This window comes from Athene noctua, chromosome 1 (assembly GCF_965140245.1).
Source record: "Athene noctua chromosome 1, bAthNoc1.hap1.1, whole genome shotgun sequence".
Classification (NCBI taxonomy): Eukaryota; Metazoa; Chordata; class Aves; order Strigiformes; family Strigidae; genus Athene; species Athene noctua.
The window spans coordinates 82,179,941-82,312,985 of record NC_134037.1 but is presented as its reverse complement, the minus strand read 5'-3'; the positions used below and the strand labels follow the sequence as shown (position 1 = coordinate 82,312,985).

Below are 133,045 nucleotides of genomic sequence, written 5' to 3'. Positions count from 1 at the left end.
GTACCAAGTTAAATACATGCTCTGTTACTTCTATAAAATTCAATTAAAGCACTTAAAGCTTGGCTATCTTTGATTTGTGTTGAATTGTGCAAGTGTTTCACAGTAGGTTGCTACAGCTTTATGCAAAGTTGAAGTCTAGTGAAACTAAATCATATTTAAGTTGCAAAGAAAAGCAACTGAGGGTAACCAGTTGATGTGCCTGCCTTTGGGACAGGTCTGTTTGCAATGGGCAAGATGTAAACAGTGAAGGGAAGGGCAACAAACAAGGGGAACTATCTAGTTTGTACCCAAATTAATTCAATGTTCTTAAAGGGTGTCAAAAGCGTTGGAGAGTTGCAGTGTTGCAATTTTTAAAAAATCTGATAAATTTGGATGGTTTTATATTTAAGGGTAACTTTTACATGCAAAATAAATGTGTGTTTGACAGATCTTAGGATTTAATTGTTTTAGTTTGAGGCGTCTAGGCTTATCTCTAAGTTGTTTTAGGAGAAATATGAGGTTATTAGAGTGTTCAGGTCTCATTTGCAATCTCAGGCAAGATACAACGGCAGGTACTGGGGATGCAGGTTTTCCTGCTGCTGTGTCAGTGCTGTCCTGTTGGAGCACTTGTGCAGATGAGATGGCCATTTTGTATCCTTTCCAGTTTTCCATTTCCCTGCAGAGTATATCTGGCTGAAGAACCAGCAGGGGATGGAAGCTTTTTCACAGGCCCATTGAACTGAAAATAGGAAATCTCTTTTACAGAAGGAGGTAGCACTGCATTCACTCCTGTGGATGGGTTTAGAACCAGTGACATGGGAAGGTTTGTTTCTGGATTTGTTTTTAATTTCCTGGTTATGCCCTGTCCTGGTGTCATCACTGCTCATGCTCGGCGGTGGGAATTGCAGGAGTGACAGGAGATCTGTGAGTACAAAAATGTTCACGGGCCGCTCAGATAGAAATTACTTGCTTGCTCATTGGCATTAAAGCACATTCAGAAAATTACAGATGTCAGACATGTCTTGCAGATAAAAGGCACCAAGAGGGTTCTTTTAATCCACCAAGTTACTTCGCTTCGTTTGTGAAGGTTGTCATCACCTAGACCTGGAAGGTAGGAATGCCCTGACTGCACCTCTCCATAGTTCTGTGCCTGTACTTCCTGTGTATAAATCAGGTCAAGAGTCATCTCGCACCATGTCTACAATGTAAATTAATAGTTTATGAAGCACTTTGAGCATTATCTGGTTACGGAATTGTCTAGGCAAGTAGGCTATAGAGGTACAGCTAGGCAAAACAAATGCAACACCACCACTTAGGGTTGCCAGAAACAGAGGTCTGGGTTTGGCAGATCTACTTGGCCAGGGATTAGATGTCTTTACAATTTTATGTAAGAGGAAGGAGGGAGACGGAAAGTGTTTATCTTGCAATACCTTTTCTTGATATTAAACACATTCTGTGTTTCTTTCAAAAGAGAGCTGTACTGCAGGGTTTGGCTGATTTTTGGAGCGAGCACTTCTAACCACCTTCAACAACTTGCAAGTGACAGGGGTGTATAACAAGCAGTGCGCAGTAGCAGCAGCAGCTAGCGTGACTTCATCTGCAGCAATACGAAGGGCCACCTTAAGATGGCAATAGTTAGTTGCTAACACAGGCTTCGACACAATTACACACGGTGTGGGTAAAAATAGTCATACATACTTTACCAGTTTCCCACTATAATGTGCTTTGCGGTACTGTTTATTGAGATGGGAGGCTTAATTTTGATCTTGGCCAAATGGCAGCATACTGCTGGTTACATAAGGGACTGTACAAGGTTAGAATCGGCCTTAAAAACTACATTTGTAATAAAGTAGACCTTGCTTTATTTTTGGACATTTTTTCAGCAATATTGTTTATGCATCAAACCCGTTTTGTGTACAGGGAAAGGGGCTTGTTACTATGGAAAGTGAAAGTGTTTGACAGCACTTGAATATTGCACATATGCTTTTAAAAGTTTAGTTCACTGTATCAGTCAAGGATAAGTTTTAATTTTCCTTTTACTAAAACCAAGACTTTCTTAAGGCTGAATCACAAAATGTTGTTTTATAAACCAAATGCTGAGCTTTCTCACTCTAGGATGACATTTTTCCTTTTACAATGAGAGATGCCTGTAACACTACATATGCCTCAGTGTGATGGGAGTCAGGAGCAGGCGGCTTCTGTTTTATTGCCATCTCTTAGAGAAAACCATTTAAATGGAAATGCTAAAACACTATTTGAAGTACAGCGGTTTGAAGTGGTCCTACTGCAACTTACTCCTTTATTTATTTACGGAGGGGACAAAGTTGTAATTTCCTACACTTTAAAAACTTTGTTTTGATACCCCAGAATCCTCCATCCTGGAAAGCAAGGGAAAAGAGAAAGCAAGATCACCTGCCTTGGCAAGTGATCTCAATTTAGTGATGCAAGATTTTACAAACCTAAGCTTGGGGAGAAGTGGCAGGAGCAAGTGGGGGATGATTAAAGCAGCGTCTGTGTGAATCTGAGCAAAATAAAGTAGTCCTGTTTCTCTCCAGTCTAGTAGAATAAAGTTTTAGGAGCATAAAGTAATTGCTGATCCGGAGTCAGGAACCAACTTTTGAGTAGAAGCTTTCAAATTCCTCTTTCTCTTTCTTTCAGCCATTGCTTTTGTTTAGTATGAATGTCCTTTGCTTTTAGGCCATTTGGGGCAGTCATAAACCAGACAATATGGCACATGGGCCTGAAGTTAACTTAAGATTTGTCTCCAGATCTGCCTTCTCAAGCCAAATTCCTTTTGAGAAGGGGTTTTGTCTATGCGAGTGCAACGGAGTGAGACCAGCTTTATATTCTTTCAATTCTAATATGTAGTTAGTTTAACTCTATGGACCATTTTATGCGCATTTCCTTTTCTAAGCAATTTCAACCAAGTATTCATAATTACAAAAACATGGTTTAGCAGAAAAACAAACAAAAAATCCTCAGTATCTTTCCTGTTAGGCTGTTCTTGGCCCTTTTCCTAACGGTTGCTGGCAAAGTTCAACTACACTGTTCATTTCAGAGGCTCAAGTGGGGGTAGAGATGGACTTCACTGTAGCCTACAATAATTAATATTCTTTGGCACAAGACACACATTAAAGAGGTACGAGCAAGAGAGTAGTCATGGTACCAAAAATTGAATCAGTCCTTGCACTTTAGGTCAAAGAACTGTAAAAGGAAAGATAAAAAACAGGATTCCCATTTTTGCTAAGGAAGAAGAACAAGATGCAGAAGATTATAAGTTGTCCTGCAGTGTTACAGGTACTTCACAGTTGGGGTAAAGTGCTTTTGGCTTTCTGAGACCTGACTTCTCTAAAACTTAGATATTTCTGTTGCTTAGCTTTCTACAGCAGTGATCTCCTTGGTGGTTTTACAGGAAGTCACTGATGTCCTGCTTCACCTCTGTGCACACCCAGGTGTGGGTACGTGACATCTGCAGTGCCTGGCCCACTGAGGTGCCTCAGCTGAACAGGATTACAGCCCCTCTGGACCAATGCTCTGTTTTACCAGGCTTTGTGAAAACTGGCTGTGATCAGCCTGGCAGTCAGGCCTGGTGGATGATCAAATTGTTTATTGGTCTTCCAACGCAATGCTCTCATGCTGGAGACCCTGGGTGGCTCAGCTGAGGGCCTCTTCTCTTCTTCTCCACAACTGACCTGGGCTGCTGATGAAGTCATATTCAGCTGGGGCTACCTGGGAGGTGAGAGATGCCGTAGAGTGCCTCGGGAGTCTGTCCCCTACCAGAAGCCCATCCTCAAGTGTCCCAGTAGCAAACATCTGTTTGTAGCTTGCTTATGCAGCCTTTGCAAAGAACCTCATGCACTGAAATACCAGAAAGAAGCCTGATGGAGGCAAAAAAAAAAAAAATAGGAAAAAGAGAAAGGGGAGGCTTTTTTTCAGGTTTTATATAAGTGACTGTTTTAGAGAAAACTGCATTCCAGCATCACTGCCTTATGCTTGATCTGAACTTTTCTTGACATGTACCCTTGAATGCAGAACAGTTAACACAATCTCCATTAAGTCCCATGGCAAACAAACATTTTGGTGCGGCTGGTATTTGTTTGCTAGTTGCAGACAAGTCAATCTCATTAGAACTGCATTTACAACTTTTGCCAAGCGTTTTGAAACTGGTTGACACGTGCAACAGCTGCCTGAGCTGGAATGGCATTCCATTCCCCGCCTCCATCTTATTAGCACAGGGGATGGCTTGATTAATGACAATTAGATGGGATTTTTAAAAATGAAAGATAATTTGTCTTTGGAAGAGCCGTGCAGTGTGTTTTCATTCTCTGATTTAAAATAAGCCACAAAGTCTGGGGTTTTATAGCTTTTTCACAAAAGCCAAGAGAAGTGCTCACCCCGAGCTAACCCACAAAATTTGAAGTAAAAACATTTTAAAGGGTGATGCAAAGTGTTTTCAGCTGGCACTTAGTGGGGCTTTTACATTAAACTGCTCTTTAAAAAACGCAACCCAACAAGATTATTTCAGTGGTGACACTTAGATTTTTCTTACGCAACTCCAACATGGGGATTGCTGTGCGAGGTAGGGGAAGGAAGACTATGGCATGTTAAGTGATGCTGAACAGAATTCACACAGGCTCACGTTGAAGACCTGTGTGATACGTGGCTCTGCTCGGGCTACGCATTTGTTAGACCAGTGTATAACTGAGTTTATCTGCACTCCTTAACTCTCCAAAGATGTTACCTGGGCAGCCAGTGTCTCCTGGCCAGCTGTCCTCTTTCAGCCAGAGAACACACTCGGTCACAGCCGAAAGCATTCTGGCAGGGACACAAGGACCCATTTTCCCCCTCAATTCTCCAGGCCTTCAGTGAAGAGCTGCTGAGCTTACAGCCTTGAAGAGACGGGCTCTTGATTCAGCACAGGCTATTACATCCAAACCATCAAATGTATTTTGTTTGGCTCTACAGCCTTTAAAGTCAGGGGCTGTGATGCCCTTCACCTCTGTTAAGATGCCTCTCTATCAAAGGGACTCTCTCCATCAAACTCAGTGAAGCACCAAACAGTCAAGATGCTCTTCTCTGAGTAGCTGGGGTGTCACAGTGGCCAAAGCAGCATCTATATGGAGGTGTTCACATGCTTGATTTAACCCATAAAACTCCTTCACAAACATGTAAGAGAGATTTCTGGCAGTTTAGTTGAAACCCTGTGTTGGCAGAAAAGCTTCACTCATTTTCACTCTCTGCACAAATGTGGAGCTTTAAGCTCCAATTCCTGCTCCCAGATAAATTTAACTATGGTGCTATAAGTCATCATTGCAGTTAAAATAAAGAAAGGACAGTGAATCAGAATCCTGAAATATAAGAGGTCCTTTTGCCTACTTGGCTCAGACTAAAAATAAAAAATAGACTTCTCATAAGAGAATGCACTTGTGATGGTTTAACTAATATTTTGACCTGTACAGGTAGAGGTTTTTTTCATAAACTGTTTCCATTCAAAGCCAAAATGCATTTTGGAGCTACTCCAAGTATTCAGTTTCTGTTAGAGTATACAAATCTGCTGTTTTCTTGCACCATTTCCCTCACACTCTTGCTAACAGAAAGAACATTGAGGCCAAGCTATCCAACAGAGACTAGTGGATGGTCCTTGAGTTTCCAGTTTGAGATCCTATAAGCGGTCTTGACTCTGAACTGGGGTCTAAAAGCCATCTATTTGTTGATTTTAACTGAATTGCTCCAGTTAGTCTCACTACAGAAAAGGTAAAGTTGGAGGTGGTCCAATACATTCAAGCTTCATCTTAGAAGCTGTGGAGTGAGTTCACAAGAGACGCAGTTTCCCATCGACCTCTGCATCCACATCCCAACCCACGTGCAGGCGCTTGGTCAGCCAGTGTGGCTCTAGCTACAGTGTTGGACTACAGGATTGCTGCCTTGTAAGCGCTGATTGTAAGTTTTAATGAGACAACCCAATTAGATGGCTTGACAGACCATCACAACAGTGACGCAACCGCACTCAAACCCCATTACAGAAGCAGCAGAATTTCAAAGAACTGCTTTAAAAGAAAAGTCACAGAATAGCTCGCGCACAGCCCTGCAAACAACAACATCACCCACGGGCTCTGCAGAGCAAGGGGAAGGGCTGTGAGAGTGAAGGCAGAAACAAGACAAGTCAAAGGAATTAATCTAAATACTGATTTTCCCTTTCTAACACGCAGCATGGGTGCAGTTTGGGTTTCAGGTACCATCTATGGAACATAACTGCTTTATGTAGCCCCCACCGTATGGGTCTAACAGTACTTAGAGAGTTATAACACGACCTTTGAAAAAATATGTGTGCACAAAATCACTTGTGCCAGGCAGCACATTACATTGTCCTACAGAAACTGACCAATGCACAGGGCTGTATTCACTGATCCTCCCACACCTGCAAGGCATTTCCAAGTTTTTATCACCCCATCCCCCCTATCTTCAGAAGATCAATGGATCTGAATTTTGGAATTTTCTCTCCTCTTCATCCTCCAGTCGGTACTTGTTCATACATCACTTGCCGTCCCTCCTTTGAACTAGGCGGCTGGCCATCCACACAGCTGCTACAGGCAAGCTTTGTGAATGCTTAGCCCCAGACCACTTGTTTTTAGCAGGTTGAGCACAACACCTTAAATGTCACCAAGCCACAAGCCAGCTAATGGAGTGTTTGGGTGGCACTTCCAGGAGAAAATTTCCTTTGCAGAGTGTGCATCAAACAATTCTCAGCAGTTATAGTCCTCTCCTGTTGACCAAAAGAGAGGCCAAATAGATAATCCAGCAGGCTTGGCAAGGCCCCAGTTGTCAACCCAGAGAGCATTTTACAAACCTCTTCTCCTTTCCAAATGAGTACCTTTTCCTCATTTTTTATGTATGTGTCAAGGAGGATCCAAGACTAACAAAGAGAATAATGAAAGTTGATGGCTAGCAATAGCACCATGCATTGTCAATGTTATTTTCCCTAAATTAAAGACCCATACACATACCCTGCTTGAACTGCATGATGTGCATCAGAGAAGGAAATCTCAAGACCTGAGCTGATGCTGAGAGGAGCATTTGTTCGTCTTACCCACGAGATTGAAGCAGACCCCTACAGTGCTGAGAGAGATGCAGGCAGTGGGGGCTCACGCGGCTGTGTGGAACATCTGCTCTGCCCTACAGATGCTGCCCAAATCTCTCTTCCCAGCCTACTGCTAGCCATTATTCAAAGAAGTATTACAGAGAGACACCTCCTTTGCCATCAGCTCTGACCGAGCCCTGTCCCAGTAAACTATCGGTGGGAAGCATCCACTGAGGACTGGGCGGCACCATTCTGTGGTTTCGGTCTCAGATCCAGTAACCGTTAACACAGCTGGAGCTGCAACACAGACCACCACAAGCTGCAAACTCCCTGCCTGCTTTTCATGTTAGTATAAATCACTTGACACCATGTGAAGTATCACTGCCAGCTCTGACAGCCTCTCAGGAAGATCCAACAGCCTATGACATGTCAGTGGGAGTTTTGCCTTAACAAGTCCAGACTGAGCTACCCCAAACCTTGCAAGCAAAGAACAATGCTTCAGGAGGAGAACAGATGAACTCTGTAGCACTACAAACATGTCCGTATTTGTTTCTGCAGGGTAAAAGATCCTGTCAAGCAACGGGTCATTAACACATAGCTAGCTAGTTTTCAATAAACTGCTGCCCAACTACTCTGGTATTAAATGACAACCTAGTGCCTAGTAGCATCGGTGAAATCAAAGGACATCCCACTCCTAGCCACCTTGCAGTCATAGCTCTGGAGGCTCTGACATGCACAGCGATACATGATACACTTTATGGAGAGGGGAGATAAGGCAGGGCAACATGCTACAGAGCAGAAAAGCTGGTCTGCAGACAGCGAGCTCGCTGTAGGTGCAAGGCGTGTAACGGGTTGGCAGGATGGGACATATGCACCCCGGAGCTGCCCTTATAGTCCTTATCCCAGCCCCAGAAAAAGGGATGCACCTTGAGAGCGCGTCTGCTCTGCACGTGCACCACAGGAACCAGTGAAGAGCTGCTGTTGCAGGGATGTGGTGGGCAGCACGCACAACAGCTGCTTCCTAGGGGCACGGGATTATGGAGGGGACATAGCTGAGTGCAGCAAAACAACTGCCTCAATTTCCACACTCCATCCAGAACACTTGAGCCAGAGGCAGGTCAGACCTCTGAAGACATATGTCAGGGGTTAAATAAAAGCCAAACAACTGCTGTCAGCAGCAAAGTGAGCCTACAACTGTATGCCAATACATGGATGCAAGTCTGCAGTTTGCCTCCCTAACAGAGCACCCTGACACCTTTCTGCTGACAGTCTTTGTGCCACTACTCAGGAGGTAGAAAATCAAGCCAAAACAAACAAACAAAAAAAGCAAGATGGAAGAAAAGCATTACAAGTGGCTTACAAAGACATTAATTGCAAGATGAAAGTCTTGGATGCAGTGGCTTTGTGGTTAGGCCAGTCAGTGAAACTTGGAGCAGCAGACAGCAGTGCCATGGAGCAGGAGCAAGGCAAGAGCAAGTACTGCGGTTTACAAGGCTTTCCCTGGCCACAGCTTTGATCCCTACATCCATCAGTCAAGTGACTGAGATATGAACTTGAGATAACACACAGGCACAGTGCAAGGCTCTGAGGCCTTTCTGCCTGCAGCCTCTTCCTTCACGTTTACTCGTGCACCTGCGTGACAGTGTGTCACAACATGTCAAAACGCAGCATCGTGGCTCGGTGCTTGACTCTCATCTCCCCTCTGCCCCCCAAAACCCACCTGAATTTGTCACAACAGCTCACGAGGGAGCGAGGCTGGCTCTCCTCCGCTGGCCCCCTCACAATAGAGGATCTCCCTATTTGTGTGCAAAGGAGAGGGGCTGCTGCCCGGGCCGCAGCCCTCGCATCTGTAAGGGCTGGAGACAAGCCGCACAGATAGGCAGAAATCAATAAGCTGTCGGATCAGAGGGCCCGGCGGAGGAGCCGCTCCGTGCACACGCACAGGGGCCGAACATCTGTCAGGCAAACAAAAAGCAACCCAAGCGGAACAAAAGAGAGGATTATTTTCACTCAAGTTCTTCTTCAGTCTCAGCAGGCAACGTTCAAGCCGTCCTCGTATTCAGACACTGAGGCCTTATGGAGTACGGGCTGTCCGGGAAATGCCAAACGCCGTTACCAGAAAACAAAAGAGGGGGGAAAAGGAAAAAAAAGAAAAAAAAAAAAAGATATGGAAAATTCAGACTGTCTTGTTGAGTGTGATCGAGCAGGGGGAAGGTGGAGGGGACACCAATAAGGGGGGGAGGGGGGGGGGGGAGGAGGGCAGCATGACGACGCGATGAAGAAGTTGATGACAAATCTCCACAGCAGTACTTGAAAACAAAGCTGATCATATCAGAGGTGCCACAGAAGCACAAAATACTGGTGCAGAGCTACGGACTCACAAGCACTGAGGCTGTGCCTCCCAGCTCCCCCCTTTACGTGGAAGGGCAGAGTCGTTGCAGACCTTTTGCTTGTGCAGGCAAACACTGGGGAGCTGGCAGAGCTGGCCCCACACCCCAATGCCCTCCTCACCTGGAGGAAGCTCAGCTTCACCCACCAGCCCCTGACACTTCTGGGGAGTGAAGGATTTAGGATAAGCTCAGAAACAAGCTCCCATGTCTCTCTCTTGTGATCAGCATTAGACAGTGGACACAGTTACTTTGCAGCTTGGTTTCTCCACACATCTGTCTCTTCTAATTGGCATGTCATCTGTGTGCTAGAAATAGGTGAAAAAAAGCGAATTTGTGATGAAACAGATTAAGTAAAATCAGATTTAGGCTTAAAATGTCAGAAACCCTCACCTTTCTTCCTCCAAATCATTTCACAGTTGAGAACTCCCTGTATTACTTTCACGTGCTGCTGCTCTATGCCCTTATGCTGCTGTTGGCTTGGTGCATTTTCAAATGTAAGTTTTATTAGGGAAAAAAAACCCTCTAGGTTTTGGGTTTTCTTCAAAAGTTTCACAGCATGTAAGCTGCCCTCACTGCTGAAAGCAGGAGCGGTTCTGGATAAAGGTGAACTTGCTTAGTTGGAGATTCACACTCTGACCTTGCAGCTCTGTGCCTGTGGATGCACCCACCCATCAATACTAGCTCACAGCATCCCACAAAACAGATATATGTCTCAGCCTTGAAAGTGACTTGCCATAGAAGACATGGGGTCTTAATGGCATTTTAGGGAGTATCACACAGGTATTTTGAGCCAGCTTCATTGTATTACCTTGTGTCTGAGGGGAGGCAGGGGGGAAATGTGAACTGGAAGAGGTTTTGACTTGGGGAAAACAGGCACCTGTGTTAAAAAAATCTCAATGTAATCACTGAAAAAAAAAAACAAACCAAACCACGTACTTAGCTGCTGCCTTATCTTAGAAGCTCCTAGATTTCCTTTACCTTATTTACAGCACCAAATAGAACTGCCTCAGTGTGAGCTCCAGAATGACCCTTAAAAAGAGTAAGCCCTTTTTTTTGTTTGTTTTGCTTGAGAGAGTGAAGGAGAGAGAAGGACTGCTTTCTTCATCCCTGGGAAGGGTCTGGGCTCTCAGTCCCAGCTGGCCACAGTCAGCTTCCTGGACCTCTTGAACTCAGCCTCTACCCGTCAGGGAGGAGTAAGTAAGGCTTCGAGGGACTTATGCCACCTGTGTATTTTGCTCACATGTATCACCCACCTGAGAGGAGCCAGAGGCAGCAGATGAGGGGCTCTGTCATCAGCCAGGGACAGGAATAGCAGCCTGGTGCCAGCAGCATGGTCCTCCATCATCGGCAAACAAGGACACCTGCCATAGACACAGCACCTCTTTTTCCCAGGAGCTTTGCTCAGGTGGATCGTAGGCAAGACAGTAACCTCTCCAGCTACTACAGGTGCTGCAGACCTAGGTTCCTTCACCAGACATACCCCTGGAGACTCCCCAGCGTTCGTGGAGAAGACAAACAGAGGTTCAAAAAGCAAAAGATACAGCCTGCATGCTATGCCGCAGGAGGTCTGTGCAGGGAGAGCGTACCCAGCCCCCTGCACATGTCCTACACAGGTTGTGCACACATACCCTGACTGTCTCTCTGAATACTGAAGAAGCCCACAAAACCAGAAAGATCAAACTCTCTTCCTAAAACAAAGTAACATATGCCAGCCTTTGGTGTCTCCTTATCCAAGCTTCACTGGTCCTGAGTTGTCACCCCTTCTACAGGGCTACAGGGAGTCTAGCACAGCTTCCCCTTGGGAAGAGACACAAACCCAGGAGCAGAGTCTGCTTCCCACTGCTCTCTTGACTTACTTGGCTTCTTGTTGACTTTCCTTGGTCAGCAGTTACTCAAGTCACCTGCAGCCTTTCCTGAATGGCTCTCCTCTGCCTGGGCTGTACTGTTTTGTAAGAAGTATTTCTAACCAACTGCTTGGTTATGTCTCAGGAATTTCAGGGGTCCTCTCTTTACTTTTTGCAAGCAGTTCTCATGTGGACCATCAATAGCAAATCAATATCTTCTTATCTCACAGTGAAGATATTACTAATATTTGTCCATAGTCAATGTTTTTCCTTAAAGCCAAAGCACTCGAGTTTCTTTTGCTCTTTTTGGTTACTTTTTGCAAGCCTTGAACCACATGCAAGTACTATCCTAAGCCTCACAAGCAAATAATTCTATAAAGCGGAGCTTTAGGGGGAGGCTGTTAAAACAAGGGGTTTGATGTTATATTGGTAAATAATAAAAAAAAAATACAAAGCTGATCATTTACAGGAGAGAAAACTTTCATATGAGGAACAGTATCCTCATAAAAAGTTTTATGGTAAGGGAACAGTATAGTACACTGTGCAATAAAACAGGGAAGATTTTGTCCTTTATTTCCTACCACAGAAATCTGCTCTTGATTCTCCCTACACAATGGCTCCTCCAGAAGCTGGATAAGGACCAAAGGAAAATACAAGAAAGGAAGGTAGTAAAAGTAATGGATATATGTATATCTTTTTTGTGACATTTTGCAACTTTGCCTTTGGAAACTAAGCATGTTTGACATGTTTAATTTTGTCCTTGTCTACCAGCAGTGAAAGAGAAGCCATCTCATCAGTGGGATCTTTTTTGGAGGGGATTAGTTTTGAGTCAATCTGGCTGTGAGAGGCTCTTGGATTAGCAGTCTTTGGAGAGGTATTTTTGCACACAAAGTCTGACATGCCCAATTCCTTAGAAAAAACAGGTTTTGGGGTTGCTTTGATTGATGCCTGTGAGGTTACTGCACAGGCAAAGCATGGATATGTGAGACACAAACCAGGGACAAGGATTCTGGCCAGCAGAAGGCACTGGTCATAAACCTGACCTGTCAGTTTGATGGTCCCTGTTTCCTCTGAAGCCACAGAGCACCCTGGTGTTTCCTCCAGCCTATCACACTCCTTCTTAAAGCATTTTTAACTGAAACATTAGAGAGACAATGTCAGTGTGTGATGTTAGTACGGCTTTGCAGACTCCTCTTGACATGGTCCATTAGACTGCAGCTTGGGAACTCCTGCTCCAAGTGCCTAAAAGAAAGACAGGACTAACCAGCAACTCTCAGACAAGGAGCTGTGACATGTGCCATCACAGTAAATTAATGGTGGCCACAGTTTTGACAGTTTAAGTCAAAACAGAACTGAACAATCAGAGCAAGTTTTTGTCTTGTGGCTGCAATGAATTCCCTGGTGGCTGCATGCGGCCACTATTATTGTCTTTTAGAGTCACTGCCCTAAAAGATGAGTTCTTTAACAAGTGAACAAATAACTCAATTAGAAATTAAAACAGTACATTCCTGAGAGGAGCTCAGCAGCCTCTTCTCCCATTAGCAACAGTGGGAGTTGCCATGCTCTGCATCTCACCAAGGCACAGCTATTCTCCCTCCCTTCAGCAGACGACTCTGCTGCAATCAATTGCTTCACAATGCCATTCCAGTTTGCCTCTTCTGGGTACCATTTGCTGATATGTGGGAATGCACTGATTTTTGCTCAAGTTTCAGCCTAGAAAAAAAATCCAATTACACAAAACGAAACGGAAAGGGCAGGGGAGAGGAGAACAGATTTGTGAGTTGATGAGTGAACTTTTTGTTGAAAAGTAATTATTGAGTACTCACTTTGTGGATGAGCTTGTTCTATCAAGGAAAGAGGAAGATCAGTCATTCTCGGATCTAAAACCAGTCAAGAAATCAAATACAGAGCATTTGAGGATAACAGATTGGCCAATCTAAATTATGTGAGGAGTACAGATATAATAACTTTCCTCCAAGGTAGGAAAGAGAGAGAAAATTATTTTTATTAAATGTATTCAACGGGCATGGGAAGCCTCCTGCAAGGAAGAAAATGTCCTTTGAATCTATGTTGTGGTAGTGTGGTACTGAAAAACAGAAGGGGTGAAGGAATTGTGAACAGCTGGTGAGTGGCAGCTCTATGCCAAAAGAATGAAGTGTGGAGGAGGGGAGAAAGCAATTCAGAAAAACCCAACAAAAAAGAGCTAAAATCCTAATTTCAACAGTAAAATAAAAACCCAAACAGAGAAAGAAAACAGAAGTGTTGGGAGTGCACTGTCAAACACCAGCTTCCCATGGACTGACTGCAAGAGCAACAGAAGCCATTGTCCTCTGTTGGGGATGGGAACCATAAAAAAATAGCAAGCTGGGCTGGGAACATAACTGCTGTGTGCTGTCACTCACATTTCTCAGCTAAACCCAACACAACTCTCCCTCTCAAATACACAGATACTCTAGAGAGGATGAGTGCACCCCTGCCTAGCTGGGGAGCTGGTCTGTGAGCACCCACCTTCCTTACAAGAAAACCCAACAGTTAGAACGTATTTCATTACAGCTTCATTAAGTCTCTCAGGTGAGGAATAAATAATGGACTGATAGCAGGGCGGCGGACATGTGGGACAGGGACCCACAGCCAAATGCAGAGTGGAGCCTCTGGCTGTGGCCAGCTTCAGGGGAGAGGTTGGGGCCAGGGTGGTTGCAGGCGGCAGCACACCCTGCTCCCAGCACACAGCTGGCACAGAGCTCTGCTCCGGGGCTCCTCTCCTCTCACACCTGCGCTGCGGCCAGGAGGAAGAGAGAGGTTTATGCTCAGCCTCAGGCGAGGCACACCGACTTTCTTGGCAAGCTGGCTCCGTGGCATGCCATTATACAAAGTTTTTCCCTGCCTGCCTTCCCCTGGCATGGCAGTATGTCAGAGGTTTGGGCGCTTCTGCAGGAGGGGCTGGGGGTAGCCGCCTGCTCTCCCCAGATGTCAGGGACCTGCCCACAGCAAGGCGAGCTCAGCGTGTGCTGGAAGATGATGGCACAGCACAGCGCTTGCTCCGTGCTTGCTCTCCTGGTCACGCTGGAAGCCGGGTGAAGTACTGCACAAGATGCTTAAAAGCAGGAGATGATTTCTGAGGAAGGAGAGATTAAGCAGACAAAGACTCTAACTGAGCAACAACAGTGATATGTAACATCGTGACAGATATGGAGAGGCAACGAGGGAACAGCTATTCACTGGTTTTCACAACACAAATGTTAATGGGCTTCACCTGAAATGACGTTATGGCAAGGTCAAAACAAACTGAGGAAGCACCTCTCCTTATGATGTATCAGTTATGAAACTTTGGATTGATTAACAACAACAAAAAGAAAGAGAAAAGACAAATCTAGATAAGAATAGTCCATAAATGCGATTCAACACAAAGAACATGGGTACAACCTCAACCCAAAAGTCCTTAAATCACAGACTGCCAGATACCAGGAGGATACACAAAAAGAATTGTCTCTCTTTGCTAGCCCTATTCTTACACAGCACTACAGACCACTGCTGGAGGCTGGAAAGATCTTTACTGAACCCAAGAGTATAGTCTTGTTTTCCTCTATTTTTCATTTGTCCCTTGAAACTTGGCATATTTAGTGATTAAAAATGAACATGTCTTTGAAACAAATACATCCAAATCACAGGTATCCAAAGTGCTATGTTAACCTGACCACCACATATTTTGACATTCAGAATATTTAAACTTTTAAAAAAGATTCTGCTCATGGATGGGCTCATCTTTTTTACAGCGTGATTGACAGGGGTCTATTTCAAAATACCTCCCATTAAGGGAAAACAAAAAAAAAAGAGGAAAACTACCTTAATGGTGAAGCATGGAGTGACAGCAGCAGACAAAAGGTCGTTGCTTCTTTGTTCTTCAAATCTGAAGAAAATACACAGAACTCTATTGTATGACTTTTTCATGCACAGCATTGTCTCCCTTGACCCCATGCACATCTGCAGCCTGAAGTCCTCTGTTATCTCTGGATAACAGCTGTTCCATCACTGATTATTCATCAGCTCCACTTTAGTCTGCCTAAGGTGCTGTGAAAAGCCCCCAGGTTGCTGAGTTTGCTAACATGAATTCAAGATAAAGCCTGAAATTGCTGGAAAAAAATAGGATAAATAATGGATATCTCCTACTGGACATGTTTGGTTATCTGTAGCACATAGGCCTATACTGTAACATATTGAAATTGCAGGATCTTTTAAAAATCTCACAGAATCCCCTAGTTCTCTCATCTAACTCCTTTATGCTTTTTATTTGGCTTTGGACAGCAAAATGCAAGGACAAGGAACACATGCAGTTAGCACTGGAGAGACAAGCAAGCCCTTCAGATATATGATGTGCAGGAGCAGAATTTGCAGAACAATTAATTAGTGAGGATTTCCAGTTAAAAGAAAGTGACTGAAGAGATATGTGCAAAACCCATCCCCTTTGAATGCAAATACTCCTTGATCTTTATTTGGGGCAGAGGAAGTAATTTCTCTCTGTTTTTTCACACTTGCTATGGAGACCACAATTCAGTATGCACCTCCTCCCCAGGTAATTCATCTTCTTGGCTCTTCCACCCCCCCTCCAATCATTTTCCACCCCTACCACTCCCCTATTACCAATGCTCATATTCCCACATGGGTGCTAAATCTCATCAGTCTCTCTGTCCGAAGGATAAGGATGGCAGAGGATTTCTTTGATCTCCAAGACTCTTTCATGGGTCATTTGAGAGGTGAGGATGGAAGAAGGTGAAGATTTCCAGTTTATCAGTAAGGTGTTGATGGCCACCAGATTGCTGGGAACATAATAGAGGACATTCCTGAAAAAAAAAAAAAAAAAAAAAAAAAATTGTTGAGGCTTTGCAGCCCAGCATTAAGCTGTTCATGAGTTGCTGGTGTAAAGTCATAGGGTGCAGGGGCTGTACCTAAGCAGGTGGCTCTGCAATGCCAAGCAGCCCCCAAACAAGTAAGTTGTACAGCTCCTGTCCCTGAGATATCTGCATGTTCAGTATATTAGTTTAATTAGTGGTACAGAGTCCACAATGTGGTAGACATACACATTTCCAGAAACATGAGCCCACCTTACAGACTGTAGACCAGAGAAAACAGTTTCTGTAGGAGCCCCAGGGCAGGCAAAGGCTATTTCATGGGGTGGCCCTGAGTCCACCAGTACCAGTGGCTTGTTTGCCTTGTGGCTGTCTGTAAAACGGGCTGCTCAGAAGTTACCACTTATTGAGCTCTCCAAATGTGAAGGTGCTGCACATACACAAATGTTGCAGGTAGCTGCAGTCTGCCTGTCATAGTTAGGAGTACTATAGCTCAGGTACAGGATTGCCAGCACGTAAATCTACTGAAATGATATAGAGGGTCAGAGTTAAAGGTATGTATTCAACTTTTGTTCTAAATTTCACAATTTGATTGCAAAACTGACTTTTTTTCATTCTCCCAACTTGCTTTTTGTCTCTTCCAGTCCATCCACACCACATCCCTTGCAATTATATCACACCCCTTTTGTCTGTATGCCAAGAATTTGCTGAGGACTTGCAAAATCCTCCTTCCCAATTGTTTACCTGTTTTGTACAGCATTTCTGCCCTTCTTCAGAAAGCAATTCTGCTACAGCCTCCTTCTGTTAGACAAAATTAGGCAAATTGCATAGATTAAATTGCTGTATAATGGTTGATCAGCTTTTCCTTATTGTTTGCCATTTGTTACACAGGATTTGCGTGCGTTTAAGAGTTTTATGTGTTTAATAGTTATTTAAGAGGCTTAGCATAGCTAATACCTTCAAGCAGTTCTGTCCCTGCAGACTACAGAGAAGTGAAGGCTTCCTCTGTCATCAGTGGGTTTGACTCTAGGAGTTTTAAAAATTGTTTTAAAAGCCTGAGTGGCAAAGGAGCTGGGGGGGGAAGACGCAGCAACTGCTGTTAGGAGAGTGTGCTGCTGTTTACCGAAATGATCCCTGTCCCTCTTCTGATAAAAGGAGCTACAAAGCAGACCCAGCACCCACTGGTGGAACGGGCCCAGCAGGATGCAGGTCTCCAAATTCCACGTTGTTCAATCACAGCCTGTTTCCACTCACATACATGCTAAAGGTTGGATTCGTTTTGGCATGAGCGTAGGCTCCTATTCCAGCTCGAGGCTGGTTGCAAGCGAACACATAGGCATTTCCTCTCAATTGCCAGATCCTGTTCTCGTTAACATGTTGCCAAAGCATTAATCATATCTCAAATCCCGCATGCCCCTGAGCAGACTTTCCCTCCCAGCTGCCTCATCCCTATTCCTTGATAGACAGACTTTCATCTCTCTCCCACTCCTTACACATCCTTGATCTTTTCCAAGAGCTGCAGCCCCATCGGAGCGAGCAGGCTGGAAACAATGAGTGGTTTGCTGCCATCGAGCTGGCTTTTCTGCCTCCTCACTGGTTGCATAGCGGAGGCCACTCCAGTGCACTCAGCAAAGCACACAGAATCCATGCAATACCTACAGCTTTTCTGTAAGCAATTAACTGAAGAAGTCAGGTTTGGTTTTCTTAAACAAATTAGCCTTTTAGTATTGAGTTATACACACCGTTGAGAAAACAGAGAGTAAAGTAAATACGTTCTTGAAAAGCAACCCTTCTCCCATGCAGCCCCAGAGAGTAGTACTCACACATTTGCCCACTGCAAACAGATGGGCCATTTTCTTGTGTCTCTATTAGGTAATAGGCTCAAGCTGTGAACAAATAAAGCAGAAAACACCCAATATGCCAATGTGTTAATTTTGTCTTCCTGTAGGTGTCCCTGTCGATTGCAAAAATGAGTCAGGCCCAACTTTTTCATTTCTTATTTTTTGCTAACAGAGAAAAAGACAAGTTATAACCTTTTTCCTGGGCAAAATACATTCTGACCATTTTGCACAGTAACAGATATATAAAAGGTGTTGATTAAGCCACATGTGAGAAACAACAAAGCTAGTCCTAACAACCTGATAGTCTGTTTGTATATGTATTATCTTTTTAGAGAGCTGGATTCTCCTTTAAAGCATACATATCTATACATGTTCCTTACCAACCCTAAATTTAATGATATGCCCAAACCCACTTTCCCTAATGTGCATACGAATACACAGAGTATATATAATTGTCATTTGCATGGCCTTTCTTGCATGTGGTACTTGATGTACTTCACTGGGGTATATCTCAGGACAGAATCTGGCTCAGGTTGCACAGCCCTTAGTAACACGTGTGAATGGTCCATCATTGCTTTTATACACAAGACTGTTTCCATGCTTGCACTGGAACTGCCAGGAGGTTTCCATAGGGAACAAAATGGAAGATAACAACATCTAAAGAGATCTAGATATTGACTAAAACCAACAAAGATTCAATATAATTTTTTCCAAGGTACTTGGTATAAATCTGCAGTTTTTAATTATTTTGCCTAGAAAGTCTTCGTCCTTGCAGGGCTGAATTCTTCAGCCCAAGGAGAAGCAAGTGCTGAGTGCCACGGGGATTTGTGTACTTCCCAACACAAATCCAACAGTTCTTAATTCACTCAGGCCTATACCCAAGAGATATAAAGGTGCTTCTCTTTCTTTAAAGTCTAACCTGATTAGAGTCACTCCTGTGACTCTTAATTTACCACTATCAAACTACCTCTCCTATTGTTATAACCTTTCTTTCTTTCATGAAGGCTCTCTGGAAGCTTTTCACATACTTGTTAAATGCTCTTGGTCACAAAGCCTGCTAAAAGTTCCCTTGATCATGTCATTGCTATGGTGTAAAATTGAGTTACTTTTACAATGCATGCTGTACCCTGGCAAAGTGAAGCCTTTTCCCACAGTTAACAGAGGTGGAAGGCCTCAAAAATAAATGAATAAAGGAGGACCAAAAAAAAGTGAATTTTCATTAAAAGGAGGAAAAAACCTTTTTCTTGAAATGCAGGGAAGCCAAGCTTCTTTCTAGTGAATGTCATCCAGGCACACTATCTCACTTTTTCAAAAAAGAAATGGATTGACTTGCTGGGGCAAGGTGTTAATAATAGTGAAAAATAAAGTATTTGCAGCTTGCTTGATTTTTTTGGTGGTGGTTATAGACAATATCTTGTCTCCCAGAAAGTATCAAGAACATGAACAGCTTCTTTATTGCTGAAAATGGCTGTGGGATATTGCAGGGTTGCAGATCACAGTTAGTTCTCATCTTTATTTGTGTCATTTTTATAGAATTGGACATCAAATGAATGAGGCTATCCAAACCAGAAATAAGTATTAAAACTAGACAATACTCAGAGCACACTCCCCTTACCCCCAGAAGAAACCCTCCCACGCGTACATCCCTTCCTGGAAAAAAAGCCAGGCTTTGTTACTCCTGTTGTATCGTCTAAATAAAGGACTTTGATTAGCCCTGCTTATTCCAGATTCTCATTACACGTTTGTAACATGGTACAATAACAAGGCTTCATTGGCAATCCATTGCTTCATGCTGGAGATAGCAGTGCTCCTTGGAAGCCCAAGTCTCTCCTCAGGAGAGCTTGGTTGTGCTACACTGTCTACAAGGTATGAGATGCATGCAACAAAGCAGATGCACATGCTTAACATCTTTCTTGAGTTCAGTATGGTCCTCCAATGACCCTGTTGATCAACTACTTTACATAGTGTCAAAAACTTCATCTAATTTTCCTTTCCCCTGAGATTCTGGTACATGACCTGTTCATTGCTATTGTCTGTGAAACTCCTGTGCCTTCCTCTCACAGCTACAGTAGCTTCCTTCAGCTTCAGGTCTTCATGTTCTTCCCAGCACACTCAGTCCTCGAGCCAATGGACTGGGACCAGCGGGAGCTCATGGCCAGAGGTGCAGTGGTCATCCCCAAGGTCCTAGGTGGAGAGGGTCTAGATGCACCCATTCTTGTCTTTGGTAACTCAGACCCGGTCTCAGGTGCCCATGAGGTCCTAGTATGGTTCAAGACAGTCCCAAGTGTTTTCAGTGCCGCCTATTCTGTAAAAGGGGCTGTGCTGCCATGTCATAGGGTAATCATCTTCCACTAGTAGTTGTGCTCACAGGTATATATTCTGCTAAAAGCCGTGCTTTCATGGGAGCTTGTGTCCTGCCTAGCAGGGTGATTTCATTGTACTGTTTCCATGAAAGGTATTTGTGGGGAGCTGCTTCCACACTGGCAGCGCTGCTAGGATGCAGGCAGAGCGCATATGGGGAGATGTGACCTCTCTGTTGCTCAAAGGGATTCCCAGTTAACCAAGCAGCAAGAAGAACAATGGAAGCAGCACCCTTTTGACTTGCATCTTTCTTTTGCTTCCCTTGGATTTTCTAAGGCAGGCTGTGAATACTGAAGTGTCACCACTTGCACTTAAAGACTTAGCAGGTGATAGTGCGATGCTTGTTCACACCAATATGAGAGGAACCCCACAGCAGGAAGTCACCTCTTTCAGACCTCTTTAGAAATGTGTGATAATCTTATAGTGCATCAACACTTTCTCCCTCCCCTCTCTCCCAGCCTCTAATTTCTCTTAGACAAGGCTATGTTAGTCTCTACGTTTTGGTGCTGCTGCTGACATAGCTCTCCTTTCTCTAAATCTGCTCTGTTTCACACCTTACTATCCCATATTGTTGCATTATTCAGTGCTTTGGGGACAGGTTTATGTATTCAGTCTACACCTAGCCTGCTGTGTTGCACTCTTCATGATGCTTTTTTTCCACATGATTTGGAAAAGACAAATTTGGTGATAGATATGTAGGCCTTCTTATATTCTCTTCCTTTTTTTCTTCTTCACCTTCGTGCCTTGTTTTCTCTATAAGAGTTGGTCCATATTTAAATTTTGCACTTACGCATCACATTCCTCCTGTTCTTACTATGTTCAGAGCCAGCCAGATTTATTTTTTTTAAATGCAAACAGCATTTTTTTAACCAAGCACCCCAACTCTGAACAGTTTTCCAGAAAGGGAAAGCCCCAGGTTCAAGTCTCTCTATGAAATGAGTTAATGGCAATTTGAATGTGAATCCACATCCCATAGGAGCACGTTTACTGACAAAAGGGTGTTTGTTCTATGTATGTATCTGTTTCAATTACCAATCCACCAAGCAAACTTTGAAATATTGTTTTATCTTGATGTGCAATAAAGTTGAAGGATTTGAGAAGAATTTCCTGGCCAGCTCTAATTATATCACTGTAGTATCTGAGTATCTTTCAGAGGTTGATTAATTTGCTCGTGCAATCCTGCAAACAAGGCAGTAACACATCAACTTGCATTTAGAGTTGGGCAATAAAGACACAGAGGACAGGTTAAGCAATTTTCCCAAGGTCACACTTAAAATAGGAATGTGCTCCCCCACAAGACTCCCTCTCATGCCAGACTAATGCTTTATCTCCAAACTCATGATTTTTAGTTAAGTACCTAGCAATATTTATGCCATCACCTGATATCAGAGCACTGAGACTTACTGAACCTTTCATTAAAGCTGTGTACAAACACTAAATTCTCACAGCATCCATCCAGAGTAGTGGTCACTATTTTGTCTCCTCTGCAGGTTGTGACACTGGAGGGCATGTGGGAAAGATTACATGACCAAAATTGTGCTGAGAATCAGCAGGGAAAGTCCTGTCCTCATCCCCGTCCCCTCACATGTACACCCTGGGTTCCCTGTAGAGGACACCAGGTTCCCAAGCTGCTTTTCATTTGGTTTAAACATTGGATGCTAATACTTTTGTGTACCTTGTTAATCCTGGTGAAGATCAGCATTTCCCTCTTTAGTGCAGCTGAGGTGTGTTAAAACTCACTAGGATTTACACGCCACATGTGGGCCTCTCTTAAGAAGCTCAGCTGTAAAAATAATTCTCATCACACATTACAAAGTTGTCCGTGGTGTTAAACACTGCAGACATTTGGTGAAGTGTACTCCTGGACAGGACCAAGTAGTTGTTAAGCATGCTAAGAAACAGTTCTCTCATTCAGAGGCCACCAAAATGTTTTTTGAATAAGAACTCACTGGGTTTTCTTCACCCTTTCATCTTGTCAGGAAATCTCTGTGAACTTCCCTCCTCTCCATTTGCTTTCCTTCCCCTTTCTCTGCTGTCATTTACCAGCCGGGCTATTTTCTTCAAAGTACCCTCTAAATGTCACAACCACCAAACAACCACAGCAAATAATGGAAATGCCCTAGTAACCCTTCCCAAAGCACTTATATACCAACGCTGAATAATCTGCTCTGCTCTCATTCTTGGGAGCATATTTCACGGTAGTGGCAGAGGAAAGAGAACGGTTTTAAGATTTTGTTCCCTTTTCTCTTGGTTCTCTTTTGATGTAAGACAGCTCTACAAACACGAACTAGAAAAACCCGACAGCCCAAATCAGATGCCCCTCGGAAGGAGTATGCCAGCTAATACAGAATGAGGAACATTCCCATTTTGAGTGCTGTTGCTCATGCTTCAGCTTCACCGTGTCCCTCTGATTATAAGAAAATTACTTTAAAATCCTCAGAAACAAATAATCAGTAACAATAAAGGGCTTAGGTATAGTGAAGATGTGCACATGTCTGAACACAGGGTTTCACCTGGGAGATAGTCTGTAATACAGGATTTCAGGCAAAAATCCAACTCTTACTTCAGTTTTTAAAAAATGGGAGTTTTTCAAAGAGCTGTGAGAACTGTTCTTTTGCTGATTCTTTCTCATGTATTGAAAGACACTTGTTCAAATGGCCCACGATAACAGGCATTTTACTGTGTTAAAATGTTAAGATACCTTACTTGACTATCTTGGGATTTCTGTATAGATTTAGTCAGTGTTGGTTAAAGTTCTCATCTCCCAGATGATTTATTTCTATCTGTTTCTCTGATCACTGATAAATATGAATTTCATGGTATTTTCTATTCAAGGTGTGCCTGAAGCAGTATCCTCAAACAAGCTCCTACCCAAGATCAGAAAACAAATATTTAAGTCAGTGCTTAAGCTTTGAAGATGATTTTATTGCAGTCCCAACAAGACCTCTGGATCTAATCTAGATCAGGGCTTTGGTCACTGCCCCCTGTCTCTTTTACAGGGACAGAACAATACCGAATGTATTGTCTTTCTCACAATAGTTTTCCCTCCTTCCCTTCAGGCCTTTCACTGTACCTAATTTGCCTTACCCTACACAAGCAACACTGACCTTATCTTCTGTCACTAGAGAGACACTTCAAACCTAACCCGAGTTACTCACTCTGGTTTACAGATGAGGATTGAACAGAAGTGTTCAGTTCAGCTCTCAGAGGTGTGGGTTTAGCAACACACTTCTCTCTTCACACATAAGCTCCTTTTGAACTGCTTTGCATCTTTGCAACTTTGCATCTACAGAGAACAAGACAGAGGCACCGACAGTGCAAGCAAACCAAAGTCTAGCTGCTTCCCTGGACATGGCTGGAGTACACAAGTGAAGGAAATTCAAAAGAAAGATCCCCTCCACAAATTAAGCTACCTCTGCAATTAGATAATGAAGAGAAAAATTGCTTCTGGATCCCAGCTGTGAGGACTGATATAATCCTCCTGCCTGCAGACCTGTTTCCAGGTCTGCACTGGAAACTCCCCTCAGACCAGCTATGGCAGCCCGGAGTTGGAGAATGTTCCTTCTCTTAACCACTGTGATTTTTCCAGGAAAAGCCTTTGTTTGGGTACAACTAAATGAGTGGAAAGATCATCACTGATTCTGCTCAGAAAGTGAGCTGGATCAATACCGGACAGAGGACATGATGCCCAGTAGCTGGAGGGCTTGCCAACATGGTTTGGGGAATAATTACTCCAAGATTCCCTCTGAAGCACAGACAAAGCCTTGTTCTCCTCACTGTGCAGCCGCAGGAGCTATCTGCCTCCCTGACGCCACGTGGCAGTATATTCCTCTGGTTAATTAGAAGCAGCATAAGCAGGAGATGTTTGTACACCCAGTCAGCACCCTCTGTGTCTTACACAACTACGAAGGAGACAAATTAGTCTTGTGGTTGACGGCACTGGCCCGTCTTGCCAGAAATATGCTGCTGCAATATCCATGCTACCCATGTGCTGTAGCCCTTTGTCTCTCGTCAAGTTAGTGGCAAGGATGATCTGGGCATGTGTGGTGCATGGTACGACACGGTTCTCCTATCAGCTGTTGTTTCTGAACCCTTACACAAACAGTTACCAATGATAAGAGATCCTTTGTCCTCAGTGTATAAAAATAAGCAAACATTTATAAGTTTTAAATGCTCATCTCTGGCCTTTGCTGAAACAATGACAAAATGGTCAGTAGAGTTTGAAGGAAGGAGGCCCAAGCCCTTCATCAGAGGCCTCACCCACCCACCAACACTGACTCCTCCATTTTCATTGCAAGCTTCTTTGGCTGCACTTTTCACTCAACCATTAATATACTGAAGGTCATAATTTCCTAACCTGCCCTGTTGGTTTCCCTGTGGGATTTACAAGCTCGCTCCTCTGGTGATCTGATTTCCATGTGTATGAGATGAGGTGAGAGCATGGCCATTTCAAAGCCTCGGAAATGGACCTCCAGCACTGGGATGCTGAAGGAGGGCATGGGAATCAGCATGAGAATGTTATCCTAACACCTTGGCAAGAATGGGAGCCCTCACACAAATGTTTATTCAGAGACAGAGGGATGGCCTAGCTGGGCAGCATTTTATTTTTCACTCCTAGGAGTGTGAAAGGAGGACACATATAGAAATTTACAACTTGTAATTCCCCTCCTGAGACCTAAAAGATGCTACAAAGCCATGGAAAAACAAAAGGCTTTTAAGGTGAGGGAAGGAATTTGCTGCCAACAGTGAGCTTAAACCTGCAGCTTGTTCTTCGGACTGTGTTTGGACAAAATTCAGACAAAAAGTTGGTGTCAGTAGAAGATGGATCCAAAAAAGAGCAATAGGATTTTTACCCAGGCTGTGGCTTTCAGAGTCAAACAGGATCTTTCCTGTGTGTGGCTGGGAGCACTCAGCAGCCTGATACGATATGGCCGCAGAGCTGTGCAAGGGGTGAGATATCTAACAGGAGATCAGAAAATCTGGTCAGGTATTGAAAGTTACCATCTGCCTAGCAAAAGCTGTGACTACTTATCTGGTGCTCTTGAAAGAGCACATGGCATATTAATTAGCGTCAGACACTAATGAAAGGCTAGCCCAGTGATTACTGCTGAACCAAAGCAGTGGCTGCTCCTGCTGCTGCTCCTGGTGCAGGAGAATGCAGAGAAGGGTCTTGTGTTCGGGTCCAGCCTGAGCTGGCCTCAGCTGTGCCCTGGGAGCTGCCTTCAGCTTCCAGCAGGCCCTCTCTCATGTCTTCCATCTACAAGGAGAGAAGGGCACATAGCTTTTCACATGAACATATCACACCTTTCTTCTGGATGCGTACACACATGGGATATTCCTAAACGTTTTGTCCAACTTTAGGAGAGTTTTGAAAAAAAATACCCAAGCCTCTTCTGCCCCTACAACTTCTCTTAGGAGACCATCCTGTAAGTATATTTGACATACATAGAACAGCCAAATATAATTAGAACAAACTGTATCTAGACAGGCATATTTCAAACCCAGAAAGCTCATTAGATCTTTCTGACCTGAATACTTATGTGTCCTAAGCATCCTCGGCCATGGAACTTCAGCCTATTCCTCTGTACTGAACAGGGCTTTCATTTTGGAAAGATGATAAATTGCTGTGTCCTGGTGGAGATTAAAAGCAGGTAAACAGACAGCATGGCCTTGACCTATTTCTCATGCATTTCACACAGGTGAGTTCACTGAGTTTCTGCAGTTTATCTACCTGTCAATGATAAGCAGTTTACATTAGCTTCCTGTTTTAACCACCAGCCTCTGGCTACCTTGTGTTATGGGGTCACGATTCTCTACTCCAGATCAGTGAGTCCATCCCACAAGCATGCTTCTGTCCAAAACTGGACCGGCTGAGGAGGAACAGGCCTAGCACAGCAGCTTGATCTTATTGCCCAAACTTTTAGGACAACTGAATGAGATTAACACATTCATCTGTACATCAGAAGACAGTGACACATACTTCTAACTTGTGTTAACGTGACCAGGACTAACATGAGCAAGGCCGTTTTTATGGAGCAATGTGTTGGCAAGTGACAGTTTATTATTATTCTTTTTAGTTTTCAAAATACAAGCAGCAGGCTTTGTTAAGTCTACAGGCATGAGTGTCCATGTTCAGATGTCACAGCAGGCTATTTTCTAATCAATACAGCATATATTTTTGCTTCATGAAGAAAATCAGCTTGGTAAGTCAAAAGCTTTTGGTAAGGCATTTGTGTCCCATAGATGGTTACACTTACAGACTTCCTTATTCGGAAGAGCAACAGGTCCCAGAGAGATCTCCAGTGAACTGGCAGAGCTCCGGGGCTCTGCAACAAGCCCTCTCTCCCTCCTCCAGAATAAGACTGCACGAAGAAAATCTGGTTTCATCCTAATACTATCTCTCTGAGCTGCCCATTTCTAATAGTCAAAGGAAAAACAGCAGTTCCTAAGGGCAGATTTCAGTCTCAAGTCAACTGAATAACCCTCTGGAAGAGACTGCCTTTCCTCTCTCTTGAGCAGAAGCGAAGGGAACACTGAGGCTAACTGGGGTAACACGTCAGGTAACCAAGCCATCAAAAATCAGGCTTCTAGTTTTTGTCAGCACTTTAGGCTCCCTTTACAGTCAGAGGAAAAACAGGCACCTGTGGGAGACAAGTTTCCCACGTATTTTAGGAGGGGCTGAACTGCCTTCTGAAAATGTCTCTTGTGTCCTCACTGGGAAGCAAAAGGCATCAGACTACCAGTTTGGATCTGCAGCAGCCCAACTTTCAGACAGATCATGCTGGGTGAGCAACCTTAGGCATCATAGGTTAGATGCCTTCAGTTATTTGACAGGAATTTGGGCCAAATACTTTTCTCAGCTTCAGAGAGGAGTTTCACATTTTCAGTATTTAAACCTTTCTAAAAAGAATCAGAAAAAAATAGCAGAAGATATTAGATCATATTGCAGGCTATTTACTGGATGCTTATATTTTAAAACTGAATCATCTACAGCTACGTGACAGCAAAACAAGAGCAATCAGAAACAGCTGCAATGATTTTAGTCAAAAGACTGAAACTTCCAGCCTGGGCTAAGGTCTTGCATACACCCTGGTCACTCTGGCTAGTGCTATACTCACCAGCATCTTGGAAGATCAGATGATAAGCTTGCACATCCACATGGAATTTTCCGCAACAGCCACAGGCAAAACTTATTTCAGCGATCCAACCTCAAACTTCCTATCAAGGCATTTCAATTCCCATATTACTGAAGACAGAGCACAGCTGGCTACTGCTTTTGGGGGCAGTAGCTGAATGGAAAAAATGAATGGAAAATTCAGGTTGTAGATTTAAAATGCTCAAATAATTATAATTAGAAGCCCCAAGACCCAAATTCCATGCCTGACTAGCAAGAATCATATGCAAACAACTGATAGTGAACCTAAGAAGCATTATACATTCTTTTCAGTGTTATAAAGAAGCATTCCTGATTTCCTTATAAATTATTAAGCTCAGCTCATATCTGAAGATAGTGTCAGGCAACCTGAACTGATAGTCTGATCTTGTATAGCAAATCCACTTTGTTTTGGTTTCAGCCTCTTTTTTTCCACCACCAATAGTTAATGTTTGATACACAGGGCACTGGGATAATTATCACTGCATCTGTTTTCTCTATTACAGACTGCATTTTTAGCCATATAATCACTTACAATTGGATGGAGGATTCTCAGAGTGTGTTTACTAAAGAAGTGTATTGAGAGGCATCTGTTTCATTTAATCTGGAATGAAAAAAAAAAAAAAAAGGTAAAAATTGAATACTTACCCTGGAGCAATGCTGAAATTATGTTACATATGAAGGTCCAGGCTACTGCTCTATTAAATCAATTTTTAATGACTCCTTGTTAAATGTACTAACCTTTCCTGCACCAGACATGCCCAGATTTCATGAGCATCCTTGCCAATACTAGGAAGCAACTGATGCTAACCAAGAATAGAATGCAGCAAAATTTAATTCCCAGAGTAAAACCAGCTTGTATTTTGCACTGTTATAATAAGCAAACTCTAATTAAGTGTACTAAGCAAAGCCCTGGCTTGCAGAAGCTCTGCACAGACTGCAAAAGCTCTGAAGGGCAGGAGATGCTTTGTTTGACAGCTTCTGCTAAAGAAAATAAAAATAAATACTTATACGGAACATTCACATAACCCCTTGCTCATTTCAGAGTCTGTGGTTTGCAGATCACTGCAGACAAACTAAAATTGCAATACTTGGCTAAGTGAATTCCCACATATCTGTCTCGAAGTCTTGTTGTTCTTTGAAGACAGAGGAAGTTTCAAGTATTAAAACCATCTTTAAAAACTTTATGAGACAGTTTGACAAGGTACTTTGTGCTTGTAGGGAGATGGAAAACCAAAGATCTGTAATTTTTTCTAGCTTTTCGTATGTTACTAGTAAAATTCCCTTGTACGTGGAGATACTCTCCTCTTACCCATCTGTTTTCTGCTCGTCTCTCATCTCCCTCCCAGTTCCTGGCAGAGTAGCTAGTAGAGAAGGACCTTGGGCTGCAGAGCAGAAACATCTATTATTTGAGAAATGACACTTCACAGGTCTTGTGCATGTCTTAGTTGTGCCCCATGCCCTGTTTAGCCTGCTTGTAGAGGTGTAGAGGTTGCCAGATCCAAAACCCGAAGGACTGGGTGGACTAACATCTCTTCCACTAGGGACACTCAGCCCCTACATACCTGTATATGTCTTGTTGCACTTCCTTGATACTGTGATAAACTACTTTTTTCCACAGCTGCCTCCTAGAAGCAAACTGCCAAACAGGTTTCTGATTGCTAACATTTAATTATCCAACCCAGAGGTGGTTTTGCCTCAGTTTTGCATTTACATTAAAGCTCTGGGATGTATGGTGACTCCCAACAGGATCTGGAATTATCTATCTATCTATCTATCTATCTATCTATCTATCTATCTATCTATCCATCCATCCATCCTACCTACCTACTTACCTACCTACCTACCTACCCACCCACCCACCCAGAGCTAACAGTGTTACATGGTGTTAACTGAACACTGAATAATATTTCAATATTTAGAAAACCCAACAGCATGAGGTGAGATTTAAACAAAAGCGCGTTTCAAAGTCATAAAAATGACCATTAAAGGTTGACTTCTCGTTACTCTCTCAGCTGGCTGCTGTCAGTGTGAAGAACTAAGCAATTCCATTTTTTAATGCCATGTAAATTATACTGCTGTGTTGTGATACATCAATTAAGTTCTTTGAATAAATTAATCAGAAAATTCTGTAAGGATGCTTCTTTGCTTTCTAAAGAGAAAAAATAATAAACCCAAACACAAACCCAGGCTTTGTGTTTATCTGGTGGTTTGTTTTCCTCTGGAGTTAATTCATGGGTTGAAATCTCCATGCATATATATTCATACATGTAAATAAGGAATGAAAAGCTTCAACATTCTGTGTGAAAGGCCTCAAAACACTTCTCATAATTTAACTTAATAGATGTTAGCAACATGCCAACTAAATAAAGTGCCTCACACACATTTAGATGAAGCATCAGTTTTGCAGCTGACTGACTACTGCTCCATTATTTCTACTAATTACATATTTATCTGCCTTAAGGAGCAGTTTTACTATTGATTCAACTAGAAACAGCTTGCACAAAGCCAAAAATAAAGCAGCATTATGAAGTCAGACTTTTACATGCAAATACAGGACTCAGCAGGATATAAAGCAGCAGCATCATGTAACTTCATTAAGATCTGGACCACCTCATCACACAACCAAAACTGTTTCATCTCAGTTTTTAACATGAAAGCAGACAAGTTGGTTAAAATCAGATGAACTTATGAATAACATGGTACGTGTGAATGTCCTCTGGTTAGTGTAAACAAATCAGTGCTACACAAAAGAACAAGAGTCAGATTCACAAATGTTGAGTATCATTGAAGCTCTCATCATGGCATGAAGAGCTTGGGTCCTTTGTAAGGGAGTAATGCTGTGTTTTGAACAGAACCTAATTTATCCAGAACTAATAGACTCTTCTCTCTGCTTTAGTATACACAGAATGAGCTGAGATCAAATCTTGGTTATGCCTGAGTTTTCCTGTAGTATGATCTATGTAAAAACATTGTAAGAGTCAACACCCTTCTTAACTAATCCTTGGCTGCTGCATCAAACTTAAATCCTTATTTTTAATTTAAATCCTTAATTTTATTTATTTAAATTAAATAATGATTTTTCATGCTACAGCTTCTCAGGAGTGGCTCTGGCTGAGACAATGAGTGCAATGTTTAGCTGTTGCACAGAACTCTCAGATGATGGTTTTGCTTGGACATCTCCAGGTATAATGTGCTTTCATTAACTAATAAAAGGTGCATCCTATCCCTTTGCACCCCCAAACAACCATACAAAACAAAAAAAAAAAGAAAAAAGGAAGCATCAGCAAATGTCATGGATCCAAATCTCACCTGGCATGGGCCAAGACACTGATGCTGAAAGTCTATGGAGTTACACTGATTTATGCAAACAAAGAGCCTAGATGCTGAACTGTTTCAGTGGTGTGCCCATTCACAAGATCAGCACCTGTAATGTTCTCCAAAACTCAAAGCCCACAAAGGAACATCATAGCCAGGTCAGGCAACAAAAGTCAAGGTCATGCTGTGACAAGACAGTGGGAGTCTGCCTTATAGTGTGTTTTCTTTCTCTTTTTTTTTTTTAATAATTAATTTATGTGTTTAGGGATTTTGACATCTAGCATATGAAAGGTACATATGTGATTACTGTATGCAAAGGGAGAAAAGGTATATATTGTATATAGGTGCTGAAAGTGTATGCATGAATTTATGAGTAGATGTCCATATATGTTATATATTTTTAAGGGAACACAGGAGTGTTTCTTTCAGAATAATGAACGCAGCACTAGTTGATGGGGGGACGGGGATGGGGACGGGACAGAAAAGGCTCCCCATCCCCTTGCAAAACCAAGCATCGTCTGTACTGCATTCTGGCAAATAATAGCATTAATGCCCTTAAACAATGTGTGCTTGAAGAAAAGGGATGGATGGATTGAGGGAGGGGAGGTTTGTAAATATTGCCCACAAATCATTCAGTACTTCTTTCACAGTGCAGTATTAAAGCCAGACTAAATTAGCAGTCCACTTCCCCCGCCCTCCTTCCCACTCAAGTCATGTCTGTTTACCCTCAGTAATGACAAAACGTAGACAACTGTCTGCTAGGACTGTGGTGACATTGGCACACACATACCAGACAAGCAGAATGTTGTGGGAAACAGAGATTGAAGCATCTTGATATACGAGAAACAATTATCATGGGAATTGTTGTTTCTCAATGCAACAGCTATAATAAATAGTTGCCATATGCTAAGCACAGATGCCTCCTTGAAAAGCAGCCCTGTGATGGCACAGCCCATGTTCTCCAGAGTCTGGGGCTTTGATGCAATGATTGGCTTTTTGCAAGCAGAAGTGCTGCCCCAAGGAAAGGTATCTCAGGCCACTGAAGAGCTCTGGGGAAAAAAAGGTTCAGTAACAGCTTTGTGTTTTGCTGGTGGGTTTTGCAGGGGAATCTGAAGCTGAACCCTTCAGTCAGGTGAGAGAAACTGGGATGCCTCTTGGTAACATGGATTTCTCCTCTGCTTGCTCCTCACAAAACAGATATATGGAGAGGCAGAGAAAAACTTTTTGGGGAAGAATTACTAGTTACCCGCTTTACACACATATCAGAACTACAAGAGGTTTTGGTGCACTGCAGGGGTCTCAGGCTTTGTTTGATATCAGGACTCACGTGTGGAATGCTTCGTATACATATATGCACACACACACACATGCATGTATCTTCATCCATATATCACAAGATTGTTCTGTCATTCTAGACAGCAGAAAGTTATTTTTGTAGCAGAGGAAGATAAAGAAGCAAATGGAAGACCATAAGGTTCTTCCACCTATTTCATTAACATGTCATAGGAGGCTTGTGCTGTTCAACACAGAAAGCAAAACAAAAAAACCCTGTCAGATCAAAATAAACCAGGCAGACCAACCTACACAGTATCCTGCTGAGGCTGGTAGGACTGATGCTATTTTATCACCACTCCTGTTTTTGCAGCTGTCTAGATCCCAAGTTGTTGAAAACCTTTATCTTCCTTGCATTCGCAAAACCCTACAGGCACATCTCCAGCCTTTCCCCCTGCACAGTGCACAAGCTAGATTGTCAGAGAGAGTTCAGATCCTGGACCATTAAGTGTCTGAAGGCACCTAACTACCAGATTTCAGTGAGAGTCAGAAGGGTAGATTCTTCTGGGGGGAAAAAAAAAAGTAAACCACCAAATCTTAGTTGTATCATTAGGCATCAAACACCTTAATCTTCCCCGTCTCTGTATTCTTCAAGGTTCTACAGCACTCAGCAGCCTCAATCCTCGCACCATGCTACAAGCGAGTATTAACAATTTCTACTTCTTCGCTGGTACTAAAATGGGATTACAGTTTCAATCTGGGCATCTATGTGTTATTGTAACAGAAACATCTGTTTAACACTCAAGATTTCACTGCCAGCACACAAGAACACTCCAGCAGGCTCCGCTAAGTGAGCAAACTGGATGAAAATATAAACCTGCAAATGACTTCTCTGTGTCTGTGTGTGTCACTTTAAGAACATGGCAGGGCATATATTTGGAAAGCCAGCTGTAAACCCCTTAGATAGGCTTTGGAAAAAGCCAACCCATCATGCACAGCAGATGCTGGCTTCATAAATGTCACAGAAGGCAATGATGTAACCTGCTGTACTGTTTGGCTGACATAATTTATGTGTGCTATCATACAGAATGCTAATAGTTTTTAAAATACATTTTTTAAAAAGTGTTAACCAAATTAACAAAACATGTTACAAAACTCTTGGCTAGTTTTTCATTTCTCATACGATTAACATATGACAGTGATTAAGAACTACGAGAAATTTCCAGTAACTTTTCAAATTTTTCATTCATACAGTCCCTTTTAATCAGAAACTTTCTTTTATCTGAATTCAGCTGTATGCTTTGTTAAAAACTGTAACGGCAACAATACCAGGAACTTCCTTATTATTATCCTATTTATGCCAAGGATTCTGATTGCTACCCCCCACTCCCATCCCAAATTTAAAGGAAAATGGGAAACTGTTAAGGAAAATTAAACCCTGCCGAGTGGTTGCTATGCATTTTGAATAGCCCTTTTGTGTATGTATTATACATACATACATACTACATGAACGTTTTATTGGCTAAATTTGTATCTAGTCTATGTTTATTAAACAGCCACAAAAAAAAGCCACTGTTAAAAGGCTGCCTGTTTTCAGCTCTTGCTGCATTTGCAGCAACACTTACAAAATAGCTGAATAGAGGACAAATGCTTAAGCGTTAAAGATTCTTTTTTTAGCATATGAAGACTTTACAGCTTCACACTTGGAGTTCTCAGAAGTTCCCCTGTTTCCAGGATCTTTTTGGGCTCTTACTGAAACCTTTGAAAGTATTTTCTTTCAAAGCTGACCTGTTGGTCAAAAAACCCCCAAACAACAGGATTTTTCTCACAGCCTTGCTATTAGCCTATTAGAGATACTGTATAATGATGACAATATCGATATACAAGCTATTTTAACTCTGTGAATTCCACAGCACCGTTTTAACTGAGGGACATATAGACTCAGACCCCACTGCTGCACCTGGCTGCTGACAGAGCAGCCTTTTCAGTCTCTGAGCTGAAGAGAAGGAATGAAATTCAATACTGGCACCAGAGTCTGCTTTAATTTAAACCTAGGACTGCAGTCCTTACTTAAACCTTCTCCTCACATTTGTCCTGAAATCAAGGGAAGCACCAGCTGGAGGAAGGACCCCTTTGGAACCAGCATGTAGGTAACGCCATGCAAAACAAGCCTGTTGTTAAAATAAGGCTGCCCTTGACTACTGTGGCACAAGGAAGCAGTTTAGCTCAACAAGTGGTACCCAACAATTTAGGCCAATACATGCAGAAGAGAACAGAAACCATGTGTGAAGACAGAAAGATGAAGTCCAGTTATCTCAACCTGGAATTTAGGTGCAACACACAAGTTGGCACTTCACAGCTGTGAAAAGTACCAGGAGCCATTCAATAAGAAAAAGTCAGAACCCTGGCTTTACAGTTTATCTGAAGGAGAAGTTCAGGCACATCAAACAGTACCTATGACGGACCTGAACTGTGTTCACAGAAGGCAGGCAGGAAGCTTTCCTCCTCTCTTAGTCCATGCTCATTAAGGAGGGCAATTTCCTTCTGCTTCCTCTGGATGAGAAGGCTTGTCCTAGAGATATTTGCAAGTGAAAAATCTGACACTTGGATGAAGGGGTTAGAAAACCAGTAGTTGATGGAGTTAATGACAAGCAGTATACAATCCTGAACGTTAAATCATGGTGTGTCTAAGAGGAGTGACACAAAGCTCTCTGCAGAATAGATCAAGTTGAACAGCATCAATCTCCCAAGTTACACATTTTGTCAACCCCTCCTACCAGGAACCCTGCTCTAGCCTCCCCATATAGATTCTTCCAGCTGAACTACTAATACATCAGAGTATGCTTCAGGAGCTAAGAGTTAAAGCTTTTAGAAAACATGCAGCTCCAAATGATTTCCTCATTCCTTCTTACCAGCTAAGGTTGAAGTGCTTTTACAAGCCCTGTTATGATACGCTGCCTGCGAGGAGCTCTTCAGCAATCCCCTGAGCTTGGTCTCCAAATGTAAGATAGTGTCTCCACCATTTCTCAACATCAGCAATGACAGATGTGCTTCGAGCACACCCTGCTCCACATGTCCTCCGAGCTGTGGCAGCAGTGAAGCAAGAAAGCTATCACACCCATGTCTTACCAGCCTTTGGCTGCCATGAAAGGGACAAGTCTGTGTAGCACCAACATGTCCTGCTATGGTCTGAATGCCACCACAATGGAAATACTGAGGGAGTGAAGGGCCAAAAAAGATAAGTGCAATATTGCTAGGGATGTTACTCTTCACTTTTGCCATAGTGCTTCTCTACAGCCAAACAATTTTTGCATTTATTCCATCATCTGCAAGCACCTCAGATGATTTATTTTAGGTGTAACATCTGTGTTTTCTTGTGGCAGATAAGATCTAAAATATTGTTGCAGACCTTATTGGCAGCAGTTATCTTACAGCACTGCTCTGCAAGGGGATTATCTCAGCTATCCACAAGTAACACCTCCTGCTTACATTGCTCACTCAGGTTGAAGGGCCCAAGAGAAGGATGGTGGCTGTTTCCGACTCTCCCTTTCTTTTGCCTCTTCTGCCCCAGTGACTAATTCCTGATGGACAGTGCAGACCCCAGGGAGCAGGGCTCAGCCTGCTGGACCCAGTGGCTATTGTTAGCTCTGCTTTCTGACATGTCTAATTCAGGACAGTCTCTTAGGCTTGCGTCTGGAGTGTCAAGAGTTCCTGTAGAGGGATCTTCATCTAATCTCCTCTGGGATAGTTTTAAGTGTCTTGTTTTCCCTTTTCCTCTTGCTCAGGCTTTGTCCTTTTTGGTTTGCATGCCGGCCAGTTGACAGCAGTTACTGAGAATCTGGAGGTAATTTCAAGTGTCTCTTTCACAGGGAGAAATTCCTCCTATTTTTCTCAGATCTACTTTGTATAGACTGAGTAGTTGCCTTGGCTAATTACCTTAATTGTTCTGCTCAAAGACAGATATGGTATCTCTGTTTGACTCTCAAGTCTTTCAAGGCATATAAAAAAGAAAAAAAAGGCAAGAATAAACAATGTTTTCAAGCATGCAGCGCATGTTTTAAATAGGACAAAACTTCACATTTGAACAGCTATGTCCACGTTCATTGTACCTCACTACAATTTCAAAAAAGATAAGCCGTCAGAAAAAGTGAGCTTCACATCTGATTCCTAAATGCACATCAGCAGGTACGAAAGTGCCCAAAGCATCAAGGATTCACAACTGCAATAAAGTCACTAGGAGCTGATAGAATATTACTACACAGAAATAAGAGCCCTATGTTCAACAACCTTTTTAAGACAAGTTTAGGGAAAAAATATTTATTCAATAATTTTCTACAAGTTCGCCTGTCTTCATGTATGCTCAGCTTTCTTGATTGCCTTTAAGTTAACCAGCCAGTTTCTATCAAGTTTGACGGAGGTTGAAATTACACTTCAAGACATTAAATTCTTGCAAGTCCCATGAAAATGGTCACCCGAGTTGAGAAAGACCGTTTGTGTCCTTACTGAAAACAAGTCTTTAGCAGAACTAAACTTTACTAGGTGCAAGGAATCTGTATGGGAGACATTATGAATGTCTCAGTCATGGTGAAAACCCTCAACTACAGCCAGCACTTTATTAAACATCAGAGTATACAAACACAAAGCAGAAATCACATGGAGATGATGCTCCTCCAGTTCATCTGCTCTTGCCATGGAATTTCTCGTCTTAAATTTTTAACAAATTTTCTTAGGTGGATGATTGTCAGGTTTCTCTCTCTGGGTTATTATGAACCATTAAAAACTTCAAATCAAAGGAGAAATACAAATTATTATACAGGCAGTCAATCTATTTTATTAATCAGATTATTTAGTCTGTTGTCACTTGTATGTTTGTCTGCTCCTTCCACTTGCCATCTAAATGCATGTAATCAAAGAAAGGTGAGTGGAAGAACTGTGCTAACAGTGTTCTGCATGGGCAATTGCTTTCTGAGGGTAATATTTATTTCATTTATGGCACTATCAAATACTGCTGGCTAGGGCTGATGGGGGCACTTGCAACCACATGAAATTTAGACAGATATATTTTGCTAAGGATGAAATGTTTCCCAGGAACATACCCATTTCAACAGTTTTCTGGTCTAGATCTGTCTAGTCACTTCTTATTACAGAGAGAGTGGAGAATGAACTGAAAGGTTTGAGTTTTCAAGGCTATATATATGAAAATCCAGTAACAAGGGAGTCATCCATCTGATTCTGAAGGGGAGCCAGAAAAATAAAAGTAATATCAGAAATTTATGTGAGTTGAATAACACAAAGCATTGAATTAAAGCAATTTGTTCTGAGAGGAACACATCTTTATTTTGGTGTATCTTACTGAGTTGTTGAATTCTGCTTCTTTGCTAAAATTTCTCACTCTCTGTTCGGTTAAGGAAAGTCAGGAATAGCATAAAGAATATCTGTATTTGTCCTTCTATTACTGGTTGAGTTCTCACCAAGGCTGAGGTGGAAATGCAGCACTTTTCCTCAATCAATGACTCTGAGTAGTTAAGTGGTATCATCTGAAGGGACAAATTTCGAGTTAGGATGGATTTATCTGTATGAATCTGCAGACTATTCATTAGCTCCATGGTTTGCCTGTTGTTACAGAACTTATCTATGTGGTTTAGCAGTTTGATGACAAATTACTACTGTCTATCTGGTTACCTTTTCCAAGATGGTCACCAAATAAATAAAAACCAAATGCCACAACATCAGTTTTCATTATACATATGCTCATTCTGTTTATGTTTACCTGATGATGAACTTTGCTGCTGCCTCAAATACATGCATCTTTTATTGCAGATTTGAAATATTAGTGTCACATCAGTGAAAGTAAGCAGTGAAGAAAGGAGGGGTGAACATCTTTGAAACAACACAGAAAATGCATACACTTCACACAATTTTGGAAGACCAAGCTATAACCTAAAGCCACTTCTGAGCATGCATTTGCAAATACTCTTCTGAAAGCTGCCTAAATCTGCAACCAGATTCCATTTCAAGATATTGCTATGGGCTTGAACAAAAATGAAGCATCACAGACTCAGGATTATGAGAAGCATAAATAACCATGTCCAAAAATCGTTTTTTTGGGATGTCATTGAGTCAAAGGAGTAAGGCAACAGTGGCTGAGAATGGAGAAATTTCTAGGAAAACAAAGGAACAGGATCCAAGAAGTACGAATGTGTCTTCCACAAGAAGGAAGTGGACACCCTCAAAACACCACCACCCACCCCCAGATACCTGAAAAAAGACAAAGGACTAGTAATCACCAGTAAAATGTAATACATCGTGTGCTGATGGGCAAGTTAGAAATACTGTAATGAACCAGGATTCCTGCCATTTTCAATAGAGCAGTTGTGGTTGCAAGAGTTCATTAATTACTGGCAGTGTTGCTATTTGTACTTTAAAGCAAAGGCAGCCAAAATAACAGCGTTAAAGAATACCAGATAGATAATCCAAATTCTGAATATTCTGCAGGAAAAAACCCTTTGTATACCAAGTGATCTTTGCATTTATCATAAAGTGTCTGTTAATCCAGATATGATACCAACTTTTATCTCAAAGCAAGAGTGGTTCTGTTAAAAAATAAAAAATGTAAAACAAAAAATAATATTTCAACTAAGAAATAAAATGTTTGGTGCCCGAAAGACCAGGTTTGAAGGAGACACTAGGTACATATCAGCCAGGGTGACAAAGGGAAAACAGATCACGTATCCAGACAACTTGCTGATGGATATGCTTGCCAAAGATAATTTAGTGCTGAACACAGAGCTGAAAGCAACCAAGTAAAAAATCAATAGGCATCCAAGTGGTGCTGTGTAGAGCAGTTTTACAGAGGATAGCAGACATCAAAGTATGCAGTGAGAGTGAGCTGTGGCCTTTTCAGTCCTCAGAACTGAATTAAGTCAAATGCACATGGCTTCTTCATACAATACTAACAGGATAGAAGTAAGACTTAAGCCCATCAGCAAGAACAGAGCAACGGATAAACCTCTTTGACTAAGACTTAGTTTATTTAGTCAGATGGGGAAAAAAAACCCAATCAACCGAAGCCCCCCTGAAACCATTACTATCCCATCTGTCTGTGTTATTAACAAAGCTTGTCCAAAGGCTGAGCGGTGTTAACAAGGCATCTCTGCTCATTTGAACTATACGAAGGTGCAGAAAGTCATAAAGTTAATACACTGTTAAACATTTACCAGACAATAACAACAAAAGGTGGTGAGAAATCCAAGAGGATCCACTACCAGCATTTATTTCAAGGACACAACTGCAGGCCACAAAATCCAAATAAGAGACAAATTTTTCTCTTGTCCCATGAACAAGTCAAACCTCATCAAAATCTTGCTTAAAAGATGTGTGTGTGTGTGTGTGTGTGTGTGTAAATCACAAAGGTAAAGTACATCACATCTCTATTCAGCTGTGATCCTCTTTTTCTTCCTAACCAGAGACCACCACAATAAAACAGGACTTCTCAAAGTACCATCAGAGAAGGAAGATGTGTGTTATACTGCATGCTCAAACAATGGGTAAAATCCAGCAGTAATATAGATCTTGGATAATGTGTGAGAAAGTCAGAAAACAGACACAAAACATCACTCACTGACAGCAATATAATAGCTTGCTCCCCCGGGACTAACGCATGCAGAGTACCGATTGGCCTGCACGTCTTTCTGGGATGCAATGCTGTTAGTGTTTTTTCAGACAAAGGAAAACTGGGAGCCCTAGAACTCATGCAAAGAAAATGCCATTATCAATATAACTTTTCAGTGTTTGGACAACCCTGGGAGCTTTCATCAGGCTTCTTTCAGAAATTACAAGAATTCACATGCCATCTGTTTGTCCCTAAAAGTGCAACAACTGATGCCATTATCAACCTTTCTCTGCCAAAAGGGATGAAATCGACTCCAGCCATCTTCCCCCATGCAAAGATTGCTTATTCCAGCATGAACTGCATGCAAACTATTAAGGAGGAATTTGGAGATGATTCCTGCAATGTGAACCCACTCTGCTGGATCCAACAAGTTATGGCTGGACAACTGATGCCAAAGGGAATTTGGACATTCAGTGGATGCCTGAATCATCATCACCCAAAACTGTCTTGAAGCTTATGAATTACAGATGTGTAATGTCCATTCCTGCCAAACTGATGAATGCTTATGCATTAGTAATGGATTCAAATGCACAAAGATATGCAAGTTCCAAGCCATACCAACTAAATGACTGACGGTGGAAAGGAACAGACTTTGCAAGATCACTTCAGTGAAGATTTGGCAGAGAAAGATGAAAAAGAGAATGATCATGTTATACAAGACCTGTGAAGTAAATATCTGACATACTTCTACAGGGGGAAAATATCATGTTGTTTATTGATGATATATTGAAACTTAGCAGTTCCCTACTTGTGTTCAGAGTCTCTTTTTTACCCACAAACTATGTACTCAGATAAAGTGAGGATTGTCATCAAAAATATGCTTAGCAGCACTGAACTACCCCACTGAGAAAGTTACCACATCCAAACAAAGTCTAGAGGTAGCAACACCTGTAAGGCGTCTCATAAAAGAATTTTGACCACAGGAACCATCAGCAAGAGGAATGCCTGACCTTGGCTCACCAGCTGCTGGCTGGACAAGACACTCACTTGTAATATTTCCTCAAGTGGCTTCTTTTGGCAGGTGATCCAGCTGCTAACAATAGGCAAACTGTCCTTATTAAATGGGAAAATAGACTTCAGAGAAGACAATAAGCTAGTGCTAACACACAAAAAAAGTGTTTCTGCTCTCTCCCTGACCTGTCTGCTCATCTCCATCCTTGGGGGTACCATATCCTACCTACTGACACAACGGTTTGCATAATCATGTGATGAACTAGACTGGGGAAATGGATCCCCACCACGACTCTACCAATTCTAGCTGAATCTGCTCCAGCTCACCATTAGGGTAGGAAAAGTATGGTGAAAGGAAGAGAATAGTACAAGGGTGACAACAAGCAGCCTGAAGCAGAGGAAGTGTGGAAATACTGCTTTTATCAACACTGACAACTTATGCCAGTTTAAAGAATTTATCTGACTACAGCCCTGGGATCTTTCAAATAGCATCTCATTTCAGCTTATATATTACCACTCCATAATCCTGTCATCACTGCCTGAAGCTCGTCAAAACATTGGAAGGGAAGAGGTTTTTGGAAAAGAGAGTTTCTTTTTCAAAAACTAAGCTCAAGTCTGTCTTCAGGTGTAAAAAGGACTGAATACCTGAAGACTACTCCCGCACATTTAGATTCAGCGTGATCCTCACCCCAAAATACGACTTGCCTCATCGCCCTTGACAAGCACTACTTCTTGATTACCAAGCACCAAAAATCTACATCAGAGAACATTCTACTGGGAAGATGACTGAAGAGACTGCAGAGGAAGACCCAGAATAAACTTGGGAAAGCCAAAACTGATCACATTTATTCAGAGACCCACCTAGCTGACTAACTTAGTTTCAGCACTCCTTTTCCAAGTTATCGAAGCGGTAGCCATTCCCCATTCCCCTCTTTTCTTGCATGCCACACACAGTTTGTTGCCCAGGTCTGATAGCGTGCAAAACCTGTGCAAGTCTCTCCCCTCCAGTGAGAGAAACAAGCACTTTTCATACAGCTCTGGATCACTCATTTCTGCTTGGTCAGCAACAAGTGCCAGCTTGAAAGCTTTAGGCCAGGATTTTAAAATAAATGCTTTTCTGTCCATCAGTTCCCATCTCCAGAATGCTTTGATTTTTACTTTGATATGAAAAAACCCCTTCGTTTATCTTAGCTTTTTAATTTTGTTAATTTTGTCTCAATTTCTTAGGTTCAACTCACTTATTAAAGTGAATTGACTTTTGTAATTAAAATCTTTTGAACATATTATACTAAAAATTTTATTTTAAACAACATAATCTGCCCCATTTCATCATGATTTAGTATGCCTTCTAATATTGCATTTTTGTGTATTTTAATACAAAAAGCGCAAAGAAACTGACATGACTGAAATAAGAATTTCAACCTTACTGAAATAAAAACATCCAATCAATCTGAAGGAATAAAAAGTGTCATATTTCTTTTATGACCAATAGAAACACTTTTGCTTTCCACACTGATTCTGAAAATAAGCATTCGTAATGTTCATTTCCTGTGTACTTTCCACCCCTAAAGACACTGACTGTGGAGTGTCTGCCATGGATCCACAGACCCACCCCAAACTGGTGTTTGGTGACTCAGAAGTACGGCTGCTGCTGCTGCTCCTTTGGACAAAACATGCAGCCTGCAGTACTCTCCTTGAGCTGCAGCTCACTAGTAACAGTTTTACTGGTACTTTTTTGTGAAATTGATCGTTGAGTCAAAACTTTTACATTCAGGACCAGTCCTCTGGCATCTGTGTACTCATTTATTTCACCTGAATCCAAAGTTTCTTTGAGACTGGGGGTTTTTTAACACGTGAAACAAACTCAGGCCGATTCAGATGATGATGCTAACCTTCCCAGCGTTCAGGTGACGAAAGAGGTCTCATTTCAATTTGACGACACAAAACCCACCTTTGCTGTAAAAGCTTCCTATCCCAGGCAGCCTATAAGACTATTTGAAAAACTCCTGGAGCTCTGAGAGTCATTCTCTTTCCCTCTTTACCTTCCTCCAGGCACTTGCATCAGTGATGAAAATACCAGAAACAACAAGAAATTCCTACTCAAGGGAGGGACCGTGTGTCTGGGAGGGAGGCAGGTAATGCAGTTTCCTCCTTCTCCCCAGCAGATCTTCTCCTCGACGGGAGCACACACGAAAAGTTTTATGAAAGTGACATATGTCTAATTGGCTGAAAGGTAATATTCAAAGGCCTGCCGCTCCTCTCTGAGCTCAGGGACTGCAGCTGGCAGAGTGTTAAATCAGTTAACAGTTGGGCCCATTACTGCGCTGCACCACTGCTGCTGCTGCTGCTGTTACCGGGGCTGCTGCCCAGTTTGGCTCATTGAGCTCCACAGTCAATGGAGAAGGCATCTCTATTGTGCACCTCAAAGCATGCTCACAGCCCCTGAAAGAGAAACAGGCCCCAAACTACTGGGGCAGATCGTATGACAGGATTACTTGCTTGTTGTTCCTCTTTCTTTCTTTTTTTCTTCTTTAAAGGACTTCTATTGGACTACAGGAAGGAATTACGTGAGGGGGAGACCGTATTACATAGTGACAGCTGGAAAACTGGGGATTGCAGACTAGTAACAGAGCTGGGTTCCTTCTGTGCCGGCTGGACACCTACCTAAGGCATCTTTTAATTAATTTGTGCGGAGAGTGATCTCCAAAACCCGGGCAGTGCAGAGCAAATCCTCGCGCAACTGATGTTAGTGGCAGCCTGCCCCCCGCGCTGCGGGGAGGACAGGATTTTTTCACAAAAGCACACACAACGGCCCCGCTTTGCAAACCTTAGAGCACAGCAGTGCAGGCAAGTATGTATTGTTCTTACAGGATCCAACCATCCAGATTGAGGATATGTGTTAAAGCTGTGATTAAGCAGAGCTCTGAATGCCTAACACTCCAGCCACAGCAGAGATCAGGTTCTTGCCTGGTAAAAATCAGTATTTCTCTAATGGTGTCAGTAGACATCAACCAGCTGAGAAAATTCCCTACCAGCCCAACAGCGCTTCTGTTACTAGTTCCAATACCCCTCTCTAAGCAACAGCAAACAAGCAATTCATATCCACCCCTCTGTTTTTTTGCAAGCCAAGGCTATGTGTACACATCTCAGAAGCCTGTGTATGTACTTGCAGTAAAACATCTACAGTTTGCCTTCCCATGCTGTATGTAGACAGGCACCGCACCAGGGACCTCCACCACCACTTAAGATGAGGACAGTAACCATTACATAGCTACCCATGAAGGAAGCAAGGGCATTGCTATCTGAAATTTCCACATGACCCTTAGCTGCTACACACTCCTAGAAATGCGCAGACATTACAAATTTCTGGTAAAGTACATGCATATGCCTCATCTCACCTTGTTAGTAGCATCCCAAAGCTCTGAAACTCTTTAATTCGCCACTCTCACTGTTCAAATACCACTCAGTAAAGCCACACTGCAAACTATCTTCTCAGCCACACGGAGAAATCAGTGCAACCATTTAATCTGAGTCTAAAAACTGCACAGAACATGCACTCCTGTCCTGTGTAAAAATAGCACTTTCAGTTGGGAACTACAAACCCTGCTGGAGGCTGGGCAGATGGTGGCTCATGCTACCAGTTTTCCTTCATGTTTTTTGACTGAAGGAAAATCAAGTTGTCAAATCTTAAAGCAAAGTGTTACATTCTGCATTGTTTAGATTTAAAATGCATAGTAGTCCAGGCCTGTAAAGCCAGCAAAACCCCCAAGCTCTATGACATTCTTGGAGGGAAGAAAAGATTGGCCCAATTTTCATCTATATACTGGCACATTTGCACCATTCTGGCAGTAAACAAGGACACCAAAGTGGATTGAAAAGCAGACTGGCACCAAACGAGTTGTCACAAGAGAGAGTATAAATTTAGAGTGCTCATGCTCCAGTGTGGTAATTGTGATAAACTGCAGATAAATGCTTTTATCATAACCACAATAAAGGCAAGCTAAGAGACCCAGCTTGCCACTCGACAAAAGCACAGTGACTACCTCACACACACCACGAAATAAGACCCAACACTCCGGCACTCACCACAAAGCAGATGAGGCAATGTAAATCCCCACCCTTGCTGGCCTTGCTGTAATTTGTTCATGTACTTGTCCCCGGGGTGAATAAAACCAGCCTGTTGTGCCAGAACATCCTGAAATAGCAACATATGCTGAAGTTGTACATTATTATTAACATATAGGATTATGTCAGTAGGTATCATATCTTATCCAGCTCTACCACACACATCATGTAGTCTCTGAGCACACAGCATTATTGTACTATTCAGTCATTTAATTTAAACAGTAATTGACATGAAAATAAATAGACCTTTTTCTGAAGAGCTTACAACTTAGCCTTATGAAAAGATGGTATAGATATCTGACAGGATGCATTCAAAAATGGGAAGAGGATTTTTGTGCTAGGGACAGAAGAAAATAGAATTTTAGAAACATGAGAACCAACAAGAGTTGGCAGAAAGGCCAGCCAGAGTACGACTGACTGGCCAGGCTACAGGTACGATTGACAGAGGACTGTGGTAGGAGACAGAAAGGACAGGTTGGAAGGAGAGAAAGGCTACAAAGTTTGCTTTTGCTACATAGGGACTGCAAAGGGACAATGTATCTGAGAAAAGATTTTTTGAAAACTGGAAAGAGGCAAGGTTGGACAGAAGGGGAGGAAGAGAAATGGAAGGATGATGGGAGAGTCTTTGGCCCCGAGGCTGGGGCTAAGAGATGATGTAAATGACTGCTGTCATGCAGAAACCAATACCCCAGGGTTGTGGGGAAAACACCAAGGAATACCAACACGGAAAATAAGAGACGAAGACATTTCACAACTTTGGAGCATTTAACGCTACCAAGCATCCAGACTTTCCTCACCCTAAAGGCCACCACTTTCTACCCCAGCTATCATGGTCCCTTCACATATAAGATGGAAGGAACTACAGGATACAGTCTACTCAGCCCTCATGTCTAGTATGCAGCTCCTGTTGGCACCACAGCTGATCTGGGGCTCTTGGTGTGTAACGAAGGGCAATATGGTCTAGTGATCTCAGCAGGCGAGGGCTGGGAGGTGGGCATGCTGTGCTTCTTGTGCCAGCTCTCACACTTTGCTTCTCCCCTTTAAAGTGGGAATACCACCTGCCAGCCCCACAGGCTTGTCATGAGGATTGATTAAAGTTTGTAGAGATTTTTAGGAGAGGGGGAAAGCTCACCAGACAGAGCTGCAAAAAGGCTGCACTGTGGTCAGACTGTTTTATTATCACTGCTACGGCTTAACATTGCTTTTGCTCCACAAACTGAGGCCTACACCATAAAGGAATGGTTACATTTGGATTCAGTTATGTCTGAAAGGTTTGTGGCTGTCAGGCACAACTACAACACACAGCAATTACAGAACAAGTGACTCTTAACCAAGGGAAAAGTTGCCCATCTCTTGCCTTTTGCTTGTGGCTCCAAGAGGGAGGGATGGAGTAACCAGTACCACGGCGGGGCTGCCATTCCAGAGCACAGATAAAAGTGAAACCTGAGCGGAAAATGTTTGCGGTGCCACTGGCAATCAAGGGCCGGGTTGTCCCAGCAACGGGAACACTTCATCAGCTCAGCTAACAGATGGTCAGTGAGCAACAGGCAGCATATGTTCCAATAAGCACTGACATCAGCACAGATGGAGGGTGGGCAGGAGGCTGGCCCTGAAACATAACCTGACATTTCCTTCTCATTTGGTGCTGCATTGTTATAACTCACACAGGAAGATTAGCAGGGAAAAGTGAATAGCATTAGGGAATCTGCTCAGGAACCGATTACTAACACTTCACTGCAGTTTTAGATTTTTACTTAACCAGAGTGCAACATTGTTAACAACATTCAGGGGCAGAAAAGGAAAATGCAGTGGGTTTTAACGATGGGGCTTTATTTTCATCACAGGAAGGTTTTCCCAAGAACACTAATTAACAGATTGCCACCTTCTAGGACTCTAGATCTCCAGTTCCACTGATTTCTACAGGTTTTTCTCTTACTCCTTCCATCTCTCCCGCAGCAGAATGCACCCAAATAACCCACGGGATTAAATAAGGCCCCACAACACATTGTCACAAAGGAATAACTTTCTTCAGCTCACAAATAAACTTTAGTGTTTGCTACAAAAGACAGAAAAACAGCCACAGAAGGAATAAAAAATAAATAATCAAGCATATATCCCTGCTGATAAGCATTCAATAAAATCTAGGAATCAAAGGGGACTATAGTCCTTGGAAATCAACAGATTGATCTGGGACACAGGGAATCAGTATGCAAACAGGTTACACACAAGTTGTATATTTATAGACTTGCATTGAGGATAATGGGCAAGCATGCTAGACAGCTCCAAAATGCCTCTTTGTGACAGACAGCAAGATGTCCAAATGATGTAAGCATACAGCTGTATCACAGGCAAATATTAAACAAATGCAACATGTGCAGCAACAACCTTCTGTTACCTTGTGAGATACCTTTAGAAGTCTTTTCCTCCACTAATGCGTGGGAAAGTTTAGCAGGCACCTCCCTTCAATGCTAATGGGACTTGTATGTACATCCATCTCTTGTGTCAGCAGAAGAACAGACCCTCCAGTGAATCTAGTCTACAGTCCTGGGGGACTGCCAAGCTGTTTTGGGGATGGCAAATCCTTGCATCTCTGTTCCTTGTGCCTGTCTTTGAAGAGCATGAATTCGATCAGAGATTTGCAGTCTGGATAACCCCCTGTACACCCCCCTATTTATTCACACAGTTTCTTCTCGGAAGCTTTACTCAGATGCTATGCAGTCCTATGGCCCATTCACATATGGATCTCCTGCCCTCCTTCAAGCTGTATCTCTCTGAGATGTGAATATCATCAACCCTCTTTTAGCAAAGAGCAGCACAACGAGTCAATTACTGATGTTTTCAAGTAGCTTCTAGTTTTGCACACCTCGGTATCTGGCCTCAGCATTAGTTACTGGGGTAATATTCCACACATTTAGTGGTCACCCACTACAGTGATCAGTGCCCAATGGATCTAAGCTTCACAGAGACTTCTAAAGATGGCAGGCTGTTTTCCAGCAGATGACAGTGGGTGTCAAGATATTGGTACGGCTTGGCCAAGGTCACGGAGTTAGTAAATGACAGGTCTAGGAGGGTGCAGGGGAATTAATCAGGTTGCCTAACTCTGTCTCATATCGTACTGATTAGACAGAATCCTCTTACAGCAGACTGAATTAGATACTCATCAACTCTGAAAACATGTGTTCAGTGAGAACTGCCTAATGAACGATGTATGCCAAGGAGCAGATAGACAATCACACACAGACTGTAGATTTCTGCATAAGTAGCAAGGCGTCCCAAGCACGCGCTGTTGTTTCTAACTTCCAGAGACAAACACTGTAACTGTAGTAAAGCCATTTAAGAGCACTTTTAACCTGAAAAGACCAAGCACCTGAATGATTTTTGATTAATTTCAAGCACAAGGATGTCAGACCTCCAAGAGGTGCCCATTTTATGCTCTGGGCTGCTTTATGCCATCAATGACTTGGTGTATCAAAAAGGCACTCTGCAAGTCTTGGGATTGTGCTGTTGGAAGCCCACCTCCTTCAGTACTGTTTAGGGGATGCTCTTCCAGTCATAGGGCATGTTTTGTTCCTTTCCTCCACTACATGTAAACAAAGCTTGTATATACTCACTGATTTGGCACAGCCTGACTGTTCTGATTACACCAAACACTTTGTGTTTCAAACATCACCATTTAGTTCTCTGGCAAATCTTCACTGATGTTAAAGCATCACAGTTCCTTTATGATCAACGGTCTTCTTACATGGAAGCTGAAGATGGTCAAAGATACAAAGTCAAAGTAAAAAATTCGAGGCATGTGTTTCATTTGTGGCAGTAACTCTGACTGTTTACAAAACAAGTGCAGGGTGAGTACACACAGCCAGTATCTGCCAGTTAAAGACATTTGGAATGACATTTAACAAATGAAGCCTTTCAGGATCCAGAAGGATTGGTCTGGTTTTGTATAATGTGCTCTTTATCAGAAAAAATATCTTCTGTATTTCTAGTTGGACTACATATGTTCCAAAATATGAGGCAAGTAGGGCACTGGATCAGTTATCCAACAAGACAGGAACTGAGAATGACATTTCTCCCCATCTATGTATCTGTATATATCCAACCTGGGCTGTTCTATGACTCTGTACCTCTCACTGATTAAAAAAATTAAAGTTTTTCAAAATGGGAAGAGAGGCTGGGTTCACCTTAATGTGGAGCAAGTATTCCACTAAAGGGAAGGTCCTGTGTTCCCTCACCTACTCCAGCCAGCAGCTTCTGCCCCTCCTTTGTGCTGCCCTCCTTTGAGCTTTGGTGCAGTCCCAGCAGACAGACCAAGTAACTGATCAAAACCGAGTATTTTTAGTTTCTTGAGCGGGTTAGCCTTCAGTCAAGCCAACTCCCTGACTTTGTAAACAAAGCATAAAGCAAGTCTGCAGACACTAGTTTTCAATTTGCTATAAAGCACTTCACTACAAATTTTCAGGATGGATGACAACAACATCATTTGACTTCAACTTCTGTGGACACGTGGCCACAAAAATGTCCAAGAGTTAAGTGGCAGACACTGGGTAACATGGGTCTTGCCTTGAATTTCAGTCATTGAAGCTGCAAAGTACTAGCATAGGCAGGACCTACAGCAGATGCGCTATACCTGCAAGTAAAGTCTCTGACAGGGCAAAGAAATGAAACCAGGGCATTAAAAGTCAGTTCACTGGGGGCTCCTGAACAATTGCCTTTGGGACACAGAGATCAGGGGCCATAAAATACAGAAGAATGCTTCTGAGAGCAGATCCCGGAGCCTATGAGAGAGCACAGCAAATGGTGCAGTTGCTTTGCCCAACATCCCCATCAACACGAGGGCTTCAGTGATATGTTAAAGTGCTGCAAATAGAGTCCCCAGCAAAATTTGCTCTGAGGAAGCATAAACAGAGCAGTTCTAACGAGGCTCACGCAATGTTAGGAGCATATTTGTGCAGGGACTGGCAGTGTTTTACAAGCAATTGCAGGTGCCTGATCTTAATGCTAGCAACCGCTTCTTTTTGTCTGTACTGTAGCCAGGACTTGTGAGCGTGAGAGAGATTGAATGCTTTGTAATGAAGGTATATTGTAACATTTCTCTCCAGGTGGCACTTTGTTAACAACAATTAGATCCTGATTGATCTTTGAAGGGCTAATTCTTATGTGGTTTGCAAGGGTCCTACAAGGAGCAAGTGTTGAGTGGGGGCACTTTAAAAGTATTAGAGAGAAAAAAAAAGAAGAATAGCACCATAAGAAATTTGCAATACAATGCCCAAGCCTCCTTTGCATCCCATAGTAATTTGTTCTTATTCCTGTTATTATCCCCTCGGGCACTAATGGTCACTTTATTAATTAGTTGAAAATTGCATTCTAGGTCAAATGGCAGCTTTTTTCCCTCCCATTGTTGCAAATTGCTAGTGGTATGGCCCAGTAAATGGCAGTGTCACTGCAAAATGGGAAAGATCCTTTGCTTTTCAAGATAAAGCCCATGGACCAGCTGCACTTTCCATGACATTTCTAAGCAGAGCATTTCCCCAGGCCTGCTTTTAAGCAGTTAGAAATTAAACAGAACTCTCTGTCATTGTTAAGATTTCTAATCATAGGCTGTAACTGTATTTGCTCTCACTCCCCCCCCCCCCCCCCCCATTTTAATTCTAGCCAAGCCTGTTTTCTAAGGTGCATCTCTGCAGTCCTTAGCCTCATTTTTCAGGAAAGCAGCCAGTGTGTTTAGGTGCCTTCGTTTCTGATGCTCTAATGGAAATACTTTAGAGACATCTGCTTTAGGAGAAGAGGATAGATGCTTAGCAATTTCTGAGAAATAAGGTCCTGTCTGTGGCATCTGAAGTTTGAAACTAAAAAATTACAAATCGCTCTTGAAAATATTTGCTGGCTACATGAATGAAAAAACAGAGCAAACCACAGTCTCAAAAAACAAAATGGGATATTACAGATTTTGTGAAAGTCTTTTGTAAAGAAAACTCCTACTAAGGACAATAGATGTTTAGCCTTTAAACCAGAGGATCAGCCCACCAGAAGTGAACATCAAAGCAGTCTATTTTCCATTAACTACTTTCTGCAGCTTACTGTGCTGGGTGCAATCTGTCATGTGAGTTTGTAGCCCAGCAGTCAGGAAGGCTACCACAAGTCCAAAAGCCTGGGCTAATTTCCCAGCACTGTCAGCCTAATGCATCTAAAAGCGTGCAGTTAATCTGAAGATAGTTGCACAAGCCATCTAAGACAAAATATTAGCCCTTAATTTCTCTTTTTCAAGCAATTCTGGCCTCATAATCTTCTTCTGTAAATTTACCTTTAAACTGATTTATCTCCTCTTCTAGTCCAATTTAAACCCAACAGAATTCGGGATGGGGTGGGGGGGTGGGGGGAAACTCCCTCTGGCCCTTCAGAGATTTAACTGAAGACTATAAAAAGAGTGAGGAAACTTTTTGTATGGGAGAAAAATGCTACAGTCTCCAACAGAAACTTCACACGTGCTACCCTCGCATATCTAAGAAGTACAACTGTCTTGGGGTTGAAAATATTCTTTTTCGAAGCATAGATCATATCCAGCACATGGAAAGACAAATGCATCTTATCCTCCAGCAGGCTGGACACATGCTCTCAAAATTTAAATGCTGCGAGCTGGCACCAGCTGTAGCTCCTTGTGCGCATCACACGGGGCAGTTAACAACCCCCTGAATCACTGCACTCCTGGAGCACAAGCAATAGAAGCTTCTCCCCCCTCCCACCCCCGATCTTAATTTCTAAACCAAGCAGCTATCAGCCTTGCTAGGTTGGGCTCTCTCTAAAGACAGATGGGGGTGTTTATCAGGGAGAGGGATGGTGGATTGATTAAGCAATAACACGTTAGTGTAAACAAATGCACAATAACAAATTTGGGATTTCTTTCCTACTCCCAGCAAGTAAGTGTTAGGACACACAAACTGGCTTCTATTAGCACTTAATGTCTTTTTTCTTTGATGCTTTTTTTTTAGCTTGCTTGGAGCAAAAGTTTCTTACAGCACTATTTGTTGCCAGGAATTAATATAGTAATCAGTAATGCAAAGAAGTAAAATAATTCCCTCCTCAAAATAAAAGGAGGATGAATCTGCAGGTTATTAATTACTTCTTTTGTTTGATCACATCAGGCAACCGTTCAAAATGTAACCTTTATGTAAAGCATAAACCACAGTCACTGTCTAGACTTGCAGAGGCATCACACACAGTTGCAAAATGAGCCTAGATATGTGGATAGTCAATTTAAAAAATCTAACTGCGTTAAGTGTACTGCAACCATGATGGAAGTACAGTATGCCCTAGGTTTCTGAATTGTGTTTAAAACCTAGAACTTTGTCTAGATGCACTGGCCGCCTTCTTAATGCTCTGTGCTGCTTTTCATCAACCGTGTAGCTGCTCTCCCTCTTTTGTTTGGAAATGCAACGTCGCCAGTGGATTTTTTTGAACCTTTCCTACTTGCTCCTTTGTGGAGTCTCCCCTCTGCACAGGGAAGGTAGAACAGAAATCAAATCACACCTACAAAATTAAGGCTTTGTTAAAGAGAGAAGTATTGCAATTTGCCCAAAGATGGTTAAGATTCTGTGTCAGGCTTATCACCATATTTAAATGTGGTGATCTTTCATATGCGTATTACATAACAAGAGGTCTAGCTTTATCACCAGCATGCATCAAACCTGGATAAGCTTTACTCAAATTGAAAACCCTCCAGCAGAATGCAGATCAGAAGGACTAAAGGATCGGATAGGTAATTAAACCAGAGGGCAAAGATGATTATCAAAAGGCAGCACTTTATACACTTACATCCTTTTAGATGAGCTGCATCATCATCACAAATGAAAATTATTCTCAGAAAGTAAATACAGAGCTTGCTGGGCCTCTGCTATTAACAAACAAACAAAACCTTGACTAAAATAAAGCTGGATCTGATAAAGCTAACTCCTGAAGGGTTACCTTGACTTAAATTTTCCAAATGCCATAAATGACATGCAAGTTTCTCATCACTTTTCTAAAAATTATGATTGCTTTCACAGCACAATGACTTTTTGAGCTACCTACAGCATATTTAGAAAACACATCTGAGATCAGAACCGCTCTTACAGTAGTTTTGCTCTTTTATTAATAAGAGTCCAATGGCCAACTGCATGCTTGGCTACCTAATTTTTGAGACAGGGGGCATCATTCTCTATTAAAAAGCCTTCAGTTATCAAGCGTTTTCAGAGGGCTTATATCCAGGATGGGTTTCTGTGCCTAGTATTTCTTGTGCCTTCTAGCATGAAAAAGAGATTAATACACTTGGAATATCAACACATTTTATATCAAAAATAATTCCTAGATTAAGTATATTAACACTGAACATATCTCTTTTTATCTGTGTGACCACCACTAATAATAGGTCATTAAATAAGTGATCTAATGACTAACCGTGGGACAATAGAAAGAACCAGCACAAAGATAAATGCCTAAAAATATTAAATGTTGTATCCATCCCTTGTGTTCTATGTCTCTTCCTTACTTCTCTAGACTTCAGGTTTGTGACTGTGTCAGATTAGCAAATCAAGTCCTTCGTCTCTGAAGGACTGGTGAGTAGTAGTTGCAAATATAAACAATAAGGAGAGTTGAGTCTTTGGGTGATGCTTATTGATGAAACACAATTTTGATATCAAATATGAACACCCAGTGCAGAATGCAACACACTGTGTGGCTGAAATTCTGCAGTCAGAGCAGTTCTTTAGCCACCTCCCCATCTGCAGTATAGAGAGATATGGGAGACAGAACTTGAAATTACTATAGTTGAAGTTCTGCCTGCACTCTGATTACTAGCTTGTTCGAGAGATTTCAGTTGTGCACTACCGTAACTCCTACTTGTGCAATTGAGCAGCACCCAATACAGCATCAGAGACAGTACTTGTATTTGATTTCTTACCTGAACAAACTAATATTCAAGACTATAGGGTTGGGGTTTTTTAATACAATAAATATATATTTTCCTAGTTGGCACAAGCAAAACCAAACATTAGTCCTTAATTTTGTAGTAATAATAAATAACTCATTTAGGCTGGTGAGTCCTCAGAATACTCTGCCAGCTGCCTCTTTGTCTTTTCTAGACAACTAACTCTTCAACTCATCCTGTGTCGTCTTGACTACAGAGCCCTAAGAGAACTACATAATTCCTGGTAAAAAAAATCATAGCCAAGACACTGTAGGTTAAACTTAACAATGTCCTACCTGGGACTTCAAAAGCTGTACAAACCAGTACTAGGAGTATCAGTTGCAAGAACATAATCTTTAACAAATGAGCTTCCATGTTCTGAACCAGCTTCACATTTGTGGTGTGTAATGTTGAAACGCAGTGTACCCAGTAGCCTGGTTATGGGTGAGAAAGATCTGGATGTCAGCTGCAAGGTCTAGGAAAGCAGCGAATGCAAGGTCTTATTGCATATTGATACACAAAGACACTTTGCTGATTGTACTTGTTTTCAGTTTTTCAAGTTCTTTTCAGCAGCAAGTAATCCCACAAGCTGTAGCTATTGTTTTGACACTGTCCAATTACTACGGTAGTTACAGCCAAGTGTTCTGACCACCTTTGCTGTCAGGGCTTTAAAGCCCCCTGCCACGGAGCAGCAAGGCTGGGCTGCTCCACAAGGAAAGGCCAGCCAGCAGCCCAGTGGCAATGCAGGTAGGGCAGTGACCTCACTGGTGAGGCTGCAGCCCCATGGTGCCTGAACAAGAGCAGAGAAGGTTTGGTGACGGTAACCAGGTTCACACAACAGTCCTGTTCATCATCGGAGAAGTCTATGGTGATGAGGGGTCTCCCAGGTCAAACCAGGAAGTCAAGTCAGAAAGGCAAGGGCGGAATCAGCAAGGTGCCAGACTAGACACAGGCACGCCTGCAAAGTAGGTTAGGCAAGGATCAAGGGCAAGGACCTGGGCTTAAATACAACTCTTGAGCCAAGGGACAGAGGCCTCCGATGAGACTTTTCACACAGGTACGTCTTACACAACCACCGGATCTGAGGTCAACCAGCTGCAGGCAGCCAAACCCTTGTGGGCCAGGAGGAGAGCCTGGTAGAGCATCTAGGGCCCCGCCAGCCAGTGGCTGTCAGACATCTCTGTACTGGGACATTAGGAAACGCTGGAGTTTGTATGCTCACCATCACTGAGCACTGTCCTGAGCAACTTCAGCAAGTCTGAATGACCTACATTCAGGAGCAACCTTACCAGGTCATCAAAATGTATCTAGGAGGGCAGCCTCCCCAGACTCACAAAGCATCATGGAATCCCTATGCTCTCAAGCATGATATGCCTATGTGGCATAAACAAGCAAAGGTTTCTGCTTATTTACTGGACTGACCATGCTTCTGTATCACCAAAAGATACTCTCTAAGAAGGAGGCTCTGCATCACAGAGGAATCTTGATCAGCCTTCCTAGGGAAGGAGCATATACTAGCCTGCCCCCCAGCTTAGCTGACAAGAAGGAAGTCAATGTTTAAACCTAAACATGTACACTTTTGACATTTAATTAAAGACCACCTTTGCAAAATAATACCACGTTTGATTATCCTTGTAACTTTGCCCAGACAGCATGGTACAAAAAGATTTGTAGAGCTTTAGCACTGCTGGTCCGCTCCACCTCAGTGCAGCACTTGCTAAGGTAGCAAAGCAATTAAAACTGTAGTTTTCCATTTTATAAAACAGACATAATCTATGTGTTTTGATGCTTACAGTGCCACAGCATTATAAGATTAACTCAGTGTTTCAGTGTTTTCTGCAGTCCAGATTCAGATTCCCAGCCTGATGGTGTCACAAATGAGAAAAGTAATGTAAGATGAAGGACACACAGCAGATAAAAAGGCAAGTTGACAAATGTCTTCCTGTCGGTCACTCTTTCTCTCACAATGACCATGTCACAATTTTTGCTGAGTCACAGTCGATTAAGTTATTGATGTTAATGAATGTTCTCTGAATCCCCTCCCAGAAGGGAAATAAAGCTAATAAATAAATACACAATTTCAGTGAACATCTGATGAAAGGCAGCTACCCTGTGCACAGGCTAGAGAAGACCATTCCTTCACTTCAATTCCACATCTGGTTTTCTTCTGTCCTGTACCCATACAAAGTAACCCCACAGTCCACATATTAAAGAAACCCTATTAGACAGCAATCTTTAAGTTCTTGTATACTATTTCCTTCTACAGTTCATAACCTTTATGGCACTCTGACCAATTTAAAGTTCAGGGAGACAAGAAAGTAGCACCTCAACTCTAAGTTTTGACTTTATGCTTCTGCTTTCAATCTATGATTCCTGGTGGGAAAAAAATCTTTTTGCTTGGAAACAGTAATAAGCAGCTTCTGCTTATGGTCTAACATTAGGAGGAAAAAAAACCTCACGGAGAAGCTAACAATTCTTCAGTAGTCAGGGTAATTATTACCAACAATTCATAACATACCAACAACTAGCACAGCAAGACTACCACTCTAACTGTATTTAACTTTGTTTATTGAGGCCAAGAGAAATCTTTTCTCATATCTAAGCCTGAAGGGGGAATTACCAACAAATTCTGGCACACAGTTACATTCTTTTCAAATACACTATTATACAGCATGAGATTCCTGAAACTAGAGAACTTTCCATAAAGCTCAAACCACATTACTCCAAAAGGGTTGGGGTGCGTGTTTGTGTATGTAAGAAAAAAGTGGTAATACAATCAAAGTCAGTGACAAATCAATAGAAAAAGAAAGCTGGAACGGAAAATTGCACACTGTGTTGTGTAAAAAATTGTGTCTGTTCAAACTTCTAAAAGAACTAGAAATCCTGTATTGCTGCCAATTTATTTGTTTAGCTGAATTATTGCTATATACAGAGCATGAATTAATATATTTATTGGGTTACAAACAGAAAAATACATGCAAGGAAATTATAATATTGAGTTATGTATATCTGACAATATTATTCATTTTGACATAACATGTATACTAAATAGGAACTAAGTTCCACTGACAGTTGATTCAAAGGAGTTACCTGCACAAGGTCTAAGAAACAGTGTTAACTAAACAATAATGGACTAAAACTAACAGAGTGTAAATCAGTAATCACTGTACAATAGCTATAGTACTGCTGAAAAAACAAATTTCAAAATTAGAGCTAAATTTTCTCTTTGGAATATAAAAATAATGCATTTTCCTCATGCTAAACACTTCTAAAAATTTCAAGTGTATTTATGTACTTTTCTAAAAATTCACATATCTCCAAAATAGTAATAAAATTCGTGTGATGTATAACAGACCAGTGAAAATTAACACAGGAGATACCCGATTGCCCTACCTGTACTCTGTCCATTTACTTAGATCTCTTGGGACTACCTTATCAGGATGGAGTAAAATCATGGTGCCACTAATATCTGCAAAAGATGCATTAATGATGTCAACGAGGAAAAAAATTTACTCTGTGTGCTTCAAACAACAACAACAACAGAATGCATTCAAAATGTCTGTTAGTTTCCCCTTGATTTAGAATTTCCTTCAAAATTATAGTTGGCTGAGGCCCCCACTGACACCTTGACTTTGAGGAGAAGACAGATGTAAGGTGTGGCATAAACCTTAAATGTTTCATAAATGACTCACTACATACAGAGGAGAATTCTATGTATTCCAGAAGAGGACTATGCATTTGATTCAGCTCTGAAAGACCCCAAAATAATAGGACATTAAAGCTTTAGCAGTTTTGCATACAGAAACTAATTTCGTAACTTTCTGGAATGTTTTAGCTACCCTTTTCTCATTTTTTGATACTGAGGAACTGTGAAAGTAAGCCGCATGACAGAAAAGTAACATTTTTAAATTGTGATATGATTGTAAACACTTTAGAAGTACCCTTTTCTTGTCCAAGACTGGGCACTTTCAGCCTCATATAGAATAAAGGTTTTACAGAAGAGATGTAATAGTTTTCACAACGGAACCAAATGAATTAATTAAATTTATGTGGTGCAGTCTTCTTCACCTAGGACTGGCCTCTACTTTTTAGGCATAATTTTTGAATGGTCATTTTTCATAACGGTGTCAAACAGGGTTTTTGTAAGTGCTCCAAACAATACTATCTGGAACTTAAAATATATAATAATCATTTCACAACATTCCATAATTTACTTTTCTAAGCTATAGGCTAGAAAAAAATTATACAAAATAAAATGGTACTGAAAATGAGGCATAATAAATCTCTGATTAGAGCCTTCCTACCACTATTTCTGAAATACTGATGAAGTTTTTATGATCTTCAGCATATAGCTTTTCATAAAAATGTATCTTGTTCTCTTTTCCATTTTCATCCACTTGGAGTAATGAGTAGAGTCACCTGGGTGATCTAAAAGACAAACAGTTGTGAGGAGCCAAATAAGACACGTGAACATCCACAGTTTTAGAAGTTATAGCCTGTTGCCATAATGATGCGTTCTGGGTGTAGTGAGTGATCTATGTATTAATTAGTCAGATCAGCACTTATGTTTTGAACCTTAAGTTCTGCAAGTCTTACAAGCATTAAGTTTTACAGTGTCTGCTACTCTCTGTTAGTAAGGGTCATCAGATAGTTTTCAGATGCAAATTTAATTTTCAAATGCTTATAAAACCAAATTATCCTGGCAGTAATACATTAAGAAGCCTAAGACTGAGACACAGTTCCCGTATCAGTAAAATCTAGAATGATGATTATGAGAACTACACTAACAAGATAATAATATTGTTCAAAATAAAACAAAACAATAATCCAAAAGAGTGGATTTTCCAACATGATAAACATTAAGGCCACAGCTCTCTGTGTAAAAACAAAGTTTTGTCCATGTGCAACACCACTGACTTTGCTGTTTGGAATAGTCATCATCCTCAATAACTAAACATGGTCTTACAAAAATCTACAAACTCTATGAAATTTCAAAACTTGCTCTTAACATTTTCCCTCTATCTTTGGTCATCCTCTTTTTCTGCTGCTCAGACTTTTTTAAGAGCAGGAACAGGATATGAGGCTTTCCTTTTTCTTTCATCATATACCTCCCATATGAGAAGGAGAGAGGTTATTATACAATTTCATGTACTGATAATGCTGAAGTACAAAACTAAAGATACTGTGATTTCAGAGCACAAACAGATGAATCAGTTCCATAAGCATCCATTTGAGCCAACTCCCTTCAAAGATTGCTAGAAACCTAAGAAAAGCATGAAATTATTGAAGATTACATGGATGGAGATGATTTTCCATTAGGTTTAGATGCAGATCAGTAGAGATAAACACAGTTCTAAGTGTGTCACCCACTTTCTGTGTGACATAAGTGTTGCTGACACTTTTTTCCTCTGGTATAATTTTTACACGTCATGATTTAAAATGTGGTTTCTACATAACTACCTAATTTTTTTTTTCCCCTGAAGACAGTAATTAAGTAAAGTATCTCTGTTTATTTTCAACTGAATGGGTATGCAAATGGAAGATATAAAAACTTGTTTTAATCTCTAAAGCAGTTTCTTCAAAAATACAGGTAATGACTTGAAGAAGGGCTTTTGTGGTACCAGTTTACCAATATGTGATCATGTGGGTGCTGTTAAAAATTGCATGTGGTCTGTTATTTTACATTTCTTTAGTGTTATATTAACTTGATTTAAAATGAATTAATGGTATAATTAAAGAAATACATACATCACTGAAATTGAATCACAACTACATCAATTTTAAAGAAATAATTCTGAAGATAAGTGTTTAAATTAGAATTTGGGACAGGAGAAAATACTTAGTTTTTATAAATATTTATTATAGAAGTAAAGCATGACAGATTCTTTTTCTCCTCAGCAGTGATGTGGTTCACTCCATAGAGTCAGCTGAGATAGACAGAAGAAGCTGATTACCTAGAAGTGCCAGAAGTAATAGCAATTTTTGGCTCTTGTGAAAAAAGTGCTGCATTTTACAGGAAGGTCATTTTGTTCCACTGATTGATGATGTTTACATCAATGATTACATGTTTCAAACTTTTCAAGAGGTTTCAGTAACAATGGTATAACCCTTAAGATAACGATATAATCCAAAATTAAGACACAAACCACCATTCAGGATGGATATGCCACATTATTCATAGGGAGCAAACTCTTGTAATATCCACAGCTATAACAAAAACATGTAAAACTTACAGTTTAAGTCTTAAAATTTATAGTCAGGAGTATCTAACAATGTTGTAAAAACACTTCAGACTTTCCAGTGTCAAATGGACAAAACGATGTAGCTATACTGGGATGTCAGTGTGCTTCAGCTAATACCTTTACCTTAAGTTTTAGTGATTCTGGTCTTATAGCAAGCTTAGATCTAACATGACATGATTAATAAGCTGAATAGCCTCAGCTGTGAGTGATTTCCTCTGCAGTCACATGGTTCAGTTACTCTGTGACGTTCATAAAAAGAGGCTCTCATAGACAAAAATTATCTCAATGGTAACTATCCCATCATCTCAGTTTGCTACCTGTACACATGTATTCTTTACCGAGGAGGAAAGTGAAATCTTCTCCTCCGACTTGGATGTTCCAATCCATATTCTCTACCTGGAAGGAGTGGAAAGGAATTAAATATTTTAATATTAAAGCCGGAAAACAAGAGCTTATTCAGGCAGTCTGCAAGAAAAACTACATTTATACAAAAAAAGAAACATGTCTCTTGTCTCTCTCCAGTTGGTGTATAATTATGGCTCGTATTTTGAGATGTTGGAGGATAAAGTCCACAGTGGCATTGCTCTTAAAGCTCTTGGATCACCGTAACTTTTAAGTCGAGTCCAATTAATGGGTTATGATAGTGAATGATACAGGTCATACATACACTGGTTAGTAGAACAGACTGTGAATTCAGGAAAGGAAAATACACTATTTAGAACCAGACATAAGCTATATTAACAAACATTTTCATCCTGGTTTAAGTATGCCTGTGTACAATACTGCTTTAGTTATAAGCAAAGTAGTACTCAAACTGTAAATGAAATTTTTTTTTTCAGCACCAAAGTTCTACCAAGTCCCACCTACATTACAGTTCTATCAAAATCCTGTTAATCAGAAACGTGCTTGAACACAGAGTATGCAACACAAGTGTGGAAGCCTTGATTAATAACTAGCAAATGAAAACTTGTTACAAACTCAGATCCTTCAGTATAGTTGTATTATGTTTACATACATGATTTACAATGTGCTAAGACTGCATGTACACTTCTGATGCAATTATGATACATTCCATGAAGAAATGGGACTCTGGATAATGCCCTTTTGTCTTGGACAGAAGAGTTTCTCTGGAGATGTGTCTCCAATAACTCTGTTTTTTCCATATCTTTCCTTGACACTCGTCTTTCTTTTCCCCTGAAAAACTGCTTTCAATTTTCCATAAAAGCTTTTCTCCAAGACCTTGTTTTTAAAGGAAAATAAATTCCTTTTGAAAAAGTGGTATTTTCTAAATTGAATTCTTTAAAAAACAAAAGCTGCCCATTTTCCTTTTTTCTCTTATTTTCCAATAGAGAGGTGGAAGAAAAACAAGGCAAAGGTGGATGGAAACAAAGAAAGCAAAACTATTTTTCTGAAGAGAACATAATTTTCTTAGGCAGAATATAATTGACCCCCAAATCCAACAACTTTTAAATGCAAGTGTGAAATTGTCAAAATGCTTCACTATTTCCCTATCTTGCTGTTTATGATTCTGATGGTAGATGACTGGTAGCTGAAATTGCCATCTATTACTTCTATTTTCTGACAGCTCTTACTCATTACATCCTCATCCCCTCTATGTGTCCATCATACAGAGAGTTCTGATGTTCACCGTATCACTGGCAGAAATTCTATATCCTTACCAACATCTTTCACTATTTCTAATGTATTAGTGTATCCTTGATTTCAACCATTCATGTAGCTGTTACAACCAGTCCCACAGACACTCCCCTATCTCCTTCCCTTACCTTCAGCTCACTTTTCAGACAGGTTTTCAAATACTAGTATGAAAACCACTGTGCAAATCACTGAAATTTTTAAATACAGCTATAAAAGTATATAAGACGACAGATAAGGTTAGACTTTTTTTTTTCCTATCTTTTGTGTGTTGATTTAGATCTAGGTGGTAGTTTATTTGCTATGACAAACAATCTCAGTGTTTATCAGTTGAACTGCTGAAGAAAGTGACAGACACATGATACTCAATAGTGATTTCCACAGTTCTTAGTGCTCAGTTATTTTTAGCTATTTGTAGAACCAGGTAAAAATGTGATTCAAAACAATATATTAGTAGTCTTAACTGCTAATTAATGAAGTTTTGTCTACCAACAGGCATGTGCTGTGGTGTTTCTGCCATGAACCTAGATTCCGTAAAGTCATGCTTTACTACAGACATCTACGCTGCATCAGGCAAGACTTATAAACTCAAAGTACACAGATTACGAAGTGCTGCAATGCAAAGTTTTACAACTCAGTAACAGAAGCCTAACCTTAGTTTTAAATTAGATACCTACAATCTGTTAAACCAGCATCAGAGTGCTGAATAGGAAGTCTTCTAAATTAACAAACAAGAAACACTAAGGGAAAATCTACCTTCCTGTGAGGCTTAGACATCCTGCTCTGAGTTACATGGATGCACTCTCCATCTATGACATAGCCAAGAGATTTATGAAGAGAACTTTAAATAAATAAATAGAATCAAACCAAAACAAAAAACCCTCGTAACTCCAGAAAACCCACAGCTGAATTCCCTTCTCTCGAAATACAGACAGAGGATGAGATGTTAATTACAACAGATCAGTGGTTAGTATTCATCATAAAATGAGGGATGCCTAAACTCAATTCTTGGTCTGCCTAAGGGCATTCAAACCATCATCTCAGAGAAATACCAGTGCTTCTTAGGTTTGTGCTTTCTGGGTGGAGGCACTCTTTCCTTCACTGTTGAAGTTGAGACATTGTTATGCAATTCTTAAACATTAACTGATAAGAGAGAGCAAAGGTTGCCTAATCATTAGGTACACTCCTGACACAGAAGATATGGGTCCCGTGGTTACTGTTCCATTACTTTTTAATGCATTTAATCCAATTATTTATATATAACATGCAACAGCAAGAACCATAACAGTATACCACGGGAATGTATATAAAGAATGGGATAGAGAGATATCAGTAATATTACTATGAAGTATTATCATGTAAACTATCATGGAACACAAAGTCACTACTTTTTTCTTCTTTTTTCCCCTCTTTTTGGTAAAACACACACATGTAGCAGAGACAACAGCTACGTAATGAAGCAACCCAAATACCTGTCTTAGTATTAGCAAACTTAGGCAGAAGAAACTTTGTCAAAATGAGTCATCTTGTCAGATCAGTTTAAAAGGACCTCTAAAACATTACAAGGCTGTTTTGTAAGGACAGATATATTTTCCCAATAAATCCATTTTATTATAACAGAGGCAACTTTACTGCATTTATGGATTTTAAGAGCATCCTGAGGGTAATAAATAGGGCTACTGTAGAAGACCAAGATGTCTTAATCATGTTACTGAAACATATTTATCATACAGTTCAGCACAATTACTGTAAAAACATACTTTGTGGAATATATCTAGTTGTAAGTGTTCTGGTGCTGGCCAGAGATGACCTGACCCCTGAATAGCAGTCTTCTTGAGATGGTCATAGTAACGGTGACCAGTTTTCATTCTGCTCACAGTCAGCATACACACTCTGTAATTTAGCTTTACATTTTACACACATGATCAAACAATATTATCCGTGAATCAAATGATAGTATCTCACTCTCAAGCATACAACAGTGGTAGCTGAAACACATTAAAGACTTCATTTATTTATTATTTATCCTCCCTAATCACATCATCAGTCTTCTTTGAAAACCTCACCTGGAAAAATACAAGAAATGTTGGCTCTGCAGACTTAATAAAAATGTTCTTTCTTAGACACTTCTCTTCCTTTTGCTTATTTTCTTTAATCTACGTGTATATGCTTTAACTCATAATAATGAGGAAGTAAAACTAAATTATGTAATCTCAACAATTTTATTCACAATGATGCTTCACTGAAATGCCTGTTGTGTTCAAGAAGCGAGAGTGGTGAATGATTTAAGATTAATGCCAAGACAAGATAGAACTTGCATTTGTATTACTTAGCTAATGGTCTGGAAGCTTAGACCCTAATCTAGAAAACCACTTAAGAATGTGTTTAACTTTATTCATATGCTTCAGTGTTTTGTTGAAGTATGAACTAAGATCTGCAGCTAAAGACCACTGACAGACATTTCTGTGCAGCTGTGCCAATTTGTTTTAGAACTATCACAATTTTAAACACCGTTCATCTGAGACCAAGCACAGAAAGCTTAAATACCACATGAAAACTTTTTTCTCAGAACACTGTGAGTACAACTCCAGATTAAAATGCTACACTCTATTTCACCTTGCAGAGTTAGTTTTTGCAAATGGTAGTACACAACTGTAACTGATGCAAGTTTTGTTACTGACTGCTGTGGCCCCAGGGTAACTGCATATAGACACAGAGCTGTTATACTGTTGATAGAGACAATTTCAAACACACACACGTGCATGCATTTTTTACCTTGTGGTTGAGGATTTCTCCATAGGAAGCCCCTCATCTGGTTATGATATGGAGGAACAAAAGAACTTCTGTGTGTTTGCTGAAACCTGGGATTAAATTCTCTTTGTTGTGTTCCTGAAAAATAGTATTCACTAAGCAACTCTGACTGTATATAAGATTAAATGAAGAAAAAGAGAGACATCATATTCTTTTTCAGGAAACAACACTTCTTAGTTTTATGCCAAAATACTTATGCATAATTATGATTTTTCCAAACTAAAGTCAGCCTAATAAGCATGGTTCTTGTCCTTATTTCCATCTATGCACATCATGATTACAAGCTGTTAACAAGTGTATTTAGAAACCAGATCAAAATTTTATGACACAGATTTGGAGACTGCAGTCATTAAAACAAACCAGAAATCTCTGTCCAAATTGGAATCACAAATCATAACTAAAATGGTTAAGTACAGCTCTCAAGCAATAGCAGATGCTAACAAGGTTTGGTATCATAAATCACCAACAGATACCCTTAGTTTTGAATGTCCACCACCAGTATGGTGTAGTGCCACATCAGAGGTATTGCTGTCACATAATGCAAAGTATTGAACTAGCAGAAAATCATTCTGTTGGCTTTAATTTGCTCAAGGAATTCTGAAGGCGTAATTTTTATCCTCACAGACATTATAACTGATCAGGTCTTAAGCAGGTAATAAACATAATACCATCATAAACACTGACATTCAATGTGAATTATGTAGAAGTCTCAAAAGTCCCAACATTCAGGCTGATCTGTGAATGATGCTAAAAACCTGTTAGATGTTCCTCTCCCTGAAAGTCAGGCAGATCAGGTGGGGAAAAAAAAAGTCTTTAGTAAACCAAGCCATAAAGTTGGGCGAAAAAAGTGCAAGGACTTAAGCAAAAAACCACCCATTCTCCAGGTTGCCCAAAATCTTTTTTGTATTTTGAACTATATCAGTCAGTCCAATAAGGAGTATTCTCTCTTCAGTGCCTCACTCAAGATTTTCAACTAGCAACATTAAAATAGCTCCCCTGAGGGAAAGGACAAAAATCTAATTCCTCCTATAAAAATAACTTCAGCCACTGAGCAAATAGCAGTGATGTTTCTGTCAGTGAATGATACTTTATTTACTGCACATATCTCACTAACTATGTAGCCAGATGGAAATACTATTTTATCCAAACTTGAGTAATCAAATTCACATGAATTTCTAAAATATTTCTTAGATATCTCCTTTGGTTTCTTAGAGAAAGACCTTACAATTTACCTAGGTTAATGGGCTGCCTATGTAAAAGCTGCTGCTGTTGAAGGATACTTCAGCTCATCAGTACATTGACTTTACTGAGAAAATTAACACAATACCAACCTGTGATAAATCCATTCCCTCTTGGTCTGCTCTGTATTATTCTTTTCTTCGCCATACAAACCTTGCAAATTAAAGACTTCAGATTCTGGAAGGGTGTATACAAAGATTCCTGCAGGCAATAGGGTTAAAAACCAATGACTGTTCTGTTTTTCCTTCTTCAGGTGTAGTGCAAATCAACCACATATACAGCAACTAAAACAATTTTGTCATGCATATGTGAAAATGGTAGATCTTATTTGCATTTTTTTCAGGAAACAAAGTTCAAACATTTCATATTCAAAGTGGATCCTTGGAGGGATGAGTAGGGGTGCAGAAGGAATGTTTTCCCCTTTCTCAGTGAAGTTGTTTTTTATTCTCTGCTCACATCTGTAAATCACTTGCTTTCCTATTCTATTACTTTGCACCTGTAGATATACTTAACTAGATTTCTATCAGCAATACCTCAGGCAGAGATGGTTAAAGCCTCCAGATAAGATTGATGAACTCATGGAAAACACACCAGTGAAACTCAAAGTATCTTAATCGCATAAATTAGAAACAAAACTTAACACAGTAGTAATACATCAGCCCCAAATCCTGACTGATAAAATATAACCAAGTCTAAAGTGAAATGGGGGAGTTAAATAAAAATGTTTACCTTGTGGTGTGATCAAAAGTTCTACTGTCAAAAGGACAAGCTGAAGCTATTTAAGACACAATACTAAGAGATGTGATATATACTTAACTTTCACTGATTTCAGGGAGCTTTGAAGAAGTGTATTTTTTATTGATTTGTACTGGGCATGTGGGTAGTACACATTGAAAAGAATTATGAAAAGACAGATTTTAGAGCAATAGTGTAATTTCTGATTTTCCTAAAACTGAACTGAGCTTTAGAGGATGACAATTCTCCAAGGCAGAGGGGAGAATATTACAGGATAAGGTAAAAATTCAACAGGTGGCAAGATTGCAGCAACTAGAGAGGTTTCCTAAATTAGAGGTAGAGTCTGAATCCCTGAACCTTCCTGAAAACTTCCCTAGCACATTTTTTGAGTTAACAAACCTCTTTATAGAGCCTTAAGCAAAACCCACAGATTTTTTTTTCCCCACACAAACAGAGTACAGTCTGTGAAGAACACTCACTAATGGGAGAAACCTTCCGTTGTATTCTTGGGACAATAAATTCAGAATGTGTTTATGAAGTTTGGATGAAAGGCATGATCAGAAAAGGACAAAACATATCACCTCTGATGACCCCATTAGGTAATTCTGGTTTTATTTTAAAAAATTGATCATGAACTTACTCATTAGTGAGAAGCACAATAAAAAGGCTAATAAAGTGATAATATCATTGTCTCACTGCTTTATGAGACTATTATGTCCATTTTTCTGTATTGATAAACAAATTAGTATGATTACTGTTACAAAAAACAGAGAACTAGCATAATATGAGCTGAGCATATTTTTTAAAAAAGCAAGATGGCTCTACTTTTGATTCTTATCAGAAGCTTTCTATTCTTTATCTTTAACAGCTGCTAGGCTACAAAGAGCTGAGCTACACAAAAACTCGCCCACAAATATATCAACTGCATTTAATTTATACAGTTTTTTCTTTTTGGTACAAGAATCTGTGGGAAGCAAACCCTAAAATGTTCAAAATCTCTGGTATACATGTAAATATTGAACCAAGATTGCATTTCTACTGTAATTTTCATAAAGCTATTAACTGTATTTAAGCCCATCATAATCAAAACAACACTGATTCTGAGATCTCCTGAACTTCCTGAAGTAATATAACTGTCCAGATCATAGAGAAGGGACCTTAGGAGTTAGGAGACAAGTACCAAACACCAAAAGGTGTAACTTTTTCCTATTACTTATCTTTTCTATGACAAAACATCCCATGTAGAATAGCTTTTTTCTGAATACAATGCTGTTGCTATCACCAGATTAGATTTATGGTGCTCAAGAGTAGATTGTTAACAAACAAGTGCTGAAAGACCTTGTCTTCCAGCAGTACTTTAAACTCTGCCAGGAACTAGTACCAGTTTTATTTATTAAAGTTGAACTTAGAATAATAGGAAAAAACAATCACATATGCTTGTTGCCTTGTCAGTATCCCCAGCTAAACTGGCATCTCTTGGCAATTCTCCCCAAAACAGATTCTTGCCTCAAACTGATAAGCTGGAATGTATTTTATTAGTCTGGGAGCTCTCTCTGCCATATATGTACCATAAATGTGTACCTAAAAAAGAAAAAGATACTTAAACTACTCTAAAAACTCACAGGGATAGACTATTTTTCCCCACAACAGAACAGTTTATCTGGGGTTTGTTTAAACTACAGTATCAGGCTTTAAAAAACCGTAACCTAGATATTTTAGTTGCTCAAGCAAATTTCCAACTCTGTTCTAGGGATTTAAGCATCTTCTTTCATCTTCTTCCTTCTAAGACGGGTTAAAATATAACTTTAACCTGATGATATAAAGATTTTCAAATGTTAGCTATACATTTTGTACAGATTTAGAAACATATTGTAGAAGTTATTCACTGACCTGAATACTACCCAAATAGAAAAAAAAAGTATCAATTTCACACAGATCTGCATAGTTTTACACTTTTCCATTTATTCTTTAGACCCTCTGTTGTTCTGCAAAAGTCCTACATGAAAAACTGGACGAACCACCGGCCCAATTCAAAATCTACTAAAATCAATGGACCAATTAATGGGAAACACAGGATTTGGATAGAGGCTATAGTCCTAATCATATGATTGATTCCGTATGGAAAGGATTATCCTCCTCCTCCACGCTGAAAGCACATACATTCCACCTACCCACATACGTTCCACTCATCACTCCAGATCAGGATGGTATGTAATTGGACACAAAATTAGAAAACTAACTATACAACAATTGGTATTGAATGCATGAGATCAAAATCATTTAAAACCAAAACCACTTTTCTCCGCAATCACTTATTTATTTCTACCTCAAGTGATCTACGTAACAGCAGGTAAAAACATCTCAAAGGTAAGATTTTCAGAAGTAATTAAATGGTACAGGATTTTCAGTTCCACATTGAAAAGAGACACATTAATCGAAGGTCTTTACACAGATGAGCACAGATCTACCTAAGCATCTCTTTACATATTCTGTGCTGGTGAGGCACAAGCCAGGTCTGGTCCGGGGCTTCACTAGTGCATTAATACACTACCTCTGAGCCTAGACATGATGCCACCCTAATGCATCAGATATGGCCCATATCCAGCAAGACTGCCTTGCCTGGGCAGACATAGTTTAAGTCATAATGGTTTTCTGGTAACATAGCATTCAAATTGTACAAACCCCCCAGCTTCTGAAAAGTGGGACTGAGAATTAAATAAGTACTTAGAGATACAGGAAGGTACCTGGTGAGTTCTAAAAGAATACCTAGATATATACCCTCCTCCGATTTCTAGTTCCTCTTTGAACTCACCAAAACTTCAACTCAAACTTTAGGTTCCTTAATATCTTTTAAAAATATCACTCTGAAACACTTTAAAAGTTATACCCAGTATTCTTATTTACAGACATTCTTAACATGTTGCCTAAAATCCTGCAGGAGAAAGACCTCATTAATATCTTAACACTAGAAAACCATTACAGGCTCTTTCATGTTTTGAAACTGACAACTGTCTTGACACTTCCTTATATTATCTTCTGAGTAATGGAAACAAAAATAAAGGCAAAATTAAAGCTTCCTTCATAGTCTCAGTATTTCTACCTTCTTAGGGTTTTTTTGGCAGAGGATGAAAAAGGAATAAGGAAGAGAGGAAAAATACAAAGGAAGGGGATCAGTGTAAACATGAATATTAAAACAACAAACAAACATCGACAGGTACATTTTTTTCAAAGAATACAGAACTGTCTAAGAGGATGCGATTACTCACATTGCTTTCCAAAAGCTCTTCCAAAGAGCAACCTCGGTGTGACTGCTGGTATTTTTCTTGAAAAAGTTTTCCATCAAACACTTCCCAAGGCATCAAATCATCCATTCTGAATGGAAAGCCACAGGCACTATTGGCCATAAGCAAAGTTGTAAGGCCACGAACAAAGACGGCACCAAGATGTACAGCTCTGGAGTCCACTTGTGCAAGCTGTTAACACGCACACACACACAAAAAAAAAGGTAGGCCTCACAAATCAGGAAATACAAGGAATTTTACCATCACATATAATCAAGTGACCAGCAAGGCAACTGATAAACATTGTCACTGACAATGATGGTCCTCTACCTCACAGCAGAATTCATCAAAGGATTCTGTATCTGTATCTTATTCAATAAAGTGAAAGAAGTGAAGTCTATGTTAACAAATACAGCATCTCAAGTTTTTAGGATAGATACATTCAAAATGAAAACAGAAAGACAAAATAAATGGCTATTCTCCATAGCACTTCTCAAGCATTAGCAGTTCCCCAGAAAGAATTCTGTTAGTGGAATGCAAAAAATGAACTGGGAGTATAAAAGGATGTGTATGGTGATCCACTGACCTTCCACAGTTTGATCAACCAGGAAAGGTTACAGCACTTAAGAGTTCATTTAAATTATAATATTTGACAGAAAAAACCCAGAAAGTTTATTGAGCCCAGGCTTTTATTTTAAACACTCTAAAATGTCCTCTGACTGTAGTCTGAAAGTCAAATTATTTCACTCCAGCATGGATGTCTCCAGAAGTAATACTGCAATGGTATGACAACATCCAGAAAATGCAAAATGAGAAACTCAACGAGACAATTAGAACTCATGGCCAAAATAAACTTGATGGGTGAATTTAACATCCTGCTGTGACAGAGCGTAGCAAACTGTAAAAGCCTTGAATCCAATATGGAGAAAACTATAATTTTAAGTATTGTGTAAACAGCACAAAGCTCCTCAGTGGGGAGCGCCTTTTCCACAGTCTGTACCAAAGCAGTCTGTCAAGACCAAGAAGGATTCATAACAGTGTGACCATCAATACTGTACTCTGTGGCAGCTGCTGTACCCTTACAGTACAGTTTTCCTTACAGTATAAGTTATACCAGGAATGGAACAGCATCTAAAATAGGCCAGAACAGAAAGGACAAAAATGTGGCTCAAATTTGTTGTAGTCCTAGCTCCCTGAAGAGCTGTGAATGTTTGTCTGAAATGCAACGGAAAGGGTTGGCCCATTATTACTAACAGTAATGTCTTACATCTTGAAAGATCCCCAAAAGACTTAGAGGTATGCATATACACCATCAGTGTCCCATTAAAAAAAATTACAAGTAGTAGCAGACAACATGAAATGTTGTACTGATAGATCAGAGCTTTTTCCTCCTTCAGGTCCACATAACAAACCCAAAAAACCTTTGCTAGCAATATGGAGCTACAAAACTTCTTCCATTAGAGACACACACAATATACCATTTGGAGAATATAGCTAGAACCTGGTCAAGGATTTAGATTTTCTGTATTATTATGCAATGAGCTGAAGTCTATTGACTAATTTGACTATGTGAAACTAGGTTCTGTGACAGGGTTCCCTGTAACCACAGACAAGGAGCAGTAGGGTTCTGTTAAGCTGACTTGAAGATATGAGGTGTACCTTCACTGTTCTACAGTGCAAAAGCAAAAGTGGACCTAGAGATGATGATGCAGACAAAAGGTACTAGGCAGGGTAGTCCAGAGCCCTCCGGGAAGAACTTCTTCTGCATCTAGTGATTCCTGGAAAGGCATCAAGCTGGCCACCAGGGCACTGACCCAAGATGACACTCAGTACTTGAAATTCACCCAATACAGACAATTGAAGATAACCACTGACATCCAGACAAATGCCAACGACACAAGCTAATCTGAGCAATCATCTAGAAAATGAAAGGCCCATTCTCTTCTGACTGACACTTCATACTTAAGGAAGACCTTCTTCTCCTCTGTCTTTAAAATAAAAGTATTTTCAGTATGGAATCAGGCTACTGAGTTTCAGGAAGTTATTGCCTCCAGATGTAAGCTATCATTTTGCCAGCTGAGACTAGTAACTACATGCACACTCATAACTGTCTCTCTTGCTGTGGCAAGTAAATCAGGTTTTTGCAAACCATTTAACAATGCTGAAGGGTACCTGAAAGAGGAATGCAGTTTAAGTGAACCAGTATTATTTGTACTAAAGTAGACTGTAAGAGTGCACACAGCCAGTTATCATGTTGCAGCTGATTCTTACATTGCACTAACCAGATTGTTTCTGATCACCTAATCAGATCTCAAGATCTGCTAAAGAAATGAGTCCACATCATTACAAGCTTTAAAATGGAATCTGCTTGGTTTGTGATCACAAAGTAAGACTTTATGAGCAGAAAGTACAAAGAGTAAGAACGGCTGGGAATCCTCAGAATTCCCTTTTTTTTCAGCAAACTAATCCAGCAAGGGAATTCTTTCAAAATTTATGCACCCTGGTCTTGTCCTCAATGAAACAATAAATTGAACTTTAAATAACTTCAATAATATACTTCAGAGCACTTTGACAAGTGGTAAAGTTTTGCTCTTAAGCTATAAGGAAAATGGACATGTCAAGCTACAATGAGCAGTAGAGGCCAAGAGTGATAGTAGCACATCAACCAGCTGCATCATACTTGGCCAAATTTATGTAAATATGTTTTATACCACTAACAGTCTCTATTATACATCAGTACAAAACAAGACTGAAATTCACTGTCATACAAATCAGTATCTTCTGTCACTGAATTATCAGTAATGGCTGATAACATCAAAAGATTTAATTGCTGAAAACAAACTGAAGAATAACAAAAACAAGTATAATGAAATGAAGAATAATGAAAACAAGTATAATGAAATGAAGAATAATGAAAACAAGTATTTAAGCTGCAGAAAGAAAACAGTAAATGCTGTCATCTGCAGCACACAATTTTCCACTTTCTAATTTAATGGCTGTGTACTATACAACTATTAGTTCATACCTTTTTGTCATTTACTGACAAAGATGTTTTTACTGTATTTTTTAATCCCACTGGTACCAAGGATGTAAAACAACTGTTAGAACAGATTACTAATACTATATGTGAACACTGGATGCCATCTAGGCGATAAGTCTTAAAATAAAGCTTTTATATCTTTATTTTATTCTGAAAACCCTAAGCGTAGACCCAACACAAATATGTGATTAAACCAGCTTTCTTCAGTAACCTTTTTCAAGTTAGTGCAAAACAAATGCATACGTATTTGTAGAACAAGTGTCTAAATGAGAATTTGAAAAATTTTGCTTTTCATGGTGATGCACAAATGGTAAAATACAGAAGAGGACTTTGAGTGCTGTCTCAAGCTGGAGATCGATGCAGTACCGCAACTGATGCTGATCTCCACTTCTGCCTATGTGAATATGAAGTCTGAGCCACCAATACAACCCTAGCTGTGCTCTTTTCAACTACACTTGAGACATACTGGTTAAAAAGATAAAATAATGTTGCTAGTGACAGGTTTTACAGGTAGAAGACTTAACTGTCTAGGGATACTAGAACTTTCCTAAAACACTAAAGTATTGGGGGGGTGTGTGTGTGTGTGTGTGTGTGTGTGTGTATGTGTGAATATCAGGTAAGGTTTGCTTTTTAAATGGAAATCAATATTGGCAAGACCAAGGCAAGAACTATTAACAGTGATTTCTTTATTAAAATAAGACAGGAAACACATTCACTAAAGGGTAGTTTCTATTTTCCATGTCGGGCAATGAAAAACAAAGAAAATGAAAGCACAGTGAGTCTATAACAATGAGCCTGTGCACATGGCAAACCACAGACTTGCTTTGCCATGGGAATGCTCACAACTGCTTGGTGTCTGCAATGCAAAGACGTCATGATGAGGAGAAGTGGAAAATTCCAAAAGAAAGGAAGGCTTGCCTTTCAGGGCATTACACCCTAGAGATTACTTCTTATTGGAAATTGTGTCTGTTCTTTTTACTATTTTTATAAACTTAGGACCCCAGTGAATCATGTGAGATACACCCCTGTGATCCCGCTGCTGCTACTCCTACCACCAGCTGATGACATCTGTGTGAGAGAGACAGAGAGTGCGTGAGAACTGCTCCTCCTGCATCAGCTGCCTGCGCTGTGCCCCTGCTGCTGCTCCTACCAACAGCAGCTCCCCACCATCTCAGCTTTTGGGGAAAAATATTATTTTTCCTATTTGCCAACACTAACTGAAGACTGAGAAGAGAACTCAAAGTTCACAGTCCTCTAGTACCACTGCAGCACAGGTTACTAATATTGTGTTTAGAAGGCCTGAGCTGAAGTGGGTAATCCCACTTGAAAAGACTTAGAAAAGTGTTACAGTGCCCACTTTATTAATGTATAATATTTTTTTCTAACAATTTGAGAAATATTTTTGCTAGAAGATCCATCATCATAGACTTAAATCATACCATGACTTTTTTTCTGTGCTAGAAACACAGGGCTTTAGCCCGTGGATCACAAGTTCAGGCTGATCTCTGTGCTGGTGTGCATCCTCATTGACCACAGAAAGACGCTTTGCAAGAAGGAAAGTGTTTGCTCACAGGAGCAGTTTACAAATCTAGACCCAGAGACTGTATATTCTGCTCAAGAGTTTTTACTTCAGGAAGGAAAATACATGGATCTTGTATATTAAATGCAAATTTCCAGGTCAAATTACATCTAACTAAATAATAATTAAAAAATAATCAGCGTGTAAAAAGACCTTTATGTTTTAAGGAAATGCTACTACTCTTCTGAGTCTTCTTTGTGGATTCAGAAGTGACTTTTTGATAGAGGTGTAAACTTTATGCTATGCACTTTGAAAGCTGAACAACCTATTTTCAGGAACTTACTAAAAAGCCCCACAACTCCTTCATCACTCTACTGAGTTCAGAGGGTTCAAATTCTGTTAAAAAGATGAATAGGTTCTACCACACTTGAAATGTGAGGGCAAGTATCTGAATGTGCCAGATGTCAGCAGATACAAATGAAGGCCAGAACCACACCCACTGGCAAAGTCACCTCAGTATCTTAATTTCTAGAAACCAAGGAGAAAGGTAAAGATACGGTAATTATTTTACAATTCTTTACTTGTGCTGCTTTACACATCATCTGTGCACAGCATCTCAACGCACTAAACACTACATTTAAGAACTGGTTCCTTTAGTAGGATTTTCAACAACATTCTGGAAACACACTTTTTCAATGAAAAAAATTTGTATTAATAATTGTTACTTAGGTTAAACTTGTTCTTATGCATTTAATTTTTCTCCTAATCTGTTGCCCCATTCCTGTGGTTGTGCTGAATAGAGAAGATATGACTGTGGCTAACATTTAAAAAGAAATAACTTAAAATTACATGAGGCATTTCCTCCCCCCGTTCCCCACCCAATCCACACTGTTATAAAAAGGAAAACACAACATTCAAGGACAGGTTGGTATTTGCTAATTTCTAGTTTAAACTAATCAATTGAAGAACAATAATTAAAAATCAATGAAATTTGACTCAAGCAATGAACTGCTGGAATTCAAGTGATGGTGATAAAAATCTGAATACTTTCCTAGTTTAACTGGTTCTTTTTAGATGCAGTTGAACTCAGTCAGTATATTATCAGTATACCTTCTTACACTACTTCCCCCATACTCACCTGTACCTTAAATGATCAAATATTTAACCATAGGCAATTTATGCTTCAGCTATAAAGGCAGCAGCTAGATCCAATCTCAGGAACTTGTCATTAAAACAGTAAGGCTGAGATTTGCCTGGGAGAGGTAAGGCACATTGTGTTCCAGATATAAAAGAGATGAACTGTCAACTGATGACAACTTCACTAAAGTTAAATTCTCTGCAATGGAAAGTACCACTAAACAAATTCTTTCAAGCAAAAGACTGAGTCCTTTATTGAATTCCAGATCTTCCTGTCTCCAGCCATTAGTATAAATTCACAGTGTGGTCAAAAGATGCTAAAACCCCTCCGTGCTGGAACTACATGGTTTGTTCTTGAGCAAAGATAACGTAAACTGGTGTAACGGTGGTAAACTTATGCAGTGTTACCCTGCAGAGATGAGCTGGTGAAACAGTACGTTTACTTGGAATCAGTCAGCTCTAAGCAACAGGCTGCTGGGAGTGTAGTATACCACCTGCTTCCTTGACCTGTCAAATTCAGGGGGAAGAGGAGCACCAGTGTTTATTCTGATAAAAGATAACAGTTTAAATTAAGCTCTTCCTGCTTAAACAAGGTGTGTGCAAAGGAAAATGGGGATTGAAAAGAGATCCTATGAGGGCATCTGCTGCAACAGAAACTAGAAAAACCAGTTTTTAAACACTTCTAAGGCTTCGAAGTAAATATTTAGCAGTAAACAACCCAATTGTTTAGTGTTTATATGTTGAGGAAAGGTTATTTACTGGGTTTTATCAGGCGTTTGATGTAAAATGATACCTCTCTGTGGAACAACACTTATTTACATTAAACCAATGAAGGCAACCTAAAAAAAGCTTCAAAACTGCTTTTAAATTTAAGCACCCTACAAAATAGTAACAAAAAAGTCCTACTGCTAATCAATCTGAAACCAGATAAAAATCTCCTTCAGTTCCAAAAAGATTGTTTCTCACTTCTTAATTAATTTTCAAAAATATTGGCCTTTATCTGAGCTCTTAATCTTATCTACAATAAAACCCAGCATAAATGACATTCCTATGATGATAAATATCACCAGTTTAAAAGTTTAGCCCCTTCAGTTTATTTGTACACTAGTACCTTAAAAGAGATTAAAATAACATTACTTTTCTTCTTTTAGTCACAACTGCCCGACTCTGATCTAAGTGATTATTGGGCCAATGACAGTCCATAATACATGTGACGTTTACAAAATATTGGCATAAATTTTGAGTTACAGTTATCAGGCCATCTGACTATAGCCCAGCCAGCAGCCCATGTCCCTTCTATAAAACTGAATGGATTTATTTTAGTTTTTACTGTCTTAAATAGTAAGCTCATGCTTTTGGTGACATACTTATCTTTGAACCTTCTCACCTTTCCATCATACAGATAATACTGGATTTATTCGGTAGCAAAATACATTTTATTTGTTTGGGACTCTGAAAACTCTTATGGATCACATTTTCTTTCTCTTTTTTTTTCTTTCCATACAGTAGTTAAATGTTGCAGTATTATCAGAAGGGGAAGTACTGGTAGCTTAACCTCCCTTGCAACTAGTAACGTTTGTCCCTGATGGGAGACAAACTGCTGACAGACTCCTGGTACATCTATACCAGGAACTGATGGACTCCTCTATGTGCTATGCCACTGGCATCTGAAATGGTTCAGTAATTGAAAATTTTTCCCAGGCCTGTAGCAATGCCTCCCTCTCACATGGATGCCCTAATAATGTGATGTCACATTAAAGCTTCCTCCTGTTGGGCAATTTAGAGTGCCTTCCCCCTTATCCCCAGCTGTCTATTTAAACCAATGGGCAGTAACTTATTTCTCTCAGAGACTCCCACAGCTTTGTCAAACATGGTTGAAATTAGCTGACATATTCAAAAGTTATTAGGGGACACAAAAATTTAAAAAACATACAGAAGGTCACTTCCCTCTTAGTTCCAGTTAAGTTTCCATTGTAAGCCTTCAAACTTCTCCCACTTCCTTACTTTCTGACACTCACTATATATTTCTCTGTGCTACTCTATACTGACTAGCTCCTTTACCAAAATCTTTCAAATGAGAGGCTTCATTTGACACTACCTGCATCTTGACCATACTCCTGATCTAAAGTTCTTACCCACACTTACCCTGGTCCTTTCCCTTTGTTTAACCACAGGACTGGTCCATGGAACAAAGTTTTTGGAGTAAAAATTCTGCCACCAAGTCAACTACTCAGCAGAGTGTGCTTGGCTACCTTTATTAAGGCAGGGGTCTCCTTTCACAGCCACAGACTATACTGGCAAATGACAGCTGGTTAGGCATGCAACTGCTCGGTGTGCTGCTGTCTGGTGGCCTATCTTGTGGACATTTTTCACAGTGTACTGTGAAACCACTGCCATGGATTAAGATATCATTGTGACTACAAAGAAATTTTGATAGGTGGGAGTTCACTGCTAAAACTGTCCAAGGCTTAATTAGCCAAGCTTAAAAAATAGTTTTGTTTTCTTTTCTTCCCAGAGTCAGAGTAGATGTTCAAGATCTATTCAGTTTTCTTAATGTACGACCATTCCCTCTCTTAAGCTGCATTGTGTATTCACTTTTCAATGGCCTGATCTATTTTCTACTGAAACCAACAGAAAGACCAGTGAACTTCGGCAGAATTACAATACACAAAATTTAGTACACCTGAAGCGCTGCAGTTTCCAAAAACATTATGTCAACTGTTACTAATGTCATGTCTGGTATACAAGCTCTTTAGATAAAACTGTCATTGAACTAAGATGTTTAGTACAGAGAATTCCAGGAGACCAAATACTGTTTGATAGTGCAATACAGGTTTTGTTGTTCTTTTTTTTCTCCTAGCATTTCTTCATATTGCAAAGCAGCTGCACAATAAGATTGTTGATACTATGGTTCACCTTCTGAAGTAATATGGTCCAAGGTAAACGGTTCTGGCTGAGGAATTTTCCAGGTGTTAAGTCCACAGCTTGGAAGAAAAGTAGAACTGATCTGCTTCTATTTCACAACAATCCTGAGGTCCAAGACAAATCAAACCCTGAATCAACACAGCATTCTCAGATGACCTGTGAAAGGAGCTGCCAGCCTACAATTTATGATCAAGATACTAGGAACTGATTTGTAATTAAGCTGCAATAGAGTATCCACTTCCAGAACAGCTATTTCTTTTGGAATGGAAAACTGCCATACATGGCTTGAAAGTTGCTACCTTTTGGCACAAGAACATCAACCCTATGCGTAGTTTAGATGAACACATACAGTGAAATTAGAGAATGCTTGTTTAGTGCACACAGGTGTTGCATAAAGACAGTCTTCTGAGCTATTCAAGAACTGACTACAAATAAAGGTTTTGAAGAAAGTAATATAACTTACATGTAATATTTTACATTTTCTTGTATCAGCGCTATGTCAGAACAAATTGACTATAAATAGGGAAACAGTCTTTATGAGAGTAACTTGTCCATTTTAAAAGGAGTACTTAACATGGAGAAGAATGCTATTTAAATCACTATGCTCTGTAACAAGCCAAACTTTGTGATCTCAGCACTTCAGCCAGCACTGGACTCTGCAGGCACTCTGCTGATGAAATAAGCATTCACTGACATTCCAGCCTCAGGATGGCTGATTTACAGCGATTTTAAAACAAAAGGTACCTATTTTTTTTGACACAAGGTGCTGTGCCAAAAGACACTTCCTGCAGAACCGCTATGCTTTCAGTCTCCTATAACTGAAAAAATATTACTTGCCGTTGTACTAGACTGAAGTATGCCTCTGTTGTATTGAAGCCTCAGTGTACAAATACAACATACAATCGTGTAATTTTGTAAAAAGTAATTAACACTGAGCAGACTGAGGGGTGGTTTTTCAAAAGTGCATTGACATAGATCCGCTTTTATTAAATTTAGTAGTAAAGCTCGCATTGACTTTAGTAGGAACTTATGGAATTCAGTCCTATCATAGAAATAGTTTCTGCCAAGACGACTTTGTGTCCTATACACATAAAGTAAATAGAAAACTATTGCTAAATAGGAAACAATACTTAGGTATGTATTAACTGTCCTTGATAAAACCAATACATACATAATTTCGCATTTGGCAAGGAACTTAATGTCTCTTCTTTTAAATCTACCAGGGAAACATATAGCAGCTCAGCTGAATGTAATATACCTTTTTAGTTAATCTGCATATGCTTCCTACTAGTGCTAGTGTGACACTAGACATGCTGATTAGATTTCTAAACGATTAACTAAATCGCCCCATAAATCATTAATTTTGTTTGGAGGTAGCACACAACCACCTTTACACATCTGGTGTTTATTGTCCCTGTGTGTTGTTTCCTCATTTATAACACTGGGATAGAATTGTCTTAACAAGTGATGATGTCTTGAGGTGCTAAGATATAATGCCAGTAAGGGATGTTATAATGTACATGTATCACTTTTAACACAGCTCCATTTCTTTAGAAAAAGCCTCTTTAACCACATCTCGGTTATAGTTCAGTGAACATCAAATGAAATAATCCCAAAATATAGTTAAAGGGGAGGAGAATATATGCACGACATCAATGTTGTTGTTAAAAATACATTTAAAATTCACATTTATAAAGCCCTTTTGACTCAAAAACTTCTACTATTGAGACTACTGATACATAAGCATTACAAGAACTAAAATATGAGAAAGAACTGAACAATCTGACCAAAGTCATAGAGGAAGCAACAGATAGGAACTGGACACCACCTTGACTTTTAACCCTTGCACAATGATAATGTCAATCAAGAATACACTTGAAAAGGAAGGGAACAAATCAGTTCTTGGTTAGCCTGGCTGTTTCTGATACTTTCAAGATGAACATTTCTACTATAGTAATTTGAAAAATTCCAGCACACCCTACAAAGGACTGTAAGCATATGCCTACAGGCTTGTTTTATCTTCTTTCTCCATCCACCTATAAATGGCTCATTAGGTCAGTTCAGAGAACATTTTTGCTCCTCCAAAGTTACACATAGCCATCTGCTTCTCTGGGGAAAGCCTAGACAGATGTGCAGCTTGCATTCCTGCTCAGGCGTGACAGGGGCACACAGGCAGGTGCAGGCAGCCCTGAGCAGATGACAGGCAGGTGCACGCGTGCCACCGCTTCCTGACGGCACGCTCCCTTCCCTCCCCAGCTTCAGCCCCTGCACATCACCTGCCCTGTGGGGACACAGGTCAGCCCTTACAGGCAACGGAGAGCAACCCCACCTATGTCATGCAAACACCACCTCCAGCCCTCGTGTACTGCTTGTTCCTTCTAACATACAATAGGCAAGGAAATGAAAACTATTTCTCTCATGAGCAAACGTACACTTTGACCAACACAAACTTGGCAGGAAAATGTCAGTTGATACCAGAAATTATTATTTTCCCTCTCTGCAATAAGTTATCTCTAACCTTTTCAAAGCTGTCAGTTTGCTTAATTTTTGGGGAGAGCTTTATGACCCTCATTAGCAATAAACTACATCTCACTTTCTGCAAAATAGATTAAAATTTAGCAGTAATTTTATTATCTGAGATTCCAGACTGTCTTTTACCTTAAACATCCTGAAAAACTGCCTACGCTATATAAAGTCTAAAAGCAAATTATAACTGAAACATTGCTGCTATTTCCTTGCTGATGAAACCTTGTTAATAATGAGCTACAGGGCAGTAAATGGGAAAGAAAGCTCATGGAAAAGCAAAGCAAACTTACACAGTTATGGAGAAAAATGCAAGAATGTCTTCCACAAAGGAATACAAAACTTCTCTTTTAAGGTTTAAGGCCCTTGCTCAAAATCTTGCTCAAGATTTTCTCCATAAGCAAACTGAATCCAACTAAATGAATGCATTTTTCTCAGAAGGTAGAAGAGCTGATCTAGTCATGCTGGGGTTTGTATTTGTGCCAGTGACACATAACAGAATTCACACAGTTATGTGAATTCTGATACTAGAGCTTATGTCAAATGTAAAAAATGTTCAGGGAAATAGACTCTAATAATATTAATAAATATACAAAATTTGGTAAAGAAGAAAATGGGGGAAGAGTGATGCAGAACAGCAATCTTGTCTAGAAACTGAATATGTTAGCCTAAGAAATTTTTTTTGTATGTTTATGAACCAACAGCAGCAAGGAAAGGTAGACCCAGCTGTCCATGCAACAGGACTAGGAAAACTTGAATTTCCTCAGAACTTAAAAAAATGCTTATGATAATAGAAATGGATTGAGAGATGGGACTTTCAAATAATGCTGTAAGCAGTGAGTAAATTCACCTCCTGAGATATAACTGTATTTGCACTAACACTTGATCCATGCAAGTGCAATACTTCACCCTCAGTAACAGACTGGGGGATGCATACCCACCATTTTGAAGTCAATAGAGAAAATAAAGAGGTTCTGCAGTACAAAGGCAGCCCACTGAACTAGGAATGCAGGCCCAAGAGGCCAAGAGTTATTAAAAGCATAGTATAGATGTCTGAAAACTTTCAGCCTTAATACACAGATGTAATATAAGCAGGCTCATTTAATGCAACTTTCTCTTGATTAATCATGTAATTTTTTTTTTTTTAATGTTTAAAACCAAAACTAATTTAGCTACTTGAAGACTTGAGCCGTTTCTATTTAGACTAGTTCATTTAAGACTATCTTAAGGACATGAAAAGTTACATTTCTGAGGTTGAACAGGGACTGAACTCATCTCAGCTTGCAATCGCATCCCATACTGCTGCACTTTTCTTCCAGATTAGTCCAGAACACTGAGAAAACCTAAGGACTGCAAATGAGAGAATGGGCTGGGAAGCAGTGCCAAGCTCAGTAAACCACCTCAATCCCCCCCATTCCCCACCCCTGCCAGTTACAATCTCACCTATCATTTTAAAAACACTTTTGACAGATGCAAATTTTGTGGGAATATAAACCCCGATTCAGTAAAGCATTTGGGAATGCACTCAAATTTCACTTTAGTTAATACTAACATACATCAAAGAAGCAGGTCCTGAGTATGTAAGAGAGGTTTATCTGTGAGATCTTTACAATATTCTTACTTCTATTTTATGTTTTACTCCATCCAATTAGACTTCAAGCAATTATTTATTAGGAAACAGTAACATAGGCACAATAAACATATACTTCCTGAGGGAGAAAGGATTTTTTAAAAAAACAATTATATTTTGAAAAATACAGATCGCTCACAAAGACTGTTTGGAGTCTGTCTGAAAAGTATCATATCTAATGGTGTTGACAAATGTAGCTTGGCTTGCCAGATAGATCAGAAGATTGAAATTATGGAATGTTCAGAATCTGGGTATTATTTATTCTTTTCTGTCCACATGGCAAGGGGGAAAGAATACCAAGTTTAAAAATACAGAATGGATTTAGCAACATCCTTCTGAAATTTGAGTGACCCTAACCAAGATACCTACACACTACTCTAAAACACAATGCTGCTTTGCATGAATGTGGCTAAGTATCCCTCAGGAAAATATTCAGAGAAAAATATCTTGAGTAATATCGGTATAATACTATTACCAAGATAATTTTGCTTCTATGACACTGTACAACAGAAAGTATGCAAAGTTTCTATGCAACTACTGTTCTTGCTAAAGCTATGTTCTTGCTAAAGCTATTTCTCCTTGTCAAACTAGTTCAGTAGTTTGCTGAGTATTTTTAAAAATTATTTGAAAAGCTAATTAAGTAATATTTAATATGTATTTTGTGAAAGTTCATTTGCAATCAAATTGCAAAGCTCTGTGGAGCTTTTCATTTAAGACCTAAAATAACCATGCTCATTTTCAGTAACACTTTTTAAATAACTGAAAGCACTTGAAAAATTGAAGGAAAACACTTCAGCACTTGACTGACTTATACCTCATACACAGCCACGCTGTTCCTTTTACAAGTGGCACAAAAGATATAACTACTCCAAAGCAGATATTCTGGCACAACTGGATTATTTTATGGCAAATCTATAAAGAGCTTGTAAATGCCATAAATTCCAGCAGTGATGTGTATGTCCATCCATGCATCTGCTACTACCTTTGAGTTCATATTTTCTGACATACAGTTCACTTCTAAAAGCATTTAACAGGACCTGAATTTCATCTACCAATTTCCAGGTGTACTTCCTTTTTAACCAAATTCTTTCATCTCATTGTTGGCCACAACTTCCACAAAGATGTGTTTTACAACTTCACGCCTCCAATACAAATTTTTCATACATTCACATATTTAGAGAAATCTTAGAAAAAACATGTCTGCGTTTATAAATCATTATGGCCTCTCCTGTTTGGGGAGTATTTTACATGCTTTACAGGTGAAAGATGATCTATAACTGCACTTGTAGACAACCAGGGCCAGCACAATATAAGAAACAAGACTGAAGCACAACTGCTGGTGCCTTTTTTTCTCTACAATGGCCTCGAAGTTAGACTGATGGCTCTCTGGGCTTCTTGCCAAAACCACACACCAGATGAAAATAGCAAGAAGGGAAATAAGCAACCTGGGGTCCAAAATTTAATTCTGACCTTATGTATAAGCTCTACGGGAAGCTTGGGCAAAGCAGTATGTTAATCTACCATATAAGGGGGGTACAAGGAAACTAGAAAAAAAAACTTACAAGAATGTATAAAATCTCTTCTCTATCATGTAGACATCTTGGTATTTTGAAACCATCGATCTTGAAAAATAATCAAATCTTCATGTATAAACATTATGTTATTCTCAGAAAGTAATATTTAATGTGCATTTTAAGTTATATGTCCACAGCCCACTTACTTTCAGCATGAGATAAACCATATTTTTTATGGCTTTAACCCAATTTATTCAAACCACAGAGATTTTTGTTTCATCAATTTGCTGGTTTATGGATCTCATTAACTATGAAATATGGACAGCATATCAGAAAGCAGATTTGAAAGTGAAGGCTGAAAAGTTCTCTTCATCCTATCAGAAGAACAGGCTCTATTTACATTTTCTCTCATAATTCACAGTGTAAGTTTTCTTCTGCTAAAACATATTTGCTAATGGAGTCCTTTGCAGAAACAGAGCAATTTTTTTTGGATCAAATCAGTGTCCTTCACAAAACCATTTACAAGGAGCAAACATTTTTCTACATTTAAAATAACAATATAGTGTTAGTCCAAAATTGCAAATGAGCAAACATTTTCATAAATTTTTGCAGATGCTGACTAAATTTAACATAACTTCCTTGAAAGCTCTGTTATTAGGCTGTTTCTAGGGATCATAACAACTTCTCAGTGGTGAATAAAAGGTATGTTAAACAGATTAAACTCTATTCATCTGGTTTCCTACTATAAAACTCATTAATTAGCTATGTACTAGCGTAATTCACTGCACCTGGATCCCTCGATTTTAAACACAAATACCTAGGAAATTCAGCTGTTAAATACCTACTGATACCCTATTTACTAACTATTAAAATAACAGCATAACTCCATTTTTTAAAGCTCCTAAATAAACACAGTAATAAGTAAAAATAATTTAAAACATTCTGAGGTGGAATCTTGAAAATTAGATGCTTGAATTACAATGCTCAGAGAGCTTGCTTTATTGATCATTATTTTTAGAATATATATATAAAAGATATTTTATTAGTCTCCTGCCTTTCCAAGAGAAAATTCACAGGACATTAAGTTCTTCGACACACCACACTGCAGAAGCACAGAAACAAGAAACAGACCATTTTATACTCTTCCTGTGAAGTGAGATTAACCTCATACAAATCTTCAAATTGATCCTGATGCTACCATTAAATTACAGATGGCTTATATATGAAGAAAAGAAGTATTTTTATGGCAATTAATACAACATAACATCTTCTATTGATATAGATTGACAAGTCAGAGATACACAACAAACTGAGAAACAGCAACTATTTTCCACTGGGAGACCCAAGTCATCAAAACACAGGAAGGGACGTTGATCTAAAGGCAACAGAAGAAAGTTTTGAAACTGTTATTCACCTATTCACAACTTCAGAAGGGAAAGAGGCCAAAATCTTTCCTCACTATTCTCTTCAGAGGGATTTATTCTGGCTCAAACTATTACCAAAGGCACTACTGTGAATTTCAATAGAATAAGAGAAGGCAGTGCTCTACAAAATAGCCCAATACAAAAATTTCAGCTGCAGTGTATCAAACTTTTGTTGGTTTTTAGCACAGCAAAAGGCATTATGCATCAGTACATGAAGTGCTTAAATAAGAAGCAGAATGAGGTAACTTTGAAAAGTATCTGTCAATAGCACACATAACTCAATTCCACAATATACTGTTCACTTTTTCATAGAGTGATACACAGACAGCATAAGACCAGCTTCATTTTTCATGTACTTTTATGTCAACAATAGAAAAGCAGACAGTATCCTATTTGCCATCAACTTTGCAGGAAAGTTACAAAATTCTGTGGACGACTTTGAAGTAGTAGAATGACTGCTGGTAAGTAGTATACATTTATTAATATTACATCTTTGGATGCAACACTCAGATTTATAATTTCATAGAACCATAGCACAAATTAATCACACAAAGACATCTAATTCAAACAGAATAAGCTTTCAAGCACTTTAGAAACTTACTGTAAGTGCACCTATAAACAAATTGTTTCAACACTTCCTGCTTATGCTTGGCTTCCTTTATGCTTTTACTGAACGACTGCCACAACAGACTTGATAAAATAATGATGCGCCCTATGTTAAGTGCAACACTGTGCAATAATGTCTTCGACAGTAATAAATCCCACATTTTTGCTGTTTTCCATATTGCCTTTATCTCATTGCTCCCTTTTTGTTACACAGATCTAATATGTGATCAGCTGCAGAATAAATTTGTGATGAATTCAGAAAAAATTGATAGGAGTCTGGACTTTACCTGTTATAATGAATCAAATAATGAAACTGGAATCACACCGGTTTTGTTATTTTAGTCCCCGTGCTCTAGAATTGAATGGATAGTAACAAGAGTGGTTGGTTTACCTTGCTATCAGCAAAAATACTTCTAAAATTCTAATATGGACTGTTCAAAGTAACAGAATTTATTGGAAATATAGGCAAGATTTTCAGTGAAGGCACATTAAGGTTCCAACCCTTTCTAACCCTTTCTTCCCTTACTTTTAAGTAAACCCACAACTCAGCCATTGACATGTGCAGTCTGTGCTGTACTGAACACAATCTCAAACTATGAGATTGAAAATACTCTTGTATAATTAGATATGCAAGTAGAACTATTTAGATAGTTCTGCTGCAATAACCATTTGGGAAGCTGCTTTTCCACGTGTAGATGCAAGAAGATAGAAAGGAAAAAAGCAGATTTGCACAGAGTATATAAAAATTTTTAAAAGAACTTCTGAATAATTATAGAATAGTGTGATCCAAAAGGTCTTCATTACAGTGGGCCACATTAGATAACAAGACATTTTTTCTGGTTAGGTTTATGCTATGTTTATCTTCTCCCACAAGTAGTAATACTAAACTTTATTTAATGCAGTGATTTTCATGCAACTTATGTCCCAAACCACTACCCTCCTCAGGAAAAAAGAATGAAGCAATGTTGCAAGACGGGATTCACCACTGCAAATTTTCCATCAGCTGGAAGCCAAGTCAAGAAGAAACCTGAAACTAATTACTCACCTTAACACTGCAACCACTAGAAAATGTTCTGTTTATTTTTTTTACATGATTATCAAACGTATTAACTGAGCACATTAAATGTAAATATTGAAATGTAGCACATTAAAAGCCTATATATTTACCATGACCTTCAGTTCCTGTATCTGAAAAAACTTCATGTAGAAGACTTTTCCCCCAAAATATTTATACCAAAGTTACCATGAACTTTTTATGTTACTCAATTATTCCAGTCCATACCTGCAAACCTGCCAGTTGAGCAGCTGACTTCCCTTTGAGGCAGAGAATCAGTGCCACAAATGCATTTAAGTCCTCCAGAGAGAGGCTACTGACCTATAAAGATGAAAAAAGAACACATTAGCTGAAGGCTCTGAAGAGGAAATTTCTGAAAACTGACTCCTCTTGTTCAAGCACATCAAACTTAGATCAATGACCTCACAAAGTTATGACCACCATGAATGCATTGACTAGGAAAAGGCACTTGAAGGGAACAAAATACTTACTTTTATAACTTAAATGAAATGCATACCCCAATACCTATGTATAGTGTATATACGTGGATTTCCACACACCAAACAAAATGCTCCCCCTTCAGCTATTCCATTCTCCTCTTTGAGTTTCTTAATAATAGGAAATTTCTTCATCTCCCTAACATTAAACATACTAAAAAAATGAGCCTTAAAAAAATATAAATTGTTTTATAATCAACAATAAAAAGCACCCGAATGAGCCACAGATGTGATGACCATTACGATTTCCTTCAAATGCTTACATGATTATCTGCTGTAAACTTTAAAAATAATCTAAAATGTTTCAATTACCTATATTAAGCTAAATTTCAGGATTTAACAAAACATATTTGGATTCTTTTTGGGTTTTAGGCTATATATTGAAGTGGGAAGAACTCAAAACTGCAAGAAAACTAAACCTAAAATGTTCAAGTGGGAAAACATAAAGAAAAATTCTAAATTAATGTAACAGTTCGCTCTAATACCTCTATCAGAAAAGGGAGAATGGGGGCATTTACTGTTGTGAAAAAGTACTCAGATTCCGTAGAGGCACAGGGTCACCTCAGGAGAAAGACAATGCCTCTAGACCAGCTGGGCTGATTCTATGACACTACCAGTCCGGTTCTGATCACTTGTTCCCTCTTAGAAGAACATTATAGATTATACATGTGCACCAAGACCAAATAAATATCTGTTACAAATCTTGAGGCTATAAAGAGGGCTCTAAGTGAAATCTATAAGGCATTACAATTCTTCATCAACTGGAACTAGAGGGAAGGTTTCTATTGCCAAGTGTGGAAATGTGCATTGTGGGCTTACAGTACAGTTAAAAGGCTGCATTGTCTTTCTTTTAACAGCTTGATTTTGGGGGAATGTTGTGTACATTCTATTTCAATCCATTAGGAGTTTCTATTATGGCTATTAAAAATCAAAAAGTGACAAAAAAATGAAGGAGAGAAAAATTTAAAAAGTATTGACGTAAATCAATAGAAAAAGAAAAAACACTAAGAAGCCATCTCTAATTATGTCATTCGTTTATTTGCTTAGGAGTAAGCCATTCTTTCCTCCTCAAGATAGAAATTATTTAACCACTACTGAGAATTATTTTTTTTAAATCAGGCCTTGCTGCTTGTACCACTGTAAAATACCTTCCACTCTACAATGCTGTTAAAACTTGCATAAAGAACAAGAATGTGAGGGATATCAGAAGTTTTAAGCTTTCAAAATGCTCCTCGGTATTCATTAACTCCACCTGGCTGCTCAGATCTGGTAATGGCCCTACTTTACCCTGTATTTCAAGTCAGGTGTCACCTTTGTGTAGATGGCAACAAGAGTTTTACTAAACCTGCATATCTTATATATTTTGCAGTAACAGAAAAAGTTACTTTCTTCTACAAAACCAATTCTTACTACTTGCACAGTTTTACCCTAAGAAAAATAAATCAAAGATTGCTTGCAGGTAAAACAGCAAGAAAATGCCCATAACAAAGCAGATCAGTCAAAATGCTCACAAATATCAAAACACTTCTTTAGAGAAATAGTTTATTCAGTAATTGAATTTGATGAGTTATCACATTTCCATTGTCAGACTTCTTCCAAAACTGTAAACGCTTGAAAGAGAAATTCTCCCTTTCTTTGGAGACTCCACAGTTTGACATTTGAACTCATTCACTCTCTTCCCCAACTTTAAAGACGGACCTATTATTTTATAATTTTCTCACTACTTCTTAATTCGGAAGATATTTGAAAAGTACCCTCATTGAAAAAATTACTCTTCAAATTGATACTCTCTTTACATAGTTAAGATTTGCTTATTGGAAATTTTTTCTCACTTCAAAAAAAAAAAGTGTATTTTAAGTTTTCATTAAACACTTGCACATAAACGGGTTGGTCAGTATGCCGGTTCCTGCAAAAACCTAAATTTTAGGTTAGATTACATGATAAATAATGAAATTCTGAAGAAGTTTATTTCTCCCTCATATGAGCTGAAGGAAACGATGTTAGCCTGCTTCAAGGCAACCTACAATTGCTCAACTTAAATCACCACCTTTGGTGTAACAATCCACCTTCCCTCTCCAATACAAATGTAAGATTAAAGTGTAAAGACAAGTACTGGGCCACAGCCAGACAAGCATTGTTTTCTCAGCTATAAAACAAATGGAAGCAGTATGGCCAGCTCAAAGCATGGCTGCTGACACTCTTGCTTCTTGTGTTTTCCTCTCAAACACCCCAATAAAACAAATGGACAATATCAGAGAACTACTGAAAGTTTAAAACAACTCAGCAATAAAAACCATTTTAATCCAAATCAGTTCCCTAGGGCTAGATTGTATCAGTGCCACTCAGAGGGCAGAGAGAAACAGGAAAATGGGGCAGGTGTGGAGAAACTTGCACTGCCATGAAAAATCCTGCATCAAACTAAACACTTAGCATGATCTCTCTGCTATTATTCTTGTTGAAAAATATGAGCTGCAAAATTGTTTTCATCTCTGTTTTTAACACTGGCCACTGGATACTAAGTTCTGAAAACCATATCCCTAACAAGCTTTTTTTTTCCAATTTGTTAAAATGCTGTGATCAAGGCTCAGTAAAATCAGTGTTCTGTCCCGTTACTCCTCCTCTTAATCCTACTAAAGAAATGCTTCTCAAATAATTTAGTAATCTTGCTATATGAAAAGGTGTGCAGGATAGCACAATAAATAAATGAAACAGTGAAAACAGATAAATAACGGAAACAGTTGGATATGATTTCATATCCAAATATGAAAAACACTTAAAAGCACATGATAAGCTAAGTACCTGACATGTACCTTGCTGAATTTAAACTGCAAGGCATGAAATTATGTTTAATGAGTTTCATCTTCCAAAACTTTCCATTTGTACTCTGCTATAGAAAAATTAAAGAAAAAAAGAGCTATATGAATCATTTGTATAATTCCCATATGTACGTCCTCAATGCATCATCTAAGTTTCAGCAAACACGTATAAAGGAAAAACAAAGGAAAAGTCAGGGAGAGCTTGTTTTCGTGTTTCACACACCAGTATAAATCTGTTACTGAGAAAAGTGAAGTCTGCAAAAGCAAAACAAAAGACAAAATGCAGTTCAGTGTAAGTAAAAGTGCAATAGAGTTTATCAGATTAGATAAAGGCATTATAATTTTCTCATTCTTGAAGAGGAAAATCTGCTTGCGAGATCAGCATTTGAAAGGAAGCAAGTACAGACAATATATTAAATACCATAGAGAAAAGTAAATAATGAAGCAATATTGTATTTAATCTTGCATTCCTTTCTATTACAATTAAGGTAGTCTGTAGGCTGCCAACTGTCTGGAATTATAACAGTATTGCTACCTAATGATGCCCTATTACTCAGAATTTAATGACAAGAGCCATATCCTCAATTCTGACTTGAAACTGTGTAGATTGACAAGATGGTGTGAAAAAAGCAGTGAGAGCTGACTAAATATTTATATTGCCTGTTTGCACAGACTGCATAGTCACCTGAGGGAATGTCTTCTTTTGACAACACAAAGGAAACACAAAAAGAGAAGCTTTAATTTGCAAACAGGTCCCCAAAAGTGGGGGAAATCCCTCAGTTTATAGTCTCTCCGTTAAAATGCCCAAGGGATTCTGTCATGGACATGTGAGAGTTATGATTAACTACTAAAAACCCCAAGTGTTTCTTGAACAGGACGATGCATGTTAAATGGAGTAATTAAAAATACTGTAATGCAGTACTATTATATTTGATAAACTTTACTGTAGGCATAGTTTAAGAGAAAAATCCAGCACAGGCTAGCAAGAAATAGTTTTAGTCAATCACATCTATCAGGGCTGACAGCTGAAGAAAAAGCAACTGTCCCAGTTACCTGCATCATAAGATAGGCCAGCAAGCAGCAGAATGCTGCAACAGGTGCTTCTAGAGCTTGGAGCTCTTCCATCCCGTCCTGAAGGTGAAAGCATGCCAGAAATGTACTATACCGTTGCTTTTTCACATCAGGTCCTTTGGCAAACCACAATGTTTTCAAATTAGGTGTTCCACCTACAAAAGAAATCCATTCATTTATCTTGGCAGCAACAAGATAAAACATGCCTACCTCATTACAATCTGAAAGGAAACAACTGATCTGCTCTTGGCACTTGAAAGGACCACAGAGCTGAAAAGAAAATGTATTTGACAAAACTTGGCATTTGAAAAAAAAAAAACCAACAAAAAATTAAGGCTTGTAATTTAAACAATTTGTATTGAATACAGGCATGTTTAAGCAGAGTGGACCGAATTCAATTCTTACAATACAGACAACTTTGAGACAACAGGCTTTTACCCTTTGCAAGAACAAAGTTTGCCCACAAGTGTGTCCTTTCCCTTGGGGATCCACAGCATGGAATGAGGTTAGCTTCACCATAAAATAGTGATTCAGCAGAAAACAATCATATCTGTTCCCTTCTCTCTCTCCTAGAGTTAGCGTTATCAGGAGTCCGAAAGGATTCTTGCATTGCCTCCCTTCTATCATCTGTTTCAATGAACAAACTGGTCACCTATACCATCTGCTGGCAAGCACGCATTCTCTACACTGTGCTGGTATGACTCCTCTGCAGTAGGTTCCAGTTTGAGAACAAAACCCAAGGCTATCTGGTATTTTTGTGCTCCCTAGGCTACTGTATATAACGCTGTTGCAAACACACACAAAAAACCTGACATCAGTTATGTATAATGTATCTTTCCAGACTTACTACAGTATCATTCACCTTGGCCTCTAAATCCTTAACATTTACCCCATGTTGCCAGCTCCCAACTTGTGACATGTGTGAACTAACGTAAAATTTGCTCCCCATTTAAATTACATTTAATCCATTATCAAAATAAACACTAATGCACATGAAAAAACAGAACAACTAACTGGTTATGCAGAGGAATCCCAATTAAAAACAGAATTCTCCCATAAAATACTGCTGCTTCTGTAGTTAAATAAAATGAAGTGTGAATTTTAAATGTGGACTAATTAAGCTACATTTGGTAACACCTTTGCCTTTTTTGTGTGACATGCAGCAGCTGTAGTCCAGTTAGGAACACTTGGTGATAATAAATGGTTAAAGTGACAAGGTGCTGAAATCTACATAGACAATGTTTATTTAGCCAAGAAAGCCCATTAAACAAATGGTACTAATTATTTGGAGAGGGGGAAACTGGAAGAGAAGTTAGTATTTGCTCTCTTCATCTCCCTGGATGGATGTTTCTTTTACTATTTTTAAGACTAACTCTCCCATCAAAAGTTTTAACCATGGAAAGAACTATCATCATACAATCTGTAAGTTTCTAACCTTATTTTGTAGGGAAATAATGTATATTAAGAAAAAATACCAGTTGCTTGATTTGAGTTAAAAATGCAGGTTAGTGATAACACAGATACTGGCAGTGAGTGGGCCAGTACACACAGCACAATAAAACTCAGATTACTGGTTTTGATACTGGTAATTGCTGCCTTAAAAAAAAAAAAAAAAAAAAAAAAAAGAGACTGACTTCCAGGAAGAAAAGCAAATGTAACATGCATAAAACCAAAACAATGCCAACTTTTCCTACCAAGGCTAAGCAACTTTAATGTATGAGACAATTTTTACACAGGTAAACTCAAATAGTTTTGATGGTTTTCGCTTTCCAGAAAGTTCCCAATCAGCTGCATATGAAGAGATACACCAAGAATCAGTTAAAGCAAAGTACTCTTTCCATCTGTACAGGTTGGTTTTTTTTTTTTTAAATTAATTACATCCAGGGGTATTCCTAATAATAGAAATCCTTCTTTCTTCAGAGTAAAATCAGGAACTACATCAATAATCAAGATTATGTATCTATATTGAGAACTCAACAAAAAATTCAAGACATCTCTTCCATAAACAGCTTATACTTTCAGAAACAACATCGACTTGTGCCTGGGAAAAAGAGGTACTGATGAATTATGAATTATTTACTCTGGGAAAGAAAATGTGACGCTATCTCCTTTTAGAACATACCAACCAAAAGTGTTATTTTTCAGAAAGGGTCTCTTCTACCAGTAGTTAAATTCCATGTAATACCCAAGAGTGAGCCATTATATTAACCCTTAAATGAAAGATAAGTAAACCAAAGAAACAAATACACTGAAGTTTAATGACTCGCTGATCACGCGTACAGTCGACAACACACCTAAGATTCATATACAGTAGAACTCCAAAACTGTTCTCTGCTCTAGTTGCATCCTCACTACATACAATTAGAAAACATTCCTGAAAGAGAGAAATTTACTTGCATAGGGAGGAGAAATATTTTACTTTCTGAACACATCTATTTACTAAATTAACCTAAAAATAATCCCAAAACTAAGTAACAAAAGGGAAACAGAACAAAACATACTTAGATATATAGAACTGATACAACTTGACCATAAATATTAGTCATGTGAACATGACCTATTCTACTGGGGTCCTTTTATTTCCTATGAATTACGCAGAGATACTCAAACACTGCATATGCTTATGATTATTCTCAACATGCACAAAACTATGTGAAAACTATACAGTACTATGTAAACTGTAGTCCTTGGGAACTCCAAGAAGAGCATCACAAAGACCTCCATGGAGGTCAAGAAATACTACTTGCCTAGACACAGAAATGGACAATCAACAAGTTAAGCGAAAAAGAATTGACTGAATTATTTTTTCCTTTTTCCTTTTCACTCACACATTTAAAGACACTGTCACATAGAAAGCATCATGATAAACAAGAGCATTTCAAAGGAATACATAAATATTTCATTTGTCTGAACTTCAGTAACTGATTTATGTATATGCAATGCATGTAAAAGTTGTAGAATGCATTAATACTGTGACACTGTTGAACTTAAGGCTTGTACAAAGGAGATCCTCACATTTGTACCAACTTAAAACATGTCATTGTGTATATAGATATTAATGGATAATATTAACTGTTCACGCATATCTGAAGTAATGACTATTGAAATTTCATTTTATGACACCAGTAATAAAACTTCAACACTTCATCATATTACATGCTTATGTAAATACTGAGAAATAAAAATAAGTTTATAAAAATGTACTTGCTAGAAACACTCAACATTAACTTGTCAAGAACTGTGGCCAATTTTAAATATGCCATAAACCCAAATGCCAATTAAATCTGACCATTAAAGAAACATTCCAGAGACAGCATTTTGAACATAAGTGTATCCATAACATATTCCTGTAAGATTCAATCATTAGAATACTGAAAGTGCATCCAAACTCCTGTGGTACGAAGCTACAATATCCTACACATTTTCAGGAATAAAATGAAAAGCAGAATCCATAAATTTCCAGTAAAGACTTTAAAACTTCCTTTGTTCCATATAAACTGCACACATATCAAACAGATCTGCTATGTTCACAAGATATGGATGTTAAACTATTTTCTTGGATCACAGATCTAACAAAATTCATTTCTCAGAAACATTTTTTATCGATTTAAGTGCTGCTCTGTCAATGTGTGGGAAACATCATGATCACATTCATTCAACTGAAAGGAAACATTCCAGAAGGGAGGAAGAGAGACATCAAATGCAAGGAAATGCAGATGCTATTCAGAAGATTGTCCTTCAAGAAAAATACATATACATAATACACATTATATTTTAAATGTATTTTAAGCTATCATCTTACAGCCTTTAGGATTTGGGGGTTTTTCTAAGAAAAAGCTAACATTCCATCTATCACCTGCAAGCTTTTCAGATGCAAGACAATTCTGCTCTTTTATACACACACAAAAAAATCAGTGGGAATTCTACTTTAAGAGCAATGTGAAATTTAAAATATTTATGGTTGTGTGCATTACAGTTCAAAGTTTATATCAAATATTCTTTCCAGACTTCTTAACCTAAATCAAATTATTTAATAGAGTCAGGATTTCCCATATATTCTTAGTACAATTCTAAAGTAGTTGTGATGAGGCTATAATTTTTTCGAAAAGAGATAAAACAAAGAAACTTCCCAGATTAATTGCACCTGTGATTTTTCAAATAGTTTCTGGTAAGGTTTCTTCTCTTTTTAAGTAACCTGCTCTTGATTGACAGCTTTGAACTCTAACTTCCTATAACAACTTCTTTAAATTTAGCTCTAAATATGATCCCTGTCTGAAAAATGTGATGCGCTGTTGAGAACCTTATTTGGTGAATTAGAAAGTCATGCTGTGGAAAATAAAAGATGCATGAGCGAATGTAAGGCATACAAATATGGACTGCAAAAATTTTAGAAAAATATTTGTTCGCTGAAGGAATGACAACAGAGCACTAAAAATAAACACTAGAAGTCCTCCTCCCCTTTTTTAATAGTTTGCTTGTACAGTCTTTCGTTACTGAGTTAGTAAAGATTATGGCTGAGAAGATGTTGTTTTTATAAACTCCTCTTACGTGGTTGCTATAAACAAACACAGTGATGTTAAATACTGTTTATTGTCAACATGAAGGTGGGTTCTATCTGTAGCATGTTTGCAGAGCAGTAGAACCAGAGTACATGACATTGAGAGGATTCCTCTTCAAAAAGGGAGGAAGATACTATGCTATCTGGGAAGGAAAATTTCACAACAAATAGAGTATATTTGCCATGCAAACTAAAATGTAACTATGTAGGTATGGTTTATACTTCGTTGAGTTTTGTTTGCTTGTTTTACAAATGCATGTTCCCAGACCACCCTATGCTGAAATAAAACACTTGTCCAAGACAGATCAATTTTTACCCTGCATATCCACATTCATTTGGAAAATTTCACAGCAATTTCATGCTATCATCAAGTCAATTAGATAATCATTCTCCTAATATTGTATCGGGGTACTGGACAGTGAAACTATTGTATATCAAATGAAACCTTGTTTGTATTTTGTCTATATAACTCATTTCTTTCCAAACAGTTCCTTTCAAAAGGATTTTGAAAAGGCTGATATCTAAAGACCAACTGGTTTTCCGCCATCCTTTGAAGAATTTGAAGACTCTCGTTAAATAAACAACTTTCAAATATGAAGATAAATATACAATCTTAGGATACCTTAAGAAAATTTACTATAACTCTAGAAAATTAAAAACCAGTAGATTCTAAATCAATCCCTAAGGAAAACAAACAAAAAAAAAGTGCATGCATTTCAACTTCTTCTGAATCTGGATTTAGACCAGATCAGAACAAGTACTGCTACAGAAAGCTGTGGGTACTGAGGGAAGAAGCACTGGTAATTATGCTCAACAAAATCAAGTAGATAATATTTGTTCTTAACAAGATATCAACAGTATTGTGGATCAATGGAACTAATTCATTTCATATGAAAGACTAAGAAACCCTCTGAATTCCTGACCCACATGATAGGAGATGACTAGACAGAGAGCAAGCTGTGAGAGTGAAGATAGAGGGGTTATGATCAAAATAGCAAGGACAAATGAACAATTAGAACTATTTTCCCTCTGAAATAACAAAACTGATACAGTGCTGTTTACTTCCTATCCTAAACTTGTACTGGATGATACAATTTAGTGATAAAGAAATGAGCAACATATACAGTGCCCAATCTCTTCACCAAATGTATGATACTTCCTCATAAATGTAACAATTCTCACAACACTAATTTCATTACAAGTGTTTGTGAATGTATCCTTTACCAAAGGAAAGAAGATAAAACTACACAAAATACTTGATGCTTAAGACAGTAGAAACAGCTTCACAGAAACAGATAGCCTAATTATTTTTTTTATTGAAAGCTAGATTCTCTTTTTGGGTTGTCACAGGTGATCTAAAAATGACCATTTTTAGTACACTCTGCCAGTCTTGTTAACATATTCTCTCAATCAGCTTAATAGAAGAATTTTAATATGGCCCTACACACCAATTATGCTGGCCTTGGAACAGTATTTAGAACCTCTAAGAAATTGTTTGCATTTTAGAACTGATGTTTGCATTATCACTGGATTTAACAAGACATAGTAGCTCAAAGCTGAATCCTGTTATAATTACTCAGGGTAATTACAAGCAATTACAGGCATGCAGCATTTCTACTTCAGCTCCTTGTTCTCCACAATCATTTTGGGTTCCATATCAAACATGTGATGATGGATTACCTAACATGATTTTAATGATGTCATTACTTCAATTCAGATTTAAACATGTTTTTATTCTACCTGGAATAGAAGGTTGTACAGGTTGTATCAGCTCCGGCTGCTGGAGAGGATTTCCAAAATAGACAAACCACTCTTTTACCAAAGGATAGGCTCCGCCTAAAAAAGACAGAATTGAATCACTAAGTCAAATGCAAGTATTGACACTAGTGTAAAAGTTGGAAACAGCAGTGATCAGTATTCTAAAGTAACAGAAGGCACTTCATAATGACTTGTTTGCTCAGCTTCTTTAAAAACAAACCAAGAAAAATTAGTTTTAGTATCTTTATGACAAATCATCAGAACAAATGAAGAGAGTTTGAATTATGTATTATAAACATGAGTTTGGAGTTGGGAACTGCAGCCAAAAATGTAAGTACAAGAGCCTGTGGAAAGCATTCTAAAATGGCTTTCAGCCAGTTTTAGGCCTTCCCATTCCAGGGCAGTTCAGGAAGCTTGTGGAAGCATCTGGCCTATCTTAGGGACCTACAGGAGCTACCTCAGTCTCCCAGGGCTGTCACACTGCCACATATGCAGGCAGCCTTTAAATCATTCTCCTCCCAACTTGCCCTGACATTTCCTGTGTCAAGGTTTGAGACAAAATCTTTATAAGGAGGTCTTGATGGCTATTTGAAAGCTGACAGCAGTGGAGTCATCCTACCTCAGACATAGAGCTTTTATGGCCCATTGTTCCAGACCTTTTATCTGGTATAAAGGGATTGTTTATGCCTAATAGCTCAAGTGGCTTTCTACCCCCAAACTCAACTCTGCCCCACCCCCCAGGAAAGAGTAGGGTGATTCTTAAATTAAAAATTTCACTGCTCAATTCGTGCATCTAACTACTTGATGCTTTAAGAAAGTACAAATGAAAACACCCTCAGAAAAAACTCAAGCATTTAGGACTTTTTGAAATGCAGTCTACCCAATTTCCAGTAGTCAGCTCAATCATTCCAATGCAAGTCGTCATAAAAAACCCTAGAATCATTATTGTTGTAAATGGTGCTTCTGCATTCTGTCCAGATTTTGCCTATGGTAACCATGTCATAGTGCCCTAAATTTCTACTCTCTGTAGTCTGGTAAACAGTATGAAGTAAACAGATTTAGCTAGTCCTGGCCACTTGGAATAGTGTTTTCAAATCTCTTCCAGGCAAAATCTCAAAGCTTCCCCCCCCCCCCCCCCTTCCTTGTCCCTTTCCAGATTCACAGAATTGCATCTCTAATTCCTTCCAGCTTTCACCCAGTGCTGAAGCCACTGTTCTTAAAAATTCCTGCCTTTTATCATCAATTTCAATCACCCTGCACTTTACCACACAAGTATTTCTGATGCCACATTATGCACTCTAATCAAACACCTGACCTACTTTAAAACAAACCAAACTCTCCAAACTCCCCTTCCCTCCACCATCCAGTTTGATGATAGTACTTTCCTGATCTTGTTCGTAGCTCAACGCTGCAAATGACTGTTGGTATGAATGAATGAGTAGTGTGCTCTGGTGCAAGGGCAGAAATTTCTCAGATGGAATTCTAGTGTTAGGGCTAAGAGAGGGGGAAAAAAGAACACGATAAAATCTGTTTTACAGCCCTGCTTCTTCTTTCTTCCTTACCCAAGGACCTGCAGCACAAACTCCAAATAAAGGTGAGGGACTGAAGAGCCAACAGCTGGACAATGAGGGACAGCATTACACCTGGCTTGCCATGCTTCACTGTTCAAAAACTGATGACATTAGCAATAAAATGAAAAATGCCTACACTGGTGGAAAAAAAAAAAAAAATCTTTAAACTGCACATTCCAGTAGCTGAATAGTCTCATAGGTTGATTATAAATCATTGCTTATGCTAATGTTACTGCATGGAAAAAAACCCTCCAATGTACTATCTCAAAGTCACTTTCAGAAACATTCTGATGTTTTCGCATTCTGTTTCAAGGTTTATTATGTAAATTACTCTGTTTTATTCAATTTCTTCAGCTCAACTCAGCTTCCCAGATTTTAGCCTGGCTTCTTAAGGAAGCAAACCTAATACAATTAGGATGTCTGTGTTATAATTAATTCATAGATGTACTGCTCTGTTTCAACTAAATCTGACAGAGAAGAGATTTCACACGGATTAAATTCCTAAGCATTTTGTGAAACTGGTGACTCAGCTGACAGAGGGATCCTATTAGGGCACCAACTGAAAGAAGGGCAGGGAAGTCAAGTTACCTGTTACATCCCAACAGACTGGATGGCAAATTAGTACACAAGTAGCTACGAAAGAGCTAGAGATTAATAAAAACGTAGATGGGATTTGGGGAGAGTGGGAGGCAGGAAGGAACATACTGGAGAACACCATGTATTGCAGGAGGGAGTTGTCAAAGTCATGGGGAGAAGTTAAGAGGATGCTCGAAAGGAGCATGGAAATTAAAAGCTTTGCTGAAGGGAAGCTGGTGGAGAGAGTCACTCGAGTTCCACAACTTGCAGAACAACTTATCAAAATGTCTCTCAACTCTAAATGCCAGTGAAATACTATTTTTACATCACCCATTGAGCTCAAGCACAGCAAAAAGAAAAGTCAGTAGGAAACCTCTAGTTTTGTTCTTTTAATGTATGTGAATGTTGGTACAGGATGTAGCACCACATCAAGCTGAGTGTTTTTCACTATTATAGTCCATTAGTAACAAAAGTATATTACTGTTCACATAGCCAAATAAATATAGCTAAAAGCAAGGTCCTGCCAACTGACAGCACATTAACATACCAAGACCAAAATGGAGACATGATTACTAAATGCCAGCTCTCCCTGCTTCATGGAAGTATCTCTGGAAAAAAAACAGTCATTTTTCAAACTCTTTTCCCCAAAATCCACATACAGAATATCACCAGTGAATTCAAAAAACAGCAGTTCATTTGTTAAAATAGATTCTGAACAACCTGCGGAAGCACTGCTTAGGCAGCCTAAGGGAAATTTCAACTATGCACAAAACACGAAAACACGAGACGGTTGGAAATGCTGTTACGTGTGCTATTCTATACCAGCAATAATGCCAGCCGTCCTGAGTGGTCACTGGTGGTAACTGGCAAAAATTCTGCTAACGGACTGTTTTTGACAGTGTCAAAGTGAGGGTCAGTCTGGCCTGCTAATGTTAGAACTGGGAGTGATGCCAGGACTTCCAGGAGCTGGCCACGGGCTTAGGCTACATTACATAACCTCCTAATTGGCAGCAGTCACGCAGGTGCAGGTATTTCCATGGACTGTACTAGTGCCAAAGCCTGCTGGCTTTGTTCTGAACTCTTCACACACAAAAGAGCGAGCTTGGCTGGTCTATCAAGGTGCATTATTTATTGTTATTTTCCACTCCTTCTTGAATTTTCTAATAGCACTGTTTTTCTTGGAAAGATGCTAAATGTTGACCTTTTATATACCCCTATATGCAATATTCCATGTAATGATCAGAAATAGCTCAATTAATTATAAAGATACTTTTAAAACACATAGGCAACAGGTGCCATATAATCAGGATCACCATCAACCCCCCCCATATATGTTTTTAAGGTCAAAAATAAGGCTGCGATTCTAGCAACATTTCCATGCTTACCACATACCCAACCATACCAAGGGTGTAGCTACATAAACAATTCTTTCAGAAGCACTGCTAACTTTTCCAGGCCACCACTGATTTGCTCATTCCCACTCCCTGCCATTCCCTCGGGCTGTTTCACCACAGCTGTTTGTGGCTACACAAAGAGTCAGATGGGGAAACAGAACCAGGTTAGCTACCTGACTGCAAGAAAGGGAGGGAAGAGAGACAGGGGCTATTTTCAGTTTCTCAAACTAGGCCACCATGCAGCTGCACAAACAGCTGCACCAGCAAAACAGAGGTTGCACAGGGACTGAAATGAGTGGTAGTGCAGGAGAATTACTTAAACTGGCACTGACGGCAAAAGAAATGCTTATTACTCTATGGCTTCAGGCAAAGTGGCATGGTTTAGGTGGGTGACTTCAAAGGATATGACAACATCCAGCTCCTTATGGAATCTTGGGTCTTTTAAGCACCCTTGGAAATCTCAGCCTAGACATTCAAAACTAACAGTTTTTCGTTTCAGGGTAGAGGAAAGTTTATGTTGTTTTTAAGCTGTTCTTACTAAAACTGCAATCAACGCTTTTACTAAATGTTGGCTCTCCCTGTTTAACAGTAAAGAAGCAGATTTGCAAACCTCAAAGAGGTCAGTTTCCAACGCAGGAATCTTATAATTGAGGGATCTCAAGGAATAAAAAAGAGGATCACTAACACATACATCTCCACCGCAAACTGTACCACTGTGTATAGTTAACCAAGTTAGCTTCAAATGAGCTACATCAGCAACTGTATCACAATGCCAGCAGACTCTACATGAACTAATCTAATTGGTTGACTCCTTCCAGTAAGCTCCTTTTTAATGCTAATCCAAAGTAATTCTACAGTATACTACAACCTACATACAAGGCATGTTACTTTTTCCCATCCTACCACTCAAATTACAAAAACCAGTCAACTTGACCTCATCTGAGGGAAACTGACAAAGGACTCTACTCACCTTGTAAAGAACAAAACTTCCTTGTAAGTCTAGCAGCAAATTCATAAAAAATAATGTTTACATTCACTATGAATTACCTTACAGACTCTGATTAATGATTGACGCTCCTGACTTAGAAGTGGGTATATACTGGAATAAAAAAACAACCCATGAACTATTAGGAAGTGACATGGTTAAAGCAGTTAGAGATAGATACCTGCACTAAAAATGCAGATCTAATAGGGGTGCCCATGCAGACACACTCTACCTACCTTTCTGGAACGGTTAAGGATTGAGAGTGCACTATGATTTACTTTAGAAAATTATCTCTGGAATTTAAGGCATAAACTGAGAACAAGTAATACATGTTTATCTGTGGTTTTATTCTAAAAATCACTTTCTTAAGAGAAGACCTCTTTCACATTCAAATTTCATTTTCGGTAAGATTCTAAATTAATGTTTCTGTATTTCAATTCTAATCTTCTTCATCTGAGTACTACAAACACTGTAACACAAATGCAAATCTGCCTACTACCCTGCCATCTCACAGCAACAACTGTTAATTAGAAGTTTTGGTCTCTGTGTTTCTGAAAACATCAATGAATATCCTGCTGCTTAGAGGAATAACAAGACCCAACCAAATTATAATTGTCTACAAAATTTAGAGGCAGCAGGCCGAAAAATGAAAAATGACAGATGTGCATGACTACCACTGAGATTTTTGTTACTCTCTCCAAATGACTACATAAACTCTGATTCAGTTTTTCCTGGGTTTTTTTTCTCCTATTATAGCACAACTTCAACCTCTAGTTGCTGAAGGAAGTCAGGCACTTAATTACCTTTCTGTGCCCTTCTAAGCACATAGCTTGAATATTAGGTTGGATGGCAGTGCACTTTCATCAACAAAATATAAAGGCGTTACCAAGGAAAAATCAACATATTAAAAAGAATAAAAATTCAGTACATTTTAAATTTTCAACTCACTGCCTAAAAGACACTGTAAAGATAACATTTAACAGATGGAAGTCTCAAGAACATAAAATTTGTCTAAGGATGTGAATAAAGAATTATCTGTCTTAAAGCAGAAGGTAAGCACAGATGTATACCTGCTACAGAATCTGTTTATACCACTGGGTAAAGAAATCATTTTTCTTGCACTTTGATGGAAGAACTAATAATCACTGGCATGACTACTCACATTGGTATTACTACAGTGACTACACTTGACTATGCACTGTTATTAAAATCAACAGATGGTAAAACTGTAACAGTGCACTACTGTTTTGCAAAATTGTATTACAACTCAATTCATCAGGAGCTACACTTATCAAAGCAACATAAGGTTTCATATCCTCTCCAACTTTTAAAGTCTTCTAAATGTCATTGTTTTGCTCAATCTTTTGATCATTTTCAACTTTCACAACTTTCCATTTAATAAGGAAAAAAATCCCAATTTTAAAAAATCTCTTTAAAAGCACTGAAAGTCAACAGCATGTAGAAAGACTGAAATTTCACTGTCACATTTTCTCTTGATTCCTTAAAAAGTACACTTCAGCTACCCACAGTTTTTATCCTAAATGCCATGTTGATGTAGTCACTGAAACAAGGAAGTCAAGATTTCATACTTCAAAATTGAAAGTATGATTGAATAATGGTGTAAGTAGTTTAATTCTTACCTTTTCCAGGTTCCAACAAGACAGAATAAATATGCTGACGAGCAGGGCGGTAGATAAGTGCCTGTCCAGGAATCTCTCTATCACATTCATCTTCCAAAGAGTTGCTGCAGTCAATCTCTCCATTACTTAGGATATTGAAGATTGTATAATTTTCAGATTGGATATGCTGTTCTTTAGCTAACTGTTTGTTCAAAGAAGGAACAAGGCATTATCTCCAAAATTAAGACGGATCATAAAGTAACAAAAAGTATTCACTCTTTTCAGGAAATAGTACTTCCTTTATCAGTGGAAATGGAGGGAATAGCCAGGGAGGGAACAAGTGCTTTTTCAAATAACACCAGTATAGTATATTTTTCAGAACTTTTATCTTTTTGTGGACAGGAATCCCCAGGAAACCCATCATCACCTTTCTTATCCCCTCCTTGAATTCTTAAAACTTGGGGGTTTTAATGACAGAGTAATTATCTTAAAATGGATTCTGAATTCAGACATCAGAAAATGAGCTGCCCTCCTTTAGTCACCTGAAAAAGTACCTTCCCTCTTAAAATAGTGAGTGAAGACATGCCAAACCCCAAACTTTTAATTTTATTGCAAGATGAACTCCGTAAGACAGCTCCTTTTCTTTCCTGAGCTGATTTTGTGTAGTTTACATTGTGGTCAAATTAGAATACTTAACCTCACCACTTTTACCTTGCAATAGCTCTTCCCCAAGAAAAGAAATGCAATCTTCTCTAGTGAGGAAAACCAGATGTGCAGGCTGTTGCTGAAAAGCAGAATCACAGCGTTACCCAGGCTGCATATTAATCATGCACTGGGTGCAGACACATCTGGCTACGGCAGCTAGCTACAAGCAGCCTTGGTACCAACAGGGACTGCTGGTCTGGAGCAGCTCAGATGCAGAAGCAACAAAGCTGCTCTCAGGCAGCACAGAATTTCAACCAGTAACACTTCTAACCCGGACTGGCCCAGTGCAGAGCCCAACAGACCTTCTACTTCACAACCTCAGACCAAAACTATGGGGGTGTTCAAACAGCTGAGTGGAGCAAATTATTTCCATGAGGTACCCCTAGTAAATTCTCCAGGACCCATGCCATATGGTGAGCAGGCACTGAAGCTTCTCTGCTCTGCATTCCCTGCATGTGTCATTCTCTCTGTGAGAGAATCATCTCTCTTGTGTGGGTTGTGCCATCCATGCAGCTGTGTCAGCCTCTTTCACTGGGAACTACCAGACCACCAGCCAGAGCCAAATTCACCATTTCTGCAGAATTCCAGTATCTGCAAATTTGGAAACTCAGCAGGTCAAAGCTGTAGTCAATCACTGGGACATGACTGAACAAAACTAGTTCTACTGAAATATCATACTTTCAGAAGAAATTCTCACACAAGCGTAAAATCAGTGATTGGCTTCTGTGTACAATACCAATCAACAGAGCATTTTCTTACAACAATAAATTAATGGTTGCCCTGGAAGAAATCCTTCAGTATTTCTAATATACATAAACAATGTAATCCCCCAAATCTACTTTTGTATAAAACAAAACCAAAGAGTTTCTAAGCATGATTTGAACGAAGCACTGAACTATTTCATACAAACCACTGTCACAGATACAAGATCATTTGAAAATACTGTTTTCTTGCCATTTGCCAATAATCTACACATCCTAATGTACTGAAAAAAATACAAGCCGATTTCAAAAATATACAAGCTGGTTTCACTGCTGTATTCAGTGCTGTATCTTGAAAAACATTTCTGATTTACACTTACAGTCAGCTAGAAAGTTATGCTTTTCTTTTCTGAAAGAAGCAGCAACACAAGGCTACGTCCTCAAGGTTGGAACTGAGCTATGTATGACATTTACGTGCAGTTCAGATTATGTGCAAGGTAAGCAGAACTACATATGGGTTTCAAAATATGAAGCAAAGCACACACATTACATATACCAATATTTAAATACCTGCAACAGAAAGAAAAAACAAATTAACATGTCTACAACTTTGACTGTGATTTCCTTGGCCCGGGGACTGGCTTAACATAGGATTTAGGCAGCAACAGTGAGGTGTTCTTCAGTGGAGTTTCTAAACATTATTTTATTACAGCAGTAGCTCAGCACGATGCTAGAGAACTGCAATCCTTCAAATGAAAGATCAAACCAAGAAATAATGACCGCTTGTCATAAAGACGGTACATTCTCTTAAGGAGTAAGGATATTACCACTGTTGTCCTGGCCATAGTCCATACTAGATAATTACATTCTGGCTAATTTTTCCTTGCACTTCAAGCATAAACAGTATTTTTCAACACTTTATTAGGATGCAGGGTTGCTGTTTTTTTAAATAATGTCTTCTATTTAACTACTACAGCCAAAAGTGACATGTATTGTCTCTATGTGTGGTTAATAAAAAGCCAAAATATATCTGTAGTTTAGCCAAAATGAGCATTGCATAGGTTATAATGTAGTTTTAAAATGTTTTAGAGTGGTTTTAGAAAAGGAAAATGTAAATTATAGGATTACTTTAGAGTAATCTGAGGAAACTTAAAAATAGTTTCAAAGAAAATGCTCAAAAGCAAGAGACAGACACACAAAAAAAGGCTCTCTATTTGAAGTCTGTAGGTACCTAACAAAATAGGGAGTAACGGATGGCTAATACAGGGTCTAAAATACACTACCTCGTATAGATTCTTCTTTTTATCAAATCTCAGTATGTTATCTTAATTGCCATGAATTTATAGAACTCTACTCTAGACTTACTGCTATCACATAAATTCTGATGCATTGAAGAAGGTAGCTCTGTTTCTATCAGCCAGGTAGGCTACCCCAGCTAACAGATCCAGTCTCTCAGAGTGACCCAGTCTGAGATACTGTTTCTCACCCCAACACCAGCGCTTCTCTGCCCATGTGAGAAGCCGTAAGTGAAACCTGCTAGTGCAGCCCTGCGCCTTTAAGGATTAACAAGCCACTCAAAGGGCTTTTGGTTCATTCAGGGACAATGTATCTAAAGGATAATTAACTGATCCAAAAATCACAAAATACAGATTTATAGTAAGTTCCTCATCTCCTCCACAAGAGCAATTTCAACTTCTGCGTTCTCAGCACCGTTCCCTTTGGTACCTTGGCTGCATGTGCCAGGGACAGCCAATCAGACCACTAGTCAGCTGCAGCTGACCTGTGGGTTCTCAAGGCAAAAAGTCATTACATTGTGCAATATATGGGAAGTATATCTCTATGCCTACCCATAGGCCAATACAGGAGCTGCCGATTCCCATTATTTGACCTGCTTGATGCTTCAAAAAGAGAGGAACCACTTTTAATTAAATGTGCTGCATCTCCCCTCATCATCATGCATGTAACAGTCCTAACCATGGCTGTATTTAACAGACAAAATATTTTGCTCAGCAAATTTAAATCAATAGGTTCAGTGTACTCATTACTAACTTACACTAAGTAGTCATGGCAATAAAGTGACCATTAAGCTTTAAAAAACAAAGTACCTGAAAGACTTCTTTATCTTGACACACTGCTGTTTGTTGTTGAAGGGAGAACATCTGGCAATTTGTTATGTTGGGGGGAATCCATGGAGACTGCTGCCCTGGCAAAAGATAGGACTCCACTCCTTTGTAAAGTAATGTCTTGTCTGATCCCATAGGTAGTATCTCTTCCAAGTCTTTCAGGCTACTGTATGAGCATGGAACTTTTGAGATGTAATTTGCTACAGCTAGAAGTATGTTTGTTCTTCTGTTGTAGCTGTTATTCTTGTGGGGACTGGTGGCTAAACACTTTTGCCAAAAGCCTTCCAACAAGCTTTCTGGAACAACATCATTGCCAAGCAAGCAAGCAAAGAGAGGGAGGTGTGTCAAACTAAGACCCAACGCATGGCAAAGATCTTCTCGAGAGTACATAACAGTGACCAGTCTGTCCAAACGGAGCTTCTCTATGGAGAAGTAGGGGCATGTATTATAGATGAGGTAGTCACTATCTTGCCCAAGAATTCCTATGCAGTTATGTTGCAAACCATACACAGCCACCTCAAAGTCTGCCTCCTGCAATGTGCACACTGTTTTTTGGCCAAGAGACTTCAGGGCAAAACGTGTAAAAGTAGGCAAAGCTGAAGGAACAACAAACATTCCTCTCCCTGGTTGTTTCCTCTGAGTCTTGATAAAGTGAAATATTCTGGCTATCTCCTTGTTATTCTGCAACCTCCGTTTGATCCACTCATCTCTCTTTTTCTCTTCTACCACTCCATCAAAGTAAAACACCAACTTGATACCCGCTGCCATAAATGCCTTAATAAAATCCTCTAAATTGGCAAGGTACTCCCGCCACTGGCCTCCGCACACCCAGGATTCTGGGGTGTACCAGTATCTAACACAACTCATGGCATCCACTACGATAACAGGTGGGACATCAGGATGATCGATGCGATGTTTTTCTGCCATCTCTCTCAGATCTACCGTTCTGCAGGCATCAGGGCAAACTCTTGCCACAAATCCTTGCAAACCTTTAATGCCCATGGCTGATCTCTGAAACTCACAGCCAAGTTGCACCGTCTGAAAGAAAAATAACAACAACATTCTAAAATGCAGTACTGAGAAACATAATGAAATTCCACAATCAAAGAAAAGCAGCTTGGAATCTGAACAGTTAGTTTTCTGCTTTTGCTGATAGTTGCTTGTGTTGTCCCAGCCTTTAAACACTTTGAACCAGTTTTCTTTCCATCAACAAACTGGACATTAAGTGCCCATTCAGTTTGCCTTCCAGTTCTGCTTTTTACATCAGTGAAAACTGTAAAAATCAAAAGGTTTTCATAAATAAGTCTTTAAAAATTTCAGACTGATAGCGTAAAATATAGAAAAGCCCACACTGCTAGAAAAACAAGTACACATGTAATCAAAAGCTTTGTAACAGCTGACACAGGAATTAACGGCTTAATTTTCACACTAAAATTATACAAACATGTTTAACTGAAGCCAGTAGGAAAAACTACTAAATAACTTTGGAAATCAGTCTCGTACCTTGATTGTGCAAATGGCTCAGTTACAATCTGACTTTATAGACAGTAGTCCATTGATATGGTACCAGTTGCAATACCTCTACTTCTGCAACGGTTTTGGCGGCAGCAGTTCTGCTTTGAATCAGAAATTCAAGCTATTTTACCATCTTGTCATTTGAAAACATAATTTTCAAGACCTCTTTAAACAATTAGAGGTTTACCTATATTTTGTGAATCTACAAATCTATCATTAATAGTGAACATATTAAAGGTGATTTCTAACATGCACAGCAGTTTTGAACCAATCTACCTGAAAAGACGCATCTGCAAACTTCATCCAGAAACTAAATAATAAAAAATGGAATAAGCCTATTTTCAGTTTAAACAATACTAAAAGACTGAAGAGAGTCTCCAAATTCTGTGGCAGAACTCAACAGCATGCCAAATGAACCAATTTAGACATTCCATAGAGACAATTGTGGGATAAAACTAAAACCATTGATGACCTCCATTTTTATTTCTAGAAGTCTCAATGCAAAGATGTTTGGCACAACTTCTACATTAGATGTGCTCTTTCTTCTACTACAGCACCAATTTCCTCTAACACAGCACCGTTTTATTTTAAAGGACCTTGCAATGAAAAATGGAGGTAACAAGCTCCATCAAGCTTTTTCTTCTTCATTCTCAGGAAACCTGGGGTGGTTTTTTTTATTATTTTACTCGAAAGCCAAATCCCTTCCCAGTTAAGCAGTGAAGAAATTCATGGTGTTTTAATTAAATAGGTACAATTTTGCCTGTTTTTCACACCGCCGATTTTGATATTTCAATTAGACTGTCTCAGGATTGCTACAATATACATGCTTATGGTATACGTCTTGGCTGCTACTAGAATTTTAATATTACTACTACACACATTTGCTGAAAGCATAACAAAAAAACAGTTTATATTTTGTCAACCATCCTGTTTCACCTCTAAACAGTAACTGGCATCTTAAGGAAATCTCTAATCCATCACAGTAGCAGAAAAGAGAACAAGTAAAATCTACTGACTTGAGAAGTACTTTCATCAGAGGCACCTCAATAAAGCTGGCAGAATCAGGACCAAATTGTTTTTTGTTGTGATGCTAAGTTTCCCAAGAGTGGAAAACGCGCATCCTGCTCAACAGATGAACGTTGCCAGGCGTCTATTGCTGTTACTTGTGTGAAACTGAGATCTCGGGTTACCACAAGATTTCAGCTGCACGAATCTGCAGGAGAACCTTTTCTCCACAAACTGAAACGATTAAAAAAACTTCCCCCTCCCCCAGTTTTATGCAGACACAAGAATTCAGAGAAATGACCCTTACAACAGTTGATGACACCATTATGTTTCATCTTGCCGGCAAGCAACTACGACCGTACAAATTTTATCACGCCCACAGTCATGTGGAGCAGCACTGCTAAGGGCTCTCAGCAGAAACGCTCACAACCGCTCCAGCCCTCCCAAGAGCCCCCCGGCCAAGGCCCACAGCGCAAGGAAGGAGGCGCAAAGCCCCCGCTTCTGACGCGCAGCGGCGCAGAGCCAGGCCCGCAGCCCCGCACTGCCTTGAAGGGCCGGAGCCTGTCCCAGAGGGACGAGAGCGGCGGGCGGGCGGGCCAAGGGCCGGCGGTACCTGCCCGCCGCTGAGGGGAGAGCCGAGGCCTGCACGGGGCCAAGTGTGAGGGCCGAGCCCCTGCCTCGGGAGGCCGCGGGGCCATGCTGCGAGCGAGAACCGGGACTGCCGTCGCTCTCTCTCTCTCTCGCTCCCGCCAAGCCCGCCGCCCCCCGCCGCCCGGCCGTTCCGCAGCCCCCCGCCCCTTGCTAACGGCACCCGGCACCGACCAGAGCCGCCGCTTCCGCTTCCCGCGGAGGCGGCGCCGCGCATGCGCCCGGCGGCCGGGCCGGGCCCGAGGGGACGGGGCTGTCGCCGTCGCTGTCCCCTCCCGCCCCCCGCCCCGCCCGCCCTGCCGGGGACAGCCGGCTGCGGCGGGCCCCTTCGCACGACAGCGGCGGGGGGCGAGGGGGGGGGCGGGCTGGTTTGAACCGCGGCTGTCCCCGCCCGCGGCCCTGTGTCCCTCGGCTTTGTACGGCCACAATGGGGCCGGAGGGGCCTTTGTGCCCCCGAACAAACCCAGCCGGGACGGGGGGGACGAGGGGGACGTGGGGAGATGAAAGCGTCGCGCACCGAAATGGCTTGAAAACCCCCGAGTCGTACGTCGGAGATTTATGTCGCCCCTCGGCAGCGCGGCCTGCTGCGCGGCGCTGGCCGTGGGCAAACAAAGCGGCCCCCGGCAGCCCGGCGGGCGGCTCCGGCGGGACCCGGCCCAGCGCGGGGAGCGGGGCGGCTTTGCTTTGCCTGGCTCGGTACTCGGCTCCGCGGAGGGGAGCCCCGGTGTCCCCGGGGAGCGGCCCGGGAGAGCGGCCTGGCTGCAGGCGTGGCGGGAGCGCGACCCGCTTCCACCCCGCCGGCAACAGGTGGGGACCTGAATAACTTCACATCTTACCAGGGCAGGGGGGGGGGACGGGGACCAGGGACTTGGGGGGAGCCGAGGGAAGGATTAGATCAGATGTTACTGCCGGTGAAAAATTAAACAGAGCGGTGCTCTAGGGAGCACAGATTAATATATTTGGTGACTCTGCGCGCACAAAGCCTCACCATTGTGGCCGTGTCTGAATGCCTGTGAATAGGATGGAGCATATGTGGCCTGTCACCGCAGGTGCCCACATCTGTTCGTCTCCGGGCAGATGCTCTCAGAAAAGGGGAGAGCGTTTCCAAAAGCTCGGGGCCCGCCCCATCCATAGCCATCCTCTTTCTCATAATCACCTTCTGCAGAGGAGTTTCTGCCCCCTCCTCCCTCCCCCGCCACCTTCCCCACACATGGAGAGATGCGGAAAGAAAAACGACGCAAATTGGAAGTGGCTCGGAAAGCCCTGGAAACGTATAATCAAACCTCAACACCACCACCCACCACCGCCACCCCCCCCCCACCCCCCCCCCAGTTTATTAGCGGCAGGTTTTGCGCAGCAGCCAGCGCACAATGCGCAAGATGTGCGCGCCGCGCGGAGGGGGCCGCGGGGGAACAGAAAAACCCCTTCGTGCGTGAAATGTAGTACAGTACAGCGGCACGCTGTGTGGCTGTCACGGGCAGAGGGGTTTGTGCAGCTACTGTCTGGAGCGGTGTTTTGCAGCTACTGTTCAGAGTTCTGGCTTAAGACGATGATTAATAAAACCGGGGAAAAAAAGAAGAGGGAGTTCCCCTCGGAGGACCGGTGAACGCAGTTGAATATTGCTACCCAATTCGGGAGCAGAAGGGAATCTTCCCAGCCATCCAGCGAAATCTCATAGCCGGAATGCAAAGCATTTTTCTGAGAAGTGCCGTCACATTTTTTATCCCGTGTACACGATGTGAGCTCGCTCGCTCGCCCTCCCGGCTCTGTGACACCGCTGCCAAGCCAAGCCAGGCCTCAGCGCCCCAGAGGGTTACACCGGCCTTGCCTGACTGGGTGGGTGGGGTACTGGGGTGCAGGGTACATCTCAGGATTACGGGATATTTGGAGTTGGAAGGGTCCTCAGACGGTCATCAAGTACAAACGCGTGGCGGATATCGTGACTGTCCTTGGAGTTAAAGAGGGGCAAAGAAGCCAGTTCTCCAAATCCGAGGCTGAGCTGCTCCCCAGAGGGACGCGGGCGGGGAGAGCATTTAAATCGCCGTGTCCCGGAGCGGAGACCGGGGGGGGGGGGGGGGGGCGGCGGGACACCCATGGGAAGTTTCGGGAGGAGCCCGGGGGCCCGGAGGAGAGCAGGGCGGGGGAAGCCTCCTTCCACTGGACCCCTGATGTCCCCTTGGCCCCGGGAAGCTCCGCGAGGCGCCGCGGCTCTGCCTTCACCCTTGCCGCTTTGGGAGCAACGACAGCTCACGCACACGAGTGACCAATTTTATCCTTCGTACTTTCCCACAAGCAAAATCCCGTCGGAAGCGAGCCAGGGAGCAAACCCAAACAAACAAGTAGCGCAGGGGAGTGGAGGGGGGGGGGGGGGGGGAAGGGGGGGGCTCGCTTTCTCCTCGTGTGCAATCAGTAAAACACACATATAGGGGCCACTTCGGGATTTGCCCAGGGAAGGGTTGGAGAGCAGCTGGCTGCGGTAATCTCCTCGGGAGACAAAGGAATGCCCAGTCCCAGGATCACAGGTAAACACACAACCATTGTCATGAAAATGAGGGGCTAGGATAGGGCCGGAGCAGATGATTTGCGATTTGAAAAAGGGGGCTGGGGGGGAGGGAAGGCCCAGAGCTGCTTATCTATCATCTGGCCTCGCTGTGTGCCAGCTGAGCCACGCGACTGCCCTTTCTTATTCTAATCAGCACATGCCTTTGCAACTTTGGGCTAACCTACACGCTAAACTTCTTAATCCCCCTCCCCGCACACGGCAAGGGCGGCGGAGCGCCCCTCCGCCACCGCGGCACCTCTGCGCCCGCCTCCCACCCGCCTCGGGTCGGGGCGCCGGGCGGCGGGGCGCCGGGCAGCGCCAGCACCCCGGTCACGCCGCCGAGCCCGGGACCGGCGGGGGAGCCAGAGCCTCGGTCCGGCGGGAGAGCCAGAGCCCCGGCCCGGCTGCAGAGCCAGAGCCCCGGCCCGGCGGCGCCCCGCTCCTCTCCCGGCCCGGCCCGGCCCGGGGGTTCGGGTGAAGGGGGCGTGCGGGGAGGGCTGCGGCGGAGGGGCAGACGCGCACACATACCTCCGTAGGGACTATAGACCTAATTAAAATATTATGCACACTTGGCTACACATAGCTCCACACGTACACGTCCCTCCGCCGACGCACCGTTCGCCATATGCCCGGAGCCCTCCGTCCCGGGAAAAAAAAATCAGGGTTGCGCGCCAGCGATGGTAGCGCGTCGCCCTAATTAACAGCCCCCCCCCCCCCGCCTTGCTTTGAAGTGACTTTTCCCATAATCTGGCTCGTTTAGAAATAAAGGCCGCGGCTGACGGGGCGCTCGCGGCCGGCCCGTAAATCCTCGCCGGGGCGGGAGAGGGGGCCCGGCGTTGCGGGAGGGGTGTAAATTCGGGGCGGGGAGGGGGAGCACAATACCCCACCAGCCCCAGCGAGCTGCGGGCGGGCGGGGCCGGGCCCGCCGCGGCCCGGCAGTGCGGGGTGACCGCGGCCCGGCGGGGCCCCGGGCACCGCGCCCGCCCCCGGGGGGGTCCCGCCGCCGGGGGGAGTCTCGCCGCCGGTTCATCCCGGCGGGGCGGGCGCGGCCGGGCAGGGCGTCGGGAGGGACCGTCCGCCCGTCGGCGGCAGCGGGGACCAGTGGCGGTGCGCGGGCACGGTTAACACCGCGGGGGCGGCGCGGGGGGCGGCAGGGGGCGGCGGGCGAGCGCGGTGCGGAGACACGCGGTTGGGAGCGAAAAAGCGCCATTTGGTTGGGAGCAGATGGCTGGCTGGGGGGCTGATCGCGTCTAAAGGCGTGTCATCCCCCTTCAGCGAGAATCCCTAAGGGCTCCCCTTGTCTTCGAAATCAATGAAAATTAAAGTGCAGAGAATGGATGAATAGTTAGACCTCGAGTCCCTCCTTTGTTCGCCTCAGCTACTGGTGGGCAGGAGTTAAACTACAACAGCCTCCTATAGAAACACTTAAGTTAAACAGTCTCCCCGTTAGCCCAGCATCTGAAAGAGAGAGGGAGAGGGGGGAAAAAAGCAGAAAAAGGAGCTTTCTGCTTGATTTCCCCAATACAGAATCGCGTGGCATAAATTAAGCCGGAGAAGAATGAGCGCCGTGGGCAGGATCCTGCCGGCTCTCACGGCGCCTTTCAGTCACGCTCAGCAGCGGTAATCGAGAAATCTGTGCCACGTCAATTTAACAAATACCCGATACCGAAGGGGGGTTGTTAAGGATTTGGGGGCAAGTTTTTTCGGTTCTTTTTTTTTTTTTTTTCTTCCTATCGCTAGGTTAAACCCCTCGCGCGTGTAACTTTTTATTTCCAGTTTTTTAAGCAAGGGGATGCTAATGGACCAACTTTCTATCCCTCGTAGATTAAAAGATCCGCGGTGATATATCACTTCTCGCTTCCACCGACGGGCTACCCCTAAATTTCAAGACAGACATTGCCCCCCCGCCCCACTCGCTTAGTAAACCCGATACAAAGTGATTCCCCCCCCCCCCCCCCCCCCCCCGTTCTCGGGGATAACGCCGCAGAAAAGTTTGCGAAGCAGCGGCAAGCCACTTGAAAAGATGTTGACGCTAGGTGGCAAAAGTAATGTACGGTTAAAGCCGGCGTGGCTGCTGGGCGCGCCCCCTCGCCGCTCCCCGCTGCCGGGGCTGGGCACGGCGGGGGCGGGCGGCCGGTCCGCCGGGGACCCGCCGCCCGCTCCGCTCCCCTCCCGCCCGGGCCGCCTTCCCTGCGCCCTCCCAGGGTGCCTGCGGGATCGCTGCTCCCCTCTCTGCCCAGATAGCACTCCGGGGTAAAAAAAAAAAACCAAAACAAAACCGAAAAAAAAAACCCACAAAAAAACCCCCCAACAACAAAAAAAGCCAACCACAAACATTCCTGTACATTTAAGCTTTTTCTTAAGCGTCGAGGGGCGGGGAGACTGGAGAAGAGTGTCTGGGTGTAGGTGGCTCGTTCGACCAAAATTAGATGTAAAAGACACACACGTTGAGTGGCGAAAGGTTGCAAAAGTCTGGATGCTTGTTTAAGTAGCGAGGATACCTGCCTGGCTTTGGGGTGGGTGCCACAAACACCCAGTAAATGCACGTGGGCAGCTACAGTCTTGGAACAGTCAAGAAGAGCTGGGCTGAATGAACTCATTAGTGATTTTCTTTTAATTGGTATTACCCAATGCTTTTACTTTAAGAAGTCTTTAAGAATTTCTTTTTTCCTAGCGCATTGTAAGATAATTTGTGATCAAGACATCTGCTTCAATGAAAGTCACATTTTGCCATGCAAATGCACGTTTCAACCCAATAAAGTCGCCATAATAAGGCTTTTAGCACGGCATACCTACAGTGAGGTTATTGTAGCCAAATCCTCTCCTTTCGCACACAAGCTTAATCTGTGCTGAAATGATCTGTTACAATTAAAATGACATTTACAGAGACAGTTACACCTTGCATCCTAATGAATCCGCCGGCCCCTACCGAAGGTGTTTAAACAGAGGGCCCGAACAAAGTGGAAAACTCTGCTTCGAGTGACATGCCAGAGTCGCCCTCCAACTTTTATCCCCCGCTTCCATCCATCATTAAGAAACTGCTCAAATGGTAATCATCTCTATCCCTCTTTCACCGCACCAGTAAACTCCTTTCCATGTTTTTAAGGTCAAAACAAAAGTTCTAGTGTTTGATGGATATGTAAAAAAAATAAATAAGGTGACGGTTGGTGTAAAGTTGGGTTGTGGGTTGGTTTTTTGGGGGTTTTGTTTCTTTGGGGTTTTTTTGTTTGCTTTTTTTTTTTTTTTTTTTTTTTTTTTTACGGTGGGGGGAAGTGCTGGAAGGGATTTCTTTAAAAAATGTGCGGACATTGTTGTAGAGGCAGTAGCGTGCGCCGAGGGGAGCTCTTTCTCTCCCTCGCATTGTGCAGGGAGCAGGTGCTGTCTACATTACCATACAGCTGAGAGCACAAAGAGCTAACTGATTCAGCCCTCACACAATAACAAACGGCCTTAATGACAGCCACGCGAACGACACACACCAAACTCACTTTTTACTAAGCTGAAGGAGGAAAAAAGAGAGAGAGAGAGAGAGAGGGAGAGGTTGCTGGTGATGATGATAATAATCATAGAGGGGTGCGGGACCCGGGCGGAGCGGGTGGCTCTCTCCGGCAGCGGTGGCGGCGGGGACGGGACCCGCGGAGCCCCGCAGGCGGGTCCTCTCCACGGGTCCCCTCCGCCAACTCGCCCGCGCCCTACCCCGCCGCCGGGACCCCCGGGGACCCCCCTCCCTCCCTTCCTCCCTTCCTCCCTCCCCTCCGCCGGCGGGATGCGCGCTGGGAGCGGAGCCGAGGGAAGAGCGAGCGCCGGTTCAGGTCGCACAAAATGCTCCCCCCCCCCCCCCCCCCAATCGCCCCGGTTATGCCGGGGGGGATGCGTCCGATTCCCCATGTTGCGGCTCCCTGGCTCCCGCCTCCCTCGTCCCTTTAAAGCCGAAGATGCCCCTTGGAAGTGGCCGTGGTCACCGAGTTACTTTTTGGGGGTCGGCGGTTGCTTTGCACGTTTCAGGAGGTAATTACAGCCGCCGTCCCCGGGGCTGTTTTCTGGCCGGAGCGTGCGGCGCTGCCTCTCTCCGGTGCAGAGGGGGTGTTACCCTCTCCTTGGAGCAGAAGGGGGATTCTTGCGGTTACCAAATTTGCAGGAATGTAAATGAGCACGTTTTGTGAGCGCGGAGGGGAGGGGGAGGAGGGTTGCACATTTTACAGCTCACTGACCATTTGGCGATCCATTGAGAGGAGGGTTTGGAAAAGTGGCTCCTTTGTGACAGCTCTAGCCAGATTGGGGGGCTGCTCATTTGCATCTCATTAGGCATGCAGGCGGCCGGCGGGATATAAGGGAGGCAGGCGCCCAAGGAGAGGCAGATCCTTAGCGCTTCACCCTCGGAGAGAGCCGCCGAGCCGCGGCGCGGAGCAGAGCAGGCACCCCCCTCCCCCGTAGGAGCACACCCGGACACGCTCAGTGCGCCGCTACCGAGACACGAGCTTATTTTTGTTGGCTGGGATTCCTCTAAAAACAAAAGTAAGCCCACAACAAGGAAAGAGAGCTTCGCTTCTTTCGAAAAAAAAAAAAAAAAAAGAAAAGAAAAAAAAAAGAAAAAAAGGGGATCAAGGCTCCGACGTGACCTGCTGCCCGCCGCCGCTGTCGTCTGACACCCACCAGCCCCGACGTGCGCAGGGCGAGCGCAGCCGCGCAGAGCCGCGCAGAGCCGCTCCCGCATCTCACCGCACCGGGAATTATCGCCGCCGCGTCTGCCGCTGCCTCTGCAGGGATTTCCAGATCGCCGATTTTTAATCTTCCTTGGGAAGCCTTTTCTCTGCCTCTGTTGGGAATTAAGTTGCTTTTATTTTTTTTTAATATTTTTTTTTCTTCCTGGAGAAAAGGAGGAGTACCGTGGATTGTGAAAGAAAAAGAGTTTAGTAGATTAAGATTAACCTTTTTTTTTTTTTTTCCTGTTGTGTTTTCTTTTTTTCCTTTCTTTTTCTTTTGCCATCCGAAAAAGCTGTCAGTCGCCGACAGGCTACACCTAGAGCTATCGACAGAGGGGAAAAAAAGTCAGAGACACTCCTGAAAGAAGGAGACCGTGACACTAACTCTTCCAGCTCTGCTGGAACGAGCGGCTTTGGCCGCTGTATTTCTTTTTCCCCTTCCCTCGAGAGACACTTTCCCCTTTCCCCTCTGACGAGAAGACAAGGGGGAGGAAAGCGAGGGCACCAGAGCTGCCCCTCCAAAATGGGAGGTCGGTTCCTGCTGACGCTCGCCCTCCTCTCAGTGCAGCTGCTGAGCCGCTGCCAGGTAAGTGCCCGTGAGGTGGGGGCCAGAAATACCTGCGGTGGCCCCTGCACCGAGGGTCCCGCGGGGGTGCCGGGGGCTGTTGCTGCCTGTTGCAGCCGGGGGAAGCGGGGAGGGGGGTGTCAGTCCTGCTGATGGCCGGCGGGGCTGGGGTCGGGCCGGGGGAGCGGGCTGGTCGGCGGGGCTGACGGCCGCTGTCCCCGCCCGCAGGTCGGTTGCTCCGGGGTCTTCGAGCTGAAGCTGCAGGAGTTTGTCAATAAGAAGGGGCTGCTCAGCAACCGCAACTGCTGCCGCGGGGGCGGCCCCGGCGGCGGGGGGCTCCAGCAGTGCGACTGCAAGACCTTCTTCCGCGTCTGCCTCAAGCACTACCAGGCCAGCGTCTCCCCCGAGCCGCCCTGCACCTACGGCAGCGCCATCACCCCCGTCCTCGGCGCCAACTCCTTCAGCGTCCCCGACGGCACGGGCGGCGCCGACCCCGCCTTCAGCAACCCCATCCGCTTCCCCTTCGGCTTCACCTGGCCCGTAAGTGGGGCGGCGGCACGGGTGGGGGCGGTCCGCATTCCCTCCCGTCCCGTCCCACCACCCCGGCCCTCTCTGCCGGACGAACGCCCATCCGAGGGGCCGCCCAGCCCCCGAGGGTGCCTTTGTGGGGGGTGGGGGTGAGTAGCTCCTGGGGGGTTGGGGGAGCTGCCTCCCGGCCCAGCCCTCTCTCACTCTCTCCCTCCGGCGGGTTGTCTCTGCTCCTTCTTCCCCCAGGGCACCTTCTCGCTCATCATTGAGGCTCTGCATACGGACTCGCCTGACGACCTCACCACAGGTAATTACCCCGAAACAGACCCTTCCCCGGAATAATCCCAGCCCTGCGGCCCCACTCCGCCCCTCTCTCTGCGGTGTGCAGTGTGTTTCCCCCATTCCATCCCTGCTCCTCTTCGGGAGACCATGGGAAAAGAGACCAACCTGTTGGCACGCAGCCCTATCATCCTGCCTCTGCCGTTCCCCTCCCACCAGAGACACCCCCTGAGCATCTTCCTACAGCCCTGCCCGCTTTGGGCTCTCTAATCACGCCTCTCTTCTCCACCTTCTCGCAGAAAACCCCGAGCGCCTCATCAGCCGCCTGGCCACCCAGAGGCACTTGGCGGTGGGTGAAGAGTGGTCCCAGGACCTGCACAGCAGCGGCCGCACTGACCTCAAGTACTCCTATCGCTTCGTGTGCGACGAGCACTACTACGGAGAGGGCTGCTCCGTCTTCTGCCGCCCCCGGGACGATGCCTTTGGTCACTTCACTTGCGGAGAGCGTGGCGAGAAAGTCTGCAACCCGGGCTGGAAAGGCCAATACTGCACTGAGCGTGAGTGTCCACCTTCTTGTCTCCCCGGGCTCTGGTTGCAGCATGTCCCCTGAGCTCCTGGGGGGGCGTTTCTCTGACATCAGGCCCCACAGGAGAGGGGGGAACCAAGCTATAGTGGGTGGAGGTCTGGTGCTGTGTACAGGCTTTACTGGTGCGGGGAATGGGAGGTCCTCAGCATTGCCCCAGAAAGTTAATGCAGACAGCCCCTTCTCAAGCTAAGAAAATGACAGTGCCAACATTACCCTCTTGCTCATTTGCTGTAGACATCAAATCATACAGCAAAATGTTCAGCAGTTGCTTGAGGATTTATTAAAATATATCAGGACTACTTTTTATACCTAGCCACCCCTTCAACCATGGTACACTGATAGCCTCACCGACAGGGTACATGGCTTCAGGAGAGGGAACTGGGCTTTGGTAGCATCCATGCGGCAGGCCTATTGGTTAGCTTGTTACAGTTTGATGTCTTGCCACCTTGTATGTAGAAAAGTATTGTGAGGTCCAAGCTATTCTCTGTGGCCTCTAGACCGTACATTTCTCCTTTGGGGTACTCATAAACTGCCACTAACAGAGATTGTTGCACCTGGAGCCACAAGAACATTCGACTTCTTCCCCATCTCTATTCCCTGGCATTGCCATAATCATTACTACTAATAAAGTAGCAAGGGACGTGAGTTTTAAAGTATGCCTGAGCTTGAAGTTGTTGAGGAATGTGGTGTGTTGATACAGTGGGAAAAGCTGGGTCAGTAAGCAGATCACAGAGAGGATAGTTGGGGATGTCAGATACCTGCAGCTTTGTACAAGATTACCGCCCTTTGTAGATACGTGGCATGTACACCCAAACATGCACACAGAGCTCCTGCTGCAGCATGTGATGGCATTCTCTGTTTGTGTGTATACACGGATCTGAAGTACGCTGGCAGATGACGTACTGGGCGAGTGCTCCTCTCCAGTCATCAAAGGGCCAGGCGGGCAGGGAGAAAACAGTTACAGGCTGTAAAGCAGCCTCTCGCTTTTCTTCTTGTTCTGTTTTTGTTTTTCTTAAAGCCCACCTACACTGTGGTCTCAGCTGAGCTGATAGCAAATGAGCCCAGATTGACTATTCACACTGCTAGTGACTGCTAGGATGCTTTTAGCAGTTCATGGTACAATGTTGCACAGTAAACAGCAGGCAGAGAGGCTCGCATTTCCTTTGATAGTGTTTTAAATAGGAACTATAACCTTTCCCATGATCAAAAGCGCCTAGCTCAGTTGTGTCAAGGGGTGGGGAAAAAGGAAGCATTTTGATAATGAGCTCTTTGGGGGCTGTCAGCACTTTTGGATGCCTGTACATTGCTGCTTTTTCCACAGCAAAGTAGGAGGCTGTCCATCTTGTCTTTACACATTACGTACGTTCTTCACTCTGCTTTCCCTATCAGAAAAAAACAGCTTATAACAGCGATGCAAACCTACTAGGCAGGGAAGATCTGTTTATGTGTGCATGCAAAAAGAATGTTTTGCCGTTAGCGAGCGGAGCTGCCAGTCGCAGATTGCTTCCCGTCTCCTTGCCCCAGCTCCATTCTTTCCAACTTGGAGGCGATCTGATTATCAGCGCTGATTCTTTCTTTCTTTTTCTTCTCCCCCCCCCTTCCCCTCGCATGCCATTGTCTCTGGCTGGCTTTGTTGAATTAAAACTTTGCAGTGCCTGCTTAATGAGTTCCATAACCAGGCGAAGTAATGAGCAGAAGTCCCTTTTTTCCCTTCCCTCATCCTCCCTCCCGCTGGCCCGCTTACCTCTTTTACCAGAGCTGCACCCACCCGCCCGCCCCTTTTTGGAGAGGGGCGGAGCAGGGAGGGGGGGAAGGAGGGAGGAAGAACTTTAGACTTATTTATTTGAATAAGAAAAAAAAAAAAGTTTTTTTGCACCGAAATCACGCGCGTGCCATAGATTAGCTGTGGGCAGGGATAGGCTGCCCGGCCGTCGGCCGCCGGCCCCATTGGCTCCGGGGCCGGGGTATTGTTGCAGTGGGGCAGCTGCTGGGAGAGAATAGACAATAGAGCAGCTGTCTTGCACTGGCACCCTGCACACCAGCTGTCCACTCTTATCTGCACACACACTTTCGGGGGATATTAAGAGGTGGAGCTGTGTGCATAGAATTGGAAAAAAGGACTTCTGACCCTCACTGGGAAGGGAAGGGGGGTGAGGGGCTTTGGGGAAGGGAGCAATTGTGAGCGCTCTTTTGTCTGTGTGCAACTGTATTAAGAAGAATGCTCATCCCCGGCGATAAGTAAAGTGCCCAGTTACGGGGCGAGATCAATACTCCTGCAGACTCCAGAGATTAACTCTGCTGCGCTTAACTGCCCCGACCTAGTAAAAGGGGCTCGCTCCCCACCTGCAAGGTGCTCTCGGGGTCGGACTTGTAAAAAGGAGGCATTCGGCCCTGGTGATGATGTCTCTCCTTGCTTGGTTTGTTTACAGCGATTTGTTTGCCTGGATGCGATGAGCAACACGGCTTTTGCGACAAACCTGGGGAATGCAAGTAAGTTTCCCACTCCCTTCTTTGTCTTTAATGTTGATTGTCTGGTGTTAACTAAGCCATTGGTCATTTGAAGGGTTGGTTTAAATGCCTTTCTTCATATGAGATGGTAATTCGAGAAATCCAGGTGATGCCAGATCAAAGTATTAATCTACAAGTCAAACATCAGTGTCATTAATATTAACCTAATGAGTTTACAGTGCTATGTGTAAGGTTTAGCTGTTTGTTATTAGAGTAAACAAATTAACTACCTGGAACCATGGCTCTGTCTAGGGAAGTGGAAGAAATATCTGGGACCGGTGAAATCTGATGCTACGGTTGGACTTGGTGACTTTCTCACATGAAGGATCACTGAGGGCTTTTAGGAAACTTGATCCCTGGCATCAGTGTGTTTGCAGAGTTTGCGATAGGGTTTCCAACTGTGAGAAGTCTAAATCTGACGAGACTTTGTTGTTGGTGGTTTTTTTTTTTTTCAGATGCAGAGTGGGTTGGCAGGGGCGATATTGTGATGAGTGCATCCGATACCCCGGCTGCCTTCATGGTACCTGTCAGCAGCCGTGGCAGTGCAACTGCCAGGAAGGCTGGGGTGGCCTTTTCTGCAACCAGGGTGAGTCCTCAGTCCTTGCCTGAGCATCTGTTTTAAACACAGAAAGCAAGTGGCTATTTCCAGCTCACCCACCCTGTGCTAGCCTTGCAAAATAGCAAGTATCTTGACTGCCCTCTTTTTGAAAAAAAATCTTTTACAGACCTGAACTACTGCACCCACCACAAGCCCTGCAAGAATGGTGCCACATGCACCAACACTGGTCAGGGGAGCTACACTTGTTCTTGTCGACCCGGGTACACAGGCTCCAACTGCGAGATTGAAATCAATGAATGTGATGCCAACCCTTGCAAGAATGGTGGAAGCTGCACTGTAAGTTTGAGTTGCTTGTGCCATCTGAAACCCCAAGAGAGGAGTTAATGTCAGTTTTACTGATTTTCAAAACCCCTTTGGGGATTTCAAAGCACCTTCAGATAAATATTTTGACCATTTCTCATTTCTTCCCCCCAGGATCTTGAGAACAGCTATTCCTGTACTTGCCCCCCAGGCTTCTATGGTAAAAACTGTGAGCTGAGCGCAATGACTTGTGCTGACGGACCATGCTTCAATGGTGGGCGATGCACCGACAACCCTGATGGGGGATACAGCTGCCGCTGCCCACTGGGTTATTCTGGGTTCAACTGTGAAAAGAAAATCGATTACTGCAGTTCCAGCCCTTGTGCTAATGGTAAGGTCAAACATGCAACAGTGACCTTCTGAAAGGAGACCATCCAGTTACTTTGGCTTTTGGTCTGGCGTTCATAACAAGGCCCACTGATCAATCACAGTCCATGTCATGTCAATAGTTGACTTGGTGGAGGAACTGTACTTAAAAAGTAATGGTGTGGTTTGGCCCACTGCTGCAGGTTGCATTTTCTCAAGGGTTGACTGTGGCCAGGTAACTTGGCCTGAAGCTTCATGCACAAAAATGTGGAGGATTTAGACTTGCAAATGTTTTGCAAAGACTCTTTGAGGTTTGTGGATGCAAAATGCCATACAAGTACTAAATATTATTACTTGTAATTTGGTAACAGTAATCTTCCTGTTTTGATTAAACTAGTGAAGACTTTCTTTACTGCATTGCTTGTCATTCATTGCTACTCAAACTCTGTAACCTGAGATGGTGGTGTTAACCTGATCTGGACTAGCTTTGTTGATGATGAATGAAATGTTAAAAAGGGAATACGATGGAGAATGAAAAATAGATCCAATTAACAAATATCTTTCTTTAAAAAACCCTGTACTTTTAATGGTGGATCAGACTTGGCAAAGGAGGTTGAGCTCATAAAGAGAGCTTTTCTCAGCTGCTGGTTGTGATGGTCACCCCAAGAGCAGTGGGTGGGAGGCTGTCAAGTCTGGCTGCCCACCACTCAGCTCTTATCTCTCTTGATGTCTTGCAGGAGCCCAGTGTGTCGATCTGGGGAACTCCTATATATGCCAATGCCAGGCTGGCTTCACTGGGAGACACTGTGATGATAATGTGGACGACTGTGCCTCCTTTCCCTGCGTCAATGGAGGGACCTGCCAGGATGGTGTCAATGACTATTCCTGCACCTGCCCCCCGGGATACAACGGGAAGAACTGCAGCACCCCGGTGAGCAGATGTGAACACAACCCCTGCCACAACGGGGCCACCTGCCACGAAAGAAACAACCGCTATGTCTGTGAGTGCGCTCGGGGGTATGGTGGGCTCAACTGCCAATTTTTGCTCCCTGAGCCACCTCAGGGGCCAGTCATCGTTGACTTCACTGAGAAGTACACGGAAGGCCAGAACACCCAGTTCCCATGGATCGCCATCTGCGCTGGGATTATTCTGGTCCTCATGTTGCTGCTGGGCTGCGCTGCTGTGGTCGTCTGCATCAGGCTCAGAGTGCAGAAGAGGCACCACCAGCCTGATGCCTGCAGGAGTGAGACGGAGACCATGAACAACCTGGCGAACTGCCAGCGCGAGAAGGACATTTCCATAAGTGTCATTGGTGCCACTCAGATTAAAAACACAAATAAGAAAGTAGACTTTCACAGTGATAACTCCGATAAAAATGGCTACAAAGTCAGATACCCATCAGTGGATTACAATTTGGTGCATGAACTCAAGAACGAGGACTCTGTTAAAGAGGAGCACAGCAAATGTGAAGCCAAGTGTGAAACGTATGATTCAGAGGCAGAGGAGAAAAGCGCAGTACAACTGAAGAGGTATCTTTCACATCTGAGTGCAGGGGGCAGCTTGACTCTGAAGGCGGGGGGTGTGTGTGTCTCATAGGTAGCATTAAGCAACAGCCGTCTGACCCGTGTTGTCTCTTTTTGTCTTCAATAGTGATACTTCTGAAAGAAAACGACCAGATTCAGTATATTCCACTTCAAAGGACACAAAGTACCAGTCGGTGTATGTCATATCAGAAGAGAAAGATGAATGCATCATAGCAACTGAGGTTAGTATACTGCCTGGCACTTGGAACAGCAGAGAAAAGTCTCAGCGTGCATCCCTTATCTAACACATGTCTGGGCAGCTAAACTCTGTTCCATGGTGCCACAGCAATTTGTACCTGTTGAAATCCAGCCAGCTTGAGTTTGTTGTGCTGTGGATGTTGGAAAGACAATCTCTGACTTGCTGCTGTGGATTTTACAAGTATGACGACTTTTGCAGGCCAGGGTACAATGATAGTGTGGTTGTGGTCTGCTGACCGACCTCTTAGCGTGATTCATGCAGAGTCTGTTCTTGCCTGGCACAAAAACAGAGTCCCGACCCTCTGCAGCCTTACAGCCCACTTCTAACTTTCCATTAACCTTTTCTGATCTCTGCTCGTGTTTTTTCTCACCAGGTGTAAACCAGAGGTGATATGACAAGGTGGTTGTTCAGATCAATTTCAGAGGAGACGTGCCCCGATGAATGCTGCTGAAAGAGGAATGGGAGATAGATTCCTTCACTGACTGCTGCTGAGAAACTAAATTCAGGCTTGAGCTGGTTCTCTACTGAAGTTAGCAAAGTGACTGCAAAATAAAGAAACAAGATGGACATCAGGCAAGGGTCTGTGTTCAAGGATTACTGTTGCACTGCCTTTTATGAATTTTATCATTGCACTATGGTCAGTTGCTTTTCTATATATATTTAAATGAATGGACTTAATTACTACATAAGAAGCATGCACTGCCTGAAGTGTATATTTTGGATTCTTATGAGCCAGTTTTTTCTTGAATTAGAGACACAAACACTGCCTTTATTGTCTTTTTTGATACTAAAATGTGTTTTTACTAGGTGAGAAAAAGTGTGTTATTTTTTTGAATCTGTAAAAATATTTTCATGATAATTGTAAAGCTTGAGTATTTTGTGATGTTCATTTTTTTATAATTTAAATTTTTTGGTAAATATGTACAAAGGCACTTCGGGTCTATGTGACTATATTTTTTTGTACATAAATGTATTTATGGAATATTGTGCAAATGTTATTTGAGTTTTTTTTACAGTTTTGTTAATGAAGAAATTCATTTTTAAAATATTTTTCCAAAATAAATATTATTAATGATAACCAGACTGCTCCGTTTAGTCTATAACCGAACTTTGCAGCCAGGCACCTGACAGGCTTCTGTGGACTCATGGGTGGGTGGGGTAGGACCCAGACCTATCACAAAGACTGGGGAACAACTTGTTCTGTGTAGACCTCCCATCTTTTCCCTCCTAACCTTCTGAACTGTTGACCCCACAATTGTGCTCACTCCTACCCCAAAGGCGAATGTCTGTCAAAACCTTGAGTAATGTTTGCTCAGTCATGTTGGGCTGTGGATAAACACACATGGCACCACTTCTCAAGGAAGAGCAATGCAAGTGTGCTCTGTCACAGTCCAGATGTGGGGCTTGTTGTGACTCAGCTCTTCATTTCTCACGACCTCAAACGCTTACCTGGAGTCCAGGGGAATTTGGGACGCCCATGGCACACCAGTGGGGCCCCAGTTCAGGTCCTTGATGCACACATATGGGATGTGAGCTCCCCCAGTCACACCTGTCAGGGGGTGGCACTTCCCTCTCCAGGAAAGGGTGACACTGAATTGACAGGTGGCCACAACTCTCCTGACTATGATACCTGTCTGAAGTATCAGTTTCATCTTTGGTTTCCACTCTGCCCCTGGTGCCTGCTGCCTTAATTTTGGGGCAGGGTGTGATCCTATCCCCTGGCTTGGCCCCTAACGCTTAGGCAATTTCCTCAATTCAGTTTGCCCTGACTAGCTCTCCTTCAGGTTATGCTGTGTGTTAATTACCAGAGGCCCTTCAGAAACATGCAAAGTGTTCTTCCACTTCAGGAGAAAAAAGGAAAGTCTAGGAAATAATTTCCTTTTTGCTCCATTAAAGCTGAACCCCAATCATTGTGGGCCACATACTGCAGCTTTGGGGAGGCGATGAAGATCCTCTGTTCCCATTCACTTTGGGGGGAGTGTGCTATCCTAAACACAGAGTGGGACAGCAGATTATAATTGAAGATATAATCAAGCAATTATCACGTCTGTAAAGTACATATGTAGTCCCCTTGTTTCAGTGTACATAAATACATGGAATGGTACTTTGGTGTGAAGTCATTTGAAAACTCACACTGGCTGCAGGGGCTTGTCTGTCTATAAAGCCTTCTTGCTAAGCCAAACTTTAGACAAGACATACTGACTTTACTTCTCATGGATTGACTAGACAGGGTCATCCTCTCCATTTATCCCAAAGGGTCTTTTTAGGGAAAGTCTTCATGAGGAAAGTGAAGTATTAAAAAGCAGCCTCAGTGATGGTCTGAAGAGCATTTTCAATCTGAGCAGTAATGTAACAAGCTACCAATAACCAGTCAATGCATCATATATTAAACGAAGCACAATGGTGTGTATAGCAGCAAGTGTTCAGAGCAACATAATCTCACAGACTGGACAAACAAGTGAGCCTTGGTAAATTTTATTGCCATGTCTGTTGCTGATTTGCTCTTCAACCTTGGGAAAATCACTTTGTTTCTCTCTGTTTCCTCTTCTTCCCAAGCTTTTTGGAGCAGGCTTGTCTCTTATGATGTATTGCCCTTTGCACAGTCAGTGCCATGGTCTCAGCTGGGCCCTCTTAATGCTGTTTCTGTAGAAAGAGTGGTAATGAACGGAAGGTCATTGATGGCTGAGTGCCTCTAGAATCTCAGGTCTTCAGTGCTACATGCAGCAAGTGCTATTTTAATATGGTGTTAGGTAAAGGTCTGGAAAAGCACACAGCTCCTTGCTCTCGCAAAGAGGCATAGCATCAGTACCTACCTAACCGCTTAAAAATAAAACAGCTTTGGAAAGCTCAGTTTGTCCAAGTGTGCTAATTACCAGAATTGTTGAGCTTGGTGAGTGAAGGAAAATGTACTGTGGGCAAAGAGAAGGGCATGGTCTTGTCCTTCTGAAGCACTTTCTGAAATGATGGCTGCACAGATGAGCCCAATGGCTTCTTCCATTCATCTTTTGAGCAGGGTTGGAGCTACTGCTAAATTCAGGATTTATTTCTTGTACAGGATCACTAAGTCCTCCAGACCTGTGTGTGTGTGCATACAGGGGGTCTTGGTGACCAGAACAACTTGAGGCATGCGGTATGGAGCACTGGATTCATGCTCCTCATGTTCAGTACATGGGCCTTTCTGAGGAAAAGAGTGGATGATCTGGGCAGGGGCTGGAAGTTGTGTGTGTGTTTGTGCAAGGGCGTGTGGGCGGCACACGCCGGTGCCGAGCCGAGTGTGCAGGTGGTGTGTGCTGTGGGCAAGGGGCGAAGGGACCTGCCTGCTTCCACCCTGCCAGGACAGTGCCCGCCCGAGGACGGGAGCTCTGCTTCCAAAAAGGGGCAGGAACCTCCCTGTCAGCAGGGTCTCCGAAAGGCCTCCCCATTCTAAAACGAGAGGAAAGCCTGCCTGGGGAGGCCGTTTAGCCCAGACAGCTGAGAATTCAGGGCCTGATCCAAAGCCCATTAAAATTAATGGAAAGGCTCCAACGAGCTGTAGTGGACACATGGCACTGTGCCCCTCCTGACACAGCACATCTCTGCCTCCCCCCAGGGAAACTGTACTTACCGATGCCGCGCATGTTCCCGTGGGTGGGGGATGCGAAAGCCCATGGCTGGTCTAGCCAGGCCTGTCCCCCCGGGTGGCTCATCATCCCCCCGGTGCCAGCTTGTGCACTGCACCAGGACCTATGGGGACCTGGGATCCCTCCTCAGGCTGTCACTGCGGCACCTTCCCTTCATGCCCCCACATCAACCTGCAACATCTCCTCCCCCCTGCCCTGCAGCGGCCAGGAAGGGCTTGGTATCATTTGGTGCCAGGTCTCAACAGGGTGTTCAGAGAGGACACCCATCATCCCACACCTCTGTCCGCAAACCTGCTTCTCTGTGGCAATGGCATTTGCAGAGCTGGCATGGACAGGATGGTCAGGAACTTAGAGGCGCTGAAACAGCAGGAGAGCTTAGCTGCAGGGAGGGACTACCTGTCCTGTTTGTGGAAGGGGGCTTTTTAAGTGAGGAAGCTTTGGGTTCAGACAGCATGTCTTAGGTTTAATGCTAAGACATGGGTTTATAAATTACTTTCAACTGATATTTATTCCTTGTACACAGTGGAGGAGGACAGCCTGGGTGTCAGGAAACTTGGGTACTATTCCTGGCTTCACCACAGACCTGATGTGTAACCTTGGGAGAGGAAGGATGGTCTTGTGGTCAAGGCACTGTGGTGGGACTCAGGAGGGCCCCGTTCTATTTCCAGTGCTCCCTCCAGACTTCCTGTGCAACCTTGGACCTGTGTCACTTAATCTTTTTAGGACCTTAGGAAAATGGGGGCCTCTTGGTTGTGCTAAGAGGGAGAAGGTCATTTGTGCTCCTAGAGAGGATACTGCAGTGGTGGTGAATGTTAAAATACTCTCCAAGGCAAGTAAGGCTATTTCCTATCTCTGCATGTCAGAGTGCTTGTCTGCGAGGTGGCGAGCTATTTTTGCAAAGCGCTTTCAGATGCTTGCATGGAATAAAGACCTCTATCACAATTGAAACATCCATCATCTCAGAGAGGATATGCAAACCCTGCACTGGCAGCAAGGAGATAAACTGGCTGGGGGGGTAGGGAGGCAGCTGCGGTGGTGTGTGTACACAGTTTGTGCAGGAGGGACACGGTGCAGTTGTATGCCCATGGCACAGAACGGATGCCACACACAGCAGTGTGAATGTGGGGGGCCACAGTGCCATCAGCCTCCTCTCACAGATCAGCATCTGCAATCAAAGTTTGTAGCTGGCTCTTTGTTGTAGAGACTCTCTTCCAGAAAGACCATTTTTCAGGTAGAAATACAGATTAATCATGGCTTGAGACTATGAAGGGCTAGGAGAAAAGCTGCAGAGATGATACAGATGGGATCCACTGATAGACTCAGGGAAACTTCCCTATTGTTATGGCCTAACATCCAAAATCACATATTTCAAAGAAAATTACCTGAGAACTACTTCTAGACCAAATCCCAAACTGAGTAGCAATCTCTCATGATGCCTGACATCTACCTGTGTCAAACAAATGGGGAGCCTCTCTATCCTCTTCCCTCCTTAGGAGCCACTTTTTTTTTCACCTGGCTGTTAAGACATGTCTCTCTGCCTGTGTCTCTGTTACCTACTATGCAGATCAGAGAACTCAAGAGCCTGGCTGGAAAAGACCCAATGTGCACTACAAGGCAGATTTTCAGATGAAACATGAGGCCTGCTATTGTGAAAATGTGATGGCTGATCCTGCTGCTTGCAGTGAGGCAGAGGTGGATGACAGACCCACTGCTGTGCAGGGGCTGCTGCCTGGTCAGCGAGGCTGGGACAATGGGACTGGGACAAGGTCACAGCATCCTTGTGACAGGTTGGCTTTTTTTCTTAGGAAGAAACATCTCTGGTCTTTTCACCTGCTGCTGCAGTGTCATCTCCTGCACCAATAAATTCAACACTGCTGGGGTTGCTCTCAGGCCCTGGAAACAGTCAGTATGGATTGGTCTGTATCCATAGCATTGAACTACCTTACTCTCCCAAACCAACTGCATACATCCACACTGCCTGTGAGGGATGGCTCCTGCTTTGTGCCTAGGGACAGCCTGGGACACTGCTAACTGTGGGGGCAAAAGTGTGGCAGGAACCACTGTAGCAATGCAATGATACAGATGATTGTGCTTGAGACACCTGGAGCTGCTGAATTTCCCAACACAGCTATATCCAGAGTGTCTTTCTTAGAGCTGTGTTCAGGAATGCCTTACTCCCTGGCACAGAGGAGGAACACTCTGTCAGTTGTGGGGGTAACAGTGAGGGTCAGTGCAGATTCATGTCACCTGCTAGGGGCAACTATATAAACCGGCACTTACTTTAAAGCCTGCTCTGTGTATAGGTTATATATGATCAGAGTGATTTTTTTCATGGTATAAAACTATACCAGCTAAGTGACCAGTGTGGATGCAGCTACATTGAAAGAAAGGTCACATACATCAGTGCAGATACCTTCCCTTCCCTTGTTTATTTATCTAAACTGCACGACTAAAAGCAACTTTATACCACTGTGTTAGTATACGTGGCTGTTTGGACACAGCTTGAGTGCTTACAGGTGCGTGCGTTCAGGACTGTTAGTTAGTGCATGTATCTATACAGGGTAATTTCCTGGGGCGCTAAAGGCTGAGCAGGAGAAAGGAGCAGGATGAGGGTGTCCTGTGTTCTCTTTTGTAATATCAAACTGGAACTTTGTGAGGACAGCATTTTCTGTGGGAAAGGACAGGGCAGACAGGCAACTCTGACCATCTCTTAGTGCGGGGAGGATGTGCTGCAGAGACATTTCTGCATCCAGCTCCCACCACCACCAGGATGTTCATGCTGGAGGTAGTTGGTGATCATTTCTAACCAGAATTGTTACCTAGCAGAAAATTATGTTTTTCTACAACACTTCAAAGTCAATATTTCTATGAAGGAGATTTTCAGTGAGGAAACTTTCTCAATTATGGTAAACTGAAATACTCTCTTGAAAAGCTCTTAGGAGTTTCACTTTCTTTGTGAAGCAAGATAGCAAAATGACAAGTCCTTCCCAGCAGCACCTCCAGGAAACAGAAAACTTCCCCCCCTCCCCCCCCCCAAAAAAAAAAAAGAAAAAAAAGAATCGACCCAGGAATTTTGTGTCATTAAAAAATCGTTTATTTTACTTCTGGTTTTGCTTCAGAATGTGAACATCTTTAAAGAGAAGTTCTCCCTCTCATCCCATTTTCTGGCCGTAAGTAGCACTTTAGTGGCCTGAGGAAGGTTTTATTTAACACAAGCACACTGCAAGATTTGGCCATATGTCAGAAAATACTTCTAATGGTAACCTGCACAAAGAAAAACTGCTGTCCTCAAGAACAATTAATTACATAAGGCTCAAATCATTATGAGATATAAACTCCTAGCATAAAAGGCTTTACCATTAATATAAATAAACCTCTTCAGAACGTTTTCAACAGGCATAGAGTCAAAATACCTCATCTACATTTAAAACAGAAATTGTACAGAAGAGAATCAGGCCTCCAAACCTTGGATCCAAGTTCCACATCCAAGATAATCTGGCTATTGCTTGTGTGCTTTCCTTTTCAAGGCACTAAGAGATTTTCATTTACGAGGTTTTCCATATATGCAAACGCGGGTGTTTACAAAGGCCACCTGTCTGAAAAATGTAAGCCCTTTGCTTCGGTCTGGTTTTACCTTAGTTTGTATCAAAGGGCCCGTGGAATTCTCCATTGCCCCACAGTGGTGATGGTTTGGCACAGCTGCTCTTGCTACTGCTGCGATTGTGGGAGTCTTTGGAAAAGTCAGATGCCCAGCGCTCTTGCTCAAAGCAGGATTGTAAAGAGCAAAAAGCTAACATGGAATGGCTACATATCATGCTTGTTGGAGTTTTTTTCTTTCTTTCTTTCTTTCTTTCTTTCTTTCTTTCTTTCTTTCTTTCTTTCTTTCTTTCTCAGTTCGAAGAAAGGAATCAGGAAAAATGTGTGATGTCGTGTAAGTTCTTCTAATTGACTTCAGGAAGTGTTATCTGGAATGGCGGTTGTGAGCACACAAACTCTGCAGACTTATCTGCGTTATCTAATTACCAGACTATAAAGTTCTGCTGACATTTCCTTTTGATAAATACA

At 41.6% G+C, this 133,045-nt stretch overlaps 2 protein-coding genes across 4 annotated transcripts; one reads left to right on the top strand and one right to left on the bottom strand.

Annotated features, from left to right (window-relative positions):
* Nucleotides 1-28,022: 28,022 nt before the first annotated feature.
* FAM120B (family with sequence similarity 120 member B) lies at nucleotides 28,023-110,849 on the bottom strand. Of its 3 annotated transcripts, XR_012632874.1 has the most exons (13): nucleotides 110,816-110,849; nucleotides 107,456-108,511; nucleotides 103,966-104,146; nucleotides 97,782-97,877; nucleotides 91,466-91,638; nucleotides 87,328-87,420; nucleotides 69,713-69,919; nucleotides 65,804-65,912; nucleotides 64,437-64,550; nucleotides 60,347-60,404; nucleotides 57,160-58,194; nucleotides 28,803-28,875; nucleotides 28,023-28,094 (listed from the first exon to the last, which is right to left on the bottom strand). XR_012632874.1 is itself a non-coding variant. In XM_074896692.1 (11 exons), the coding sequence occupies exons 2-10, from the start codon at nucleotides 108,473-108,475 to the stop codon at nucleotides 60,343-60,345; spliced, it is 2,055 nt and encodes a 684-aa protein (XP_074752793.1). In that variant the 5' UTR covers nucleotides 108,476-108,511; nucleotides 110,816-110,849; the 3' UTR covers nucleotides 56,653-58,194; nucleotides 60,326-60,342. The 3 variants fall into 3 exon arrangements, 2 of the variants coding, with proteins under 2 accessions (XP_074752793.1, XP_074752792.1); XM_074896692.1 differs by lacking the exons at nucleotides 28,023-28,094; nucleotides 28,803-28,875 and having other exon boundaries at nucleotides 56,653-58,194; nucleotides 60,326-60,404; XM_074896691.1 differs by lacking the exons at nucleotides 28,023-28,094; nucleotides 28,803-28,875 and having other exon boundaries at nucleotides 56,653-58,194.
* Nucleotides 110,850-117,509: 6,660 nt separating this feature from the next.
* On the top strand, nucleotides 117,510-126,303 carry DLL1 (delta like canonical Notch ligand 1). The gene is made up of 11 exons (XM_074925146.1): nucleotides 117,510-118,472; nucleotides 118,680-118,991; nucleotides 119,226-119,286; nucleotides 119,558-119,815; nucleotides 122,274-122,334; nucleotides 122,808-122,938; nucleotides 123,078-123,247; nucleotides 123,386-123,602; nucleotides 124,315-125,107; nucleotides 125,229-125,343; nucleotides 125,734-126,303. The coding sequence occupies exons 1-11, from the start codon at nucleotides 118,410-118,412 to the stop codon at nucleotides 125,737-125,739; spliced, it is 2,187 nt and encodes a 728-aa protein (XP_074781247.1). The 5' UTR covers nucleotides 117,510-118,409; the 3' UTR covers nucleotides 125,740-126,303.
* The last annotated feature ends 6,742 nt before the right edge of the window (nucleotides 126,304-133,045 follow it).

What these genes read in the sequence shown, in the direction of transcription:
- DLL1 (XM_074925146.1), top strand. Translation starts at nt 118,410, where the DNA reads ATGGGAGGTCGGTTCCTGCTGACGCTCGCCCTCCTCTCAGTGCAGCTG. An exon ending in GCCTGACGACCTCACCACAG is followed by an intron (nt 119,287 to 119,557) that starts GTAATTACCCCG and finishes ACCTTCTCGCAG; the next exon opens with AAAACCCCGAGCGCCTCATC. An exon ending in TGGCCTTTTCTGCAACCAGG is followed by an intron (nt 122,939 to 123,077) that starts GTGAGTCCTCAG and finishes AATCTTTTACAG; the next exon opens with ACCTGAACTACTGCACCCAC.
- FAM120B (XM_074896691.1), bottom strand. Translation starts at nt 108,475, where the DNA reads ATGGGCATTAAAGGTTTGCAAGGATTTGTGGCAAGAGTTTGCCCTGAT. An exon ending in TGTACAACCTTCTATTCCAG is followed by an intron (nt 91,639 to 97,781) that starts GTAGAATAAAAA and finishes TTTCTTTTGTAG; the next exon opens with GTGGAACACCTAATTTGAAA. An exon ending in GAGAAATCCTCAACCACAAG is followed by an intron (nt 60,405 to 64,436) that starts GTAAAAAATGCA and finishes CACTCCTTCCAG; the next exon opens with GTAGAGAATATGGATTGGAA.